This window comes from Simochromis diagramma, unplaced genomic scaffold (assembly GCF_900408965.1).
Source record: "Simochromis diagramma unplaced genomic scaffold, fSimDia1.1 OVJJ01000131.1, whole genome shotgun sequence".
Taxonomy (NCBI): Eukaryota; Metazoa; Chordata; class Actinopteri; order Cichliformes; family Cichlidae; genus Simochromis; species Simochromis diagramma.
Genome location: NW_024387200.1, coordinates 7,178,501 through 7,322,679, shown reverse-complemented (window position 1 = coordinate 7,322,679; position 144,179 = coordinate 7,178,501). Strand labels below are relative to the sequence as shown.

General features: G+C 39.3%; 4 protein-coding genes and 2 long non-coding RNA genes across 10 annotated transcripts; 1 reads left to right on the top strand and 5 right to left on the bottom strand.

The window, feature by feature from the left end:
* Positions 1 to 22,540: 22,540 nt before the first annotated feature.
* commd10 (COMM domain containing 10) lies at positions 22,541 to 87,343 on the bottom strand. The gene is made up of 7 exons (XM_040050342.1): positions 87,193 to 87,343; positions 84,377 to 84,467; positions 83,006 to 83,116; positions 82,532 to 82,687; positions 79,797 to 79,907; positions 23,329 to 23,388; positions 22,541 to 23,118 (listed from the first exon to the last, which is right to left on the bottom strand). The coding sequence occupies exons 1-7, from the start codon at positions 87,219 to 87,221 to the stop codon at positions 23,080 to 23,082; spliced, it is 597 nt and encodes a 198-aa protein (XP_039906276.1). The 5' UTR covers positions 87,222 to 87,343; the 3' UTR covers positions 22,541 to 23,079.
* Positions 87,344 to 88,357: 1,014 nt separating this feature from the next.
* ap3s1 (adaptor related protein complex 3 subunit sigma 1) lies at positions 88,358 to 99,525 on the bottom strand. Of its 2 annotated transcripts, XM_040050344.1 has the most exons (7): positions 99,210 to 99,525; positions 95,357 to 95,448; positions 94,384 to 94,495; positions 94,185 to 94,256; positions 92,916 to 93,023; positions 91,396 to 91,437; positions 89,000 to 89,112 (listed from the first exon to the last, which is right to left on the bottom strand). In XM_040050344.1, the coding sequence occupies exons 1-6, from the start codon at positions 99,276 to 99,278 to the stop codon at positions 91,402 to 91,404; spliced, it is 489 nt and encodes a 162-aa protein (XP_039906278.1). In that variant the 5' UTR covers positions 99,279 to 99,525; the 3' UTR covers positions 89,000 to 89,112; positions 91,396 to 91,401. The 2 variants fall into 2 exon arrangements, with proteins under 2 accessions (XP_039906277.1, XP_039906278.1); XM_040050343.1 differs by lacking the exon at positions 91,396 to 91,437 and having other exon boundaries at positions 88,358 to 89,112; positions 99,210 to 99,521.
* A 4,793-nt stretch (positions 99,526 to 104,318) lies between these two features.
* On the top strand, positions 104,319 to 109,484 carry cdo1 (cysteine dioxygenase, type I). The gene is made up of 5 exons (XM_040050911.1): positions 104,319 to 104,562; positions 105,848 to 105,925; positions 106,620 to 106,777; positions 107,325 to 107,494; positions 108,483 to 109,484. Exons 1-5 carry the CDS (start codon positions 104,393 to 104,395, stop codon positions 108,510 to 108,512), a joined length of 606 nt encoding a protein of 201 aa, XP_039906845.1. The 5' UTR covers positions 104,319 to 104,392; the 3' UTR covers positions 108,513 to 109,484.
* A 3,105-nt stretch (positions 109,485 to 112,589) lies between these two features.
* Positions 112,590 to 115,384, bottom strand: LOC120745940. Its single transcript, XR_005698725.1, has 3 exons — positions 115,374 to 115,384; positions 114,590 to 114,595; positions 112,590 to 112,757 (listed from the first exon to the last, which is right to left on the bottom strand). It is a non-coding gene; the product is annotated as an uncharacterized LOC120745940 (long non-coding RNA).
* Positions 115,385 to 116,514: 1,130 nt separating this feature from the next.
* Positions 116,515 to 118,124, bottom strand: LOC120745939. 3 transcript variants are annotated; one of them, XR_005698723.1, is made up of 3 exons: positions 118,079 to 118,124; positions 117,672 to 117,766; positions 116,515 to 116,750 (listed from the first exon to the last, which is right to left on the bottom strand). It is a non-coding gene; the product is annotated as an uncharacterized LOC120745939 (long non-coding RNA). The 3 variants fall into 3 exon arrangements; XR_005698724.1 differs by lacking the exon at positions 118,079 to 118,124 and adding an exon at positions 117,975 to 118,019; XR_005698722.1 differs by lacking the exon at positions 118,079 to 118,124 and having other exon boundaries at positions 117,672 to 117,824.
* An 8,553-nt stretch (positions 118,125 to 126,677) lies between these two features.
* On the bottom strand, positions 126,678 to 136,260 carry cep78 (centrosomal protein 78). Of its 2 annotated transcripts, none has more exons than XM_040051000.1 (16): positions 136,113 to 136,260; positions 134,745 to 135,013; positions 134,471 to 134,646; positions 134,246 to 134,318; positions 134,038 to 134,141; positions 133,424 to 133,598; positions 133,215 to 133,328; positions 132,840 to 132,904; positions 132,645 to 132,747; positions 131,252 to 131,366; positions 130,992 to 131,034; positions 130,768 to 130,908; positions 130,576 to 130,653; positions 129,864 to 130,045; positions 128,332 to 128,479; positions 126,678 to 127,936 (listed from the first exon to the last, which is right to left on the bottom strand). In XM_040051000.1, exons 2-16 carry the CDS (start codon positions 135,004 to 135,006, stop codon positions 127,340 to 127,342), a joined length of 2,376 nt encoding a protein of 791 aa, XP_039906934.1. In that variant the 5' UTR covers positions 135,007 to 135,013; positions 136,113 to 136,260; the 3' UTR covers positions 126,678 to 127,339. The 2 variants fall into 2 exon arrangements, with proteins under 2 accessions (XP_039906934.1, XP_039906935.1); XM_040051001.1 differs by having other exon boundaries at positions 136,130 to 136,250.
* Positions 136,261 to 144,179: the final 7,919 nt, after the last annotated feature.

Sequence of the window (144,179 nt, the reverse complement as noted above, 5' to 3'; positions counted from 1 at the left end):
ACTAAAGGGAATAGGAAACACTTGGATAACAAGCCACAGATGAAAACAATCAAAACAACAAGACACAATGGAACCTCAAGGGCACAGATACAGACAAAAAGGAGGGAGGGGGTTGTCAGGTATTTGCATGACAGATGTCAACTTCTGTGCCAACACTTGCAAAATATTCTGAGCTGTAATTAAAGTTGCATCTTTTGACTTTGAAGGCAATGGTCGCCGTTCCTGGTTTGCATTGATCTTTTATAGCTTCGCCACCTTTCTGTTTGCAGACGTTTGGTAGTTGGCATTGTCCGTGAAAATTACTGCCGACTGTGGCAACCTGCTTGAGACCAAGAAAATTGCAACTAGGTTTTCACTGCACTACCAGGAATTTCACACTAGTGACTGCCAGCAACCACTTGCCAAACACTTGCCAACCAGTTGGGGAATATAGATTTTTCCCTTGCAAAGTCCTTCTCTGAGAGGTTGAAAGAGCGGCAAAACAAAAATAAAAAATGTTTGGACTTTTCTCAGAGGAACCTAATATTTTTTTTTTTTAAACTTGCTCAGTCAATCCTATCTGAATCCATTATCACCATAGCTGTTATTGTTCCTGCTGTTTTGTTTTTCAGTGTTCCTACTCAAAAACTGTTCACACCTGATAAATGTTTAGCCAGCCTGAGGACTGCTTTGTTAGAAAACAAATAAAATAGAAAGACATGAGATTATTGACATTCTGTAAACCACTCACCAGGGCTATATTATCTGCTGACACATAGTAAAGCTAAATATCTGAAGTACTGGATTGCGGGGAGACATTTTAACTAAGAAGACATGAAAAACATGTTTAAATCATGCTGATCTGGAAACCCAGTCAGTGGAGTATTTGTTAAAGACATCCTGTTTTCCACCACAGCAGGAAGAATGTCCGGACCAATGTCTAAATCCCAATTAAACAGAAAAATAACCTAAAAACTGTGGAAGAAATGCACCACTGACACACTTTTCCTTGTCAGCTAGAAGTGCACTTAAATGCAATTAAAGAATGATCTTTTTTATGCTAACTGTGCCTTTTAAAGCAGAGACACTCAAAAAAAAAAAAGACAATTTAAATGTATTGATTATATAACTAAATACATTGTGTCATTTTTAGACTGTCATGCCTGTTGCACAAATCATCAAGAGAAAAAGCAGAAACATTTACCAAGTAAAAATGCAGGAGCTTCCTTATTTTGTCAGTGTAACAGACGCTGATAGCATTATCTGCTGTGAAGCATGTATTGTCTACAGTTTCTGTCCAGATCAGACAATAATCACCATCAGAAAACCCAAACTATGAGTCAAGGTCAGACTGAAATTTGCTGAGACTAATCAAGTGGTTGTGACATGTACCTCTTGACCTTTGCATGTTATTACATTCCTCTCTGCAATCCCATATCTTTTTCTCCACTGAAAACCAACTAATAGAAAGAACTTCAGAGGAATCATATCCTAAAATATCATCTGACTTTCTGCCTATCTTTTCATATCTCTGTTTACTATTGCTGTGCTTTGAAGCACATATATTAAAATAAGTAGATGGAAGTGATATTGCTGTATTTTCACCTCAAGATACCTGCAGATAAAGAAATACAGGCACAGGGAAAATGAATCTAGATGAATGGAAGAAATAAAAGAAAGTCAGTTTGCATTACTGTGGTCTACACAATACTAACATGGTTGTCCCTGGATCCACTCTGCCTTTGTTCTTGCCTGTGCTTCATTTAATATCACTGCTAGAAAAAAAACCCCACAATAAACACAAATGTGTCATCTCATATCTGAAATAGGTTGACTTCAATACCTGTACTTTCTGCTCTCTCAGTTAACAAGCTAAACTCTCTCTCTCAAATATTTGCATCCTATCATCAATGTAAGTGCATTTTTAAAATTGCATCTCAAAACCTCTATTTTTGTTTTTTGGGGGGCAGTACACTGCAAAAGTCTTGACCCAACCCTCAATTATATTTATTTTGTTTCCAAGGAGCCAGACCAGACTTAATTGTAATTTTTTAAAGTGGTCTTAAGCAATAGTTCTCCAAACCACTTCTTCATTCATTCATCATTCACATTCATTTTCAGTCCGGTCCTTAAAAAAATAGTAGGGGACTGGATAAGTGGAGGACAAAAGATCAACAGTATCTAAAAGTATTGTCCTTAAGAAATAGGAAAAATTCAGCAAAGACCTGACACAGGATCTGAGAGTTGCATCTGGCACTTCATTCCATGTGCTGTTCGCTAAAGCTCAATCAAAAAAGGATCAATCGTGAAGCCCGGAGAACTATCCCTGAAGACTACTTAAAGAAATATCGAGAAAGCTTGCATAAGAGGGTTCAGGTTGCGTTAAAGAACAAAGGTGGTCATGCCAAATATCGACTTTCAAGCTCATTAGAAACGTACAAACCTTGTTTTTGCCTTATATAAAATATTTCTTGTATGTTCGCACGTTTCAATAAAGTGCTGAACCTGCTTCTGATTTTTCTTGCAAAATATACAAAAATGAGGCGTGCTTGAGTTTTTTGGCACAGTATTGTGGAAAAATGAGTCCATTAGACCACCTAATTTACTGTCCAGTTGTGATTGCTTGTGATTCAGAAGTTGTCCAAATGAGAGATATTTATTAAAAATTATTTCTAGGCTTTTCTTTTTCTTTCACTAATGCCCCCATGTTGGAATCCAAAATACACCCTCATTTCTCTCAGTACAATCCCTCCAGCTCCAAACCCAAAGGTTTTCAGTTATATTCATAAACAGCAGGGGAATGTAAAATACCCGAGAGCCTTGAATCCAAACATATTTTGCTTTGTTTCCTCAATGCAGGAACCGATAATCAAAATCATTGCTATTCTGCTTCCAATCAATTAAGTGAAAAATATACCCTTCTTTTTATGTGTAGAATGTTCAATACAAGCTGTAAACAGAGCTATTTATCTTTAGTTGTTTATGTATGTTTTTATTTAGTTTGTTCCTTATCAACTCTTAGAACGGTATATCTTAGAAAAGGCATCATATGTATGTATGATTTGTACTTTTTTCCTTGTGTTGCCAGGTTTTAAAGTGTAACCACCAGATATTCTGTCTTGATTCCTTTTATTCATTGTGATTTTGTTGGTTTATTCAAGTCCTGAAATATTTCATTCCTCATAATTTATGAGTTAACAGTAAAGTAAAAGATTCATCGTGACAACATCTAATCAAACTTAGCAGGTTCTACTGGAAGAGAAGCAATCACTTGACTGAAAATTTAATTTCCTATCCATAACTTCAGGAAACTCTGTGTTGAATTGGCTGGATTGGTTTGTAACACACCATGTTCACTGAACTAGGGAGCAGAACTTCCCCATCAGGTCCAAATGCAAGACCAGCTACAGCTGCAAAATACCCAGAAGGATGTAACAGTCAGTCATCCCTCTGTCCTACTTTCCCTGTTTTCATATTCCTCCTCCTTCTCCTCCTCCTCTCACATCTTCCCACTCTCTAACTCCATCCCTCCATTTTACTCATTCAATGCAAGAAAATAGCATCACTGGTCTGATTGCTCTAAAGTGGCATCAATAAAAATAAAAACGCCACTTTGTGGATGTATCTGGGAAAATTCGCCAGAACGCTGAAGGTTGTTCTGGCTGGCTTGGATCATTGGATATTAAATTACAGATGCCCTTCATGGGAGACAATTTGGGTAGCAATTCTCTAGTTCTCACTTCATATGTGCAGTAGCTAAATATTAGAAATGAAATAAATTATAAATACGCACAAAGGGTAACTAAAGAGTAGATGCGTGAGAGTCATTCCAATATTGATAAATCTCAAAATGAACAAGCTGCAGAAACACGTACGTTTATTTCTCATTTCTTTCTTTTCTCTGTTCAAAGAAAAAGTGCCGAACAACCAAGAAAGGAAGTCAGTATAGAGGCCTGCAGTGTATTAAACTGGTAACTACACATGTAGTATTTAAAACAGCAACTTATGCAAATCATTCATACACATTTTTTTTTTTTTTTTACAAATGTTAAAGCTTTTTTTAAGATGTGCACACATCGCTGTAACTCTCTGCTCTGATGGGTTTTTTTAAAGACACATGGGCTACACAACAAAGCCTATTTCAGTCTGCAGAATAGTCAGGAAATTGTATTTATTTATTCGTGTTTTCTCAAAGAAATTGTAATACTTCCAAATCCAAAGAACAATAAAGTCTGCATATTGAGGCAAGATTTTGAGTCAGAGCCAGAAGTCATTCATTTAATAGACTTGACTTTAAATCCCAGCAGCAATCTTATAATACCAATAATAGCAAGCTTTGGCTGTCATCCTCTGTTTACCCTCTTTTTCACTTGATATTTGGTTAGGTTGATTAGCTTTTGGCACCAAGAACTAGATCATGTTCTGAGTTAAAATAAAACTTCTACCAATCACTTTGTTAGGTGCAGCTTGCTGGTATGGTTTTGGCCCCACTTTTGTCTTCAAACTGCTTCATGGCAAAGATTCAACAAGGTGTTGGAAACATTCCTCTTAGATTTTGGTCCATATTGACATGATAGCATCAAAGTAGCCGCAGATTCTAAATTGATACTGAGGGGCTCAAAGTGTGCCAAGAAAATATCCCCCACACAATTACACCACCGGCAGCCTGAACCATTAATGCAAGGCTGGATGGATCCATGCTTTCATGCTGTTTCTTGCCAAATTTTGATCATTGCAGCAGAAATCAATACTCAACAGACCAGGCAATGTTTTTTACATTTTTTGTTGCCCAATTTTGGGGAGCCAGTGAGAGCTGTGGCCCCAGTTTCCAGTTCTTAGCTGACAGGAGTGGCACCGCATGAGGTCTTCTGCTGCCTAAGCCCATCTGCTTCAAGGTTCGACATGCTGTTTGTTGTAACGAGGGTTTATTTGATACTCTTACTGTTGCTTTCCTCTCAGCTTGGAGCCTGGCCATTCTCTTCTGACCTTTGGCACCAATAAAGCGTTTTTTCCCAGTGAACTGCCCCTTAGTGGATATTTTCTCTTTTTTAAACCATTCTCTGTAGACCCCAGAGATGGTTGTGTGGGAAAAATCCCAGTAGATCAGCAGTTTCCGAAATGCTCAGACCAGCCACCCTGACACCAACAAACATATCATGTTCAAAGTCACATAAATCACCTTTCTTCCCCATTCTGATGATCGGTTTGAACTTCAGCGGGCCATCTTGTCCATATCTACATGCCTACAATGTGTGTACAACTATCTTCCCACAACTTGTATATGGAACAAAAATGTAACCCTTCCATTCCAGAAGAGCATAACCAGCAAAAATCATGTCTGGTTTATGAATGTGGGACACAGGATTCAAGATTTTAATGGTGAATAAAGTAATTATTTGCCAATTATGCTTTAACTGTGCTGGACATACGAAAACTACAGAGATGCAGACAGACAGACACAGAGAAAGACAGCGTGGCAGACCAATAGAGGCAAGGTCAGCAGGTGCAGAAGACAGGAAGAAACACAGAGAGGAAGGGACATTGACAGACATATAAGACAGAGAAAGACGAAAGGCAGGAAGAGAGGAGGATGGTGAGCTCCCCTGGCTGTGAACCTGCCATGTGTAGAGGCATGCTGCACCATCTGTGTTGAGACTGTTTACGTAACACACCGCTGCCGCAGAAACCCTGCAGATGCACACCCCGTACCACCTTGCCTAGGACATCACAGGGCAGGGCGGTGCCATGCTTCACTTCCCAGAGCAATGAAAACAACAACAAAAAACATCCACAGCAAAATCCAATGAAAACAAAAATAAAAGTCAGGATATACACTAGACTACAAACACATGAGAAAAGAGGATATAAAGTTTTACATTAAAACATATGTTTTTTTTAGATTTCAAGAAAGCACTGGCAATAAAGTCAAAGCTAACAACAGTCAAGAGGGAAAGAAATCGTGCAATAAAAATGAAAGAACTCGACAGCCTGATACTGCCAACACTCGTCACCCTGAAACAAAACATGACCCTAAACAGCAGTGACAGCCATTGACTGTTGTCTGTCATTAGACCCAGAATCACAGCTGTAAACAATGACCCAAGATACAACCACCACATTATCTGCTGAAGCTACGCACTGAGAACAAAGAGAATCAAGACAGTGAAAGAAAGAACAAGACAGAAAGAACAAACAACAGAAGTGATGTCACACATATTGACAGAGAGGGCAAGACAAGGCAAGACGTGAGTTTTGTGAGAAGGGAGCCTAACAAGTGTGAGAGGAGGCAGGGCAAGTGGGGTAAAAGTAGACCATGAAAAAATCGCCAGGGAGGCAGGGAGAGTCTAGTGCGTGTTGACAGTGCTGTAGTGTCTTGGCAGTGCCAGTTAGACTCTGGAGACGTCTTCAGCAGACATCGCCGCTTTTTGTCCAGAACCGAACCAATGTCCACAGGGAGGTGGTGGTAATTATGGTGGCCTCTTAGACTTATTTTGCCGTCAAGCAAAATATTAAAATTTTCACTTCATTTTCATTCCGTTTATTTATATAACAACAATTCAAGACAATAGTTGGCTCGAGATGTTTTATTTATTTAGTAGGCTAGAGCCCTTACTTAGTCACTTAGTACTTAGTGACAGTGGGAAGGAAAAACTCTATTTTGACAGGAAGAACCAACAAGGACAAGGGTCAAGAAGGGCCAGCCATCTGTCATGACTGGTTGGAGGTGAGGGGAAAGTGAAGAAAGTATAGGCAGACAGGGCAAAAGAGACATTATAGAGTTAAATAATTACTAATGCTGGTTTAAACCTCTAAACGCAATAGTGGTGTATAAACACATTAAGAACGAAAGGAGGTGAGTGAAGGAGAAATGCTCAGTTCAGTGGGAATGCCCCTCCCACCAGAAGCGTACCTGATCGTGAACCATCTCTTAGCTTTATCTAAAAGGAAAGTTTGAAGTCTGATCTTGTGAGTAGAGAGTGTGTGTCTTCCAAAACCAAACTAGAGGCAGGTTCCACAGCAGAGAGGCCTAATAGCTGAAGGCTCATGCTGTTCTTAGCTTTTCAGCATCACTTCGAGACAGGATGTTTCTAATTTTAGACTGCAGTAGGAGGCACAAGAAGGCAATCCTACATATTTGTTTAATGAATCCGTTGAAGGACATATCCTGGTCAGAACTGCAGATTCCTTAGCTAAGTAATGTTGTGCATTGCAGCGAGGAGTGCTCAGACCTCCGCATAGGAAAAACCAAATAGCCACCCCATAAATGCATGGCACAACATAGACGAGCCTCCTCGACAGGACAAGACTCTGCCGTACATCTGCATCTAAAGGATAAAGGTCACAGATTGTTTAAAAGAGGCACAAAAGAGGCCATGCAAATCCACTGTGGACAACCATTTTTGAACAGTGGCTGTGGTTTATGACACCAACTGTCTACCATACACAGCGCAGTTTTGAGATTAGAACTGAAGAAGCTAGCATTTGTGGTAATTGAGCATAGTGTTGGATTAGATAGGCCACCGAACTAATCCTTCAAATATGGTACATGAGCAGGGAACAGTAGGCTTTAGTTCATGCCCTTCTGTTCATTATTTTAACAAATCTAATCTGGCATCTCTTATTTAAGTTCCCTTAGCCTGACTGCAGTTGGTGCTGATTCTGCAAGCAGCTTTGCAAGCCACCTCCAATTCCAGCTTTTCCTCTTCACATTGTGTCTTATTTAATCAATGTCATGTCTGTTCTGCTGTGGTAGCTGATCTGCTCCCTTCACATACCAGTAAGGCAGGGCTGGGAGTTCCCAGAATGGAGTATTTACTAAAAAAATTACTGTAGATGAAAATAAATACCTACTTTTGACTAAAGTGGTCCAGACTGACAAAAAAAAAAAGATTTTAGCAATATCTGCATTAACACAACAATAGCTAATGGCATTATTTTGTGGAGCTTGAGGTTTTGTTAGAAGAAAAAAGGACAGAGACAAGAGTATCTAAGTCTAAGTTAGTTAATCAGTCCTGGATTCAATGTGCACCGTTTTTATTTGTGGACATAAATTAAACAGTGTTTATTGACATGAAATTAAAATGATGGGTGTTATAAGAAATTGGTCATTTTAGCCCAATTTGGTAAGTGGTTGTACATATTCTGATTCTGATTTTGATATCATAAAGACATAAAATGTGATGTAGAAAAGACTCTTCAAGGTCTACAATATACTTGTATGCCAAGTTCGGCTGCCCATTTGATGTGCAGGACTAAAGAGAAGCAACTGTGTTCTAGAGTCTGATATCTTTATCCTAAAATCCTTCCCTGATTCTGTTACATTTTTCTTACTCATTACTGTTGTTAGGGGCAAAACAGCTAAAAAACCTTGGCTTTTCTTTCATCTTCTCTACACGGATCATCACCTGTAATAGATAAAACCCTTTAGTAGGACTGAGTTTTTAATCACTCTGCGAGCACTTGCTCAGAGCAGCCTTCTGTTTCTTGTTTTGCTCTAACGCTTATTTCTGTTTTGTTTTGTCAATCAGCTCCTTTTTCTGGTCCGTGAACCTGACTTCCTGTTTTTCCCACCATTGTGATTTACATTCCCTTCCTTATTGTGTGTCTCCAGTGTTTTTCCCTTGTCGTATTTGTTTCCCTGATATTGATTCCCCACCTGTATACTAATCCCTACTTGCCCACTAAAGACTTGCCCTGCCTTGTCCTGTTTTGCAGTCGTCTGGTTGTTAGACAACTACCAGAGTTAAGTAGCTAAAATAAGCTTTCATGAGTGAAACATGAAAAGCTGCTTCTCTGCACATGTTGATAGGATACAAAAGGTTATTTGATTAAAAATCTGATTAAAAATAGTAATATCATAAGACCTAGGTAAATACAGCACCCGAGTGCATTGACAGAAGCTGAAACTGAATATGAATGTCCTATAAAGTCAAAGGGACATGCAGTATCAAGGTTTCTGTTTCACTGAGAGATGCAGAGCACCATATGTGAGACAAACCTGCTTCAATGGCATATATAATTCATCAAAACACACAGAAAACTGCATAAAAATATTCTTATGCCACAGTAGCAAACTTCTTTCATTTATGCCAGGTGAACTTTGCCTGCGCCAAGGTCGTCTCCATAATATCATATCGCAAGATCAAAACCGCAACTTGTTTATTGGAAAATCTGCCCATCTGGCTAAGCATCATGGCTGGCAGCAAGATGAAAAGATGACTCACAGAAATAATGTTGGGGAATGAGGGAAAAGCAAACGATGTGAATCATGAGTATAGCCTGGCAGCACCCGATTGGCTCTATAATGGAAACCAGACTATACTCAGCCAGACGAGGCTGGGTGCCCAGCATTGCCACCTAGGGCAGTGGACCAGCAGAGAGGCACTAGCTGAATGAACATGCCTATTCAATTTGCCAACTGTGCAGCCAGCTAGGCAGAGCATGGAGGCAGAAACAGAGAGAGACAGAGAGAGATGAGAGTTTGAGAAAGACATCATGGTCATAGCTAGAAGGGTTTGGAAGAGCAAAGACTTTGAAAAAAAGTGGGGATGGAAAGGAGGACAGGAAGTTTTGTTTTAAAAGAAATAATGATGTATCTGCTTTGAACAATGTGGACAGCACGACAGAAGCAGAGCTATGACCTTTCAATGGAGCGGCCTTTGTGGTGTTTCCTGTGCTATGCTTTTTAGTGATGAAACTTTGACAAGTTTAAGTACTATGCAGGAAGCTCAGCAGGCTTTAGTGTCGTAGCAACACTGCATATGTAAAGATTTCAGACCCTTTCTGCAAGTTTTCTGCATTTTGGTTTTACACTAATCTTACACTAATCATGGAGTGGGGGGTGGGGTATCTATGCACCGTCATTTTTTTTTTTTTTCCAAGATGCTGTATTGGGGTCAGGCTTGAATTCTGGCTGTGGCACACTTGGACATTCACTAAGTTTTCCTGAAGCCCATCCTGAGCTTTCTTGGCTGTATGTTTCTGGTTGTTCTTTAGTTGGAAAAATGAAAACCTTTTCTCTAGTTTCAGCTCCTGGACAATCTGGCTTAACATTTTTTTTCTGCATCCATCTTTCCCCTCTGTCCTAACCACTCTCCCAGTCCTTGTCACAAAACAACATCCCCAGAGCATGATGCCCCCTCCCCTGGGTTTGACTGCTGTATTGCTTCCTTTCAGATATGACAAAAGGGATGCATGTAACAATATGTTGTGCTATGAAACTCTAGTAGATAGGAGGCAAGTGGAAGCAGGGCGTACCAAAAGAAGAAAACTGCAGTTCAAAAAGAGAGTTATTCCCCATACTGTCAAAATACCTATAAGGAAAAAAAACGTTGCCAGCCTAGCACCAAAAATGGTTGATATCTAATTTTGCTCGGCTACTCTTATGGGACACAGTTTGGAATCACATTCTTGCTTCAACTGTATTTAGGTAAATAGCTGAGAGCATTTACACTTTTAACGACAGATAGGTGCCAATAGCAATCTGGGTTAGCAGAAAAAAGCCTTTTCTTTCTCTCAAAAGAACATGGTAGCATTGGTAGTATTCCAGTGTCTAATGTAAGGCCACCTATCTGAGTACTAAAGTTTCAGTTATTGCTGCGAAAGGTGGTTCTTGGAGTTACTGAATGATTAAGGTGAAGTTTTTCACAGGACTACATAGAAAGTCCTGAAAATTAGCTTTAATAGCTAGCTGTCTGCTAGATGTTCCCTTAGCTAACTCAAGTCACTGAGCTGGATTTCATGAACCAGTTGGTGACCTCATGGTATATGCACCCACTTTTTACAGACAGCTACACTGAAAACTGTGTTCATTGCGGATTTTTAAAAAAATCTGTCATATTATTATTACATGGTAATTAAAGTACCGCTGTTTAAAAAAATCCCCACTTTCTGTTAAATTCATGGAAGCTCTGAGTTTTGAGTTTGTCTCAAATCCACTTAATTTTTGATGTCCTTCCTTGCTCGTTTTAGTCTCCTGAATTCTTGAAACTTGTACTAATTAAAGCAGGACCTCCTGATTGCTGCTTCTCAAACTGTGATCTTCCTCAGAAACAATCCCATGAAACAGTTGTCAGAGAAGTCCCTGCTTACATTTGCATTACCACAAGCGTAAATGCAGCTTTGGCAAGAAAATAAAGGTGACTCATTGCCAACTGTGATAGATGTCACGCCAACTTCCAGCATCTACGAGATAGTTTTCATATTTTACTATCATGAATGAAACAAATGACTCCCTGCAAGGTAGAAAACAAATCAGTGAACTTGTGTTCGAAGATGCCTGGCAGCAACATAAAGTACATGATTTGTAGTTAATGGGCTAAAACAGACCTTTCATGCATCCCACTGTGGAAAAACAACAACACAGTTAGCATATTGAACTGTTTCAGCATGTTGCAAAGGTTAAAGGAGCATCAGTTTATTATCTTTAATTTTATTGACAGTTATTTATCATGCTTTGCCATGTCTAACTTAAAAAAAAAAAAGAAATTAAAAATTTATATATTGGAGCAGTTCAATGTCCACATTTTTGCAGACATAAGCTAAGAAAGTTGAGTTTGAAAAGGGAAAGCTGGAGAAGGAGTTTTAACATCCCCTGTCTAGAGGAGGAAGACTTGGTTCTGAAGCTAGAGAGGAGCTTATATGTGTAGAGCAGACAGAGTTTGGAAAGTCACGAGAGAATGTTGTAAAAATCAAGACGATGGGATACGAGAAGATAGAACCTGCGAGAAGCTGAGTGCCCCAGTTCATTTTTAAAAAAACGAGATGAAACTCCATTCAAGTCAGCAACTTTCATATAAACATGCAAGGAAGATACCGCTGCTATAACTTTTCCTGTCTGTGCCCCGCAGCAAGATGTTAATTCTACAAGGATAATAACAGAGTGGAAAAAAGAAGAAATACATAATACATACATAATTGGAAAGAAGAGAGTTTTAGAATAGAAGGGAAAATCATAATTTGCAAAACATTTGTTTGTGTGAGGACTGACCACAGGTGGATTATTGGGGCTTAAGGTTGAACGGCCAGTTTGGAAAGAAAACAAACGTAGAGCACCACTGAATATCTGATGTGGCGATTCTGCTCGAAACAGCCAGAGGAATGATATATGACCATTTATCACCGTGAGACCATGAGAAAAGTAGTGCATTCTCCTAAAACATTCCCAAATTCCTAAATTAAACCAGCTACAAGTCCAGAACTATAAATCATGTAACAGGACAGAACCCCTGAAGGGTCACAAAGGTAAAACATTGATACCTTAGCTTGCAAAAACGTTTGCATTTCTTACAAGAAAGCTCAGCTGTATGATACAGTAGGCTATTATGTACAGTAGATTGCCTCTTGTTGTACAGTACAGCCGGAGTAACTGCACTCTCAGCTCTAGCAGCACCGGCACAAGTTTGCACCATTGCATTTAGAAACAAAACCAAAGGAAGTCACTGACCAGCTCTCAGACTGTAGGTTAGATTATGACTGCAGCCTTGAAAAATATGGCCAGGTAGACAAAAGTACCTGCCATGATTCAGCAGTTTGTAACAGCAATAGCAAATTTACTCTCTTCTTTTTGACTTTATCTGTCTGTCACATTATTGTGGAGGAATTTTGGCTCGCTCCTCTTTATAACGTTGCTTCAGTTCATTAATGTTTGAGAACATTTTCTTATGGAGCCATTGCAACACCTTGATTCTTTTCTCTTGTTGCAGATGCATATCCCAGTTCAGCCCAAACTTTAGCTGTCAGCCTCACGTTTGACTACAGTCATGGTGCCCAGGTCCTATTGCTACAAATCATTCCTAAATCATGATCCCTCCACACTGTGTTTCATGGTGAGTATGAGCCAAACGTGTCACTGTGACCAAACATCTCCACTTTGGTCATGTTTTAAACATGCTACCTGAGCCCTGAAGAGTCTGAGATGTAGTTTTTGCAGTTTTTGTGATCAGTGCATGGGTGAATTTGCAATAGGAACTACACTCCTGGGGCACGCACACACGAAACGAATGACAGACTTGCTACTGGCCCAAACTTATGCTTTTATGCAGGTGGTCGCTCTTACTGATAATCAATCAACTTTGATTATCAGCACCTGGCTGCTACTTACAGTCTTAATTCCTATGGAAGCAGCAAAGGTACACTTTCTTTTTCACATTACTGTAGCTGTCATAGTGATCTATCGCTGGGGCTTATCACAGCAAAAGAGATAAAAAGGAAAATAAAAAGCTATTTATGCATCATTTCTAGCACTATACTCAGAGGTTAAAGTGGATTGGAACAAGGGCTGCTGTCCTTCTACAGAAGAGGAGCCGGCATAAAGAGAGTAGTAATGTTTTGTGGCAGTTTATTTCAAATGCAATTTTCTAACAGCTCAACAAATATCAGCAAACACACAAACTGTGTCTGTTCAGCGTGATACACAATGTGCCTGCTAGCTAAAGGTACGGCTGCTTTATTTCCCAGGGAGAAAAAAGAGAGTGTGATAACTTCACTCAGCGATGGAAAAAGATGTGAGAAAGAAAGATTATTAGTTTTTTAAAGGCAAGCGCTGCCCAGTGACATTTGATAAACTGGAAATTTAAAGCTTACACGTAATGTCCTCATTCATTCTATTTTTTGAAAATAAATCTGATATTGGATGTGCACATGATGGGAAAAATCCTGCAAAACAAATTGAGGTAACACAATAACTTTGGGTTATTCAAAGGTGCATAAAAATAGTTTGCAGTTTAGTGCAGGCTACAGTGTTTAGTTTGCAGTGCTGTGGGGAATTTATAATAATAGACTATGTTGGACTGGTGCAGAGAGGCTGTGGTGTTCAGCGTCAGTGTTACATCAAGCGTAGCAAACATCAGTTTGAATTTAAGCTGATGTTGGTGGTTAGATTCACTCACTTTGCACCTTTGCACTGTCTAGATGTTGGAAATCAGCCATGATAGAGCTCATGTAACCTGTAATCTGTCCATATTTTGATGAATTGAGCTGTGTAAATCCACAATGAGCAATAACCCTCAGAGCAGCAGCACCAACACATGTCAGCTGATCACAGCCTGTACACAAAGAATATCTACTTTCACTCAATAATGTGAATTAATGTGACATTTTTCTATTTTATTTGTTTCCTCCCATATTGCACTACAAGACCCATCTGCCACATTAAACCCTGACTGTATTCAGTTTTCTGTTCAGGTGTGGAGGTAAAGTGACTTTACTTTTTCACTTTTACTCCAGTAAAGAAGTTGGATCAGTACCTTAACTTTTACCTGGGCATTTTCTTTACAACACATGTATCTGTACTTCGGCTTGCCTGTATTTATGTGACACCTGCCATAAACTGTGCCAAAGGATGAGCCACAGCTTCACCATCAGATCCAAACCACTTAATAATAAATACCTTCATTTAGAAACTATATTTTGTGTTTACTTGTGTCATCTGTGTCTAATATTTAAGTGTATTTGATGATCTGAAACATTTAAGTGTGACAAACACTTAAATGGAAATCAGTTTGTCACACCTCTGAATGCAAAACATAGTTTTTTCGACCTTGTTGTAAATTTATCAGCTGTAACTGTTACTGACTCTGAAGCGGAAATCAAGCAAAACAGTGCTTGACAGCAACCTTCTAAAAAAGGTTGCATAGCTGATACAGACTGGTCCCAGTACAGCAATTTCCAAGTTAAAAGGTGGTAAAAGTTGCACAACCTAAATGTGTGAAGACACTTTTGCGCGGCGTATAACTGTATACCTTAAGCTGTGGAAGCAGTGTGTAAGATTAAAAAAAAAAGTGTGTGTGACAGGCAGTAAAGGGGAGAGGAAGTGGCATAAAAACAACTGTTAACAAGTGAAGAGTGAAAAAACAAATAAAAGCAACTGAAAGTGCAAAGTTTAAAAGGAAATAATGAGTTTAATGAAGAACTATCAGACCTGCTTTTAAAACTATTGCATGGATGTATCATTGAAGTCCAACCTCAGAGGTGAGTGTAAAGTTCAGATGTTTAACTGTTTTCATATTTGTCTCAGAGTTGAATGTGTCCACTGGTTTCCAACTCTGCTGTAGATTAAAAATAATATCTGCACTTCTTGATCCACGCAATTTGAGCTGGGATCATGATACAGCTTTTCTAATGGCTCGAGCTGACAACGTGCCCTTAAATCGCATCAACCCCAGAATGCCTCAGATATGTCACAAAAAGGCTACGGGGGCAGGGTGACATGTCTCAAGGTTGCAGATTACACGAAGAAAGTAGCCTGATCTACATTATTACTAATTTATTTCACATTAGATATCCCTCAGCCCATTTCAGAGCTTGTTGGAAGCCAAAAGGAGTTGAGCTGTGAATCTCAAAGTAACTCAAAGTTTTAATAATTCAGTTCTCACAGATTCTGTGACAGGAAAGAACCTCTTCACTCGAATGCTCGTCATCTCTTAAATAAACAAAACAGTCAAAATAAACGTACCTTATTAAAGAGCTGTCCTTATTTGATAAGCTGTTGTTTTTGCTTCATGTTCTTTACTGGCTCTGAGTTATTGTATTTGCACAGTGGTTGCAGCTTTAGACATTCATGATGTCTTAATAGGCACAAGGTGATAGATAATGTGCACTGGAAATAAGTAGCTGCAAGGGTTTTAGGAATCACTCAGACTCTAAAGATGCATCAGGAGAAATGCTGTTCCCTGTCATTCGTAGGTGGAATTGCCTATATACTACAGTTGTGTACATCGCCTGTAAATGCTCTCAGTGTGTTATAGCCTTAGGAGAAATTATATTACTTGTCAGTTTTTGCAGGTGTTTCACATTTTGCAGCATCATGCCTTAACACGCCTCAAGAAACACATCAATTCAGAAACGTGTTCGGATATTTTTGTGCCTCAGCGGTAACAAAATCACTTGCACAGTGCATCTGTTCAATAAACCTGACGGCAGCCAATCAAATTGCTTGAGAAAGACATCACTTGTTCATGGTTGGAGGAGAATAGAACTTCTTTATCTTGCGCTAATAAAACCTGAAACTTCTTTAACCCTGTCATATTACTGTTTATGACCTTTTAACTAACCAAATATGCCCCAAATAAAGAGTTTTGAGTTATATTTGTTTGTAGTGTCATGCATACAGTGCACTTCATTCTGATGTGTTCAGTATTTTACCATACATGCGGAACATCAGCTGTTAAACAGTCATAATTGTGATGATTTTGTGCTTTTGGGTGTGTGAGAATAAGTTGAGAAAATACTTTAAAACTAAAACCACAGTCTGAATATTTGCAGTAAAATGAGAACTCATTTTAAAAGGTGAATAAATACATCAATCAATCATTAATTCATCAATCTTACACTGGCTTTCCTGAGCCGGCTGAGAGATGCAGTCACGGTAAAGACAAAGTACACTCTCCCAGTACTATAATAAAAACAAATAACTAGTCTTTATCAGGTCTTAAAATACTGGCTCACACTTCTTTACGACTTTGCTTCAGTTCATTTTGGTTTGTGGGCATTTATTTAAGCACAGCTCCCACCACAGCATTTCAATCAGGCTGAGGTTTGGACTTTGACTCAAAAACTGGAATACTTTGATTCTATTGTAGATTTGCTTGTTTGCTCTCTTTTTCTCATTGCACTGTCCTGTCACGTGAACAGAGGCTTGTAGACTCCCTCTTAAGTTTTTTGCAGCTTCTCTGAGCATTTCACTGTCTGACCTTGAGGTTAATTTGCTGGGACATCCATTCCTGAGAAGGTTGGCAACTGTCTTGAACGTTTTCCACTTACGAACAATCTTTCTCGCTGTAGAATGATAGATTTCAAATTGTTTGGAAATGGACTTATAACCTTTCCCAGATTGATGGGCAGCAACAATTCCTCCTTGGCATTGTGTTAACACACACCTAAATGCTTCAGACCAGCAAACCGCCCAAATGTCTGCTTTGATAAAGGTGGCCACACTTGGTGATGATCATTTAATAATGAGCACCTGGCTGCTACTTACCCTCTTAATTCCCTTGCTTAGTTTTCCACACTCTGCTTCTGCATTTTTGGCTTAGTTTTGTTAAATAAATAATGACACTGTGTAATATGCCATGTGGTGCTGTTCATCAGAGGTTATATTTAACTAATTTTAAAACCTGGCAAGGACCAGATTATTTTTATTATGTTTTGATAAGTGGGTGTACTTTCCTTTTACCTTGAATATATAATCACTCTAGAAGTTTCTGGGCTTGCCCCGGGGCCTCCTGCCAGCTGCATATGCAGGAAACCCTTCAAGGGGAGCTGGATGCCACCTTAGCTGTCTCCTATCAGCGTGAAGGAACATTAGCTCTATTCTGACCTCTCTGCTGACGTCTGTGCTCCTCACCTTAGCTTCAAGTCTGAACCCAGCCACAATCTCACTCTCTCCTTCTTTTTTAAGCACTACTAAGTTGAGGATTGGAAGTTGGGTTGGAAATACTTCAGCGTCCCACTCAGCGGTCTCTTCACCACAACGGTCTGCTTTACACACGCTCCATCAATCCACACATCCATATCTCACACGCTACCTTCCCATTATAGAAGACGATCAGGATCTGGAGCTACTTAAACTCCTTCTCTCGAGGCAACAGCTCTTTCCAAATCAACAGGGACAAATCAGCCATTTTCATCAGAGAACTGTGGCCTCAGATTCAGAGTTACAGGCACTAATTCCAGTCACTTCATACTCAGCTGAAAAGTGCTCCAGTCCATCTTAAAGGTCACATTTTGATAAAAACCAACCAAAAAACAAGAACGTGAGTTTGCACTCTCTAAAATAAATATATATTCCTTGAGATTCTGTCTATGGTAATCACAAGAATGATGGCAGACAGGGGGCAACCCTCTCAGAGTCCAACACCCACTGAAAATATATCTGACTACCTGCCAAGGACACAGAATGGCAAAAACAGTTCTGGAAATGTGGGAGGTATAGAGGTAGGTCAAGCTGGTCCTTTTATAACTCCACTTTCTACTGGAAAGAACATTTTAAACGTTTTAACAACCAAGCACACATAAGAGACAATGACATGCAAAAACAAACTGCTCTTGACACGACACAGATTTATTATGACTACCTCTCTCCCCGCCATTGTTCACTTTCTATTAGCTGCTCATGGCGTGCGTGTCCATTGTGAAGGGTTGCTCGTCATAAAAGACTGGTGCTATCTGTGCAACTTAATACTACTGTTGTGACTCTCAGCCGTTGTTCATCTCTTACAAAAGACACTCATGATCTTGTTTCCTTTGTTGTTGGAAAGTAGCAGTTGTCAAGCAGGCCCGAGACAAGCGTAGCTGTAGAGACGGGGATTAGACATGTGAACTTACTGTACACACACACAAGCATGTAGTTCATTGTCCACTGTTTAGACATAACGCCTTTATAAAATATAATAATTATACAGACAAATGCAAACATCTATGCATCTATGCTGAACCAAAAAAGTTACATCTATTTTACTTCATGTACAAATTGAGCTGGACAACATGTTTTTGATATAATTGGACAAATAATCCATAAGAACCTTTCCTATGAATTATTTTTTTCTGTTAACTTGACTCTTGTACTTCCTCTTGGTCCTCTTTTTAGATTTTAGAAGATCTTGCCTGTGATAGAAGACTCTGACCAATCACAAGGCTAGATCAAGTGAACAGTGAAAAAGTCTGCATATGGAAAAAGATGCAGTTAAGCAAATAAATTTTATCTGGTTACTAGAGCTTCAAATACAAGGTGATTTCCTTTGAGTGCTTATAAAGTGTGTGCATATGCTAATCTGATGGGAAGGGCTACAAAAACAGAGGGGAGAGACGCATGATGACAGCCTATTCTGAATTTCTGCCTGTAGATTTCCTAGTTAAAAGTCAGTTAAAAAAGTAAAAGCTACCAAAGGTAATTGGATGAGTTATTGAATGCAGAGCACCTAATCTTGAATGCAGTGCATGTATAAGCTAGTTTCTAATGTAACAGTTATTCTGTACCTACAAGTCTTTGTTATTTCTGGCTCTGCATTTCTTTATTTCTACTTTTTGGTTTGCAAGACCTTACTCTATTTACATCTTTAGATATTAGCTTTTGGTCACAGCAGCTTTAAATCAGTACCCTTCAATGAAATTGCCTCAGTTTGCCCAGATCAAGTACATTCATGTGGCACTTTCACATTCCAATGTCAAAAGTTTCACCTTTTCACATGTAAATGTGCAGTGAGGACTGCTCGCCAACTACTGAGTCTGAAATTGAGAAAGCATCCAATTTTATACAGACGTGTTCTACTGACTAGGAAGCACCATCAGTAGAGTTTTCTCATTTGTAACAATTTGCCTCAAACTAAACTGGCGACATCCAATGACGAACCCCGCACAACCTGCAAGCCACCATTTCAATGAGCTTGGAATGAATTTCACAGGGAGATTTTTTTTTTGCAATGACCAGGCACTTTAAAGGGTAAGGGTAGGTTGTGTTACTGCTTCTTTTTGTATTTGCTCAGTCTGGGTTTTTCTTGGTGTAACAGCTTGCGTAAACATTGTTGCAACTTACTTTTAAAAAGCTTCCCTATCTGCAACACATAAACCTGTTTTTTTTCTACTTTACGTAGAAGGCATGACTGAGTAAAAACAAAGAGGAAAATTGAGTCAGTGTTGTGGGTAGTGGCGCACTACTGGGTTCAATTGTTTGTTGGCTTTTCTGTATCCTAGAAGGGAACTATCAGTGTCTGTCATCTGTGGCTCAGCGCTGTCAGCCCTACAGGACCACAGCCACATATGGAGGTAAGCCCATTTGAGACTTATTAAAGCTAGACAAGTACAGCATCCCCCGACTAGCTGCTTCGTAAAAAAAAGTGTGTTCCTCTCTGCGTGGTGTCCAGCCTGACTTAGTTTGCCTCATAACACACACCAGAGCAAGTAAACTGCTTTGACAAGTACACGCAGAGACCCAACTCACCAGACATTAATACACAGGCATAGACACATACTCCTCCTATTCCTCTCATTGGGACTGTGTGTGCTGTATCTTGCTGGATCTCAGTGTGAGTCTCAGTGTGTGAGTGTCTTTTTTCCTCATCTTTTTTTTTTTTTTTTTTCCAGGCATCCATCTCTGCATCTCGGCCTTGCCATCTGTTCTCCATGCTGTGGAACATGGCGCTCCCTCTGGCTGCAGGCGTTTTCACATGGTGGCAAAAATTGTCAATTGTGGAGTTTTTAAAAAAAAGGGAAAAAAAAGCTGAGGACAGAAATTGTTTAGGATGTGGTCTAAAATGCCGCAATTCAGACGTGTGTAAGGAGTGTGTGTAAACATGTCTAGTTTTGATCTTGTTTGAAAGGTGTGGGTTATTTATATATACGTCTTTGCATATTATTTTGGAAGAAATAGCAGTTTTATCTTTCCTTTTTTTGCACTATATTTAAATAGTTTAACAGTTGCTACACTAATTGGCAATTACTGGACCTACTGCAAGCAGGGTTCCCATAGTAAAGTTTTTCCATTTTAAAAGCTGGAAGTGGCAGTAATTTTGTTTGGTTGAGTGCGTATTTTTGTTTTCATCATCTGTCTACCTGCTGATTATCCTATTAACAGAGCTTGCCACCTGCTAAAGTTGGACATAATCAGCAGTAGAACCACATGAAAAGTTGCCTTCTGACTGAAGGAGAACTTTTTGAAATGCAAATATAGTTTGAGATTTATTTTTTTTAAACATTTCCAAAGCAAAGACAGGCATGAGAAGTTTCTCCTAACGTCATATTTACGACTTCATTTCTCCACCACTAATCTGGCTTTAGAGCAGCAGCTTGGGGTTAAGAAAAGCAGCTTTCCCCCCAACATCTTTCTGCCAGGAGGAACCAGAGGGGTTCCTCAGCCAGGTGGCATTTATTATCACTCTAGTGTGTTTTGCACACGACTCATGAGATGTCTCAAATGACATATCCAAGAAGCATCCTGATCCGAACCCCAAGCCATCTTAACTGGATCCTTTGAGCTCCTCACCCTCTGGCAAAGGAAAATTCCAGGCATCCAGCAAAGAAAGCGGATGTTTTTCATTTTTGAGTGTTTCTACTGATCTAAAGCCACAGCTTACTAACACCAACACAGCAATACACCACGAATCGCCGGCTGATGTTATCCTGACTCATTAACAAGACTTCTGATGTATTTGCAATACAACCTGCTCCAAAAACAATCCCAAATAATTTGTCTTCAGAGAGCCAAAGACAGAGAAACTAAGTCACAGATGGCTGGAAAGCAGCCTTACTAAATAAATGTTGGAGATCAATGTCTGAGGGCAACACATCAATATCACCAGCAAGAAGCATGAATGCTTTCTTGAAGTTAAAACGCCATCTCTTAGTAAACAAAAGAAGAATCATGACAAGGTACAATCTGTTTCTTGTATGCTCATAAATTGAACTTGTAATTAAGGCCTCAGTCACACAAGGCAAGGGGCTGGTTGGCCTGGCAACCTCTGGTTGCTAGGGAAAATCTATATTCCCCAATTGGTTGGTGAGTGGTCGCTGTCAGCCCCCGAATGAAATTGGTCACAAAGAGGCCACAGCACCCAAAGCTTCCTTGTCATGGCTTTGGTCGTTAACAGACTGGTGCAGCTGCCCATAGCTTGTATAGAAGATGTCACGATGTTTGCAAATACTTGCCAACTACTAGCTGGGCAGAAGGCAATGCTAAACAGTGTGTTGCAGTTTTCACAGTTTTGTGACTGCTCGGTTAGTAGTAAGTGTTTGTGGGCAAGTTGGTGCCTTCCATGGAAGTTTGGGCGACTATGGAAATCTGCTGGTGACTAAAGTTATTACAAGGAGGTCTCCTTTGCCACCAAATCCACCTTGTGACTGCCCGGAATCATTTTCCAATTATTTGAAGAATATACAGGCCACCCTCCCAGCCAGTGATTGGGGTCTCTGAATAGTCTCCAGGCCTGCATCACTGGGGCTTTTACAATCAATCTCACCCTAACTTCAGTCTCTAGCAACCACTTGCCAGTCTGTCAGGGAGTACACATTTTTCCCTACCGGTGGTTGCTAGATGTTGACCTACTGTTCCCTCTCTGGTGCCTAGCTGACTTAAAATTTCAAAAGCCATGTGACAAACACTACATAGGTAAACAAGTTTGAACATATACACAAATAGGAACTAACACAATATACACGCCACTGACTCTACACTTTACAAATGAAATTCTTCATTTTGCCAGACAAAAAAACCCCAGTCTAACAGATCAAATCACCAGAAAATGCAGAGAAGAGCTATTGGATAGATCTAATAAAGTAAACGGGTTCACTAAAGCTCCAGGGGAAAACAACACCTGGGAATTAGGGAACTTCTCAAGCTTTGGTTCAGTGTGGACGTGAGGAAATTATGCACATACACACATACACAAAAGGGCAGATGCACAAACAAGGACACAGTCATACACCCATGTTCTCACAGACACACAATTGTGCACACAGTCTCATACACACAATCACGCTGGAGGTCTGCTGTGCCTCCCAGAACTCCCATCTGTTGAACCAGCAGTCCAGGTTGGTCTTAATGAGAAATAATGAGCCTTCACTAAATAACAACAGCTTGGATGGATTTCACCTCCACTTCAGATTTTATTAGAATGGCATGGAGAGTAGTTCATTCTTCAAGCTACACAATGTATTTGTTGTAGTTCAAAAGACATTTTGACATTTAATTTCCTTTTTTTTTTTTTTTTTTTTTCTGAGAGTACAAAGGAAACTTGAAGCTAAATGTCTGTTGGCACATTTTCATCATCTACATCTTGTTATAAGGAATGTATAAGGAAAGCAAGCATTAATTTACTAGAGGGTGGAGAAAACATTATTAAACAAACTTGTTCAAGTACAACTCATACTGATGAATTTGGGGTAATTTCCCGCTATAAAATCCAGGCTCTGAGTAATGAGTGCAAAAAGGAGTTCAAAAGGGAACTCATTTCTTCAAACTTGACATATTTCTCAAATAAATCAGAGCACAAAATTTAATTGCTAGGCCTCTAACAGCTGCATGGCTGTCAGCAAAAACACCATTAACATATAGTTCGTGTGCTTGAGTGTGTCTGTGTGTGTGTGTGGCTGTACAAAGTCCAAAAGGCATCATGTCAGGGAATCCAGCTGTCCTTGGACGATTTCGAGCTGAAAGAAAGAGGGGAAATGATGAGTTTTTGGAGCGAATGTGTGCACAAAAGAATGACACAAAGAAGGAGAGGAAGTCTGAAAGAGATATTTAAAAAGATCGAAGTATGAAGGAGTGCAAAATGCAACATGGATACTTGGCACAAAAACACGAAGATGATGTGGCATGAAAGTGGCACAGACACACACACGAAACATAACGAAACAAACCTTGTTGTACAAATCAAGCAGTTGCTGGTGGTTAAACTCAACGAAGACATTTTCCTGAACCTGGAGAGACAGAGAGAGAAACGAGGTTAGAGACAAGCAGAGAGGCATGACATTTATGGGAGGAAACAATCGAAAAAGCAAGAAAAGTTCAGAAATATACAAAAGCAGCAGCGATGAGGAGAAGCAGCGGCGATGAAAGCACATAGGTAAGAGGCATGACGCAGATTTCTCGAGCTGGCTTCTTGCGCTTTCTATAAAAGCCTTCATTAATTATTACTGGTCTCTGACCAGTATGCACCATCTTTTAAGTCTTATCCATCAGTTGTTTAAAAATACACAGAAGAAAAAAAGCTGTCCACCATCTTGCACAGGGAAAACCCATCACTCTGTCTCCATTCTGTTGGCTTACTTTTAAAACTTGTAGACTTCTGTCACCGTGTCACCAACCGTAGTACAAAACTACACACGACTCAATAATACAGGACACTGCTTCTTCTACACTGTCAAGCATATAAACCATCATCCGCTTTCTATATTAGAATTAAATAAAGCAAATACTCTTTTTTCAGTTTATTCTTTAACAATGGTTTTTTTTTCCATTTCATAAAACAAAAAATATCAAGTAATATAGATGTGAAACACCATGAATGCAATCATGTGATAGTTTAATGAAATTAGTCCTGTTCAAGAAACATTTGCATATGCATGGTGTGACTTTTAGAGCTAAAAACATTTCGATTCATTTGTCTACATTTTTGCTTTTACCAGCAGACAGGTGTAGTGTAATGTCACAAACAGCGGGTCACCCAGGGGAAGCTCATACAGCACACTGACGTGAGGTTAGCACACTGCAGACATTCAAGAAAGAAATGTGTGATTTGAGTAATGGGGAGCCTGTGCCACAGTAGATCTTTATGTCTAACAATGCCTCTGGCTCCTGTTATAGACTCAGGAGTGAAGTCACGTTAATGATGGATCACGAAAGTTAGAGCAGCTTTTGTTTTTTTTATACATTAAATGATGCATTTTTCATCTGTGAAGCTGGAATATCAAACTAAGATACATGAACAGTCCAAGTTTGCCTTTAGTTTCATAAAGTTTATTACTTTCTGTGCTAATTCTTAGGTTAACACTGGAGCCTTTTTTCTCTGCAGACTCTGTAGAAAACTATACAGAACCAAGGGCAACCATCACTGAACTACCATCATCATCATCGTCATCATTATCCCATCAGAAACTCAGACTCAACGATAATCCACCTATGTGAGCGGGCGTAATGGGGAGACACTTTATCAACACCCATCACAGAGAAAATAGCTATAATGTGTGAAATGGATGGAGAGCACAGAATGAGAACAGCAGTTCTGTAGCCAACTAAAGTGCATTTATTGATGTTACCCTAAATGTACCAAACTCTGATCCAAGAAGGATAGCAGACAGGAGGGAAAAGACAGAATGAACGAGACCGACACAAAGGGAAAAAAAGGAATTAAATAAGTTCATGCTGAAAGGCAGTAAAACTAAATGTGGGTTTTCTGATTGTACACTCCCATCTAAAGCTCCACTCCCAGCAGTTCGGTGCTTGGAGACTAAACGGAGCTTGGGGGCTTGAAGCTAACTGGCTGGCTGGCTGGTTGGGTGGGTGGAGGGAGGCCATGTGTCATGGTAAATTAATGACAGAGATATTAATTAGAAGCTACATTAAAAGTCCATAAAAGAGAGAACAGAGGGCTGTTATCTCTTGTCAAAGCTCCCACTCGACAGCAGCTTCACAACACAAGGAAAATGTAGGACAGCCTTGAATTTAGCTACAGCTGAGGGAGCGCTGCAAGGACAGCCCAGCAGGTACTGAAACAACTAAATAAAGTGTTGTTACTGAGCGAGATAAAATGAAAAGAAGATGCACATCAAAGAAGATCTACGAGGTGATAAATCATTTCTCAGAGGAAAGACAGTTGCCGTTAGGAAATGATTTGATTTGAAGGAAAAAAATTGTGCATGCAGTGAAATTAGTTGAATGATGAACACGTTTTGCTTCCAGTAGCATTAATCAGCCTCAATTCACGCAACTCCCTCCCATTGATCTCCACTGTGGCAAACACTATTATAATGAGCAGACTCCTGTGCTGCATAATAACTTATCTCGGTTAACAGTCTTTAAGTGTGCTCGGGTCACGGCAGCACCAGGAGACTTGGTGGAAAAGCAGAAATAAACACTTGTCAGCTGGCTGAGCTGCCTATTGTTTTCCGACAGAGGTAAGACAAGGGACAGCCAAAATGACGGTTGTATGTGTGTGACTGTGATCAAAACGAACGTATGAGAAAAAGCGTACAACAAACCGCAGTAACGCTCGGTGTCTTCATGTGTTATGGTTTTGTGAATGTGAGACTGACACTGTGTTCTGATAAGATTTTCAAAAGACTGCTGCGTGTGTGTGTGTTTTATCTTGGAAAACGCATTCCTAAATGTGTATGTGTATGTGAGTGTGTGTTTGGCCCATCAAATTGTTCCTCAGGGTTGAGATTTTGCCAGGCAGTAACCCAACAAGGCTCTGACAGATCTGGGCTAACACTAATGGGGATAGGATGCATCATCCTTGTCATCACAGCCCTGTACAGCCCTAAAGAAGGCGCACGCACACAGATATACATAAACGTTTCATCTGTCGTAGTGCTAAAAAACAGAAAACAGGATAAACCCATTAACATAATCACAGATTCACTTGCATCTGGTGTTCCATATGCACTACATGTTAAACCGTATATAGGCTAGACACTGAGGGAAACCCAAAGCATGAGGGAGAATGAACAAGCAAAGGCGTAAATTAGCAAATAAATGACCTATAAAGTCATAAAATAAATCAACAAAACTCCTTGAAATATATCCTTGAAATGTAGGACAAACTTTTCTTCTCTCAGTGCTAAAAGCTCTCAACAATGTCACTTGTACAATTCTCAAGATGAGTCAACAAAGTCACAGAGGATAAAGACTCTTTGGGGATTACAGCATAACTCACCATGAGGACACCCTGTTAATTCTTTAGTCTCTGGACACTTAAAGCGAAATTACAACATGCACATGATTTCCACAGCTTTGGCCTTCAGTGCTATCAGTAATAACAATGTTAAGTCAGTTTCTCCAATCTGGATGTGTTGTTCGATAGCAGAGAAACAAAGACAGTGAGATTTTAAATGGATGCACATTATAGGAAATGTTATTTAGAAGGGAAAAAAAGGTACCATTAACGAGGAAACTGACTGTAATGTCAATGTAACATCATTATGTAATAAATGGTTACTGATATTCTGGCTGTGTTCACTTGAAGTTTTACTTTTAAATCGTGGTAATTGGCAGCTTTAAAAACTGGACCCCAAACATCCACCAGATTCACCAAATTTTTTATTGCACAAAAATTGGGTTAAAATTCTGTTGTGATTATTATTATTTTCGTCATTTCATTTTTTATATATGCCTTTTATCCCCAGGACTGCCTTAATTCTTACAGGTACTGGAAACATTCCTCAGAGATTTTAGTCCATATGGACATGATAGCATCACACAGTTGCTGCAGATTTGTCAGCTTCACATCTATGATGCAAATCTCTCATTCCATCACATCTCACAGGCGCTCTTCTGACATCTGATGACTATGGGGGCTATTTGAATACAGCGAACTCACTGTCATGTACATGAAACCAGTTTAAAATGATTTTGAAGCTTTGTGACATGACACGTTATCCTGCTGGCAGCAGCCATCAGAAAATGGGTACACTGTGGTCATGAAGGGACATGATCAGAAACAGCAGTCAGGTAGGCTGTGGTGTTTAAACGATGGTCGATTGGTACTAAAGGGCCCAAAGTGTGCCGAGGAAATATCCCCTACATCATTACACTAACACCTGGCCATACTGCAGGTACAGAGCAGGATGGATGCATGCTTTGGTTGTTGCTGTTTTTGGCAGATTCTGACCCTACCCCAGCAGAAATAAAGGCTGATAAGACCACACGCTGTTTTTCCAACCTTCTACTGGTCAGTTTTGGCGAGCCTAGGTGAACTGTATAACAATTTCCATTTCTTAGCTGACAACAATGGCACCCTTGAAGCAAACGATCTCTAGTTGCTGCTATAGCCCATTTGCTTCAAGGTTCAACTGTTGTATTCAGACATGCTCTTTCCCCTACTTTGTTTTGCAACAAGTGGTTATCTGAGTTATATCAGCTCGAAGAAGTATAGCCATTTTTCTCTGTTCCTCTTTAGCAATACCACCCTTTCTCTGAGAGATCTGCCACTCACTGAAAATTTTCTCTTTTACCTTTTTCCCCTTCTGATGCTGGATTAGATATAAGCTATTTGTATTAAGGATAAACTGTGGCTGTTGCTCAGGAGGCAGAGCAGGTCATCTACTAATCGGAAGGTTGGTGTTTCGTTCCCTGGCTGCTCCAGTCTGCATGCTAAATATCCTTGGGCATGATACTGTGAATGTGTGCAAATGTTAGACAGAAAGCACTTAAGCACAAAAAGGGCTTATATGAATGCATGAATGGGGTATGTTGTATAAAGAGCTTTGAGTCCTCGAGTAGAAATATATAAGAACCAGTTGCACAAGTGTACCTAATGAAGTGGCTGGTGAGTGTATATAGTTTTCAGAGATGGATTTCTATGAACTTGCCACATACATTTGTTGCACCCAGGTGAGGAAACCTAGTAGCTCCAGTCATCCCCTGACTTTGTATCCAGAGCTGCAAACACCAAATCTTTAAATCTTTCACAAATACACTGAAATATTTCAAAATTAGATGTTGGAATTCGTTTCTTTTTCCACCAGCATGACATTTGTGATTCATAGTGCAGGTCTGGATGAACCTTAGATAAACTTCTTAGGGTGACCCGACTTTACTGGTCCATTGACTTTCCATCGACTGTCACAATCAGGTCAAATAAATATCGGCATATTTGTATGACAGGTGTGTTTTCTTTATGACCTCAGAGAGTCACGAGTGTGAATGCAGACTCTGTCTTGTTCTCATACAACCTGTTTACTCTTGGCCTTCTGAGTTTTTTGGGGGGGGTTTTGGCTTGTCATATTTTATTTTACAGATCTTAGTATTTCTGATCTGAGACATTACTCCGAGGAACACAACAAAATTTGACCATGACCTAAAACCTAAACCCAAACTGAAGCATTTTAAACAAGAATTTCCCCTTTAAATAAATATGAAATGGAAAAACACTACTCCTCCTGAAGCTCAGAGAGGCAATCATCTACTGTCATCTAGACCAACAACGGGTAACTGCAGCACTGACGTTGAGAACAGAGCAATTTCGTGTTATTCAGCTTAAAGAGGTTTGTTGTATTCTTGAGTGCTCCAATCAATGTGTTCCAATTGATAAAGAAAACGACACTTTCAACAAATGGTGCTTTTATCTCATCAAGTTGTTACTGTAGCCAGTTCTAACAATTTTAAAGAGACTGTGGTGGACAACATGGAGCAGTAGCGGCTTTTAATTCACACGAGTTCATTGGAATGGGGCTAGGAGGACGCAAAAACGCACTCTTCATAAATTATTTGCTCCAGTACAATAAAGTAAAGCTTGGATTTGAAACACTTGTCAAAGGAGTGATTTTTTTCTTTCCTGGGTGCTACACAAAAACTGGATTTCTTACTTCTGACAAATATAAAACAAAGAAGGGCATGGTGGGAATAAGGAACGGGAGAGTGAGTACAACATGAAAAGAAAAATAGAATGACAAAAAAAGAGAGGATGGGAGAAATGAGCAGCATACTGAAAGAGTAGAGTCTGAAAGACAGAATAGTATCTTAAAGGGCAAAAGAATTGTGATTATCTAAGAGAAGGTTCTTTGTGACAAACAAAAAAAACCTCTTCTATGACTTAAATCCAGATTTTTGCAAACCAGATATAAAAACACAGCTGTGGATAATTTCACGGAGAGCGATAGAGACTCAAAGCGGGCACTTTGTCAGGGTGAAGCTGTCTGCTGGGTGAAGCAATCTTAAAATATGCATGGCAGGGTCGATACCAGACAGACACGATGTGAAGCAAATCAGACTCAAGTGTTGAATACAAGTGACAATCAATCTTCTGCAGAATAGTTAAATGATATGTGTGGCGGTGTGAAGGGGCATCACAGTGGTGCCGCGGTGAACACTGTCACCTCACAGCAAAACAATTTTCGTGTTTGATTGAGAGCCTTCTGTGTGGAGTCTGCGTGCCGTTCCTGTGCCCGTACAGGTTAATTGACCATAATCTCAAGTGTGAGTGAGAAGGGTTTGTACTCTCGCATTTTTGGAAGATTGTTTGCAAATTCAAAGTTAGGTTCTCAGAACAGCAGTTTTTTTGTGTTTGTGTGTCTATTTTCAAGGCACATTCTGTGAAGTTCAGGGTTGACAGCACTCACAGTCCTCTGTGCAAAAACATGCTCACTGTACAGCTTTGTTTTGCTGCTGCGCTCACGACAGTTTCAGCTGAAAATAGTTGTGAAATACGACTGCGCTCGTCTGTATCACTTCTCAAGAAGTGGCGGCATTTACAATACAAACACTGTCCTGTCACGTCTGAGGTGAAACTAATCCTAACTGTGACTAACCTAATTATTTTGATCTACTGAACAAAATACTTTTTAACCTTCTAAAAACAAGCTGTTTTCAAAAAAAGCCCCTAAACAAACAAGGTCATTAGAGATTCCAGTGCCTGTGAACACAGACCCTTAAATTTTTCTGCAAGATGAATTCACGAGTTATTTTTTTAATTCTGGTGCAGCGATCATCACGTGATTACTTTCTGTAACTTCTCAGCCTGCCTCTGTCTCTGTGTGTGTAGAACCAACCAGCTGTGCCATAGACATGACAGTTGGGAAAGAAAAAGCATTTCCCCAGATAAGCGTTTTCCCTCTGGGGCACCCAGATACCCATGTGGAAGGTTTTTAACATGAAACTTGGCATATCTTCCAGAAATGATGTCACATTCATGAGAGGTCTTAATTAGCAGAAAGAAAAAAAAACATGAAGGTTGTGAAAAATTAAAAAGAAAAGACTCATCCTCTTGGTATTTACACAAACTGTAAAGAGTATAAAATATTTTTAGGCCTTGATATGTCCCACATGTTTATGGCAACTGACATAAATGATTTAAGAAGTTTTGAAGCCACTGATTCTGACAGATTTTGAGAACATTAAAGTTGAAATATTTAGCACGAAAAAATGTTTTGCAGTTCATCTCAACCAAAACAAATGTGATGCAAAAGTTTTAATGAAAAACTTTCGAATAAAAGTGCTATTAACCTGCCTTTCTGGTTCCTTTAATACGACACAAGAAAGAAAGAGTTGCTCTCATTTCACCAGCTGAAGAGCTCTGCAGTAAGAGGATACGGTACAATCTCTATGACTTTGCTGCATTACAAGTTTTCTGTGACTATGAGCTCTTTCAAAGTTTGTTCAATCGGCAGACTCTAATGCCGTCTCTCTGTTGACTTTTCCAGACAAAGAAATCTCTACTCTGAAAGACAAATAGATAGATAGAAAGGGAGATGGAATATGCAGGAGGTTAAGCTGTTGGATTTTCCAGGCCCTATTCTCACCACACACACACTTGTAATTAGTGACCATCTTTTGATGGGAATACACCAGCTGTGACACCGGTGAGCTCTTGGACCTCAACTACTGTGGAAAATATTATATTTTAATATACATAAAATGATTTTAAAAAATTTAAAAAAACTACAGTGGCCTTGAGAGGTCAAACACATTGCAGCGTAAGAAAACACCCGCAAATAGAACAATGCTGGAAAAACCTTGCAATACACAGCGGAAATGATTAGGGAAGATAATGATGCTACAAACACTCTGTAAATGGCAGAAATTGAAATGTGTGAAAGATTATACTGAGACACACTTAAAAGGAAGTGGAGGATTCATCGGTACTGTGAGGGGGAAAATATGCACGTTAATGTGTGTTCTTATTGCTTTATTCAGATAATACTGTAGTTACAGGCAGCTGCTCCAGCTCATTGTTGGCTCCTCTATATCACTTCTTTTTTTCTGTTAATTTGCTGGTGTTTTCTTCAGTTTCAGTGCGTTTGACCCAAGGTAAGATGACCATGGGATCGTTGCCTGTCCCACAAGGCTGTGAAAAAAAATGTAGGTACTCAATAAAACGAATTGATATTAAAAATTACTATTGGATTAGGTATGCATTTGTAACAGCAACAGTCCCGTCTTCACCTCCTCCAGTTAAACGACTTATAACCAGCATGTTTGCAGACTGGCAGGCACTCGCAGTGGAAGTAGTTCATACCAAGTTAAGCCCCAGTCACCCAGGTTTAGATAGTGACCTAGTAGCAACCCGAAATCCTTGCGATGTCCGGTAATTGCTAAATGACCGAAATAAAAATTTTCATTTGCTAGCTTATTTTCCATTTGCGGTTGGTGTGTTGGAATACACATTTTTCCCTAGCGACCATTGGTTGCCAACCCGTCACTAGGCCTGAGTGCTCGGGGCTTTACTCAGTACTCATATCTCAGACCAGATCCATCTTCAGACTTTAACTTCCTTTGAAACCACAGCTGTAAAATTTGGGCTTTGCATAACTAGCGCTGTTATTGTGTTGACAAACTCTATCTGGACAGACCGACATAAAAACATCTGCCAAAGTGCTCAAAACCCTCTTTGTCCTTCTTTGCCCCTCCAGGGCCAGACTTTGTCGAGATGACACACAGACACACAAGGTGAAAACAATACAAGCTTTGCTTTGGTGGGTGGTTACAAATACACCCTTCCCTTTCCTGGTTGCTATACGGTATTTTAAAATACACATATGTTCTTTGTTTCAGCTTGGCTTCACTGAACATACAGAGCATTAACAAAAAAAAACAAAAAGGAGCAACAATGGAATGAGTGTTGGTTTATCTTATTCTTGTGGCTCCAAGTTGTCTTTATGCTTGACTGATGTCCTGTCTCTCTGTAGCCAGTTTACAGTAAGTCCTCTATACACCCCTGTTTGTCAGTTAGCCTAAAGTGCACGCATCACTGCAAACCTGTCTGCTTCTCTGTGTTCGTGCAAGCCAAATTTCACAAGCTCTACCTGGCGTCTCTGTTTCTTTCCGTCATCTTGCTGAAGGGTGATCAGCAGGAGTTACTGAAAGAGGATACGCTCGTCCTTCAGTGTGCATGCAGACAGGTGATAAAACTGTGGCATAAAGACTGAGTGGCGTTTAGGAGAAAACAGCAATTACATCAAATACGCTGGAATCTCATCATTGTTGATGTACTTAATAAAGTTGCATACTAAAACTTCCTTTAATATCCAAATTAACAAACAAAACACATCTGTTGCATCACAGCAAAGAAACAAAGTCAAAATCAAGTGTGAGCCTAGTTTATTTATATATAAGAGTGCTTTTGGTTTGTTTGGTGACGCATGTGTTTCCATGTACATGGTTGTAAGGGTGCAAAGCTGTCTGTCACTAACAACTCAAATACTGGCAGGTGTGCTGACAAAACAGTCTTTAAACCTCTCAAACATTTTTGTTGTTTGCAGCACAGCCACAGGTGTGCTACATCCTGTTTCATGCCACGAGTGCTTCTGTCAATGTGTCTATCTCATCAACACTTCTGAGATTTGCCTAGATTGCAGCCACCTGATTCACCTTGTTGGATGAAGAACTCAGGTGGGAAAATCAGAGACAGGTCAAAGTTGCAGCTGAGGAGAAAAACTAATTTGTTTAAGCATTATACTGTGCTGGGGAGCTTTAAACTCATTATGGCACACCAATCAAACAAAATGTAATGTATCATAAATCTAACATGTGCTGTAACTACATTTTCGGAACAAGCACAGGGTGCCATAATAAGACAATTACAAAATGGTGACTACTGACCCTTAAAACTTCCAAAATGTCATGATCTATTAGAGCCAGCATTTCTCAAATTAAGGCATGTTGCTGGGTATTCCCTCAGCCAGTTAGTGGACAGGCATAAATACATGGTATTAGTATTCAGAAGGTTTTTTGGGGTAAAGCATGATTTGCAAGTAAATGGTCACTACTGATTACAAGACGTAATTAATACAAAGATGTTTCTACTCAACAACTCCACCCAGTGAACTGAAAACTGCCCACAGGTTACAGATTATAGTATTATCCTATCCTAGCATCCAACATTTGCACTATTTTTGCGTTAACAAAAGTGCTACCTACATAGAACTTCAATAAAGTATGACATCCTATCTCTGCAAAACCACAAGACAATTACCTGCTTTTTTGTTTTGCTATTACTTGCAAAAAGGGCGGCAAGGTTAAAGATTGTTTCATCTCCCTGAGCCGTCAGTGTCTGACATTTTTGTCCTCACATACACCACCATTAGGCAAAGATCAGAGTAGTTCAGTGCTCTTCAGTGCTCTGATCTAACTTTCGTTTTAGATATCTGATTGCCAGAAAAGTGAGTCGAAAACACTGAAATACTGGTATTATTTTAACTTTTTATTTTATATTGTAGTAGTAAAATGCACAAATAATAATAGAACTGTGAAAAGCACATTTTCAGTAACATTAAATCTTTCTTTTAAAAACATACAGTGTAACAGTACACAATAGCTCTTATGTTCAGACATTTAAAAAAACAGAAATCACCAGCTCAATAATTAACCATGTTTAATCTTCCCATGACCCATTGAGACCATAGCCATTGAGAAAAAGCAGTCTATAGGAGCCACATATGCTCTGTGCATAAATGCTGAAAGAGGGGCAACCATTAACTGGTATCCACTCTACAACACTGCCCTGTAGCCATCACACAGTGACAGACATGGAACCTCAAAACGTCAGCCATTCACCAAAAGCCCGTTGAGTGCAACAAATAAGAGCTGTCAAAGCCAAACACTAGAAACTGTCAATCACCTCTGGTATTTATAACAGAAACGGGCACGAGCAGATATGCGCGTACACGTGCACTCCCCACACAAATACATAGAGAAGAAAAGTTATTTTCCAAAGCTCTGTCAGACTTATGACATACAATAGATGACATGATGGAAAACCCATCCTGCAAACGGTAAGTCAGGGGCCTTCTGAAAACATGTAATGGGGCCAACACGTCACTCAGACTTTCTAATTTCTTTGATTTGGAAAAAAAAAGAAGAAGAAAAAAAAAGCATCGAGCAATAAACTGGCCCACTGACTTTATCCCTCTTAATATTTTCTTCCTTTTCCAACTGTCCTTTTGATAAAACCCTCATTTTCTCTAAACTCTGAAAACCACAGGGAGTAACTAAAAGCATAGAAGAGCGGAGTGCACGTCAGGGGAGACAGTGGGAACTTTGACGACAATAAAAAGATAAATAAAGAAGGCAACACAATAAACAAACTGTAGCTCTTGTTTTGGTATGAAGACAAGAGGAAGCAGCAGGTTCTAAGCCCAGCGGGTAGGATTCCTGAAAGCACACCAGGACACACACATCTCTAACTAGCCCCCACGACAACAAACAAAACATAACACATATATTATAGGCTCGTGGGGACATATATACACAAGCATGCATGGGTACAAAAGCTCACCCACCCAATAACACAAAAAATAACCATATACATATTTAGGAGGAAGTAACATAGAAGAGTTGCTTTTATGTTAAAATGCTATAAAAAGCACCGTTTGTTTGCATGTACACTAACACATCAATTACCCTCTGGATGTTATATTAGGCCATTTATTATTTAAAAGCGGTTGCTGCAATGATACAAATAAATAATTAATATTTTCCGTGTTGGTCTGGGTGAATATGTCAGTGGCCATTAATTTCTGATGAAGGACACCTGCTAAGTGGTTCCAGTTAAGCTGTCTGTTCATTGTTCTTGATTAATGGGTAGCCTCTATCTAAAGTAGGTTAAAGTTTGCCACCGTGTTACAACAGTTAGCGAGTTAACCAGACGATACCAAATTAAATAATTCACACAAAGCACGGTCTAGAACAACGCTCACAACTGTCAGAGATCTGGTTTTTTGTTCTTATTGTAACACCAAGCATTACACTGTAGAATCCTACGTCAAGGTCTTGGAGCAGCTGCTCCCTGAATTTCCTCCTGATGAAACATCTGCTTGAAAGATTGGGAAGTCCTGTGTTCAGAAAGTCGAGCGAATTTCTGCCCACTTCCACCAGGAAATTCTTACCCAACTTCAAAACGTTGGCTCAGGTGGCACTAAAACTAATTCTAGTTTTGAGTGGGGCAGTAAAGCCTAAACTCATAGTTTAGAAATTATAAATTAAACTGGACATGAAAAGCAGTCACTCTGGGGCCAAAACTTGAAAGCAAATGACAATCACCTCTGTAGGCAACCTCTTTCAAGTAAGCATCTACTTCAAGTCTTTCTTTTTTATCAAAACTGCTTGTTTAAGCACAAAGACTGTGGTGTTTTAGTAACATGGGAAAAAAATCATCTGCTTTCATGTGATGCCTCATTTTCATCTCTTCTGTCTATCCCCTTACAAATGCACACTCTGTTCTCCATCTATCCATTTTCTTTCGCTTATCAGGGTTTCTGAGAGGCTGGACCTATCCCAGCTGTCATGGGGTGGGGTGCAGCCTGGACTGGTCACCAAAGAGACAGACAACCATTCATGCTCGCATTCACATTTACGGTCCATTTAGAATCACCAGAGATTATTAGGAGAGCATGTAAACTGCACACAGAGTTGGAGCTGGTAGATTTGAACCCAGGACCCCTCTTACTGGGCCATGACAATCCTAACCGCCACACCACTGTTCCACTAATGCGCATATCTTTATACTCTGTCTGCTATGTTGGTTATCATTGTGATTGTTTCTTTTAAACTACTTCAAGTATACAAGAATTGGGATGCAACTAATAAAACAATAAAACTGTGAAATGTGCAGTTAATACACCGAGAGTCCTTCTAGCACATAGAAATGAAGCATCTCCCCTATGAAAAACTGCACTGCCGACGCTCTGAATGTGAAACTACAGGAGTTTAAAACTGCTGTGCACTCCAACAAGTCAGATAAAAAGTACAGTGTTACCAACCTACTCTTCTAGTAACCATAGTTTAACTAGATTTAATGTCAAGACTAGAAACGAGGTGTTTAAAGCCAGACAAGTGTGTTACATTATAAGTGGTGAAGAGACCAACCTCCACCCCTCCAACCTCCCTGCATCTCTTTCTATCAGTACATCCCTCTGCCTGGTTACAAAAATGTTGTTTGACATCCAACTGTTTTTTTGGCTCTGCCTGACAGGATGGGCAAGTGAGCAAACCATCTTTCATCCTCCACAGAGATGGAGTCAGCCTGGTGCACAGTCAACAAACTAAGAATCATAAAAACTAGACTAACGCCCACAAGGAAAACCCAAGAGGCTTTTCTGTTTGAAGAGTCTAATGATCTGCTCAAATCTGATACAATCTTTAAGAAATATATTCCTAAATATGTCCATCAGGTGCCAAATGACGAGACAGTAGGTGTCTACTGCGTCACGTACACATAATGTCTCTTGATATAAAAAACATGACAGGCTTAGACTAAATATTGTCTCCTCCACCCCCAAACCTATGAAATATCCTTATTATTTAACACCTTAGGCATTTACCCAAACCCCAACATTCAAAGCAATGCTTCGGGTCAGCCCTCTGACACAGGCCCAGAGAGCTATCAGATAATGTCAAGACATTAATGTGAGGGCAGCCTGCAGGCTCACTGGCCCCCATCACTGTGGGAGAGATGAGCACAGAGTCGTGGCTTGTCATATTCCAATGTGCCAAAAAGCAGTACCCACCATGGCCAGCTGACAGCTGACTAACAACCTGCTTCATAGGTCACTCAGTTTTCTAGTTTTTAGTCTTACTCAATGCAAGATTATGTTAATTTTGTAAATTATGGTTCCTGTTATTGTCAGAAAGGAGGATGAAGCAACTTTAGGGTTGGTCGACCTGCAGATTGACAAGTTGCTACCACGCGGGCATGCAATGTCCCTCAGTTTCTTAGTCACTTCTACCACTTACTCGTCATGACTAGTTTCAAAAGCGCTCAGCTAAATGCTTTAAAAAGTTATCTGAATAACAAATGGGTGATGTCACAATTGCAAGGTTCATCTCTTGCATACAGTCTATGCTACATTTTACTAAGCATTTCAACACATTTGCATGTTCTAAATATTTACTTAATGTATTTTAACTAGGAATATATTTAATTTAACTACCTAAAATGTACTTTTAGCTGTTATTGTCAGCTAAGTAGTTCTGACGCAGGTTATTATTGTTCCAAATAACTGGCAGCCAAGTTGGTATCAGCTGAGCTTTGAACATCTCCTGTGGTAAACCCAGTTAGAAAGCGTCGCACACACAAATCACAAGTTTGCAGACTCACAGAGATACATCACTGCTAGTACGTGACCTCCTTCCTGTCACACATGCCATGTGGTTTCACAATCACTGCCCTCAGATTGCAGTAGCATGAGGTGAGGTTTTGCTCCGTCTCCTTCTTCCTGTTGAGGTAATTTCTGCCTCCCTGTCCCGCTTTCATCTTTCCCCCATCTCTCACTGGCAAGAAACACTACCCTTTCTTGATGTATGCTTTTTTCTTTATCTCTGTAACTTCGCCTCATCTCCTGTCTTGCCTTGCATTAAGTGACGTCTTGTTATAAACAGCCCATCAGTGAGCTGTCCATCCGTAACCCGCCCGTGGACTGACATTTATTAGGAGTCAGCTTTGCCTGCAGTCTCCCTGCCTCGTTCTGCATCCCCACATGAATACAGAGAACCAATTAGAGAAAGAACAGGGCATATGTAACGTCTACATGCTCAGAGAGGTTAAGCCACATACACAAACAGATATCTAAACAGAGACAGCAGACAGATGGAGGAATGGACAGAGAAGAAGAGGAGAAGGGGACAGAGAGCAGATGAAAGAAGATGGGAGTAGATGAGAAAGAAAAAGGTGCAGGGGAGGATTTGAATGGACCTCAATAAATAGAGAAATAGAAATACTACCTACGGTGCTAAATGGCTGCTGCAACAAAGGCAGAGAACGGAAACACACTAGCTAAATAAACACACAGCACCTTTATTCAAGAGATTAAAAACACTGGGAGACTGCGGACAAGTAAATTGTGCAGCAAACTCTCATTCAGCAATGATGAGTCTTGACATTTACCATGAGCAGCAGGAAGCAGCTCCTGGGGCTATACAAATAATGTCCTCAGTGGTGGACTGAATAGAACGAGGGATATTTTGCCTATTGGTTTAGTCCCACATGGATGAGGTCACCTATGTCCTGCCTGTCCAGTTTCGGTGTTTGTGCTTGTTCCTTATTTGTTTGTGTGTGTGTGTGTACAGTCCACCACATCCTGTGTTGTGGCTAGAGACAATGGGACATGACTAGGTTTCCACATCCGCCTCTTGAACCTTCGCATGCTATGCAGCAAAACACAGCGCAACACAAACACAAACACAAGTGACTTATTGATGATGAGCTCCATGTGACGGATTAATTTAGGCATGAATCACACTCGGACGAGGCAGGGAGACACAGAAAGAAATAAACTCCAGTTAGGTATGACATCTGGAACAAACATTGTTCTGTCTGCCTTAACCTTACACGAACAGGCCTTCACTTTGAAAAAGTTCCTTCTGAGCCTAAAAGATCAGAAATGCAACACAGAAAGTTTATTGCAGGCACAAGTTGAGAGACTGTTTGCATTCCTTACAGCCATCACATTATCTCCCCCTGAACAAGCAAAGACTTTTCTATTACACATACATTTTCTTCCACATGTGCAACTTTGATCACGTACCTTGCAGAAGTCTAATGCCTTCAGAGTAAATCTCCCACTTTGAAAAGGATTCTGTGATCAGCTTTTTTACCTAAATTGTGAGGTTTAAGAATGTAAAATTTTAATCTAGGTTTCCAGTGACAGCCTTTGAAAATATATGGTCATTGAACTTTAATTAAAATCCCTACATACGCCGTTTACTCGCCAGCGTTTTTCCTTAATACTCCTCTTCTCGGGACGGTATAAGCAAAAGTGCTGACTGATACGTTGTGTTTTCATCATAATCGAGCTACGAAAACACATCACAAAAGACTGCCTGAAATGCAGTGAACTGGAAAAGTTATTTTAGTTACCTGTCTCATACAGCGTGCAGGATCATTTAATTTCTTTGCGTTGGGATAGACTGTTTAATGTCTGAGGTTTCTGTAAGCACTATACCTATTAAAGCAGAGACACACACAGGAACAATATACCTAATATGGATACTTCTATTTTATTACCAACTATTATCACCACATTGAAAAATATTATCCCTAATCACAGATTTTTCTCACATCATGCAGGCTGTTATTAGTTTATGTTCACGGCATAGTACCGCACAATTTTATTCTGACTGGAGGATTAATTAGCATGATGATTGAAAACGTGGAGTGTGTGCAGGACCTTTAATCCTGCTACGAGCAATGCTTTTCACTCCGCACGTAGTAAACTTTATTAACAGGTAGAGTGGGTATAAACATGTGGAAAATAAATGGTTTATGTACTAATAAGTGCAAGCACACCGGCAAAGGTTTTATTTAGATTCTTAATAGTAAACCTAAATGTCTAAAAACTAAAGAGCGTGAATTACTGCGTACACAGTAGTAGTTATGTAGGTAAACAATAAATAAACAGTGGAAGCCACTTGATCAGCGAATTCTCTGCTAAAGGCAGTGCCAATCCTAACGCTGTATCTCAAAAGTTTAACGAAAGTGATGCCAACACACACAAAAATTGATTTAGACTTCTGTGGGAAATCTACATCTTCACTCACGTAGTAACCGGAAACTTCTTATATGCCTACACTGCAACCTTCTACACCATGCAAGTTGTAATGGTATGTGTCGACCCAATGTGTGGTTACATTTCTTGGGAGGTGCACATCAGGTTACGTAGATGGTTGTTGTGTAGGGTTAAAATGGGCTTCTGGTTATGGCGTAAGTTTTTATGACTTGTTTTGGCTCATTGCACTGACCAGAGGAAAACAGGCAGAATTTACATGGATGCTGAGATAATAGTCTAACCACACAGTCAGTGTAATGCCTGAGGAAAGAGTGTACAGAGGGACACAAAGACAAACAGAAAGAGACAGACAGGCAGCAACAGTGGAGCTGGGTCTGAGAGAGAACAGTGCAGCGCCTGCCAGAGGTCATTTGTCAGGCCATTAGGTTCACCAGTTAATGCAATAAAGGAATAATAACAAATTCCCCTGTAATGTCCAACACAGAGACTGGCTGTTAGTGTGGAGTCCTTTTTCACCCACCACTTCCCATCCTACACACATATGAATACATGTACACACACACACACGCACACACACACACACACAAGCACTGTCTTTTCTTTCTGGGTTTCTTTCTTTCTTGCACACATACACACAGAGCTGACAGTCTCTAGGTGGGCAAGGGTGGGATTTTCACACGCCTCACTCCCCAGAGCACATTCAGTACAGTACAGAGCGTGGCAGCAGGACATTCACACAAAGGCTGGGATTGTCGGCACCCCATAAGCCACTCACTGAACTAGAATGACAGAAACACACTGAAGCAAGGATGCACACACATACACAGGCTCCTTGGGGGCATGCCTGAACACACACACACACACACACACAGAATTCAGATTCACATTTTTCAGAAGTCAGCAGAGCAAAAGCTTTGCCTTTTGGGGCCCCACGACAAGAATGAAGACATCGCCATACAGATTCATTATTTCATCAAAAAAAAAAAAAAAAAAAAAAAAAAAAAAGCTAATTATGCAGCAATGCAATCACTCAACAACATTAAACTCACACACTCACTCACTCTTTGGCGAGCTTTGGACTCAGGCATGTTGTTTACAAGCTCAACAAACACAATTTCAAAGAGAACCAATACTCTATATGCAAATAATACCCTTATCAACCTGCAGTCAAGCCTTTGCTAACTTTAATGCATTTTGACAAAAGTTCAGCTGTTCCACTTTGATGGCCCTCCTGCAGAGTCATAAATTTTTTAGGCATTTTTAGCAGTTAATTCATAAATAATGACCAAGGCCACAAAGGACTCTGGAACCTAACTGAAATAAACATCCAAATCTCACTTACTGTTCGCTGAATAAAATATTCTGCTCTCCTTATTTTATCAAGCATGGCAATATGAAATGCTCCCTGTATCTCTGTCAAACATGGATGGTTTCTTTCAGGACTGGCTGTTGACATGCTGTGCTGAAAGATTCATAGAGAATGGATAAATAGTAGAGAGTGGCATATGCACTAAGAGTGCTAATTGTTAAATTTCCTTTCAAAGTGTGGTTTGTGCAGTTTGTTACAGACAACACTTCAGTTTTGTTTTTTTTTTACATTTTAAGTACATTCTTATTCTTTTCTTACTTCTTTACTTCATCCCTCAGTAGTTTAGTGTCTTTCCATTAAAGGCATTATTTAACTTTTGATGCTTTTTCTAGAAGCAAAGTGACACACTGAAAACAGCATGCCAAAATATGCTAAAAACAACAAAACTGAAATAACAAAAGTATAGATTAGCTGTCTAATAACTGACATTATCACTTCTCCAAGAAAATAAATAGAAAGATTCTTTCCGCTGCTCCCCTCCTCACAAGGCGTTCGCATACTTGATCTGGCAGATTTTATGCTGAATGCCCTTCCTGACATAACCCCCCAAAGGATTTGTGTCTCCTCCCTGTCTCGAACTGGAGACCTTCCACTTCACAGCCAAATGTGTAAACCGCTAACTATGGACTATGGGCCACTGCAAGAAGGAAAATAAGTCACCCTTGAAAGATCAAATTCAAGTGCCTACAGTAATTGATCTACTTCACATGCAATGACTCCACAGGAACACAATTAAGAGGTAATAATCAGCATCCAAGCAGATTATGAGCATCTGAACTTTTAGCCTTTGTCGACCTCAATGAATACTTAAAAAGACACTGTAATTATTAATTACTGTAATGTTAACAAGTCACTTGGGGAATCAAACCCTGGACCTTTGAATCCTCCGAGAAAATTACTCACTTGTATCTCTGGGAGATGTTATTTTTCTCACTACCTACAAGTTGAGGCAATGGTATCAGATGTCCAAAACTATTTACAGTTAAAAATGCTAACAAATGTCAAATGAGTGAAAAAAAACACATAATTCTGCTTGTTTTGAATGGACTGTCAAATACTTTGGTGAGGTTTGGTGAGGTTTGATAAAAAATAAATAAAAATGCTGTGCATACGGTACTAATTACAGTAAGGAGGGATTCTGCCAGTGTGTTACAAACCCCAAGAACCACCAGACTGACCCGTTGGCTTAAGACCCAGGAGATTTAGTACTTTAAGATCTTTACGGATATAAACTGCAACTGCTAAGTCAGCTAATGTATCTTATTAGCTAGTCTAACCTGAAAGGATTATTAAAACTATAAAGAAAAGAAAAAGCAGTTTTAAAAGGAACCAAACAGATGTTATGTCTAATAACTGTGTTGCTAAAGTGGTTCATCAATATAGGCTGCGTTACATTTATATTTATGAAGTGGGAAATGAACTCCCTATTGTATCTCTCACTCTTTGCATCAGCAGGAGTACATCAGCTGAGTCGTAAGACCTGCACCTATGCAGCTCTGCATATTTTAGAGCAGATGACCAACAGAGCAAAGATGCAGATGATCCCTGAGTTTTGTGGGCTGAGTAGAGGCTAGAACCAGGATCTGACACTGCATTTGCATCATATGTGTGCATTGGACATGTACACAAAACATGATATTAGTATGTGACTTTAAGTTAAATGAAAGGCACAGGTGACCCAAAATCAAAAATTTCAGACTTTTCCTCTGGCCTGTAGTACTAATCCTTCTACCTTATTTTATCGAGGGTTGCTTATATTTTGAAATACAGGCTGTAGCTCTACCTTCTTCACTGTAGCTAGCCCAACACTAATACTGATTTCTCTGCTCTGCACTGATGACATAACATTCACTTAATTAAAGAAGCAAAATGTCAGTTTTGGCCAGAATGTTAAGAGTTCAAATAGTTGTGTTGATAAAACTCTAACAGATAAAACGAAATTAATCATTTTAAACACCAAAGCTTCCATCTAACACTGGATCTGATGAGAAATCTTATCATGGAAGATAATCCCTATGTCTTCCAGATAACTGTGTCATGACTTCACTGGAAGGCAAAATATCCCCGAATTCACTTAACGTTTCATTAAATGAGCCAAAGCCATAGCCTGCAGGTGCAAAAATGCAATGTGGATTTTAAAGCAAGATAAATACAAGCTGACAGATACGTTTGTCTGCTTGTGATGAGACGAAGGGTTTCTAGTGACTTTCATAAATGGGTGAATGTCAAGCCATGATGTTTTGGAATAAATCTGGTTCACATCTTGCAGGGGCGTGCACTCGTGGTGCTTCAGAGGCAGCATCTGTGCTGATCAGTGGCCTCTTTGAGGCTAAATGACGATGACTGGGACTACCGCATCACTTCTACATCCTTTATGCATGTCTGTCACTGCTTAGCAGCCTCAACTTTAATCAAAAACACAAAAACATGCTCGGCCACAAAAAACTTCTGTGGGGTTAAAAGCAATGCAGTAGTTTTTGTGGTGCCAGTGACTCTTGTGAACTTCCATGACAAATGTTCCGATTTCTCTCCTCCTTCCGTGAACTCTGTTTCTCCAACTTCACTCAAGTGAGGTACAGCCAAATTATTATTCATCCACATGGGAATCTCTCTCTTCTTGCTCTAGAGAAATATGACAGTTCCTCAATCCCTCTATCCTACTCCTACTCCTCCCTCCCGACTGTGGTCACTGTTGAATAGAAACAGAGCCTGGTTCTGATCATTCTTCTAGCACGTCTGCAATGCGTCATCTGCCATATGCTGCGGTTGCTGGGTTCTCCATGGCTTCACAGGCTCTAAGCCTAAACCAATATACAAGGAATAAGTGCTTGTGTTATTGATTGGCTGCATTTTCACTGCCTAATGTTAATATGCATCCCCACTGCCTAAAGATTAAACCAGAAATCAATAATTCAAGCTTTCAGCGATGAGAGTTTTTCCTTAAAAAACACCACGATGTTATTTTAGACTGGCTGTGGTGGGTTTTTTCATTCATTTATTCATTTATTAATTTACTTTTTTTGCTTGGTCATTTTCTCTGCCTAATAACTGTCCTTATACCAAGCCTCATGTGTCAGCCAGGTTCGATTATGCTTCCAGGCAGCATCGCCCAAAGCTGAGCCAACGGCAGCAAAAAGCAAACAATACACACCATAGCATCTACAAAACAGCTTTTAAATTTTTAATAACTGAATCTGGGGCACTTTCTTCATTTTTTAGAACACACTGAAATACTTATTGAGGTTTCATATCAAAAACATCCCATCCATTTTATATATAGTACATTTATTTCTATGCTTTCTGCTGTACTGAGTACATTTTAATTCTGTGCCTGACACACTATACTTTGATATATCAGTAATTCCCCCTTTGAAGCCCAGCGTCTGATGCATGACTGATAACTGCTCACAATAAAAGAAAATACATGCAGAAGGCTTTATTAGACTCTAATTAAACCTCTCCATATGTGGTGCGGGAAGAAGCAGTGAAAGCCATTAAGTTTTTTCTACATCAAACCAGTCCCCAAACCACCTAAGCTTGACAATCTTAATGTGACAAACCAGAGCAGTTCATGACTATTTCATTGATGTATGAACTTGAAAATTTGTAACAAAAGCCTCCAGAGAGTCTTTAAATCCAAGTGCACCCTTAAAAACTCATCTGAGACAAGGCTCTGGCACCTTTTCATCATCGCAAGAGGAATCCTGAGGTTTCAACCCTGTAGTAAATTTCTGTACTGTGAGATGCACAAAGCAAGAAAAAAATACATTCAGCTCCCACCTACAAACCTCCAACTTGTATTTCACGCTCTTTAAATTCGCCCCTTGTTGTATCTTCCAAAAAACAAGCGCTGTTTAAGCTACTACCAAAGTATTTTACTCATTCACTCTGTTGTTCTGCTGTGGAGCTTATGAATATGGGATTCACAGAAAGAAAGCTGCACTTTGAGAGGAATTTGGTCAAGATGAGAAAGTCAGCTTAATGCCAGCTTAACATAAGTGGAAGCTTGTGTTTAGGCACTATGTTGTGTCTGCAAAAATCTTCTCGGTACCTGACCTCATTTTAAATATTTTCTCAACAAAGTAAATCATGAAATGACAAACTGGAGCATTAAAAGATAGAAGATACTAGGGAAAAAGAGACAAAGAGAGCATGGAAGAGGACGTGAAAATAATCCGAGAGCTGGGACAGCAAACTGATGGAAGAGGACAAAGAGAGAAGCCCAAAGATGAGCAATTTCATTTTGATTGTAAGAGAAAAAAAAGTTAATCCATTTCATAGTCACCCACCACACCACCCATCATATGTGGTCTGTGGGAGTGGCAAGGGCTGGGCTGGCCTAGATACATGCAAAATGAATAAAGCTATATTATCCTTTGATACAAGTCTTTGAAACACGTTCAGCTTCGAGCAGCATCTGTTCCCACTTTTAATCTGGTTAGGGTATTTCTCTAAATACAGCCAAGTATTATCGTCATCAGCAGGCGTTACGGATAGGGGGATGTGACATGATCAATGGAGTGCACTAATTTAGTGGAAAATAATGTCAATAATCCTTGTTAATTCAATTTCTCAGTGTACATTTTTAACTCTGTCAGCGACTGTGAGATCCGTATAGGAGCACCGGAGGAAAAACAAAACCCATATAAACACAATAATGTTGATGAATAATAAAACAGCTAATTTGGGTGTAAATCTGAGAGAAAATAGGTTTGCTATTTGGCTCATACTGTGCTCTATATCTCCAACAATCTCCCCTATGTGGCCTATTTAGCCCAACTAACATCCAGCATCTGAAAAGGACCAGACCTCAAAGTGTGTGAAGCCTCTCCCCGTGCTCGTCATTACCATGTTTGTTTATCTACTGCTCACTCCCTCAAAGGAACACCCAGCCTTGTTAAGGAGGGAGAAGAAAGCTTTAAAAGTGGAAATAAGGCATACATTTGAGTCCGATCCCAGGACGATGCGCAGCGCCGAGCTATTTCCATAATGGTAGCTTAACGGGAGCTAGCCGGCTGAGCGAGGGGCACGTCGCCCTCATTAAGGCACTCGCTCAGGAACAGATTAGCGCTTCATTAACATACAGAGAGAAGCGGGGGAAATTACCACTCTCCATTTCACAGTCTGAAAGGCAGGCAAAGACCAGTTAGAGATAAGTGGTAGGGAAAAGATGGACTCAATTTAGGGGATGATAAAAATCGGTGTACGGTATAAATTTCCTATTAAAGCATCCTGAATGTCTCTGACCATAAATGTGCATGACAGAGTTTCCTGTTTCTGTCCCCATATTTCTTTCGCTCCTTGTCAATCTCTCTTTTACGCTCTCTTTTTAACAACTTTGTCACTCTTACTGCCCCATTGCTTTTAAAAAGATACCTTCATGGCCATCATTATACATTAGTTTGAAGAGAATGCGAGTAGTTGCCCTAGGCTGTATTGCTATATCCTAATACCCTAAGTTTCTGCACATCAGATGCATCAACAAAGCCAGACTTCCCTCTTCCTAATTAGCCTGATGCTAAACGGAGGAAGACGAGGCAGGACAGTGTGTTGAATAATGAACCAGCATCTGAGAAGCCAACCTGCCGTTATAGCAAGTCACACTAAACATTATGAATCTTAAATTTTACTTGTAATGAGCTCCTTTAACTATCTCAAATCAACAATGTACATATGAAGGTCGTTTGATGTTCATTTAAGTTGGAAAAAGAATACCGTTGTATCGTGGTGGGTCCCTTCTGTCAAAAGTCGAAGCTCAGGGAGCACGTTTGGCAGAAAAAGATTAATTAGCCCTTTGTGAAGAATTTTAAAAGAAACCAGAGTGGTAAAAAAAAGCCTTTTAGAAAAAATATGATTAGGCTTTCTCCAGCCAATTCTCCAAATGCATATGGACAATGTTCACAACAATTTCCTATTAACCTGCCCTTCACCAATCACAGTCTCATGTCCGATCTTTACAATGATAAATTCCGCTAAAATGTATTTACTGGTTACATTTAATGCGCCTAATTAGTGAAACTACCTGTCAGAAGACGGCAGAAATAGAAATGACCCTTTTGTTAAAAACTAAAACTTAGCTTAAAGAAGTGTCTAATTAGGGAAGCTACCTGCAACAGGACATTTGCACAAAAAGGGAGAATGAACTTTTCTCACCTCTAACTTCATGAAGCGACTTTTACACGTTTCTGCCCTCATGTTAGTGACCCTCACAAAATTCCATATTTTAACCTTTCCAGGATGTTTAATTAGGGAGAGGTCTGTCTTGGCGCTCTGGCCAATTAACACAAGGAAGATGTGAGCATATCCTGGATCCTCTCTGTATATAGGATAAGTATACAGCTATGCTAACTGATCCAAATGCAAACTGTAACAAAAATATTTTGAGCCCTGCTTGGCTCTAATTAGCCTCTGGAATCTAACAAGACAACTTAGTGCTGAAGTTAACTTACCTATTTTATTCCTTGTCCCCCCGCTGGTATTAAATAATTTACAGTAATTTCCAACCTACTTAGAGAATTTTCCCCTTTGTCGATCCGTTTGCTATTGATACTTTTCTTTCACTTTAACTCTCAACTGGACTCTTGGAGGGAAGCTTATTATCCAAAGGTTGGCAGGGTTATTATTATCTACACAGTCTGAGCTGACTTTGGCCAGACGGACTCTGACTGAACAATGTGCTCCAAGTTAATAATCTGTGCTTCATTCTATATAGAAAAGAATATATATCAAAGCTCTGTGAACTACACCTCACTGAAGCCATATATTAAACTTGCAGGAATTGTTTTAAAATCTCTGGTGACAAAAATTCTTTTTTTTTTACTTTTTCCATACACATTTTTATTAACCTAGCCAGAAGGTGAAGCGTGAGATAAAAGCACAAAAAAAAAGTAGTCTGGTGTGACACCACACTATGCCTTAACCCATCAAATTTCAAAATAATCAACAACACAGATGATTTTTGCCTTCAGGTTTCCTTTTGTTTTTGCAGCTTATGGTGAATTAAATGACCACTAAAAAGCTAATCTACTACTACAACATCACTTTAAGTTAAAAAATAAAATGTAAGAGCTACCACTCAAATTAACCCAGCACAACATGACCATGAATCGGATAAGTGAATAAGAAAATAGGTGGGTTGGCAGTAATATGTTTTTAACAATACTGGATATCAATTTGATTTCGGCTTTAAAAGCTGTCCACAGTCTTGCAGTTTGGTACTTGAAATGATTTCTCGAACATGTAGGAATATTTGCAAAGGTTGTCTGAGTAGTAAGATTCTGTGCTGCTCGTAGCTCACATAAAAACAGAGACCTGTCGGACACCAAAACAATATAATTAACATGGAGTTAGTGGTGTAAGACACACTGGACTTTAACTACAGCCTACAGATTGTGATAACTTGCAGTGCAATAATTAAAATTCACATTTTAACCTTCTCAACTCTCACAAAATTAAATGAATTAACTTCAGCTCTCATGCAGTAGTGTTCTCCTTTCCCCGAGGAGTATGTCAGTAAGACTACAGTTGGAATTAAATGATAAATGAACCATACAGGCAGCACCACTGCTGACAGTGAGAACACTGATTTACAACATAATGAGCTCAACCTGTGCAATACGGTTCATTCAAAGTGAGTCAATTGCGTCTTGCAGTATATTTTATGTTTCTCAGAGAGCAGCCACACTAGTTTATGGTAAAAGCAAGAAATCGAGTTGACTTATAACCTTGCTGTGTAATATTAAATAAATATGGGCATTTTGGGAGGTAAGTTCTTTTCAGAAGTTTTTTTCAATACCTCTCAAAGTATAAATAGTCATAACTACTTTTCTATATGGATGCGTATCGTTTAGGTTTTATCCGATACCAGTACCAAACCGGTACTTTTGAAACGGTGCCGGTGCTTAAATGGTGCTCGAACCGGTGCTCGAACCGGTGCTTAAAGAATGAAGAACACAAACTTTGTCCAAAAACCTCTCATGTTTACCTGTTTTTTTTGTAAAAGGATAACAATGTTAGCCTTTTCTGCAGCTATAGGGATTTATGGTATCACTCTTGGCTGGAAGCAGTGCTTAAACAATGGAAAAAAACAAAAACAAAAAAAACACCAACTTTGTCCAAAAACCTCTCATGTTTAGCTGTTTTCCATCTTTTCTTGGTCATTTTAGCTTTTTTGCCAGGGTGAAGTGAGTATCTGCCATCAAACAAGAAGACAGCCGCATGTAGCTATGATGATGTTTGCTAGTTCACCTTACATGCATTAATGTCAATACGTGGTTAGCCTACTCAACGTAAATACACAGGAACAACATTAAGCTACTCACGCAGAGAAGAAACGGCTGCTGCTGCATCATCATCCATCATCATTTCTGCTACACTGGCAGGGCTAGGGGCCAGGACTCTCCTCTTCGGGTTTTTGGGGGATGTTGCTAACTCCGGGTCCAATAACAGGCACCACACCCGCAGTAGATGTGCTCGGTGTGAGGTCCTTGTAGCAAGCTATCAAATACGGAGTATTTCTCGGCTTTCAAAAAAACGCTATGCTCGGCAGGGTTCATCAGATTCCAGGAGTTACCTCCTTTGCACAGTATCAGCTTAAAGCACTGTTGCAGGCTGCTGAGTTTGCGTCTTTTGCTGAAATAAACCGAAATGCACCGAAATGTTGCGCTGCTTTTTGGTCTGGTTACTACCGTTTATGTCAGAACCATTTATGTCAGAACCGGTGCCAGATACCGGTCCCATCCATACTTTTCTATTTGTTATACAATGAGATCAAATGTAATAATTAGACAGCCTTAAAGGTGTCTGCTGGCCGTTTTTGTTTTAGTTTTTCACTGAGCCAGGATAGCTGTTTTAAACTGCTTCCTACACCAAGCTAAGCTGAGCTAAAATAAACCAAGATAAGATAAGCTGAGTGGCTTTGAGCTCTTGCTTCACATTTAACACATACAGCAAGACGCCATTTCAAAGCTTGGATTTAATCGTCAACTCAAACCAGCTTTTACTCCCATATTATCCTGATTTTATCAAAATTCTCATGAACTTGAGTAGAAATCACATTAAACATCAACTCGATAGACAAAACATTCTCAACACAGGAGCCAGTAAGATAGCAGAGGTGTCCACATTTTCAATCGTATCACATGATCTTCCTTAGCAGATGGAGGTTACGCGGTTATGATGCAAGGAAACAAGTTCAATCTCACCTCCAATCTTAAAAAAGGCATCTGCTGAGCATTTTCCAACAGTTAATGTTTCCAGTGCTGTAGGTGAACTCATTTTAACTTCAATATTTCATACTGGATGTGATATAGTGATATACGGTGGCAAAACAGTTAAATTATAATAATTAGTAATTATTCTATAAAAAAAAAACTAAAACTATTTGTATCCACTGCATCATACTGAATTTATAAGTTTGCTCACGTGCAAGAAAATAATTTTTATGATTTAATTTTAATGGAGAAAGACAGAATATCCAGCTCCTGTGGACTGGCCATGTGCCCATGTGGCACAAAGATTACAATCAACTAATGCACAAGGCTGGAATATCCATCAGCAATAAGCTTGGTGAGAAGGTGACAACGCCTGGTGCGATTATTTGGGAACTTAAATAAATATAAAATGACCGTCAGTCTCACTCGGTCTGGAGCTCTGAACAAGAACCTCCTTCTTTCACCCAGAACATAACAATGACCCAAAACATACCGCCAAGACAACAAAGGCTGAGCTAAAAGAAGAAGCTTATTGAGATCACAGAGTGGCCCAGCCAGTCTCCAGACTTGAATCCTATAGAAAATCTGTGGGGGAGCTGAAAGCAGCTGCCAAGAAATCAAAAAGATTTAGAAGTTTCAGTCAAGAGTCATGTTTTTGCTTAGAGGTCAAAGAGTTATATCATTGAATAACATGCAAATCAAGTGATAACTTGTATGTATTATTTTCTTTAATTTTTGGTTGATATTCAGTCTTTCTCCATTAAAATGAAACTACCATAAAACTTAGACACTGTTTATTTCTTTGAATGTGAGCAAACTTGCAAATTCAGCATGGAATCAAACAATTATATTCCCCCCAGTTTACCTTAATCAGTATTTTTACTAGTTATTTAATATTGTTGTGAAAAAGATCCAACCTCCTCACCTAGTCTAAATAGAAGAGTAAACATTCATTCATTATTCAGATTAACTGAATAATTTCACATGCAAGGGAACATATGTCACAATTTCAGCATGCTTAAAAATGATGCATTCCTGAAATAAAATTCAACCCCATAAAATAACATCACAGACTCAGCTCATCCCAATGCAGTAGCCTAGTTTCTGTTTCTCTCTTTCAACCATCTCACAGAGGGGGGAAAAAAGATATGAAAGCTTTGATGTACTTTATCCTTGAAGTATGAAAAAGTAAACGCAGAGAGAGCGAGACCGGGGAAAAAACAGGTGGGAAAGGAGCTTTCGGTGCATCCAGATTCCACTGCTATCTTTTAGTCTTTCATGACCAAATCAACAACATATCTAGTGTCTCGTCTTTATTGTCAATCCCTTTAATGTCTTTTCCCCTGCTTCAGCTCCTCCATCCATCCATCAACCCATGTTTTTCTAACCTTAAAGCACACAAAGGCTCATGCAAAATAAACACTAAATAGTATCCCATCCATCTCACACTAACATCCATAACCACACACTTATTACGCAGAAACAACACATGCCCGTGCGCTTACACATGCACGCCTGCATATGCCACCCATTCAGAGAGCCACACACCTCAACCACCTTTAACCATTCCTGTCTCCACACTCAAGTCGTGATGGCTGCTTCCAAGATGTGGGAGACAGTAGAAGCGTAGCCTCTGCTGAGCCTCCTGAAATGCAAGAGTTGTTTTTCAGCCAGGCTTTCACGATCTCAGGTCAAATATGCTTGCTGCTGAAGGCATTTCATCATCTTCGCAAATTTTAGAAAGGTCTATGAAAGGTTTTCCCTGTTTCGAGACCAGGTTGCGTGCTGTCTCTTTCAAAAATGGATGACTTCTGTCAACTTAAGTGCCTTGCTGGAATGCAATTCCAAGCTGAACCATTTACCTGCGTGGGTGCGTTCAGGTGCTATCCAACTTTAAAAGTCTTTGTGGTGTCAGTGTTAATAAGAAACTTATTCCATGCTGCAGGTACAAAATATGAACTCAACCCTTAGACTAATGTGACAGCCATCCAATTTGAGATAGTCCAGATAACTTTGTAGGTTTAAAAAACTGTAAAAGCAAGAGTGAAACATGCCTTCAGATAGAATTAACTAAGTATTAAACCAATGGTGACAAAGATGAAGTGTTAAAATGTGGGGTGTATGTTGGGGTAACTGTCTCCCTCTGAGGGTTTCTCCCATCTCTGCTGTGACTAAAAGGATTGCAGAGACTTTTTTTTTGACGTAATAGCAGAGAGAGGAAACCAGCCTTCTGGAAGCAACTGCCAAAATGATTTTTCCATCCTTGCCACCCCCTTTACCACCTTCTCCTTTCCTCATCTCCTTCTCCTCCCCTCCTCCTCCTCACTAACCTATCTCTTCATACTGCTCTTCACACCAATGTGTCTTTTTTAGAGCCTTCAGAGGCTGGGTGTCTTATCGAGGTTTCCCAGGTCTACGGGCAAAGCTGAGGAGAAGCTACTGTCAACTCCTCTCTCTGCTATCAGCCCCGTGGGCAGTCACAACTGACACTGACATGCATACTCAAGCAAGCACCACCCACGCAACCCCCCACGCACACAAATGCACGCACGCCACCCACACTACACAAGGGAATTATCAATCCCAAACAAAAGTCTGCTTTAGACTGGAGTCATTTTCCCAGCGGGCTGCCAGCAGAAAGGAAAAATTGTGCTTAATGGACATATTGTAAAAGTGCTTTATGAAATCTGTCAAAAGGCTACCCGACCAGTAAATAGAGCAGGGTGAAGCTTACAAGAGCGCGACACCTATTCAACTAAGCTGCTGAACACATCTAAATCCTATTCCAGTTGGTGAAAAGCAATGCATAAAAGCACATTCTTGCCAAAATGATTTCAAGAAACAAAGAACAGGACCATTTATTTTTTTTCTCCTCAGTTGCCTCAAACTGATTGTAATTGACTATGTTTCTCAGTGTTAATAAGACACAAACAAAAGCCTCTTTACCAACCTGTTTTACCTCCATATATCAGCTGTTTGTTCCTTCGTTGCTGTCATTTCACGGCTAACTGTCATGTTTGTCTCTCTTAACAACAAAGAACAGTCAATGAAGAATCTAGACTGTGTTTATTATTATAAAGTGGTAACTACAAATTTGTGATGAGTCATGTCATAGACAAAAAAGTACGCTGTGAATCTTCCTGTTCCTCAAATTTACATAAGATCTCTGTGATAACCAAAAAAAAAACGAGAATGGAGAGCCATTCCAAGAATGAGGCAACATGAAAAGACATGCAGACACTTTAGTTCTTTGTCCATTGTTCTCTCACCCTTTGCCAGCGTGTTTATCAGATGAGCAATGTGAACCACTCCCACTGGCTTAATTGGTGACCCATGTATCTCATACAGTAAACAAACACTCTGAAATAACTTATTACGCCCTGTGCCATGTTATTAATGTGTGTGTGTGTTAAAGGGAGGCTGAGTTGGAAGGAGAAAAGGTGGGTGTGCTGTAGCATGACAGAGAAAAACATTCTCACAAATTAAAATTACTACACTAAAATGGGCTTCGCTTAGCAGAAGGCAGCCAAAGAAATTAACAAGCATGTCAGAAAATTCAGCCAGGATCATCTATCTATATCATCAGAGGTTCCTAACTGAGAAAGTTTGTCATTAATATTGCTTAATATAAAGAGACTTTATATATGTATATATTTATATATAAAATGAGTAATATCATAAGAGACACCACAAGCCTCCACACTTTAAGTCTTTAAGTTAATGTTAGATATGTTACATGCTCCTTGGGGAAATTTGTCTTCTTCATTTGACCCATCCATCTAATTAGAGGCAGCAGGCACTCACAGTGCAGCACCAGTGGCCAGCTCCAGCTCCTTGGTCAAGGGCAACAGCAGGAGTATTCCCAATATCTAACACGGTGTGAGAGAAAAATGGCACACACAGTTGAAAGCGAATGCAGAGAGGACAAGTAAAGTTTTTCTTCTCTCTTCTGTTCTGTTCTTTATTTAACCTACTTCTCTATATCTAGGAGAAAATTGAAAACAATATCAACTTCATGCAAAGCGAGTTAATATTGCCTTGGAGAGTTGGGGCATGTGACATTTAGCTCTGGTAACCTTTGCCTTTCTGTGGCTTTACTCTCAAAGCTGCAGGCAAAGTTAAATCCCAGCAGTTTTGTTTACACGGCGTCCAGTTTTCCTGACATGCACAACAGGATGTGTGTGGGGGGGGAATCACTTGCAGGATGCACTTAATCAATAACAACCGCTGCAAGTTGTTTGTGTAAAAGACTGTGCAACACCAACATGTGTATGTTACATGTCCAAGAAAGGTTGCCCGTTTTGCTGTTGTACAGAAACTTAAATATATATATGAGGGGCCAAAGTCTGCTGAACGTAGAGGAAGAAGACGCCTACATAAACAAGTGGGTTCTGACACTTGTACTAGACTTAGAACAATGAGGATTACTTCTCAACACCCACCAACACTGGCATGTTCTGGCCTATCTGACAAGCTGTCATCTTCTACATTGTTCACTCTGTGCAATTGCACAGTGACAATGGTATGAACAAAACTGTGTAGGAGACTAGCACAGATTTAAGAGAAAAAATGTCAAACTAAGTACATAATCTCTGCTACTGGCAATCATTTAAACAGCTAAGCTAGAGCCATGTGCACTGAATCTACCTACACATCAAATATCGAGCTGAACGCCACATCTGCACTGTCAGATATCTTCAATGGTAATCCTTCGCCATTCATATCAACTGTACAATGCTACTGCTAATATTGAAAAACAGTTGCCAACAGCTACTGCCTTTCTTTAAACAATAAGTTGGCTGTCTTTCATGCGACAGTGTCAGTTTTATTTGGCTCTCAACAACACATTATACAAACTGAAAATTAATGCACCTTCAAGCTGTTTGAACCATCACCAAGTCACAGCTGGAGCCACTTGGAAGGCTTTTATAGTTGCTTTAAAATTGGGGATATATTCAGAGCAACTAGGGGGAATTACAGCTGAGTGTGTGTGGTGTGTGTGTGTGTGTGTGTGTGTGTGTGTGTGTGTGTGTGTGTGTGTGTGTGTGTTGCAATTACTCATTTAGTGGGGACATAAATCAGTTTATATAGTCACAGTTGAAGGGCTTTCCTTTTTCTTTTTCTTTTTTAAATAAACAAGACATATGACAATAAATTAATCTAATCAAATTTTATTTTGTCCAGTCTAATGATGGCCTCCTTCACTTTCATTGATTCATTGATATTTCTTTGGAGAATTCAGTTCAACGCTTGGATCCAACTTCAGATCTTCTATCTGCTTAACTTGTCATGAAATAATGAGGGAACATGCTTCACCTGGACCTCATGACTGCTTAATTGTCCAATTAACTTTTCAGCCCTTGTGGGACTGTGTATAAAAATCACTCATTCCTCAACAGTTAATTCAAGACTTACATTAAACCCTTCAAGTTAAATGCACTCCAATCACATCTTGATGGGCTAACGACAAAATCACCAAATATTACCAAAACGTTGTGCTGTCCAAATACTTTAGGACCTCACTGCACCTGTACCTTGTTTGTGTGATGAAAAGCATGTGTGCTTGAAATGTTACAGCTGCAATAAAGAGGTGAAACTGGAGCCTTCTGATGTGTGAGCTGTGGCTTTTTTTTGCATTCAAAATGTTGACTTGCTTTGAGCCCAAAACCTTCCATGTGTTTTCTTGGTATGGATGTGTGTGTATTTTCTTCTACGTTGCTTATCTGTACCTAAAGCATAAAGTTTAGGGTACGCATCCCGATGAATGTGTCCTCGCAAACACAAGAAACCAACAAGTGCGGAGTGTGTGCATGCACATCTGTTTGCACATAATGTTTGAACACGAGAGAGTGTGTGAGTCTATGCATATGTGTGCACCATCATTAGAGGAAGGTCAGTGTGACACCCTGTATGCTTTATAAATAATGTAAAAACAGCACAGGAATTAGACTTTGTAATTATAACTCTTCACAGCACTATGGCTGCTCTTTGCATGTATACATGTGTGCATTATGAGCATCTGTGTCTTTGTGTGTGTGTGTGTGTTTGTCTAATCTCTAATTAGCTCCAAGAGAATACACTGCCTACTAAAGTGTTGCATTACTTATTGCTGGGGATGAGGGAAGTGGTGGAGGGCTTAAAAATGCCTCGGTTCATTATCATTTGTCTCGTGTAGTTTATGTGGCTGTTTTAAGAAATTCACAAAAGGAATACGTGAGAGAAAGAAAATGGGGAGAAAAGAAAGACAACATTAGAAATATGCAAGCTCACAGGCTTATACTCTATTTGTATGAATGAGCATGAGTGAATGGCTCATGTTTATAAAGTGAGCCTGGCAGTGAGTGTATGTGAGTGTTGCACTTGTAATCATATTCTATCCCTGTCAGGTCAGCCACAGTTTACACTGCCACTTTCAATCTAGCGGCTGTGACTTCGCTTTAAACAGCACACACATGGTATTTGGCTGCTATTCTAATGACATTTAACGCTGACCGATAGGGACTGCATGTCACTCTAATTAGAAGAAGCGTTCCCCTGTATGGCTAACTGTTAGACTAACATCGACTCCTCCCTGCAAATTTGGGGATGAATTATTGAAAAGGGCAAAGCTGAGCACCTTGATGAGGATGGCACATTGGCTGGCTGAACGGTCAAACTGACACAGCTCAGAGAAAGAGAATAAAGGCATCACTATCACACTAGTTCAGAGTGCAGCTTTGTGTGGAACCTGGACCCTTATCTATAGAAACTACTGGCAATCCATCCCAAAGATGACCTAAAAGCCAGAAGTTACCAAAGTTCAAATTAACATCAAATTTTGAACAGCTGCCTTCGTGGTCGTATTTATCAGAAACCAGCATTGTGGCTCAGCCACACTAGAGTAAAAACAGGATGGCAACTCCCTCGTGATTAGGAATAACTGGTGTTTGCACCAGTAATTACAATTAATTTATGTCCACATTCAGCAACAGACTGCTGGCATTTGGGGTGAACAAGTGGTTGTCCAGAGGTTGACTCACAAGACAACTGCATGGCTCACCTGGTCGGACTAAATCTGTCTTCAAACAGTCGCAGTTTGAGAACTGACTGTAATCACCTTCAGACAGACTGACGAAGATTTGCAAATAATCACAGTCTAGTTTATAAATGCAGACACTGTGCTAAACATTCAGTCAGTGTGTGCACCACAATTCATTTATGACGCATCTCTTTTCAATAACGGACTTTGCTGAACTGGTTGTCAACTGGTTGTATGAGTTTCTGGCTGAAGTTACTGCAAAGTCCCGTTTAATGAGAATTTCTATGCATACAGATGCAATACATTTGCAATTTTCACAAAGTTAATCGCCGTATGATCAGAAACAGTTCTCATATAACTGCCAACTTGACTGGATAGCGGATATATTACTAGTCATATTATTGTTTTATCGTAGTCTTGATAATTGGTCACAGTAACTTTGGTCATGCCACAGTTTCCAACCTCTGTTTTCCCTACTGTGACTAGGGCAGAGCAATTTGGCCAAAAATATTTATCACGATATATATTTGAAAATTTGCAAATACTTCACAACTCTACAACTTTATTAGTGCAAAAAAAACCCCATGAATGTATTTTCACAAGCAGCTGTGTTTTATGTGCATTAAAGTTATATAAAAATTTAACAGTGCAAATGCAAATTCCTTGCTGACAGTTTAACCAAAAGGCATTTCCAGTGGAAACTGGCCGACATATCCTCAGCATAACCATGTATAATATCCACAAAACTTAAAAAGAGGTTATACACACACACACAATACAGTAATATTATATTGAAGAACAGTACGTATTACTAGGCGAGGCTCCTGCCTACGATAGCCATAATGCTTCGACAATCCATCAAGCGGTGCGGGTTCGTAGCTTACCAAAGTCGTACCAAAACTTTTTGACAGATTTTCAAGCGCCGTGTAGCACATAAAATCGGTTCGAGGTCAGTAAGCACAACCAGAATTCATACATAAGGCACACGGGATTATAAGATTTTTCAGAAAATCAAAGGATTGATTTTAAGTGTTCCTTATTTTCCGAGAAACATGGTAATAACGACGGCCCGCTTGCATGCTCTACCAAAAACTGTGACTGTAGCATTAGGTATTAAAACGTTTTGAATGCAAAGGGTGTAGCTTCAGTGCACCTAGCAGCAAGAGCTTAATGCCCCTCATTTACTAATATGTGTGTAGAAATCTTCTTATCCTGTGCAATAACAAGTGTGTACACAAAATTACCGCCGGATTTATGAAAGGTGCACACTTGTGTATTTGGTTCTTACCACTATTTGCACATTAATAAATCAGAACCAATAGCTTCGTGTATTTTCCATACAATCTGTGTACCATCTAGATATTGCCACGACCTAATTCCTCTAAACTTGTTTGCTTCCTGGTGAAGCAAAGGCAATGTTGTGAGACAAAAATCTACACCTCGCAGGAAAGAAAGCTTGAGTGTGTGTGAGAGAGAGAGAAAGAGTGTCGAGTGTTGCGTGTGTATGTGACTTTGTCACGAAATGTACTTAAAATTGAGGGTGGCACTCCACAAAAATGCACCCCCCCCCCCCAGGAGCCAGAGGCAGACAGAGATGGATGCAGGAGAACTGGGCCATCCACAAACCCCAAGAGTACCGAAGACCTAAGGCCACACATCTCGGTGATATCTGTGCTCCCATCCTAGTAAGAGAAGGAGCCACGGCCAAGGGGTGGAAGTCCCAGAGGACCAGAGTCGACTGGTGCGAGCAGAGATCAGGGTCCCAGGGCTCCAGGCGCCCAAGAACCGCCCAGTACCCGGTAGAGCAGTTTATTAGTCAGTGTAAATGTTTTTTTGAGGACACTGTAAAAAGAACCAATACATGTGCAAGTATTAGTCTGTTTTTATAAAACCATAATATGTAAGTGAACTGCAATAAGCGATATGGTGTGTTTTTGCTGGATGTCACTGGTTAAAAGTGACATCCAGCACTGAATTCTTAAAGGCTGCAGAAAAAAGATCAGACTACCTCAAAGTGTCCGGTGAGGTGTTGATAATCAATTGTACATTCAGACATAATCGAATAAATGTACTTCTTTGTTTTCAGTAGCAAGACGCAGGGAAACAAAACAAATTCATTGATATGCCTTCAGCTACCGTGGGGACATTTACTTAAATGACTAAACTGAGATGACTGAAGATTGAAATCTAATTTGTTGCTTTGCTACATTCCAAAAGCTTTCTTACCGATCGCTTTGATGGCTGAATCCTAATTTTGCTACAGAGCAACCCAGATAACTAAAAGATTCAGTGCAGTTGTACATCCTGAATATGTGTATAAACCTCTTTCATGTGTGAGCGTGAGAGAAATAAAGAGTGTGTTAGCCGTTCCCAAGTGATGATTGACGCCGCTGATGACAGAACGGTGGCATCGGATTCTTTTCCGTCTTGCTCCCAAGGCTCCTGACCCACCTAATTGGTTTTCATTGTTTAAAAGACCAAACCATGAAAGGCACCACTGTCAATCTGACGGCTTTCACTTTCAGATTAGGCTCTCTCTATTATTTATAACTGACAAGAAACTTTCTGATATACTCTCTCAAATATACAGACAACAATCCCAACTTGTCTACACACAGACCACACTTTGGTGATCACATATGCGCACTTATGCTTTCTCTGCGAGCGTGCGCGCACACAGAGTGTAAGTACGTTCAGAGACAGCCAGCACACCCTGACACAGCAAAGAGAATATATGACCAAGGGACTTTTTCAGTGTGTCTGTGTGTGATTGTTTGTGGATGTGGTATGTTTGAGAGAGGAAAATGAAGATGGACAGTGTGTGTTTGCATATGTATGTATTTCAGAAGGAGACAGACTGATTTTGTGAGTGTGTGTATGTGTGTCTGTGTGTGTTCAAAGCCTTCATATTTTGCCTCTGTACAGACTCTGCAGAACTGCTTGACAGTGCAGAACTACCGACACTTATACAAGTTCTGTGAGAGTTTTTGCTCCAGACAATACAGAAAAGGCTCATTCTAATGATCAAAGCACTAGAATAACCCAAGGAAATGTCACTACATAATCCTGGACATTAAAAATAACCTCATAAATTCTTGTTTAACTTTGCTGAGCACAAAAATAAACACCACGCACAATGGACTCGGAGGCTTAAATGTTAAATTCCAATCAGAGAAATATTTGACATAAAATAAATGTCTCTTCCCTCAAAATGACTTTCCCATCGCCACAAATAGGCTAAACTTCAACAACTCCTCTGACAGCTACACAAACATCCTCCCGTTCAGCCTGTTCCACATCAGCACGTTAGCTAACGGCTGAAGAAATAGTCAAAACCACTACAAACAACATTTTCCTTCCTGCTATGCATCTAATCTGCACCTATCTCCCCTATCTCCACATCAGGGATACAAATTTAGCACAGATTGAGTCGTACTTTGACAGGAGGCTAGATGCTGTAAAGCTATCTTTCTAGGTTGGTGGAACCCCAGTATGCAGTCTGATAACATCAGATACATCTCAAACCAGGAGAAGGTCCGACTCCACCTACTTCCACCTACACATGTTCAAGGTATTCACTACACAAACACATACACACACCTCTTTTATCCCAAGCTCTGTTCCCTCTTTAAGATGCCAATCAAACATTGATAAGCACTTGCTTTTAGACTTACAGTGACAGCATCCTTCTCTACCTGCCTGTCTATTTTCCTTTCTTCTTTACACAGTTCTGACAATATGAGTTTTGTCAATATTGCATAGCAGCCTCTCTTTCATTCTCCCTCTTTTTTCCTACTGTGATAGTGATCCAAGCGATAAAGCTTGCCTCTATTATTAGCAGAGTAATAGAGGGCTGTGGTTGTGAGGATCTGACAAGGAGATGATAACAGAAGTGCTTACTCCTCCGTTCTCCCCGTTCTCCTCCTATATCATTTAGAAAATAGTTGCAGTGCCGCAGCAGATCATGGCTGGCTAAATGGCCTTAGAACATAACTGCTGCCACAGTAAGACACACTTACCAATTACTCAATTTGTACAGACATTAAAAACGAACATCATTAAATGTAAGAATGTATCTGTTATTTCACTACTCAAACATGCTCCAATAAATATTTGTGACCAGGCACAAGGACCAGAAGCCAAATTAAGAGGTGTAATTAAGAAAGAGTGAGACTTGAGCTGTGCAGGCCTAGGGCTGCTTTCAGGATTGAGCTTCCTATTACGAACTCGCAGCTGCTTTGTCTGAATGTGCATACCTCCTGGTTTTGGCAGCTCTCAACCAAAACATGCATCTTTTTCTTTTGAAATTGCCAGTGGGTGCATTTCCAGACATACTTATCTTCTGTTGCAAATTATTTTCTTTGGAGAAGCTCCAGATCTGACACCTGGCGACATCAAGGAGTTAAAATTAGGTCTACAACAATAAGCTTTAGGGGAGTGTGCTCATTCAGTCCCGAAATACAGATCACATTTTGTCTGCCCAGCAATGTAACATCCATGGAATAAAGTAGAGTAAAGACCCTAGTTGAAGAAGGAAACCACTTTATTTGTAGTTGGGTCTAATTTCAATAACAATATGCAAATGTAGACAAGTAAAATACTGAAATCTGAGAAAACAAAGCCAACACCGCATCACAGTAAAAGAGGGAAGGAAACAAAAGCAGTCATTGTTAGAAGAGCAAAAGTAACCATCACCAGTCAAAGTTATGGTCACTTTTAACAAACAGACTGGGTAAAACTGTTATAAATGAGTTCATCTTAGTGTATCTGAGGGTTTCTTTACAACTTGTAACATGTCACGCCTTTTGCTGTCAAGTATTTTCAATTTTATTGCTCTTATTTTATTCACTAACCTTTAGTGTAATTAATTTGTATATTTTAATCAATTTTTTGTCTTTTTTTTATTAATTTAACAAAGGGTTTCTTTGAAGCTTTTTCTTAACTGCTCTTTTTTTTTTAACACTGTGTAATTTCCAGCTTGTTCAATCGTCTGTGAAGTACTCTGAAATACACTATCCTTCATAAAAGATCTTATACAGCACAAAGCCTGATTGATGTTCACTTAGTCCGTACAATGCTGTTGTTACCAGCATGAATTTTTTGTATGGCGTCCAACAACAACAGAAGACAACACAACATAATGTAGTAGTGTGGCAGTGAAGAAAAAGAATAAACAGACATGAATTAAGATTTCAGCAGACACGACGTAAAATGGACCACATCCCAGTTTGAAAATATGTGTGAAAAAGTCCTGTTAAGAACGTGTGTGAAGTTTCTCTGTTAAGCTCAGAAAAAGAACTATAAACCACGAGCTTATTTCCACAGGCTAATGATTATTACAGTCAAAGTATTCCTGAGCCTGTTCTGAGAGAAAGGTCAATAAGAGGTGCTTTTTGTACGAGTTTGGCTCTGACAGCATCACTGAAGACAACCAAAGCCTGCATAGATTTCTAGGGGGTATTTATTTGAGCGCTGTGGGTGACTATGGAAAGCGTTCAGAATAAAAAAGGAATAGTTCTCCAAGAGACCACCTGCTGTGTGTCTCTACACTATGAGTTTTCTGCTATGCATCTGTTACTTACATACACACAATTTAGGCTCGGTTTGAACACATTCACCTCAAATGGTGTGCTTCTCTGTGTGTTTGTGTGTCTGCATCGAGTCTAGCGCTCTCAAGTGTGTGTTCCACCAAGCCTAAGAAGGTGACATATCGGCGGAGCTTCCTGTATCTATAATTCATAGTGCAGCCTCTAAACAAAGAACTGAGTGCTCGACTCCCATCAGATATGCTACAGGGGAACTGACACGGTTGCAAAAGCTGCAAACAAAATATAGCTGGATAGCTAGGACCTGGAGCTAATAAGAGGTATTACAGACTGTGATAACAGAAAAGAGTACACAGACTGACAAGCAGGCTGACAGCCACATGTGGAATAAGGAATACTATTTTCTTTCTGTCTCTTTTTCTCGCTGCCTTGATGGATTTTTCTCTGACCCACATTATCAGGAAACAGACAGGCAGACGTGTAAACAAGTTCAAATATGACTCAGTGTGCTGTCTACACTGAAACAAAGGCTCTTTCAGCGCACTGCAATATTTCCTTTGTTGTGATAGACACCTGTAATCACCCCGTGCTCACAATGAGGACAATCATGCAATATTTAGAAACTCAAACTCCAATCATTCTCTGAGGGAAGATGCAACATTTATACCTGTTGTGTGCTGAGGTTTGTCTTCATGCTACACAGGTAGAGGTTTGTCACATTAGTCAAGCAAACCACTCATCCCTGCCGAAGGAAACATTGTGCACCTTTTTCTTTAAAACACAGGGTGGGGCGGGCACAGATCATTTCAAATAAGAGAACAGCCAGAGCGCAAATATTGAATATAGCACAAAGGTGAATAACTGTAGAGCTGAGAAGATGAAAAGCTTATTTGTGTGAGAAAAATTAATAATCTGCAATTCTTTTTAAATCAACTGAAATGTTTAAGTAATCTTTCATCTGTTTTATATAATTAGCCATTGAATACATGTGGATTTTACAGAGTTAATATAGATGTTCCCTCTGACCACACTGACAGAGGTATATGCAAACACTTCTAGTCTCAAAATGTGTTCATGGTGTTCTGCTTGTTGGTACTCGCAGTTGCGTGTAAAATGAACAGAGAGTTTAAGAATTTATCTTCTGCCTGCTGTTTGTAGCTGTGCATGTTTGTGAGTTTGGACATGTCTTCAACAAAAAACATGAACCCTTAAATTTATTATTTGCAGAAGTTCAGACAGACCGAAGTTAATCTTAAACAAAGATAATCAACAAATTAATATTCTGTGTTAAATCTATAAACCTATTTCAAGTTCCTACATTTGCCTTTCCTAGAAAACAAAATTTACTGGTGCAAATAATGAACACTCTAGTCACACACTCTCTGAACACTAAGATGCAATGATGGCAGCATATAGCACCAACCTCACATCTGTTCCTGTGAGTCTGTGTCCTCTTAATTAAATAGCTCCATATTGTTAATAGCAGGTGACAAATGTGATTCTCTCAACACAAATTGTCATGGGCTTCTGATAACAATGCGATGCTTGCTGCAATTATCGCACAGATGAAGGAGCCAGGCAGAAGGGAATATGTTCATTAAGACGGTACAAGGAAAAATAACCTGTTAGAAGAAGACAAAAAGAGGTGGAAAAAGAAGGATAAGTGATTGCAAAGTTGGTAAGTTACATTTAGATTGGTGTAGACGAGAGATCGGCAATGATGGAGTGGGAAAAAAAGTGGCTTTTTCACCACTGATGGAAGAATCATTCCTCGTCTATTCAGATGTAACTGGCTCATCCTTCAGTGCAGCCAAAAATAGCTTCCTCGCCAATTGCACATGGTACATTCCCCATCTCATTCATTCTGTTCAACACAATCAGAGGATGAAGGAAAGTAAAGGATGTTGGGATTATAATTCATATAAATATGTAGACATGTGCAACAGCATAAGACTAGTACAGGACTGTGATATGTTCACTACGGTGCAATAATGTTCCACAAGTGTAAGATTTTTTTATAAAATTTGCTGTGATTACTTCTGGTTGTAGAAAACTGTCACATTTGCATGAAATGATTCATTTATTTCTTTAAAAAAATCTGTTTTTATTAGTTAAATTATCATGATAACTGATAATGATTTATTAAAAATAAATAAAGCAAAACAAGCTTTCGAATGAAAAAAAAATGAATTATTAATAAACTCCCAGAAAGGTCTGTACATCAACACTCCCCATCCCAGCCAAGAGTCTGGCTGATTTTGCCAAGAAGAAAAGGAAAAAACCCAAAAGAAAGCTGTGCCAAGCTTGTAGCAAAATTTCCACAAAGACCTGAGTCAGTCAGTGCTGCCAAAGGCGGTACAACCAAGTACTAAGTAAAGGGTCTGAATACTTCATATTTTATATACCCAAATATACTGTTCTGTAGGTTTTACTGTGAGAAAATTAATACAATATAGAGTGGTGTGTTTAAATTAATGTGAAATATATTAAATTAATTAAGGTGCATATTAAATATTACAAAATTGAAAGGGTCTGAAAAAGAGCCAAGTATACAGGTATTCACTGAGTGAACACAAGACTTGATGTATTGTGCATTCAGAGTTACTCCTGCATACTTTGGTTGTAACAAGAGGCTATTTTGGTTACTGTTTCCTTCCCACTAGCTTGAAGAAGTCTGGACATTCTCCTCTGACCTCTGACATCAACAAGGTATTTTCGCCCATAGAACTACTATTCACTGGATATTTTCTCTGTTTCAGAAATGCGTCTGTAAACCACTGAAGTGGTTGTACGGGAAAATCTCTGTAGATCAATAGCTTTTTAAACAGTCAGACCAGTTGGTTCGCCACCAACAATGTCAAGTAATTTAAATCACCTTTCTATGTGACTGGCTGATTAGATACATCCATTAAAGACCAGTTGAACAGGTGTACCTAACACCTTCGTAGCCAGTGAGTGTATATAAAGCACAACTTTAAAGTTTTGCAAGTTTGTCAGTACTCCTAATGATGCTTGATATTGGCACCAAAACCAGGGTTTGGGGCAGTTATATAACACTCTTTTTAAAACGACTAGGCCATCAGGACTTATAAACACTGACAAAGGCCAAACTGTAAACAAAGGCAAGAGTAGTTGGAGAAATGTAACTAATGTGCAAGTGGAAACAGATTTAACAGCAAAAAAGCAACAAGTACAGTATATCCTATTATAATGGCACCTGTCTGGAAGTAGCCTGGTGCTTTCACATTGTTTGTTGACACCGCCCACGTTGCTTAGTTGGAGGGTGACACTGAAAGGACGCAAATCATATTAGGCACCTAAAAATTACTGAGTCCTGAACTGACTGGAGCTGGCAGCTTATCCGTGGGCAGAGGAAATGCTGCCTGTGTGGACCGTTTATCCAGTGCTATTCAGCATCTGATTTTCAGATCAACCCTCGCAATGCTTTCAGCTCATTTAGGCTATGCCCACACCAATGAGATACAATTAAAATGCCTTAAACAGGTGAAGAAGATTTTTTGGAATACTGCCTAAATTATTTTTTTTAAGTTGAGGGCACAAGGGTAGTCTTTTTAAGCAGCTTAATTTTTAAGCAGTAAAATCTTCCCTAATTAAAAACTAAATAAATAAATCAGACTTTTTAGAAGTTCAATTGAAATCAGTCAAAGTTTTTCCAATTTTCAACATCACACTTGTCTAAGTTACTCACTGGATTGGGTTTGAGTTAAGAAGTCACAAATCTTGCTCAGTGCTGAAGGAGCTCATCTTCAGCACAGATTTTGAGTTCAAACTCTCAGCAGAAGCATTTCAAAATAAAATTTCAAGTACTTCTAGTGAATTACTTTACCTCAAATGCATTCGACAGCTGAAACAGCAGTCGAAGAACAAGCCGTTTATTTCTCATAAACATTAGTATTGATCACATTTATGTATTTATCCAAAAATCTTCAATAAGCCAACTGTATTTATGATGTAATGTTAACTTTAAATTAATGTTTACTAATGCAATGAGTATTGGAACAAAAAATGAGTTATAAGAGGCATCTACCCTAAAATTATTTTCCACAAACTCAAGGCAACTAAATGCTGGCACTGCATTGTGCATCATGTGGAGCTGAAGCAAGTCGTGTGTAACTTGAAGCCACTTTTGAATTTCTCATGAACAATTACTGAATGACTTTATTAAACCATTTAAATGCGTCTCGCAGCACTGCAGACATAAACAATGCTCTTCTGGTGCCTTCCTGACAAAGTAGAAGCTTAATGAGTGTTTGTTCACTGAGCTGCACTCATTGAGCTTATTGTTAATACCAGTAAAACTGCCAAGGAAGACAATTTTGGGAGAATCAGGTCAGGATATTTTTCCACAGTTGTCCTTTCTAACATGCAGAGCACCTGCAGGAAACACACTAATTGCTTGTATATACTTCTCATTAACACTTTGTTAGAAGCTCACATCATCAGCTTGTATCGAACAGCTGCAGTTCCTTGCATTTTCACCCACATGCTGATCTAACACAGTCCGTTATTTCCTCAAATTCATACCGCGTTCTTTTTTTAAACCCACAACACTCATGTTTAAGAGCATCTAAATCAGGAGGCTTGACGCTGCGAGCCAGGGAAAATGGAGACACGATCAGCTCAAGCGCCAAGACAAACAAGCCAAGGAACACGAGCCGCTTGTGAGCCATAACAGGATCATTATGGTGGTGGCAGCTAGGTACCCTCGCCTGATATGCAGAAACAGGGAAGATGCCATGTCATGTACCAGTCTGTGCTGCCAAGCTCATACACTCGGTCTCCTTTCCAACAGGTCTGGGAAATAATGTTCCCACTGATGTGCAGCTACCACGGGAAAGCTGCAAAGACTATATATTGACTGCATGATGTGAACTAATTTAAGAGCTTTAAATTTTGGGCTCCTTTTGCATAAAACCCCCATGTTTGACAAGCCCCAAGTTGTACAAGCAAATTTAAAGTTTCCTCCATCAGACCCGATGCTCACCTCTGAATCTGCTTACTACAACATGATATCGAGACAGTACAGCTAAAAAAATCTGTGTCAAACCTTAATCATCTAAATGTGTGTGGGGTGAGTTGAGGAAGAAGTGCAGCTAGCCAACATCTTATAGCACGGGCCTTAACTAAGGCTTGGTGTGCCAGATTTGAGCATGAGAGGCACTCAACCCCTTCAGCCAGGGCCTCCATTTTGAAACAGTAGGCATTTTAATGTATTAAGTTGGCACAAGGTTAGAGTGGAGGTCATGGGTAAATGAGCTGGGTCCGTTAAGGAGAGAGAGAGAGGCTCGCAGAGGACGAGTAACGGCTGCTATTCACCACTGCAGGCCTGCTTCTCTCTGCTATGTGGCAGCCCTAGACGATTACCAAGGCAGCCACCCTGTGCCCCTATGGTATGTAGACACTGTCGCTCTCATACACAAGGAAAGAGAAGGGGGAGTACTGAAATGTGCGTGTGAGAGAGAGACAGAAAAAGAGATATGGGGTGGGGTGGGTTGAGGGGCAGTTTACAGTACAGCTTGCAAGAGACAATAGCCGTGATCCTTCCAATACAGCAAAACATTCCATCTCGACCGAACAACACAAAGCCAGATATAAATATGGTGTCATCAACAAATACTGTAGCTATGAGAAGAGACAATGAAGTGTTCCCACTTCTTTCCTGTTCTATAGTTAATGCCAAAATACAAAATCTATTTATTGAACACGGCTGGTTGGAAACCTAAAAATGTAAGTATCAAAAGGAAGGAGAAAAACAGGTATTCAGTGTCAGGTCAAGTGTAGTTTTCACTTAAAACCCCAATTTTGAAAACACGGAGATGTTTTGCAAAATGTAAAAAAACGAACAATAAAAAAACCCCAGAATGCAATGATTTGCAAATCTCATAAACTTTTGTCTTATTTACAATAGAACAAAACAATAACAATAATCGGTCATTTTTAAAACTGACGGTCTGTCTACAAACTGTGCAACAATTTCAGAATAAAGCCCCTAAACATAAAATTGAAAATTCTTTGAATAACTTATCGTCTACAGTATAATATCATCAAAGTATTCAGAGAATCTGGAGAAATCTCTGCGCGCAAAAGACAAAGTTAAACAAAAATAGTGGATCCCCGTCACTTCTGGCTTGCACTGTATTAAAAATCAGGCATGATGGAAAACACTGCACGGACTTGATGATTTCTTAAAATGATTCCAGAAATCACTAACTGTGTATACAGTTTGCTGTGCGATCCAAAAAATGCCGGTTAAAGTGCTATCAAGCAAAGAAGAAGTTATATAAGAACATGCTGCTGCCTTCTTTGGGCCAGAGCTCATTTTAAATGAACTGAGGAAAAGTGGAAAACTGTTCTGTGGTCAGATTAATCAAAATTTGAAATTATTTTTGGAAAACATCTCGTCCTCCGTGCTAAAAATTACAGAGAGACCATCTGGCTTGTTATCAGTGCTCAGTTCAAAAGGCTGCATCTCTGATCGTATGGGGGGGTGCATTAATGCCTATGGACCTAGCAGCTTGCACATTTGGAAAGGTGCCATCAGTGCTGAAAGGTATATACAGGTTTTAGAGCAACATATGCTCCCATCCAGACAACATCTCTTGCTTGGAAAGCCTTACATATTTCAGCAAGACAATGATAAACCAAATACTGCCGCTACTACACCACCATGGCTTTGCAGTAGAAGAGGTGGACCTGCAGTCCAGACCTGTCACCAACTAAAATTTCATGCATCATGAAATAAAAAATACAACAAAAAAGACTTGGACATCTTTCCTCTCCCAAAAGTCCAGAAACTGACTTCAGACGTTTACAGGCTGTTAAAAGAAAAGTGGAAGTGACACAATGGTAAATGTGGCCCTTTCCCAACGTTTTGAGACATGCTACTGCCGTCAAAAGTGAAATAACCTTGTTTGTTAAAATGTTCATTTCCTTAGTTTAGACATTTAATATGTTTTTTATGTTCTATTGTAAATAAAATATGAATTTATGAGGTTTGAAAATAAGCACTTTCTGTGATTATTTACCTTTTTACACAGCATTTTTTTGTTTGTTTTTTTGATTGGGGTTATATTTCTTTGTTCTTTAATCACTACACGTCCATGCTACAGTAGCGTTTGGCCTCTTGGTGCAGATGACTATGAAATGAAAATGATTCAAAGCTTTTTCGAGAGCTGTAGGTACATATAGGCACAAAAGAGGTCATTTTAGCCTATTACTAAGTGGTTGCTAGGAAACATGATGACATCATGATCTCTGATATGTACCTTCAGCCACCTAAGATGTACTTGCAACACACAGACAGAGATGTTGTGTATTACAGTACAATACTTGTGTGTATTTAAAATGGCCATTTCTTGTATGGCTTCCTGTTTTTAGACACCATTTGAGATGCTTGATTCATTTTTGTTAAATCAGAAAACAGGTTTTATAGAAAATCGTGTTTATTTGTCCATCTCACAAATGCAACGGATCGCATATGCTTCTGATCAGTCAATACAGCTGTCTGCACAGCAGGAGCAACATTTGGTGTTCCACTGGTGCTTTACAGTTGCAGTCAAGAGCCTAATTGAATCCATATACGTCTATACATGTGTACTGTGTATATATCTATACCCATGGTGCAGGTGAAGCAAATAAATTCCACTCTGAACATATAAAGTAATTTCAAAAGTACTGCTTTATCTTTCAACAGTCAAATACCAGTGTATCATCAAAGAGGGTGGGCATTCAATAAGAAACTGGTGACAATTTGTTGATATAGGCAGAGGGAGCAGTCTTTGCCCTATCATTGCAAGTCAGATGACAGCAGTGTCAGGCTGCAACCCACTCATTATAATCATTATTTCAAGGCAGGCAAAAAGCCTATAGCTCAGATCCTTTCATTGTGATTACATCTCGTCACAGTGTGATGCAAGCCGACAAAGACAGCTCGGAAAACAAAAGAACACAGCGACAAATACAATAGAAACCAGAAGAATAAACATCCAAACCTGTTCCTGATGCGACGATATGTCTACATTACTATCAATATCTGGCATTTGAATAAAGCAAAAACAGCCTTTTCATTCTGCATGCCTATCAGATAACTTTCACTGGAATGAATGGATGTGATTTGGCTCTATGCTTCTGCAATCAGTGCGTCTTGTTTAAACTCAAATAGTTCAGCCAAGTGGCAGAGCATCTTCTCAAAAATAAATGCCAAAAAAAATGAAACGACGAACAGAAAAAACACACACGCACATCTGAAAATGGCACTCTTAAGCATTTCCACCAGCTTCTACAAAATGGCCAACAGATTAACAGGGGATTAATGATTACTTCACAAACTGGGTGTAAAACAAAACAGGCTGAATAACCAAAGAGAAATAAAAGCTGATCACAGGAGTGGGAGATGTGAGAATAAAAGGGCGACGTTAAATCAATGAGATTTAAGTGGAAGTTGCAGTTGGATTTGCAGGGTTGACGGTTCGCCTATCTGGGTGTCAAGCATGTACCGTGGGTGTGCTAAACAACATCCAAACATACCCAAATCCCCCAGGCGCCTTTTAAGAGGCGAAAGAATTTGGGAAGGGGATTGGCTGAGGAAAAGAGGAGTGGAGGTTGGGGAGAGAGCGGGGTGGACAGGAGAGATATAGAGAGTGTGTAATGGGGAGATCGAATCAATGGGTACCCCCGGAGCAAATAGGAGCCATGACATCATCGTATGGCAAGCAGCAAGGAGTGGGGTGGCGAGAAGTTGGGGGGAGAAAGAGAGAGAGAGAGAGCGAGAGAGCGAAGGCAGAGACGAGAGGACCCACAGTCACCCATTCTGCATCTCGGGGCCCATCCACTAGAATGGATAAGAGCTGAACAATGCACTCTGAATGAATGGGATCCCAAATCCCAGAGGAGAAAAACAAATCACCAGTGGGAAAGTGGAAGGGCGAGGGAGAGATGGAGAACGAGACAGAGAGAGATGGAGAGAGAAAGGGAGACCCTTAAAAAGATGTGCACACAAAGCAACAAAGCATCTTGGGACATGTAGAGCAAGGCAAGTAGAGACTGAGACAAAGCTGCTTTTGTCCTTCCCGGCTGGTGGGTGGCTTGGTGTGAAGGATTTGAACGTGGTACCATTTACATCAAAGCTCTCAAATATATTGATTGGGCCATGTAATCCCTCAAATGGAAAAATGAAAAGGTTGGATCTACACCGGATGAGTTGTTTTTTGGGTCTACATGACGACAGCATGTGGGAGGCAAGAATGAGGCCTTACGTAACTTGTCAGGAGGACTTTGAATTGCGTTCAAAGTTTGCCCCGCATCTTCGTGATGCCGGTTTGACAGAGACACGTGAGGCAAGCAGGGATGTTCAGGGAGGCTCTGATCACAGCACCTCCTCGCAGAAGTCAAAAAGGGATGTTTAATTGCGTGCCTCATCACACAGTGTTAATAAATAAAGTCACAGCCTTCACCGAGAGGGCTCAAAACGTGTGCCGAGTGTGTATTGTTGTGTGCTTTCGAGCACAGAGCTTTCATTCCTCCTTCATTACAGCACCGGTGCTATAAGCCAAAACAGAGAAAATAAATTAGGATCACACAACAAAAAAAACTCTTTCATGTTGGATGCCTTGATAAGAAAAACAAGCAGGTTTCCACAAACTACATTTAGTTGTCTTATAGTTTGGAGCTAGCTAGGGACAACTTGACACACAAAAAAAATAATAATACAAATTTATGAGATTCACTCATAAAAAAAAAAATCACAAATAAAAGATAGGAGAGAAAAAAAAAGTAGGTCGTGAAATTTATTTGGGGATCGATAAAAAGGAAAAGTGCTGAAAGTGTGGACTGGAGTAAAACTATGCAAATTTGGAGGAATCAGACAGAATAAGACCCAGAAATGTGAATCAGGAATCAGAAATATGCTCTTTCTGAAAAGAAGCACTTGCCTAGGAATGAGCACAATTAACAGCAAGCTTATTTGATGCTTAGAAACACTCTGCCTACGAGAAAGAAGCCGCTCTTCCGAGTCCAAATTTTATAGAGAGCTGTTTAAACTACCACAGCATCATCCACCATCCTTCAGGAACAGTGACGCAAAACAAGCTCAATTGTTCCCTTTCCAGACGCTACAACAAATGGACTGTTGACTGTTTTACTTTGGTTACAGTTTTGTGTTATACTATAGTGATCTGTTTGTACTCTGTGACATTTAAGAAACAGGTGAGTGCAGTTAAAATGTAAGTGCAGTGAGCGCAGTTTAAATGACAGATGCATTTAAACACGATTTATATAGCAAAAAGCTGAGATTGTGAGGTCTAAAGCGAGTCCAGACACTGAAAAGAGGACCAGAGGAGACACTTGTTAATAAAAATCAAAATCTGTTAGTGGACTGAAATTACCTGGAGTGAAATACTGTATCTCTATGAGATCAGAGGTGCTGACCCTAATCTCTAACCTCTGAACTTCTTTTAATTAAGAAAGTATTTTCTCTACACTTACTCTAGCTACATTTTTCAATCAATTAATTGATTTGTCTACAAACTGTCAGAAACTGCAAAGCAAATATTTGTCATTTTCACTTTATAATTAGAAATTACAAAAACCCCCAAAACAAATTCCTATTATCTTGGGTGACAGACACTTAGAGAAGATCCTCCTCTAGTTTGAGCTTCTCCTCTTCTCTCCTTCATGTGTACATTTGCTTTCCCTCTTATTTATAATGGGGAGGACATCGCTAGGTTTGTTAAAACTGTCTGAGTTTAAAGAAACATTTTATTTTTATCGTTACAAGTTTTTTAGAGTGAGTTTTCCTTAACAGGATTGAGGCTCTAAGGCCAGCAGGGTGTTGTATCAACCAGTCACTTGAGCCCCATAGTGAAATGAAAAACAACAAGACTGAATGAAACAAGTACTTGGGCGGCGTCCAGTGGAAACTCCAGCTCTAGGGGAAAAGCTATTCCCGCTTACAAGTTTTTGATTGAATAGGCCATAGGAAGAACATAAGAAAAATCTGTTGGGAAAAGTCTGGGATTTGTCTCAAAGCTGCATTTAGTACATTTTTTCCCCTTTGAGGCTTAAAAACTCAGAAGAGCTTTGCTTTATCAATTCTCATCAAGTCTGTCTGAAGCTATCAAGCAAAGATATCCTTTGAAGTCGGAGCCAGCATGTAGAGGGTACATTAGCTCACTAGCTCTTACCCCGTGCTTTTGCAGCCTAGCATGTGCACAATAAATATTAAAATCGACAGAGTCTGCCTTGCAAGTGGATGTTCCGTATTATAATTTTCACCCTAGCCTCTGGTCAGCAGGGCAGTGGCTCATCCTAACGCCAAAAGATAGAGACAGACACCAAGAGCGGTAAAGGATTTTAATTTTAAGACATCAGAATTTCCGTTTGATGAATCTATGTTTAGAAAACAAACTTAAGCATCCAAAGGTTTTTTAAACGAATCAGTCTATCCTAAGGTGGTCGCAAGTAGCACCGCTAAAAGGGGTCAAAAGGCTGATTTGTAATATTGTTTTACAAGCTAACAAAAATTTTAAACAAATGCAGGCTGTGCCCACTTGAGTATAGCCACTTGTACTTTCCTCCATGGAATATCTGTCTTTTCATCGAATTATTTATCCGAGCGTTTCAAAACAGAAAAAGATCCAGTGTGCTCCTTTAAATGAGTGAGTGGATATTACATCCTTAGCAGTGCTTAAAGCCTCCTCAAAAAGCCTCCATCAGAAGTGGGTTTTCTCTCTGTCCTATTCCCAAAGCGTTGTGCCGCACAAATTAATAGTGCAACTGATTGACGTGTTTACACTAAGCTGCTTATTCTGTGGCCAAATATTTTGAGTATGACTAATGGCCCTGCAAATGCTTACCTTACATCATATGCTTAAAAGGATCGTTTGATACTGTGTCTTTATTTTTTTTTTTGTCTCATACATATACTTTAGAAATTATGGCTGCCAATACAAAACATGCCCAAAATTTCAAATAATGAAGTTGGAATATGTACAAATAATTCTTGTGCTCTAAAAACTCAGGCTTCACTCTGGTCTAAACACTGAGATTCAGACAATCTTTCTTCTATACGATGTCAAACACAGTTCCTAAATATGATCACAGTCATGGCACAATGAAGGTACACTATCTGTCAATTTAAATGTTTTATACAGGGCATACGTTTTAAAAAAATCTACTCGTACTGGTCTAAAAATTAATTCAGTGCCAACATATGGCACATTACATCACATAAAGCCATTATTTATTTAGTGTGATTAAACAAACCCCGAGATTAAACAAAACCAGCTTCAGCAGAAATAACCTGAATTGTTTGCTGTGTGACTTTAGTCGTTCAATCATTGTGAAGGAATTTTGGCGCGCTCTTTTTTACAGCTTCAGTTTATTGAGGTCATTTGTTTCCCCACAGCTCTCTTAAGGTCCTGGCACAGCACTTAAGTCAGGATGAGGTCTTGACTTTGACCGGACAACTGCAACACCTTGACTATTTCGTTTTTCAGCCATTCTGTTGCCGGTATGCTTGGCATGATTGTCCTGTACCAAAACAAAACATTGCCTAGCTTCAGCTGTCGGACAGATGGCCTCACATTAGACAGAGGAGTTCATGGTCGACTCAGTGACTATGAGGTTGCTGTGGCTGCAGAACAAACCAAAATCGTCACACCTCCAACACCATGCTTGACAACTACTTGATTTAATAAACAGTACATGGCTGCTACTTACCCTCATAACTCCTGTGAAAGCATTAACTTTACTTAGTTTTTCACACTGTCTGGTTTGCATTCAAATCCTTTGCTTTTGAGAGGCAGCCAGTGTTTCCGCACCTCAGAGATAAATAAGATAAATAAAGATGTGAATAATGCAGAGTTCCTGCAGTTTAGTTCAAGAATAATCCACTTTAATGTTTTACTTTCAGCGCCCTTTTTTATCTTTGCCTTTCTTTTATCTATTATTGAAATATTCTCCTCTTGCATGTTTGCTTTCTGTGAGCTGTGTCTTTTTACAAATTCAATAATCACAGAAAAATAATGATATCTTGTTAAATACTTTGTGGCCCAGTCATGGTGTGATCATGAAAACATATGGCTAAAAAAAGATCTCACTTCCTCAAGTTTTCAACACTTACGTTTTTGTCTCTGCTGCTGTACAAAATTGTGCCATCTGGTTTGTTGGCATGTTGGTTTGTTGTACTAGAGATGCAAATACATAAATTTATGAAACTAAGAATCTTGTTTTTTTTGTCAATTTCTTTCATTCATAACCTACCGGCATATTTGAAGATTTTCAAAAAGTTTTGCACCGAAGGATAAAGTCAGTAACTTGGAGAATGAAAGGGAGATGTCCATTTGGTGCTACAAACTCAAGCAGTCCAGTATGCATACAGCAGATGCTGGGTAGAAAGCCAGTATCTGTTTTACACATCATTATTTCTCTAAAGGCAAAAGTCTCACAAACAACACACCTCTGACATAAAATGGAAAAAACTATGCATTTATATCTCAAGGTCTATGCAGCTGGAAATGTTTAATCGGGTTATCTGCAGTCTAGCTAGCATGCCAACAAAAACCTTCTCGAAATACAGATAAAAGCAGACATTCCTGTTTCTCAGAAGCTCAGAAACACTTCCTGTCGTAAAGTCGCATGCCATACACACGACTATTAAGAGGACTTCACATAGCCTAATGCAAACTGCATAAAAAATTTCAGCAAATTCTCACTCTCATCTTTCAGTTGCCGTTCTCGAGTTTTCTTTGTAGTCTTTTCTCTATTGTTTGTCCTTGCTATCACCTTCTGCTGCATCCTGATCTTCTCCCTTCCATCATCTGCTCACATCAAGTTTTCCCCCAAACTTTTCTTTCCTTTTGACAGCAGATCAATCAAGTCATTTTTCTGTCTCAGCCCCCTCCCCACTGGGATAACAATGCAACAGGTCTTGCGTCATACCTTCACTGAACGAGGCCAATCTCACCGGTCCTTATGAGGGTAAACTAGAGCTCTCACTCCTGAAATATTAAGGAGTGCATGAGAAGACATTTATGCCTTGTGCCGATGTACTGCAGTGCTTCCTCGGTTTTCATATCTGAAACAGCAACTTTTCACCAAACCCGATACAAATTCAGTTATGAGGAAAATATCATCTCACATGGGTGAGGTCACACAATTATTGAAACAGAAACTATAATCCATAAATTCCGTGTTGGTCCACACACTTTAGAGACGGAGGGTGTTATGAAGATCTTCCCCTGATATTATATACTTCAATAAAACACAGAAACAAATATAAAAATCCACTCCACTCACTTTTAATTTCAAGTATGCCTTCTAACATCTTATCCACTCCACTGCAGATACACTGTACGTCACATATAGTTTGGAGAATGAGATATGAAGCCCCCTGGCAGTCCTCCTCCTCAGGAAGAGTGCTAATGAAGTAGGAGGCCAGTCGGATGAGAGAGTCTTACTCTCCACTTAGGTTCCGAGCAATCAATAAAACACAAAGTGCCACTGTTGCCATCCCCTTACACATCTTTTGCTTTCTGTTCTTGATCCCAATTTTCTTCAGTATTTCTATCCTCTTTAATTGTTTTACTTGTTTTCACTCCCTCTCTCACCTTTATATTTCAATATTTCTGTCCTTGTCACCTCTTAATTCTCTGCTTTCTTCCATTTGCTGTTTTCCCTTCCCCTCGCCATTAGACAGCCAGCAGTGACGGTGCTATAAATCTGTGCTGTAATTAGTATGACACTTGCAGCAGAATTTCATTTCTGTTCACAACTAATTTACTTCTCTGTCATTGCAGTGTTTTGACATCTCAAAAGTTTTACTGAGGGATTCTCAGAGTTTGGAAGCAAACAAACTTACTGTCAAGAAACTCTAATCAGAAAGCACCAATGGAAATTTAAAAGAAAAGTGCACGCTCAAAGTACCTTAATACAAACTTAAACGAGGAATCTTATCCATCTCAGACACTTCACTGCCCCTGAGGGCTGCTTACCAAACTGTGAGGCAACAGTGCCCCCTGTAGGTCAACGGTGAACGTGCACCTCAATGATGTTCAGTGAAGTTGATCCCTTTACACTTTTAACCAGCCTTGTTTTAGCCCCCCAGCTATCTCCTCCCACAAGGGAAATTGTGTAAGTGGATTTAAATAAATTAATACCTCTTCTGCAAAGCCTAGGGAGAACACAGAAGAAAACCACAAAAAAATAAAATAACGTACTGCTGTTGCATTCACAAAGATAAAGCAAAACACATATTTTTTTCTGGCTAACGCCTATAGGGCCGCATTTAAGATGACAGCAATTTGAATATGTCATGCCTAATTCTACGTTTAGACTGAGCCGACATTCTCTAGGGTCTGAATACAAAGCAGTGTGCGAGAAAGACACTTGACTAGTCAGCTGGAACACCACTATCCAGGCTGTGGGGATAATCAGTCTCACCATTCTGAGACAAAAACTGCTTTACAAGAAATCGTTCAAGTGCCCAAAGGCCAAAAATCAATTTTTAGTATCTGTGCCAACAAACAAAAGTCATGTGCAACACTCATAGTCGGCAGAATACATTTCAAGTATTTCTCAAAAAAAATAAAATAAAATAAAATAAAATCAACAACATTTCACTAAGTATGTGTTCATGTTTGAGGCTGAGCTTGTTAGGAGAATTAAATCATTAAGACTCAAGAAAATGTTTCAATTAAATCTCAAACTTCAAAGGTTGAAAATCATTTAATGTTAAAAAGACACTGTCTTTTGAGTTCTGATTGCTTCCACTGCAGCTACAGAGCTCTACCTCTCCCAGTGGAAAAAGAATAAATGAGTGAGGGAGGCTCATGAGGTCTCAGTTATCAGAGTAAGTACATGGTTTTAGCTAATTGGGATCCAAACAAACTCTGAATAAAAATAAATAGAAACAGGAAAATGCTTTGATAGAAAACAAAAAGTCAAAACAATATGTAGCTCATGCTTCTTGGCGTTTTCCTTTAGAAGAACAAATATTTAAGGTTAATTAGATTGCTGCTTAATTATTTGTCCTACTATTTGTGGGTAAAATTTGCCTATTAAGAATCTTAATGAAGAAACTCACTAGTGACCTCAATAAGGCAGGCGCCGAGACTAAATCATATTCCAACAGAGCTTAGATGCTGGGCATTCAAACAATTCAGTGCTGGTAACAAAACAATGCCCCAACACACTGACCAATTTCAACCACACAATAAGTCTCTCAAGAGAACAAAAGGACCCACGAGGTTTCTGATAACAAGCTCCCTGATCTCTGATCCATACACTACAGTTACCCTGGAGCTAGATGCAAGTCTACCTCTGGGTCAAGACAGAGACCAGAGGGATTAGCAAAAGAACAGAGAAAGACTGATGGTGCCTCTTAATTGACATTTACAAAGAACAGCTCTGTGATCAAAGTGCACAATAAGACTTGGAGCAAATAGGATGTTTACAATAGATAAGTAAAGCTATAAGAAAAGCAGACTGTCTGTATGTGTCCATACCTCAGAGTCTTCACCCTGAAGCCCCAGCTGGAGGACGGCACTGGGAGACTTCAGTCTGGCATGGCTGGACTGAGCCATCTGCAGGTTCAACTGCCAGCCAACATACTCCAGCTGAAACACACAAACAGAGTTTTAGAATTAACATAACCGTAAAAATAAAGCCTCACACTTCAGTTTAATAACTGCCTCAGGCAGCTTTTCAAAGACTTAAAAAAGTGTTTTTCCCCATAAAATAATTGCTATTTTATTATTACTTCTGCCTCATCCTCATTATCTTGGTACTTTTGACCTGATTTTTTATTATCCTTCATTTCCTTCTCATTGTTTTTCCCTCTTTTTTTTTTTTTTTACTGTTTTATGTTTCCAAAGCACTTGTTAGTCAAATTAATCAGCATTGCACTTTTTTTTTTCCAAAGTAGTTATTACTAATTTAGACTTTTCAATATTTCATCTGTTCGTGTTAACATTTTGCCATATTGCTTTGTTACAAGGACAAAGGAAAACTGAAAACTGTTTTATTTGCTGCATGGCCACATTTGTGTAGACTTTTACTTTATCCCTTCATCCAAACTTTTCTCCAACAAAAGTGAAAAAAAGACGGTCTGCGTGATGTGATGTGAACTTGTAAAACTTGCAGTGTCTCCTTATACCAACCTCACCAATTCCCCCACCTGCTTGGCTGATTTAATGACAGACACTTCACCAGTCAGCTGAAGCAGTGTGATAGATTAGCAGCGGTGAGTCAAGGTGGGGCAGTTAAGTGTTTTATGATGCAGGGAGAGGCCATAATAATAAACCATGTGTGACTTATTGGTTGTGGATGCATCACAGCACAGGTGTGAGGTGGGGAAGGACTGAAATACGTTTATTTATACTGCAGAAACATTCAAATTAGCAGGAATAAACATTACAACTCTGCGGTCGTTGGTCTTTAAGTTTCTTTACATGTAAAGGAATAAATCTGAATACATTTAATAAACACCTGCATATTTTATTATCTTGCATAAGATAGGTCAAAATAAATGAGCATTCTAATAGTACAGTACATAGGCATTGCTTTCTAACACATTTCTGCTTTTTCTGCTTGATCGTCGGTCAGTTTGCTCATTTTTAGATAAAAAAAAACAGGGAATGAAAGGAACTGTCCCGACAACCTCACGTGAAGGAAAAATTCTTAATTCTTAATTAAAACAGCAAATAGCCCATTCAATCACACAACAGCCAGTAGCAAGCATAGAGATTAACTTGAGGTCCTGTTCCCACATGTGTGATATTTATATTATTTTGGTATTTAGTTCTCACAACTATTTAGATCGCTGGGGTGATGCGGTCTGTGATTATTTGTAAGACCGTTGCTCGTTTTTGCTGTGCATTCAAAAAACTATTTACTTAATTTGTCAATCATGACACACACACGTATATTTGACACGAGCACTGAGCTTACAGCTACATCTCGCAGTTATTTTCCTTATTGATTCATCTGCTGATTGTTTTGTCATTTGCTCTGTAAAATGCCAGAACACAGGGGAAAATGTCATTTATAATTGCCCAAGGTGGGATCTTCAAATGTCAGCTTTTTGTCCAACCAACCAAAGATATTGCATTTACAATTGTGATATTATCAGTGAAGAAAAAAAAAGAACCAAGTCCTGATATTCCAGAGGCTGAACTCTACAAATTCTTTGATACGCGCAATTAATTGCTTAATCAAAAGCGATGCCAGTTAACGTTCAGTTGGTTGACTAATACTTGTAGCTTTATTTTTCACACCCAGTTTTGATATTGAGCAAGAAATAAGAAATTTATGGCTTTATGTTCAATGAGCATGTGGCAGAAATGACAAGATGCCTGCTGAATAGAAATGGTGTGTATGAATATGAGACTCAATTTAATCTCAAATGTGCATGTGAGACAAAACATATTAATTTAATTATTACAGTATTAGTATAATTATGACTCTATTCTCAAGGATCAATAGCTGTCACATCCTTCCATGTATAAATTCATTAGGGAGCGAGGGGAAGATTTGCCAGACACGAGCAGGTGAGACATATAAATGTCTGACAACAGCATAATGTGACTGATGTGTACATGCTGAGTATTTATTCCGCGTTTGATCTTAATTCCCTCGTCTCTGAAAGGAATGCTGTTTGAAGTGTCGCTCTTTAATCAAGTTATAGAGCGAAACAAGTTTAGAAATTAATGAAACAACTTGTGTGAGCTTTGAAAGAAGTCTTTGTAATCCATATGGCTGGAAAGAATTCACATAAAAGCAGGTCAGTCTTAATGTGGACAGTCTGATGCTTATTTTCAATTCAGTATCACATTATGAATTCAATAGAACTCGGCTCGCGAAAAAATAAAATAGAACGGGCGGCTTTGGGTTTCAAAGACATTATAGCAGGTGTAGTCAAAGTTCAGGTATATCAACACTAATAATGTTCCCAAAAAAATATTACACTGTGTACTGTGTTGCTTGCTTTTACTGTTCCTCCACAGACTTACTGCAACTGAAATTTCTCATTTACACCAGCACAGGCACAACTGGTGCATGAATGACAAGAATAACTGGTTTACAAGCAATGTAGTTTCTGCATCAGTGGTAAAACTCCTGTTTGGATATATTGTTTGTAAAACATAAATAACAAACTGTAAAGGGTTTGCTGTGTATATTCTGCTAAATAAAAATAAGCAGTCTGATGCTAACGAGGACAAAAAAAACCCTTAGACTGTACCTTCTTCGGGGCAAACAAATTACATTTCAGTTTCTCCACCAGTTCGGGTCCAGTAGTTGCCCAGGTCTGAGAGAACACCTCAGCCTTCTCTGGGGTTAGATGGACCATCTCCAGCTGTTGTTGCAAAGAGGCTGGCTTTACATTATGATACACTGCCTAGTAAAAGTGATGAGAGAAGAGGACAGGATGTGTTAATCAGCATCAAATGTATTCATTTATATCGGGTTATTGTGCAGTTACAGTTATAAAAGAACAATCCATTCAATCTAATACCAAACACAACATTGGAAATACAACTACTCGCAACACAACAGTGACCCCAGGTGGAGAAATAGGCTCACTGTGTGATTCAAAAGCTACAGTACACACTCCATGCCAATCTCCTCATATTAAGATATTTAGAAAATATGCAAAATGTGCATCATTTGAGTCACTTTTTATGTGCACTGCAGGAAAAACAATGTGACCACTCACTTGCTCTAATATAAAAGCAGAAGTTTCCAAGACTAGGTTGAGAGCATTTTTATCCAATGAGAGAGCAGCCTGGAGTTTTTCCTCCTCTTCCTCACTGAACGTCCGCTCTCCCTGTGTAGAAAAAAATCCAATGTAATGTAAAAGCATCCTGAAATAATAACTAAATATATGAATGAAAAGCCACTGTCTGTTTGACAATCAAAACATTTTCAGAATAAGCTTTAAAACACAGTATGTGGGTGTCAGTGTTAATCTGACAAGTCTGACAACAACAAAGGTTTTCCTTGAAAGGAGCTTATATTCATAAGCAACATACAGTATTAATCTCATGTTACTCACACTAATGTTTTGCTGCGCGCAGCTCCTCTGCTGCCACTCGTGAGTGACAGTCAGCTCAGTCAACAAACAGATTTTTATTATAGTTTTATTTTTATTTTGGATATTTTTAAAGCAAAATGTGGAACATTGCAGTATCACAATTACCAAAGTTTAGTCCTTGTCACTCTGCTTTCTTCAACTTATCCAATTCAGGGTCATATAGCAGCTAAAGCCAATGTCCTATCTCAGTAGTCATAGGGTAAGAAAGGAGGTACATCCTGGATAGGTTGCCAGTTTATCAGGGCTAACATTGAGAGACAGAGAGAAAACCATTCACACCAATGGCCAATTTAGAATTGCCAGCTAACCTAACATGAACATGGCTTTGGAGGAATCCAGAGTACCTGGACATAACCCACAAAGCAAGAACGTCACAGGTTTGAATGCTTCTGAGTTTGCAAGTTCTCTCTGGGCCTGTGAGCCAATGGTGCTAACTACTGTACCACTGTGCCACCAGTTAAGTAAATAAAGCCCCTAATCTTTATTTAATGTGGATGCTAGGTCATGGATAGACTGAGGCTTGTAGCAATTGACATCAGACATGCAAAAGGTTGAAAAACTGCTACTGTATGAATAAAAAACAAAGCATAAACTAACAAGGAGTTAAAATATTCATTCTAATTTCATAAATATCAACAAAACAATTCATCCGCTAGGCTGAATTGCAGCATAAGAACATTAAATAATATGATCGCCTGTTGATACATGTCAAAATGTCTATTTCATTAAATATTATTATTTTAAAAAGTTGCACTGCCTCCCATTAGCACTTCAAAAAAAATAAAGAAACCACGCAAAGAGTCCCTTGAATAAAACATTTAGTTTGACGAGTCAATCTTGTGACAAACCAGAAAGATTAGCAGATCCAGGTCTGCATGTGCATTAATTAGAGTCAAGTGTGAGCGATGCTCCAGTAAGTCTTTATGCATGCACGACAGCTTTGCTGCGAAGCCTCTCATCTTTGGCACAGATAACATTGTGCAGTCTCCATACCTTCAGATGAAGCTTCTGTATGATGCGGGAGATCAGTCTGGAGAACTTGTTCACATCAATTGCATTGATGAAAGTCACTGCTTCTTTTATGCTGTTTAAGAAAAAAATAAGAGTCACACGTGTTAATGACAATGATGTAGGACATTCTCAGATCTCTTAGTTAAGTATCTGAGTTCAGGGCTCAGCATGAAAGATGGTTCTCTCAGACTGTCATTGAATTTCAAAGGTGCTTCTAACTAAAAACATAAAGTCCTGATGGTTTTGTACCAAAGTAGCAGATCTCACAAGGTAAAAAAGAACATCAGCTGTAGTGTGAAGAGTGCATAGCAGCGTAAAATGAGGCTATGTACTACAGAGTGAATGTAAAATTCTGGGACAATACTAATAATAATGTGTTTTGATTTTATTGTAATTTATTTCATGTTTTAAGCCAGACAGATGCATGAATGATTCTTGTAAAAAAATAACTGAAATTTAAAGGTCTTTCATTTCTTCATCACTATATTTGAGCATCTAGCTCAAAATTAAAATTACGCACCTACTTCGGTTTACTAGCAACATATCAGTAAAATCACTGGGTACAAAAACAGCATCTTAGAGAGACAGAGACTATCAGAGGTAAAGATTGGCAGAAGTTCACCAATCTCCACAAAGAGAATCTGGAGAAATCTCTGCGCACGAGGGACAATTAAAAACAGGCGTGATTCTGTCATAGAAATCACTGCATGGGCTCAAGAATACGTCTGTGAATGCAGTTCCCATGCCATCCACAAATGCAGATTAAAGCTCTAGCATATAAGAATTCACATGTGAAGATGATCCCGAAATGCTGCTATCTTCTCTGCGCCAAAGCTTAATTCAAATCGACTGAGACAAAATGGAAAACTGCTCTGATGAATCCAGGTTTGAAATTCTTTTTGGAAAAACATGGACGCCACATCATCTGGGCTAAGAAGAAAAGGATCAATGAGCTTGTTATCAGCACTAAGGTCAAACGCCTGCTTCTCTGATGGTGGTATGTGTGTGCATATGTGCACCGGCAACTTGCACATCTGGAATGTCTAAACCCATATGTACCTTTTCAGTGCTGAAGGGTATATGCTTCCATCCAGATGATGACTTTTTCAAGGAAGGCCTTCACATATTTCAACATGACAATGGAAAACTGAATACTGCACTTAATACAACAGCACGGCTTTGTAGTAAAAGAGAACTTTCACCAACTGAAAACATCTGGAGCATCATGATTTAGAAAATACGGCAAAGAAGTCTCAGGACTGTTGAGCAGCTAAAATCCCAAAGGTCAAACAACTTGTCTCCTCAGTTGCCAGATGTTTATGTACTGTTGTTATAAGAGAGAATACCATGAAATTAACTTTCATGAAATAATGAAAAGTCTTAGTTTACAAATTTGATTTTTTTTTCTGTTATATTATTCCCAGATCATTTCCCATTGTTTTATTTAATACTGCACAATATCCCAGATAGACAGACATCTGTGCATCTATCTATGGTTGAGTGCACTGCCTCCTGGAAGAGATCCATCCTCTTGGGCTACATGGGCTAAAGGTTATCACAGAGTAAAGCCTGATGGAAACGGGAATATTAAGACTGTTACAAATACAGATAATCAATTATTTAAAAATCCAACATGCTGAAATACTGGCTGATATTTTTTTTTCTTTCAGACCCACTAAACATAAACATATTTCCCTAATTTTTATAATATGTAGTTATTTATGTACTCGTTTACACTCAGTTTGGCTCATTTATAGTATTTGTATTTCTTTCCAAAAGGGAAGTTGCAGAGTGCCCTCGGGTGGACCAGTTATGCAACATCAACACTCATAATATGGTTGAAGGGTGTTTCAGCAGTCTCTTCTTTACTCTTTCAATGTTAATTTATTAGTCGTTATAAACTGCGATACTAATAGACAGACTGCAGATAAATCAGCCAGGCTATGTCCGTTAGAACCATTTTCTCAGCGATCCTGCTTCACAACCAGATTCAAAACCTGCAAGAAAAATACCCCAAACAGCATAGTAGTGACACCACATCCCCTTATTGCAGGATTCAGGGGTTCAGGCCTTTTTGTTTTGTTTTTGTTTAGAGTTTGTTTTGTTTGTTTGTTTTTAAATCTATCTTGATCGTAAACTGGCCTTTTCTTTTCTTTCATCAAAAAGTTTAAAAAAATATTTAAATCTCTTGCAGCTATACTACATATAGTAACAGAAAGTCTAAATGGGTAAAAGTTTTTTTATTCAAATCGATTACATGATATGATTTCAACTGTCTTATTAAGTGGTTTAAAGGCGGCCAATACTTCTGCCCAGTTTCAATTTGTAGTAGTTTTGTTTTTTAAGCATAAGTAGTAACTTGTACAGACTTAACTCTAAATATATCCTTGTGGGATTTTACTTAACCCGGCAGCCTCAGTAGTATTTTTATTCTACAAAGACACTGCTTAAGTGTCATTAAGTCATTGTGCGCATAAGTTCGACCACTGTACCAAAGTATGACTCGTTTACTCCAGCCCACCAACATACTTGCTAATGTTACCATACCAGACTGAGCAAACGCGTAAGGCTAAAATGGAAGAAGGCGCATTTGTGCAATTCAATCTCACCAAAATGTAAAAAAAGATAAATATAGATACCCTTTGCTAACATGTATTAATGCAACAAATTATTAGTCGATATTAAATTACAATATCGACTTTCGGCATGCCTTCGTATGCTACAGGTAGCTCAGGCTTTGCTACAAGATAAAATGTCGTTACATGTAATTTCTTTTCGGGGGGGGGGGGGGGTCCCACCTTTGTGTTTCTTTTATAATGGAAGTCATTGTAGTCTGCGTCCTTAAAAATAGTGATTGAAGAATTGAAAAGCGTCAAAGCCACAGCAGCATCCTCACACTGTTGACATTCCGGCTTCCTGTTGTCACAAGACAAGTCATGTGACCGTCAAAGCTGCGCGGAGATGCGCAGTCACGGCAGAGAGTGGATCCGCGCTGGCTGCTGTTAGCCTGCTGGATGGAGGGAAATCATTTACTTGCATTAAAAAAAAACGAAAACTTACTGCTGACATTTGTCATCATGTCACTTTCTGCAAAATAAAGTTTCTGTGAGATTTGTTTTGCGTAAAAACTGCGCACAGTGAATCTCTGAAAATGCAACAGTCACTACGGAATCAGCGTTGGACAAATCAGTGCCTGTCCTGCAAGAAAAGCGCTAAGAAAAAAAAAAACAAAACAAAAGAAAAAACACCGGCAAAAGCACATAAAATGTATTTTATGCTTTATCTGACATTTACCAGAACAAATTTGGGGCTCTGCTGTTTTGGGTTTTTTTTGTTTTGTTTTTTTCCCCCAAACCTCCCCCTTGCAAATGGACTGTTGTTCTGATAAAAGCCCAAATGCAATCATGATAATACGTCATTTTAGTTTACTGGTTTTTGTTTTCTGTTTAACTTGTTTTTAGGCAATAAAGGCGCGACATACTGGATAAGAAGGTTTTTGGGTGAGTTTTGTATGTTTTTGTCCCAAATTTATTTTAAATTGTCCATTGCACTGTTCTTTTTCTCCACCTCCGTGGTTTAAAGTTAAGATTTGATAACCCAAAAATGTTTTATGAGTTGACTTGACAAAAGTAAAGTACAGTGGATCTGAGAATTTTGTAATAAATGTTAGGTAGCATATTTATTTTAAACATTTAGTTAAATGTAATGTACCACATACATATTTAGCCAAGTATCAGGGGTGATTTGTAGCAGGAGGAACAAGTGTGAAAGGGAAGGTCTACAAGATGATAGTGAGACTTCTTGTGATAGATGGTTTGGAGACAGTGGCACTGGCAAAAAGACACGAGGCCGAGCCAGGAGAAACTGGGATAGGGTGAGATGGAGGCAGATAATCCACCATGGTGACTCCCAACAGGAGCAGCTGACATAAGATCTTTATAAAAATGAAGTAAGCCAAGCACACAGGTTTCATTTTGACGTTTATTATGTTGAAAAAAGAAGAGAAAATAAGTCATATACACACAAAAATTAAGAGCATCATTTGGTAAGACATGGTGAATCTTTGAAAAATACTTTGCATACAAATAAAAGAAAAATCATTTCATATATATTTTTCTGTCACACAGCATATCTTCAACATAATAATCTTCTGTACCCTAAATCTCTCAATACTGTACTAAACTGGTTCCAATTTTGGATTCGAAATATTTTTGCTTTCACTTCTACTTGACTGATTCTCTTAGTCTGGAAAAAAAACAAACTCGTAAGACTGCCCCAAAAGGTCACTTCCTGCCACGCAATTCTCTTTCAAGCAAACACTTTAGCAGATTCCAGTGAGCTGAAAGTCATGAGCCAACCTTCAGTGAGGCGTAAGGAATGTACCATTCATAAATAAATACTTACTTTTACTTCAAACTGAGAAAAATAACACAAGAAGAAAGAGAAAGCACACGTACAAGGAGTGTCAGATCACACAGTACCTTGAAGATTTATAGTTTTGATAAAAGTTGGTGAATTGAGGTTGTGGTAAACAGATTGCATCACTGTAAACATTGGCTGACATCTGCAGGTTCGGGATCTCGCTGCCACTATTTGAAGGAGGGTAAATTTGGCACTTTTATGCTGATGTCACCAATGTTGATGTTTCTGGGCATTTCCGGGAGGTTCATGTTCTTTACAGCTGATACGGCACGAGCGGGCGCTCCTGCAATACCGGCCTATACACACACACACGCACAAAAAACACACACAAGGAGGGTTGATAAGACACAAACCAGTGAAGCAGAAAACATGCCGTTACAGGACGAGACACTGAAAAGTGAACACTCGACACACACAGTGCTAAACAAAGTACTAGACAATCAACTGCTGACAAAATGCAAAAGCACTGACAGCTACTGAGACAGACAACATGTGCAAATGTACATTCAGATGCCTTCATAGCTTCATACGCACATGCATTATTTTTCTTATTTTCTCGAGAATGATTGGATCACAACCAGAGCCAATTATGCGTCAACGGTGAGGACATACTGTACTACACCATTCACTGATTTTGAGCACTACTTCACATTCATCAAATGGACAAAAGGCAGCATTGCTTGGAAAGTGAACCCACCGGACTCTTGAGGACCGATAAGGTTAAAATGGAAGGAGAGAATTGGGTAAAGCAGAAGAATGGATTTTGATATGAAGACGGTAATGATGTTCGGATAGATAGGTGGGTAGATTTCAGAAAACGTACAATGTTTGCTTTAAGAGTAATAGTACAGGTGATACTATACCTCTAGTGAGTTGAATTACCTCTGGGAGCCTACACATGACAGTAGCTAACATTTTTCTGTCTAAATACATATGAACAAAAAAAAAAAAAAAAACAAAAAAAAAAAAAAAAAAAAAAAATAGTGTGTCATTTGCATGTGTGTTGTGTTAACTACTGATGATAGGAAAAGGCTGTAAGCCTACTAGCACTAAACTACAATGGGAGATCTGTTTTCAGTTACAGAGGAGGCACTTCACTCTAACACAATGAATCTCAATGTGAAATTATATAAGAGAAATTGAGCGTTTTTAAGGGAAGAATCCAGCCAAGTATAGTTTTTATGATCAATAACACAGATCTGAATACTGAATGATTTGATGTTTTTGTCTCGAGTACGAGCAGACATTTGAGAATCAGTGCGGTTAGAGAACCCCCAGCTGAATCTTTGGAAGACAGACCCAAAAATGACCAAAAGGATAGAAAACTGCATGATCGCTGCCTCGCTAGAAATGAACACCCTTGTAAATAATTTCAGAGCCTGACACGCAAGGTACGCTTGGAATGGAGATTAATCCACTTCATGTTTCATAAGGTTATTTCAATAGGCTGTTTGTCTTAGGGGGTGTCCCTCCCTCTGCCAGGAGTCAAGGAGACTTGTGTTAGATGGAAAGATGACCGTGTCGTTAATCGAAAGGAATGCTGAGCCAGCAAATTGGCTCGGCATTAACAGTGAAGGATACTTTGTTGCTTTGCAGCAGGTCGCCTGGAGGCCTGCTGTGCAAATCCATTATAGTGGGTTTTTAATAAAGTACTGCGTGACGAACACACACAGAAATAGCAACGCCAGCTTCGTGTCACATAACTGCAGTTTGATTCTGTGCTTCATGCAAATAAAAGAGCCTTTTGAAAAACTCACCCTGGGCTCAGTCTCGTTTATAAATGATATCAGTGTTAGCCTTAGCCTGTAATTTAGCATGTAGATTGAAAACCCCGGGAAACAAATGAGTTACTTTTGTCTTCTGGCTCTGGTAAAACATATGAAAAATCACCTTCCAGCTCCTCCAAAGCTCGCTGTGAATGTGTAAAAGCAATATTTCACTGTTTAAAAAGGGACATTTTTGCTAGAAATGTTCTTGGCTTGGACTTCTATTATTATATTGTTTCTGCTGCGCAACACACAATCCTACAGTAAAGTCTCGAGCCACCCCTCATTTCTTTATATTTTGCTTCCAAGCAAAAATTGGTGTTTAACAATAGTTCTCCGTGCTGCACCTAGATCCCATTTTCCAAATAAAAATAGAACTCAAGACTTTTTCATAGTAGCGAATAGCCCAGTATACAATCCCAGACAAACTGCACTTTGGTGACCTTTAGAGATGCTAGTTGGTTTTACATAGACAAGGTAAAACATTTCTTTATTTCTATCTATGCAAAGCTAAGTTATCAACCTGCTACATACAAACCACTCACACATAAAACTTGTATCTTTTTATTTTGTTTTTTTATTAGAAAGACAGCATGCTACTACATCTCTAGACTGCAATTTCAACGACCGCGACCGTTTTTGTTCCTGATTAAGGAGGGAAACATTTTTGGGTCTGCCACGAAAGATTCCTACTGTATGTTAGTGACGTCACTTTACTTCAACATGGAGGGCCATATGAAGAGACTCAAGAGGGGGGGGGGGGGGGTAAACTGCAGTTAAGGTTACAGTACTTGGTTGTAAATTTAGCAGTACCTGTGTCTACCTGTCCTGCCTGGTAGACTGAAAGATAAACGTCTGTAAAGAGAGAGAGAGAAAGAGAAGAATGGAAAGAACTGGACAGGGTCAGGAAAAAGAGGAATGAGGAATGTTAAAGCAGATTAAAGTAATTACAGTTTATCTCCACAGAAAAAAAGTGATAGGACCTATCATACACCACAACTGTAAACTGTATACTACAATTATGTATAGCTGCGAAATATAGAGATATTACGTGACAAGAACGTGCGTTTTGAAATGCGATTAATATCATAATCGTTCCTTGCCAGTCGTGGAGAAGAACGGCTCGTTCCTCGGTCTCCAGAGGCTGACCTATAATAGAACGGTGCCACTTTCAATTAGCATCAGTGTGATAAACGAACTCTGTGGTCTACGATAGGTCCAAGAGGGAAGAGACAGAGCAGCTCAGATGATCGTAGAACAGTAAAAGATCTGCTTACAGAAGGTCAATCGAAAAGGAAGAGTCTTGTCTGGTTAAAAGCACACAATGCAGCTCAGATTATTAAAAAAATATATACACTTTTAAAAAAAGAAAAGAAAAAAAGGAAATCTACTGTTAGAGCACACAATTAATCAGCCAGTTAAAAACCTGAACATGAAACCCTTCAGTTTATCAAGGAAGCAAACAAAGTAGAAACAAATTTGTATGACTTTGTGACTTTCGCTGTAAGAGTAAAACAGGATTTCACCAAAACTCTGACTCAATGCTTATACATTACTGCAGCGTGCTGCAAGTACTTTGGAAACAAAGGGCCAAATCATTAGTGCAGTTCGATTTTAGGACTATCAGATGCTACAATCCACATTATTTTGCAAATAAGTGATTTCATAAAATTGTCTCTGGCTGTCTGTCAAATTAAAATCAAATTAAACTTTTCAATTCGTAAAATGAATGTTTCTCTGCTAGCAAAAGCTGTGTGCAAAGCAAAGCAATGTCCTTGCATAGAGCAGTTATCTAAGCAAGGACACTGGCTTGTAGATGCAAGAAAACAAGTTTGAAAAGCATTTACTACAACACGGATAGCGCAGAAACTTCACATTCTCTTCTAAAATAAAGAGCATATAAAGACACAGCCTGGAACCAGCATATTTTCACTACTGTATTTCAAATATAGATGATATGGCTGATTTTATGGTCACTGAATCTGGAGGTGCTTTGGAAAATGGTACAGTTAAGTCTTTGTAGAAATGGTAGAAGTGATGACTATGGCTGTATAGTATACTGAGAGATACAGGAGAGAATATGTTGAGTCTTGATCTGAGTTGAGAGCAGTGCAGCAGCAGGAAAAGAGACCAAAAAAAAAAAAAAAAAAAAAAAAAAAAAAAAAAAAAAGAGCACAAACACTCAAGAGTGGGTAGGGAGCATCCACAAGGTCACTGGAGAATAGCATGCAGGGTGCAGCATACACACATGCCTGCATACTGTATACACCACCTCAGAGTTTGGCGGTAGCATCAAGTCATACATACAGTTGAACTGTCAGGGTCACGCTTACCTCAGACTTCTCCATCTTGTTCTGGGCATCCACCTGCGTGATGATTTCATTCATGTTGGTCTCCAGGACCATCCCACCCATTACCATCTCGGCCAGAATGTTGTGGACCTGAGAGGAATTAGACGTGAATCTAATCGTCACGCAAAGCTTTTTCCTCATACTGCAGCATTACAGTGCTGTGAGAAAGTCTTGAGACACCCCTTATTCTGTGTATTGTTCTGTATCAACATGACATGTCTCGGCATGGTGTGTGGGCCTGGATAAAGAAATGGGAAAAATCCAACAAAGACCTGACTGATACATCTGGCCCTTCGCCTGATCCATCTACTGTTTGCCAAAGCCTCATCGGAAACAGTCTGAATGCAAGGGTGGCTGCCATGAAGCCATTCATAAGGAAGGAAAATGTGGAGAAAAGACTGACGTATGCCAAACTGCACAAGAACTGGACTAAAAATCAGTGGCAACAGGTCTGATGGAGTGATAAATCCAAATGTGACATTTCTGATTCAATTCTCATCAATATGCACAGAGGAGGTGCAACAGTGAGTGTCAAAAGCCATCTTTAAAACACAGAGGAGGCTCTGTGACGGCTTTGGATCTTGACAAAATTGATGGAATTTTGGACGTAAAAAATCACCATCAAATTTCGAACCACCATGCAAAATCATCTGGAAAGCATTCAAATAAAAGCTTTGGTTGTCCTCCAAGAAGCCTGGAGAATTATTGCTGAAGATTCCTTAAAGAAATTCAAAGAAAGCTTGTCTAAGAGAGTTCAGGTTGTACCAAATATCAATTTTCAAAGCTGTTATTGCCTCACATACTTCATTTCCAAGTTTGCACCCATTTCCCATTTTCTTTGCTAAATATAAAAGTAAAGTATGTGACCTTTCTAAGTGTTTTATTCTTAAAATAACAATGCAGGGATTCTTCTGGTTTTTTTGGCTCCCCCTTAACCAAGTTTAACCAGAACCAAAGCAGTATTGCCTGAATTATCAAACAAAACAATGAGGGCGAATAGACAACATTTGTAGCCAAACTACAGTTCAATCTCAATCGGTCCCCTAAACACTGAATTAACTAGATAAGAACAAAAATGCCGCTATACAACATGTTATGGAACAAGGCAGGTTATCAAATTTTGTACCATAACATGAGTCACTAATGGCTACAACTGATTTCTGATTTCATAGGAGGTCGAGGTCGTTCCAAGGCTCAAACAAATGGTATTATAAACATGTTACATCACAAAGAGACAAATGAATTTATTACCTTGTCGACATGGAAAATTAAGTCAAGCTCACAGACGTTCTCAAAGCACTTGTCCAGCGTTTCCACAAATACCTGCAAACAAAATAGAAGAAAGGGCTTGTAGACCTAAAGGAACACAGTCTGCAAGAAAGATCCTGAAAGCACACCGACAACTATGGTGAAAGAGACGGTGGCATTATTGTTTTTCCCAGGCTTTTACCTGGATTAAGTCTAAAATTCCTAGTTCGCTCTCTGAGGAGTCGACACAAAAGACAAAGTACAATGTGGCGTAGTGTCTGTAGATCAGCTTGTAGTCGGATCCTCCAATCAACCTGAAAAACAAGAGGCAAGAAAACATTAGAGAAATTGCTCCTCATCAAATATATAATGAGGCCTGTCAGGCATGCCATAGAAACTACGCTCTACTATACACTTAGATAAGGGAATCTTAATGTATGCTAATCTTTTGAACGTACGCACAAGGTTCACAGGGAGTTTAACACTCAGAGAGAACTCTGAACCCTGAGAATGACCTGATTTAACTAGTATGAAGTAAACACAGATAAAGACGTGAAGAAAAATAACAAGATCTTTTCAGTTATTATGAGTCAGTGTAAAGGTAGTACACAACATATACTAGCGTGAAAAGATAGAAACTGGTAGTGGTTATTCAGCCTCTTGCTGGGTTTGATAAGAAATCACAGTTTCTGTTAACAACAGGAAATGTAGGAACTCTCCCTCGGTATTATGCAATTATTAAATAAAATTAGTAAATGAAATTAGTTTTGGGTTGTGGGCTTTTTTATGCGTTTGTTGTGCTCTCCATTCAGTGACTTGATTCTTATTAGGTTTTTTTGCTACGTATATTTTTTCATTACCCTTCAATTTTGCAAAGTGTAATGAGACAAAAAAAAAATATGCAAGAGCAACTGCGAGCAGTGGTGTTTCACAGCTCCACGCCTAGTTCCTCATTCGTGAATGTTAAATGAAGATCAAACGAACACCGTTGCTATTGATTGCCATTCATACAGCCCTCCGAGCTTTCCTTTGGAGAGTGAAATTAAGTCCTGTAATGTTGCGTCAAAGTCAATTATCTTCTGGAGTAGATTACTTCCACTAAAGCCTGCTTCTTTAGCATTTAGACACAGTCGCGTATGCACAAACAGGCTCAACCGAGCAACCTCATAACTTACATTCCTCCTTCGAGGAAATTGCAGACATTCTCATCTCTTTTTGAGACCAAGTGGAAGGTTTCCCTGATGATCTGTTGCTCTGTGTCTTCATTCTGGAGGACGAATTAGGAAACAAGAGGCTGTTAAACACAGCGACAGTAAACAACGTGATGTTTGCCCACTTAATTGCTTCCAGTGAGCCAGTTCATTACTATTAGCCAGAAGACTGGTCTGACAGGATATTAATGGTTCCTCTCACCTCTCCCTTTTTCTTTTTTTATTAAATACGTGTATTCCTAAGTAGCTAAAAATAAAAGATTTCTATAACAAACATATTTTTCAAAATCAAATATACACAATACCCAGAGGTCACAGAGGCTCTTACTAAACCATGTCAGGGAGGCTTATCTCTGCAAAGAGATGAGATTATGTTCAAAGCATTCAATATCCTTAGGCATGTTTGAATGAATAAGGGAACAAAAATCTTCTTCATCAGATTGTTCTGTCTTTTAAAACATATTGAGGGCCCACAGAAAGGATCTAAAAAGACAGTCTCTGCGCTGTCAATACAAGCTCAACAACCTTGCTAAAAATCTGCTTTACTGCAACTCTAACAATGACACAGTCTCACCAAAGGGTGCTAACGTCCTCTCTGGATCTATAACAGTTCAGTGAGTAAAGGGAGAGCGGAGGGTAACCAGTATGCAGCTGGCTAAAAATCAGTCATGTGACGTGCAACATGGGACTTAATGATACAGTCACAAAGCAGAGCAGAGCAGTGAGCCTATTGCAGAAACAGCAGCAGCTTTTAAACATGTCAGAGTTTGAGAGTTTCCCCATCTGGTTACATGAACCTGCAAATCTATTTGAAATTCTGGAGGTTCACAAGCAGCAACACAGTATAAGTTACATTTAAGGACCAACAGGAGGCTAAATGAATAACATATTTCATGTGGTAGCCAAACATACCAGAAACCCTAAGATTATAGAAGGAGATTTTTAATTACTAGTATTCAAATTTTAAACCGTTAAAAATATTACCAGGTGAAGCGATTTTCTCGTTACGATACCGAAAAAAATCGTTATCAATAACGGTCACCAGAAAATATCTGAGCCCTACTCACCTTTTTCAATCCCCCTCCACCTGAGGACTAACCAGTTATGGTGAAACCACACCCACTGTAACAATTGTTGGAAATTGATATCACCGTGGTGACAAATGCGAGTCAAAACAATGACCAAAACTACATATGATGGTCCCTATACAGCATTTTCCATTATGCAGTAGTTAGTATGCCAACGGGGGGCCAAAGAAGGTCAGCCAATGAGCCTGTGACACAGGACATGGCTGCCTAAGGCTCACTGATGTACAAAGAGTGCAAAAAAGATCTACTACAGCACAAGATGCTGACAACCCTAATGCTGCCTGTCATAGAAAGTTGAACCTTTATTTGTATGGGGCCTGTGTAGCCACAGACCACCACAGAAACCACCAGCAATGTGATCAGGACAGAACAGTGTAAAAAGGAGAACTGGTCTGAACATTTACACCACATGTGCCATCAGGTCTGTGTTGCATTATTTACCTGTGGAAAGAAGGCAGCCAGTTGCACTATAGGAACTGGCTTGCCAGCATAGGCATTGTGTTATACTCTGTGCAACATCCAACTGGGAAACGGTGGCTGGCAGTTATGTTTATGCTACATTAACAGATAGCGTATATCCTTTCACTGCAACAGTTTTCACTGATGCAGATGTGTTATTCAGCAGAATAATGTGCTCAGCAACACTGCAAAAAATAACTCTGGAATGGGAATATGACAGAGGTCAGCGTCACTGTGCTTGATAGCACAGGACACCTTCAGAGCTGTTTTGGAGGTCAGAGCTGTTTTGACAGCCTGGACGAAGGGGAGCTACAAAATATTAGGCAGGTGGTTTTAATGGTGCAGCTTTCACAGTGCATGTTCATCCACCAGCCTCCACTCATGGGTCTGCACATCTCTCCTAAAGCATGTTTTAGCACATTGTTACTTTAACACGAGAACCACGACGTCCTCATCAAAAAAAAAAAAAAAATCATAAAATAAGCAAAGCAACTTTTTTGTAAAAGCAGTAGCACAAAAAAAAAAAAAAGTCTATACTGCTACGTAAAAGTTATGGCTTACATTACTTACTGATGATGAATGAATTATATAGGGAGAATTTTTATGTGCACATATTTCTCCCTCCTCTCAGACTGGACAGATGCTTTGGGTTTATGTCTGAGCCAGCAGGCTGGCTTTAACAACCAGAACAACGCCTCTTCAGCTCTGCCACTCAACGCAGACGCACACAAACACGCAGATATAAGGCACAGCCACACTAAGACAAACAACATACCGAGGCCGAGGCTTAACAATAAACTCTTATCAATAAACTGAGTCCTAAAGATAGTTTTCACAGTCAGTCGGATGTGTGAAATTGTATATGCAGCCAGCCTGTAAGCCGACACCTCAACTGGTAACATAACAGATGGCATCGACATGGACTACTTCTAATCCAATCAATTTGTGTTTACCCTCCTGAAATACACAGGCATTAATGTCCATCTCAATAAATAATTATGCAACATGGAAAATGAATCTGAACAAATATTTATATGGTTAAATTCATTTGCTGCTTTCTATTTTGAAACCCCTTTTAGAGATTCTGCTTTCTAAAAATGATGCATACATAATGATGAATACATAAAACAAAGAAAAGCGCCAAATCAGCAGACTGGAGGATCTGTAATGAGGATGCCAGACTGACTAATCAATCAAATTACCACTTGGTATATACTTATGTTTTTAAATACAGACTGCTGGGTGATGCCCATCATGTGTTTTCTTAAATCTAATCTTTTCGGGATGTTGTTCTACCCTAACAACATTCAGTTATCTAGACTGAGATCAAATCGGAAATCTGCATTTATGAGTTCCAGCTGAATCAAACTCCAGTGCTTCTAAATCCACTATTGAACAGCGCAACGAAACTCACATGTGAAAAGCAGGTGCTTGGAAAGTGTGCAGAATTTTTAAGCAGGCTCAACTTTTTTTCTGGCAATTCATCTGTTAATCAACTTGTGTTTGTTTGTGTGTGTCCCCAAATTGTCCCCAAGAGTTCATTCAGGGAGCTGGACCAACGCATGTGCAACCTTGTTATTGTGATACCTACATAAAAAGAAGGCGGCCGTCTTGAGGTATAAATCCAATTATAAGACCAAGCCTGCACAGCTCACACAGCAAATGACATTACATAACCTGGCATTTGTTCCCTGTAGCTTTTTAAACAGAGCAGGTAGCCTGCTTTAGTGATGCCAACTTACAGGCAATAATCTCATGGCATCAGTGATGGTGATGGGATGGACTGAGCACGAGTCACTCACAAGGGCCACAGCTATTACAGTCATGTGACACAAACAGTAAACCTGCTTCGGGCTGTGCATCACACAGACTGTATATAGGCTGCATGAGATTAGATTTAATAAGCTAAGTGAATAAAACGGAGCTCACTCCTGTTCACGCAGCCTCAGCGGGAATGTGATAGCCTCGCTTCGGCTTGCACACGTTTAATTATTCATATGTTTAAAGGCCAGCGTGGATCAGAGTGGCATCTTATAGCCTACATCAGTTTGAAACAACTGCACATTATTGAAGTACCCACAGCTTCCCATTCAAACAGTGTGCAGCACAGTATCATTAATGCTGACAGTGATTGAATTTTTTTAAAAGTGTCCTCAGCACAGCTGTACAGCTTGTGATTTTTTTTAAATTAACCGTTTCCACGTTGACCCGTGAATCACACATATGTGCAGCAAATAAATGAAAAATATTAAGAAGAAATTTTCACTCACATAATGTTCGTAGAATTTAGAAAGCCTTGGTTTGCCGTGGTTGTTGAATATTAAAATGGCTTTTATCATGATTGTAGCGGATCAGAATGAGGCGGGGAAGAGAAAGGGATCAGTCTGCGAAAGACTGGTGTCCGTCAGCTCCGGTGAACCCAGAACTGAGCGGGATTCACGGCTAAAGCCCGTCTCGATTTAAGGTTAGTAAACGGGATAGCTTCGAGCTACACTCTGCTACTCCTTCATCGTCTCTTTACGGAAATATTCCACGTCAAGGACCAGTCATGCTCTCCTCCTCCTGCTACAGCAGCCGAGATGGCTCAAACTTTGCTGTGGGTAAATGCAAATCACGGGGTTAAAAAAAGAAGAAGAAGAAAGAGCGTTTATTGATTTGTTCCTCATTCTAAGAGTGATTCTCTGCACATTCACCCACTGGGGTCAGCCCAAGCATTTTCTTAATCACTGAACTTATTTTACTGTGATCACCATTTTTAATATTAAGTTGATGCTTCTTCATCTTAGTGGAACTTAGATTACCCCTAAAAAGTCCTGAAAACTTATTAGAGTAACTTTAAAGGTAGGATAATATTCATGACAGTCACATCTTTGGCCAGTTAACCTAAAGCACATATCTCTGGACAATGAGATGCAGGTGGTCAACGGCGTCACCAAGGGGGGCGTGGCCACTGGCCAGCCACCTAGATTATCCTATGTTGCTAATAATGTTAATAAACGTGATTACAAGAGAGCAGAAGGCACCCAACAATCAATCGATCACTTAAAAAAGATTATTATGGATTTCAAATCTTATATCTTATTTTCATCTTATTTGGTTAAATGTTGGTCACTATTTTCAGTGATATCAGCTTTAATAGCAGGAAATTAAGTAGGTATATAATAAGCTATATTTGACAACAGCATAATAAAACTAGAAATTCTGTTTTTAGTGTGCCACCCCAATATTTTTAGTGTCCCCCAACTATCCACCCCAATGAAAAAATTCTGGAGGTGCACCTGGGTGAAGTAACTAGAGGAAATCCACCCAAGCACACGGGAGAGCATATAAACTCTACACAGTTTCAAACTAACCGTCTTGCCATGAAAACACAGGACTAACCCTGAAGCACTGAATGCCAAATGAAAATTTTATCCAAAGTTCACAAGGTTGATTATCTGGGAATATTTTATATATTGTTAGTGCATTCTCCAAAAAATTGCATTTGGGTCTGGTGACATTAGAGGAAACGTGATGAGGTCACAAACACTGACCAGGTTAACAAAGGACAAAGAATTCAATCATCAAATTTCATGACGATATAAAAATGTGAGATATAGCCATGCTCAAGAAGAATATTTTCTGCTCTGTTAACTCTGTAACATCCCCAATACATGTTGACAACAGTAAAATGTGCTGTAGTCTTGTTTATGTTCTTAGTTAAACTTTTAACTTTGAAGGAACATTATTTGAAATTATAAACATAAGAATTTTTAACATTTGTCAGTGTTTGGAAATGTTGCCTCACAACTTGGCACACATTTAGCCTTTGTGTCTTTATACAAGCTTTTAATGTTTCATTTAATTTAAACATGTTTTTAATCGGTTTTTGGTCCATCCATCCATTCTCTTCCATTTATCCACATTAGGGTTGCAAAGGGGGCTGGAGCTTATCTCATCTGTCATAGGGCAAGAGAGGCCAGGTAGACCCTGTAAAGATCACCAGTCTATTGCATGGTCAACACATTTGTGCTTAATTTTATGACACAAACCTTTTTGATTTTGTGTTAGAAAAAACTGGTTTAAAAGTAACTTAACTCTAAGGCAACTTGTTTTTTAAGTTAGAAATTCCACATTTTTCACATCATCATTGATCCTGGCCGATTTCAGTAATATTTATTATAGTAAACGTTAGAAATCTGGTCCTCTAATGGTTTTTATATGGTTTAATGTAAACATCTGCATGAAAAATGCTATGCAGTCTAAAGTCCTCCTTCACTAAAAACACAAACTTGAACGATGATTTAGGCAACCAGCAACTGTTTTTTGTTGTCACCATACAGCATACAAAAAGAAGGCTGTCTTTTAAAAAGATGAATTTACAAAGAAGACTCAGCATTGTAAAAAAAGACAAACTAATGCAGTCATGTGAAAAGTTTACACCAGTCCCATGAAAAACTGCGTTCACCCTTATATTATAAAAGAGTAAATAGCAGCCAGGTGCTGCTAATCAAATGCAATAAGATAAGATAAGATAAGATAAGATAACCTTTATTAGTCCCACACGTGGGAAATTTGTTTTGTCACAGCAGGAAGTGGACAGTGCAAAAGTTATGAAGCAAAAATTAGAATACAATAAGAATAAATACAGTACACAACTGTACAGAATAGAATAAAATAAAATAAAATAAAATATACCAGTCAATATACCAGTCAATATACCAGTTATCAGTCAATTCACTGACTGATAACCAATAAGTGTGACAACCTCTATAAAACCAGAAGTTCTGGCACTTTGCTCCTCTGGAACATACAGGTTTGTGTGAACACTGAATGTTAAAGTTCATAGTAGAAGAATTAATAAGAGACTGAATAGAAACCTGATTGAAAGAGGTCAACACCAGAAAGCTTCTTCTTTCTATAAAAAACATGGCAGCACAGCTTATGTTTGCAAAGCTGTCTCTGAACTTCTGAAGGACGTGACCGAAGTGCTGATGTCTGTCATATTTCACAGGACCACATTTGGCAAAAAACAAGCACAGCTTATCAATGCAAACACTTCATACCACGTCAAGTACAGTGGTGGAGGGGTGATGATTGGGTATGTTTTGCAGTCGCAGGACCTGGGAACCTTGGTCATTGATTTGACCATGAACTCCTCTTTATAAATATCTCTATAAATATACATATGTACATATGAGGCCATCTGTCCAAAAGTTAAGGCATGGATGAAACTGGGTCGTGCTACAGGACAATAATAGCAGCAGCAAATCTAAACCAGAATGACTGAAAAAGAAAAATCAAGGTGTTGCAACAGACCACTGAAGGTACAGACCTCAACTTGACTGAAATGCTGTGACAGGAGAGCTGTGCATAAGCAAGTGTCCGCAAACCTCAATGAACTGAAGCAACATTGTAAAGAAGATTGGCCAAAATTCCTCTACAACAATGTGGGAGACTGACAGTCATACAGAAAACAATTCCTTCAAGTTATTGCTGCCAAAGGAGCTTCTCGAAGCTACTGAATTTTGGAGTCTTTTCGGGTTTTTTTGCAGGGTTTTGGGGGGGCTTTTTCCTCAATGTGGGCAGCTCCACCTGGGTAATCAAGAGTCAAAGTTTCAGCCACAAGGTGGAGCAAAACTTCATTTTACAATGCTGATGTGGCAGCTCAGAGGAAAACTTGGCACATTGTGATGCAAAGAAAGTTCTCCACTCTTGGTTCTAGTAAACACGAACCTGATGCTTCCTCAGACAGGTTGGATTTTCCTCTAAAGTACAGATATGTGTTGAATGACAGAAAACAAATGCAGAGTATTCCTGCTGGAAAAACCTGAGCTCAGCCATGGATTTAGACTCTAATCTGAAGTCAAAGTAAATAAATAAAACAAATGATAACAATTAAGTTTTGTGATAAAATTTTCAAAAAAACAACAATTACATAGATTTATGTAAGTTATGTATGAAAAATGTAAAAACTGTCTTTTTCATCTCCATTTGAGCATGACATGGTGACCAAACTTAGCTCTCTAGTATCTTTTTATCTTTTATATTTGAATCAGTCACTGCACTGTACAAACTATTTATTCATTTATTTATTTCCCGTATTGACACACACTTTTGTCACACTTTATTTTTGAGACAAGCATGTGGAGGACTGGAAAAGAATCACCTGTGTGGAATGTGTTGCGTGTCTTAAGAAAAATGTGCATTAAGGTGGGACTCACTGATAAACAGCTGCTAGAACACAGTGTGAAGATTTTGGCAATCTCATCCAAAATATTTCTCTGACTGGTTCTCTTTGTCTCTATTTGAAAGGAAAAATTTCACAGACAAGAAAATGAAAGCATTTAATCTTTTTGATCCCCAGATTATGTCACATTTTATGATCACAAAGGTGCATAGATTTGAATCAACCTTTATTTCCACTTATGCTGACAATCAGCTGGTTATGTTTGTTTATGAGTCTCCCATCATAACATATCCTGCTCTGGTACTTTTCCACCAGTGATAACCTACACCCAGGAAAGAAAAAAAAAAAAAAACCAGCCCGTGCTCATTGCACAATCTGTAATTAAGTATTCACCCATTTTTTTTTCAAATAGATAACAGCTACTTAAGTTGCCTTCTTGAATTAATTATTTTATTTTATTTTTATTTTTATTACTGGATTGCATTTATTAAAGGATTTTCTTTTACTTCTTCTCTTTGCATAGTTTATAATTTACATATATAAAAACTTGTTGTAGCTTTTTTTTATTTTAAAAAAAGCATTTTTTCAGTACACCTCTACAGTATTAATCTAATGACTTCGTGCAACTAAATCACTTCATGCAACTAATTCAAAGCTAAGCTAAAGACAAACACTATTAAAATATACAGTAATATATGCAGACACACATTTTATGTCTCCCATAACATGACTGCTGCCAATCAAACGTTTTTCCCACGTTTTCTCCTCCATCCTGATTCAGTTCTGCAACAAACACCTTGGATCAATTCAGAGGAGAGCGCCCACAAAAAGAGGGGAGCAAGGCCATTACTAGAGGAATGTCTCGGTGGGAGAAGAAAAGGAGACAGAAAGACACAAGAGGTGTCTGTGTTTTGACAACGTGGTGGAGCCGGTCTCAGAGAGGATTAGTCCAAGTTGTTAAAGTGTGAGATTAACGGATATCTTAGTCAGAACATACAAAAACATAAAATTCACCTCTATAAAGTAAGTGTGGTGAAAATACAACCCCGTGTTTCTGTAACTTTCCAGCGAGAGAATATTCAAAATTTCAATTGGACTGTTAGATGTGGGCGTTCACCATTTTCCGTAATGGTACAGTCCGTCTCCAGCTCCCCCCCCAAAATTTGCGGCGCCGGCCTATAAAAACTAAAGGACTGTGCAAAGTAGAAAGTCTTCACCACCTGAAGTTTTAACTGAAGCGAAATACCTGAGAGAGAAAAAAAACCTCTCCTCTTCAGCACAGCGATGGAGCAAACCGAGGTGGTCAAACCAGAAACCCTGGACGACTTGATAAAAATCCTGCACAGCATTTTCGAGAGTGACTGCATCAATGTTGAGGAGGTTCAGAATATAATGGAGTCATATGAGAGCAATCCTCAGGAGTGGATGAAGTATGCAAAATTTGACCAATACAGGTAAAATATTCGTGTTTCTGTTTGTTTTGGGGGTTTTCAACACCTACCCACCCAGATATTCCTCATCTATGCTGTTGTCCTTTGGACTTTTGCACCTTGACCTAGTGTCGTGTTGCTTTATCGATATTCAAAATTATATTTACTCTATCATGCTTTTGTTTACCCTAAACATGTGTCATGAGTCCCTTTTCTTTCCTTTTTTAAATTGAAAAGGTACTCTTGAAAAAAATGCTGTGGCAAACTTCTGCATGCATTTGCTCAGTAGCTAAAAGCATTATTTTTTTGAATGAAAGCGGCTGATTTATTTATTTATTTATTTATTTTCATTTAGGTGACAAAACTGCTGCTCTAAGGTTTTACTTTGAAAAGAAAATTGCTTGGCCTATATTAGTGTGCTTTATTTTGAAAGGTCGTGTTACAATGAGGAGATATGCAAACCAGTTCATTCCTCAGTTCTCTGTTCTATTCAAAACTTTAAAGAGCCCCCCCGTCCCAGTGTTTTGATTAGTGAGGGTTCAATGGAAGGCGGGTGTGTGCCATCCAATCAACACCGAGAACTGATACACACCCGCTGATTTTTGGCAAATGGGACAAGTTTGGTCTTTGCCGGGCAGACTTTCTTTTTCCAAGCCTGGTTAAAATTGAGCAATGAATTTCAAACAAAAAGTATAATATTTCATTAAATCTAGTTCAGGAAACAAATTAGTTTTATTGCCTGAACCCTAACCAAAGTGTGACTGAAAATTTTGAATAGTCATTAAAAGAGCGTTTTTGTTTTTTTGTTAGAAAGTCCTGAAAGCCATTACCTCTCACTAGTTTCCCCATCTCACAACTGCATCTGCTTGCTAATGTTTGCACACGTTGCAATTGCACAGTCCAGAAAATACAGGCCTAGTAAGAACACAGACACAAAAGTGGAGGGTATGAGGTTTTCTGTATGAGGACTATTGGACAATGATTAAAACTCTTCTGTTTTTTTTGTGGGTTCCAGCTGGATGACGTGAAAGCTTCTTGGATTTCCAAAATAAAATTGATTTGTATTAATGTAATGTACAGCTTATTGTGAAAACGTTATTTCAAGTCCATCATCAGTTTTCTGCATTTAAGAAAAAAAAAAGGAATTTAATCACTTGAAAATCAAATATTATATTTTGACAAGACATTTAAATCAAAAAAGCTCCAAACTGCTTGTAAATTCAGCCCTTCACTCCTCTGTAACTGTATAGTTGTGACATAATGCATCATATTTTTCCATGTACATTTGACATATTTCTCATTCCTGCAGATACACAAGGAACTTGGTTGATAAGGGTAATGGGAAGTTCAATCTCATGGTTCTCTGCTGGGGTGAAGGCCACGGCAGGTAAGATATTTGTATCTTTAAAAATAAATAACATCATTATAATTCATATAAAATTATTCATATAAAATAATCTGATCAGAAAACTGAATTTGTTTAAACCTTTAATAATAAGATTTCTGTTTCGGGGTTTCAGTCATGTTACAAAGCCTATACTCTTAGATGCTGTAGGCCACATGGCCATGTTTCTCACTGGCAATTATTGCATTAGTTAATAAAGATAACAAAGTCCAATGTTCTACACACTGACAGATTATGTAAATAGACATTGTTTGATATCTTATGTCCCACTTTGTCAGCAAATGTCACCTGATAATTCCTGGATGTGTTGCAAATCTTTTTATATGATTACGTATTAAAAGATGCAGATCAGCAGCTGTCTTTTTTTCACACAAGAAAAGCCTGTTTTATCACATGGCTATACCAGTACTAGTGTTTAAAAGAGGGACTTGTTAAGTAAGACTGTTCTGGGAATTTCTTGTTTTTTTTCTCTTGAACATACAGTATTGGTGATATGATATGGGGTATGACTTCTAAACATAGCTGTTCAAAGTATGTTTAGCTCTTGCCGTGAAAACTTAAGATTTGCCTTGTCTTCCCAATTTTTATTTTTACTTTTTAACATCCTCATCTTGTCTAATTTTTATGAAGAGAGCAGTGTTGTCATATTCTGACAGTGTTCTTTAACGCTTTGCAGTAGTATCCATGACCACACAGAGTCCCACTGCTTCATGAAGCTCCTGCAGGGTCAGCTGAAGGAGACTCTGTTCGAGTGGCCAGAGAGCAAATCACACGGCGATATGGTCCAAAAGTCACAAAGAATTCTTCAGGAAAACAAGGTTGCTTACATAAATGGTGAGACACCAAACTGTCTGACTATCTTTTTTTTTTTTTTTTTTTTTTTTTTTTTAAACCAGAGCTTGTTCTCCAACAGAATTTAGATCGATGCTGATATCTTGATATCTGTCTATGGAGTCATTTTAACTGGTTCTTCAGTTTATTCACGTCTTTATTATGCCTATGCAGTGTTCAATACAATAGACCAAACGAATGTATGTGATCATTTGAGATATGCTAATGTGAAATTTCCTTGAAACTTAGGCAAGGCTGTTAAATGTGTGGCTTCTCTGTCAGCGTGCAGTAAAACCCAAGTTTCCAACCTCTGCAGTTACATAATGTCTAATTGGTCTCACAGGCAGCTGTAAATTTACAATAAACTTTTTTTTTTTCTTTTTTTTTTTTTCCTTCAAATCCCTGCCTGGCGTGTATGTCCCTGAGGCAAACAGAGCTCTAGTGTCATGTTTCTGCCTTTAACTGTTGTTGAGCCCTGTTTTACAGCATTCCAATGTTACATGTATGCTGTTTGTTCATACGTGTGTGTGTGTGTGTGTGTGTGTCTTAGACTCCATTGGTCTGCATCGTGTGGAAAATGTCAGCCACACTGAGTGTGCAGTAAGTTTGCACTTGTACAGTCCCCCTTTCGAGACCTGCCAGACATTTGACCAGCGGACAGGACACAAGAACTCTGTCAAGATGACCTTCTGGAGCAAATATGGAGAAAGGACTCCATTTGTAAGCAGTTTTTTTTTTTTTTTTTTTTTTTTTTTTTTTTTTTTTTCCAAATTACTTTAATACACATATATTGAGTGAAACCTTCTGATTCATGCTTTGACCCCCCCCCCCCCCCCCCCAGAAAGGCTTGAGTACTGAAACTTAAAACTCACAAAGATGCATTTGTCAGATGCATAAAATCAAATCTAGTCAGTGTGCATTACAAATTACAATGCAGCTCTGTTACTGTACAGTGGGCACACTGCTTACTCCATTCCCCGCTTCCCCATGTCTCACCCAACAAAAATACCTTCTAAGCAGGAAATGGAAAGAGCTAATACTTTCTTGCTTTTTTTCATTAAGCAGAGCCTATAAAGAATGAAGGCAGCACTCCTTTAAGATTCAAGAATTAGTAGAAAGTTTCCATTTCCTTCCTTTACTTTATTGTGCTTCCAAATGCTTCAGCTTTAACAAAAAGTTGCTTGAGTGAACAGAAGAGTTAGGTATTGAACATATAAGAGTGTTAAAGTTCAGACAGACAGAGGAAGAGAATAATCAATAAAGGTCAATTTATTATAAACTAGAATCAGTTCGTCAAGGTCTTCAATAAATTAGTTATTAATAATTACACAAAGGGGAAAAACAAGACCAATTACACTGTCGGACCTCTGCCTGTTTTGGCCGCCCTGCCAAAGAGCATCAGCCTTATCTTAAATCTACAAGTTGTATAAGCATACCTTGGTCATAACACTGTTAATTAAGTTCATTTGATTGCAACACCAAACATGCGAGATAAGATAAGTATATCGGTGTGAGCACACAGTGAACCTAGCGCGGCATACGTCCATAGTTCTCAACAACTGTTCGAGGCTATTTTACAGACATTACATGTCTCCGTTTAGAACATGACTGTAAACGTTCCTGCTTTAGCTTTGCTCAGGACTTGACATAAAGGAAAATGTGACCTTATCTTAGTCTAAAATTGTCTTTCTTCCCAACCCTTTCTTAGGAAACCACAGTTTCGCAAGAGAACAACTAAAAGGCACCAAAAGAGACTCCAGATGATGAAGACATTTGAAGTGACAATGTTATGATATTGAGTCAACGGGAAACTGCTGGTGAAGCGAAAATGTGGACCTATGACTAAGCAACCTATTTAAAAATCAGGAGTTGGCTAGTTCAAAAGGACAACCCAATAATTAGAATGGCTTTATCACTGCCCAGTGTGAGCTTGGCAAATACTGATGAGCACAGGACGAATGCATGAATAGGCTTGGACATGGATTGAATCTGCCTTTTGTTTGCTGGGCCTGAGGAGACCCTTTTCCAATAACAACATTCCTGTCTATCCATGACCTGTGTAACCACACTGTTGTGACGTTATGGCCAATAGTCAAAGACTAGACCTTTAGATTTTCCTAAATTTTATGTATTTCCAGATTTTATTTTATTTTTTGGGGGGGTGGAGAAGGGAGGAGGATCTTAAATCTGGTTTGATCTCAATGATGTACTTTTATAGTTGTATTTACTGTTGATTTACGCCACTGACAATTGTCTTAACACCTGTTGAAAATTGTAATGAAATGTAACATTGTTTGTACAGTCTAACAAGTTTGGGTTTTTTTTGGTTTTTTTTTTTTTTTTTTTTTTTTTTTTGCATTTGGAAAATTAGTTGTAAAGCTTTAGAGCGGCGTTGTTTTTAAAGTGTCACGCTTGTAATTTATTTGCAGGATCTTACGTACACTGAAAGAGTGTTTAAATGTGTTCATATTAAAGGTTTGACCAGGGGAAGTGAAGCGACTACTTTTATTGGCAGAAAATATATTTAGGTTACTTTCTCTCAGGATTTTAGCGTATTGTGATTGTAACTGTATTTGTTTAGTGTTTAGCTTCACAGCAAACCACTTCTTATAGTGCTGTCAACATGCTAAAGTTTTCTGATGCAGTAATTGATACATCTGGCCATAACTGAAGTCCATTAAACACCATTATTGTTTGCAGAAAGTTTCAATCTGTTTTGTCTTTATTTTTCATGTTCTGAATTTTTCTTCAATGCTTATTGTTATTCATAGAATTTTTTTTAAGCTTAAATTTCTTTGGATAAATCACTTAAATCGCATCTTTCTAACCAGGTACAGTATTAGTAATGAAAACTGTGGGTCAATAACATTTGGAGCATTGGCTGGTAATTATAAGCTGCCTGTATGGAAATCTACATTTGGCCAAAGTATATTTGCGGTATTTGTTGCCTTACAAAATTAAAGGTGGGTCTAACTGGGATCTTTTAAAAATCAAACAGAAACCATTTTTAAATATTAACCAATCATGTAACCATGAATAACTTGCTGTCTTGTTAGGGTATTTCAGTCTTCTGTTTTAAAGATCCGTTTGGGGACGGGCATTGCAGACTAGATTAGGCAATAAATGCTGTGGTGTGTTCCCTGATTCATGTTACATACTTGTCCTTATGTAAAAATGAACAAAACTAAGACAAACTCAGTCACTATACTCACAATTTCTGCCTAGAATTCCACATAGTGTATTTGAGGGACATTATCAAAAGTTCCAGCGTTACAACACCAAAGCAACACAGTGAATAGTTTGAATTTCTAACCTTTAATATCTCCTGCTGATGTATTATACACTCACAGGCACTTTATTTGACACATTTTGTCAATACCATGTCGGAGTCCCTATTCTTCATGGTATTAAGGTGAAAAGGTTCCTTGGAGATTGTATTTCATATTCAAACGATCGCATCACACAATTTCTGCAAAATAATCAGCTGCACATAGCAAACCTCCCATTCCACTACATCCTAAAGGTGCACTGTTGGATTAATATTGGTTGTATATGGAGGTCATTTGAGTACAATGAACTCACTGTCATGTTCAAGACACGTGAGATAATCTGACTTTGTGACATATCCTACTGGAAGCAGGCATCGTACAATGGGTGGTCATGAAGTGATGGCCGTAGTCAGCAACAATACTTTGATTAAACATTAAACCCTCACCACAGGCAACGTGGTGGCATGGTGGTTAGCAGTGTTATCTCACAGCAAGAAGGTCCTGAGTTCAATAATACCATCAGGCTGGGATCTTTCTGTGTGGAGTTTGGATGTGCTCCCTGTGTTTTTGTGTGGGCTCTATCCAGGTACTCCGGCTTCCTCCCACATTCCAAAGACATGCAGTTAGTGGGGTTAGGTTAATTGGAAACTCTTAATTGCCCATGAGTGTGAATGCTTGTCTGTCTCTATGTGTTAGCCGTGCGACAGACTGGCGACCTGTCCAGAGTGTACCCTACCTCTTGCCCTAAGACAGCTGGGATAGGCTCCAGCAGCTGCAGCTCACAGAATATTTTCTTTTTTCCCGACCATTCTCTCTAAATCCTTGAGATGGTTGTGCAGGAACAGAGTAGAACTTAGCAGACCGGCAGATTCTGAAATAAAGTTCAAAGTAACTTAAACCACCTTTTCCCCCATGTCTACATGACTTGAGTTGTTGGCATGCCATTGGCTGAGTAGACATGTGAAACAAGCAGTTGGATGGATATAGATAATTTGGTGGCTCTATATACAGAGCGATGCAACACCCGTGTTAACTCACTGATTATATCTTCATAGTCACATAAAAGTACTCCAGCATTATATTTGCAGGTGACAATAGCATGGTACCAGCATGCAAAGAAAGCAAACAGCTGCATTGATGTACACGTTTCTATGTGTACTTTGGTTAGAGGGAAATATTGATTGGCCATTAACTTGACTAGCAAAAACATTTTGGTAAAAGTGCGCTGATAACAATATTAAGGAAACCAGAGATCAAGGTCTGCCGCATTTTACTGGTAAGCCAACAAGTGTATTAAGTGTACCACTTGTGAATCAGAAAGATAACATGCTACTGAAAAGTAAAGCGTACGTGCACAGAAACAGCAGGCTTCATCATGTTCCCTGTGTCAGTTTCACATGCCCAGTTAGACTACTGCAGACTATTGCAGTCAATGACCAGATAACACAGTAGGTAATAGTGCACGAGGTAAGTGCACTTTAATCTGTTCCTCTATGTTGCATTTTGGGTGTTCTTTGCACAAACACTTAGTCTCTGTCCTTTTATTCATTTTTGTACATTGTATAATGTTATTTGTATATAAAAAGATGACAATGAACAGTGTCGTTTCCAAAAGATAGGAAAATGAGTCAGTTTACGCAAACAGGAACAAATGAAATGTTTTCATACTCATATAAAAGTGACAATTTTGGCCAGAAGGTTACATATCCTCATCATGTGCATGAATATCATGGTCATTTTGGGCTTTTAATTATTTCATTGAGCTGTTCTTTTTCCAGGGTACAGCACACATCTTTAACCCTCTGGGGTCCAGGGTATAATTGGCCGTTTTTGACTACTTTTGATTTTACGTCTATATTTCACCTTTAAAATGTGTTTTTCTTGCCTTGTTTGGTATCATTATTTTCGGCACAACCTCAAATATCTGAAATTTGAGTTGTTTTTTTCATTTTGGTATACTATATTAGCACAGTTGATCTAAATTCAGACAAAAAATTCAAAATCCGAGTAGAAAAAAGTTCTATTTTTTACTGTAAAACCCACAAACATGTTTAACGAATCATTTTCATAACTTGAAATGCAAATAGAAATTGTACAACCAAAAATTATGCACAAGTTTTGCAAACAACAAAGTTATACGGCACTATTTACCTAAAAATGCAGCCAAGGCCTCAGGCGTTTTTTATATAACCATTTAAATCTATTTACAGAACAATCAGGTGTGCTGCATCAAAGAAGAAGGCACACAAATTATTTGTGCCAGTCCAAAAAATGTAGTTTGTGTTCAGTATAAGACAGAGGAGAACACCAAAGGCCTAAACCCTGCAGGTCTGACAGCAGTTGCATGAGTCCAGTTTTCCATGTGGGAACAGCGTTTACACTGGAATCTGCCTTTGACGGCTTTTTTTAGAGCAAATATGAAATTCAGCAGTATAACTGACACACAATACAAGACAATAACTACACAACAAACTAACTACAGCCTCCAAACACGCTAAACGTCACTAATGTCTCACATATGAAAACTCTCTCTCTCTCTCTCTGTCTTTTGCTCGCCCGCTTTCCGTCGCGGGTGTCACTCCTAAAAACTTCCCCTTCTCCCTAAACAACAAAATGTCACATGTTGCCTTATCCTTTTTTTCGTTTGGCTGACATGGTAAACTCTAACACCAATAGGGAAGGGGTGTTTTTTCTTTTTTCACTCGTAAGCCTGTCTGTCTGTAGAAAACGCCGTTTTTACCGTCCTTCCCGCTGTAAACACCACTGTTTTGTTCAGAAAAAAACATCGGGTGTATTTTTTTTATCATAACTCTGGTTTTACGTGGCCCATCGACACAATTCAAAAACTGGTATATATTTTGAAGTCCGCACTTTCGACCCAAGTTGAAATGGAGACTGTCGTGCTGCACCTTGTAGCTGTGTTGTCTTAAATTGGTCATGTGATGTTGACGCGCCGGCGTGTCCGGCGACCCCAGAGGGTTAATGACTTAAAAAAAAAAAAAAAAAGGAACTATGTTCAAAAGTTTGAACTCACAACCCACAAGAGTCTAAAGTATACATATGCAGACATGCACTTACTTAAATCCTTTAATAACTGGTGCTAAAAGTTGTACAACACATATTAACTCCACTTTGAATTGACCTCTCATTAATGATCATGACTGGCTACAACTGGTAGTTTCTCTCTTTTCACATAAAAGCCTTCAAGCTCCACTGAAATTTGCAGCTGACCACATGGACAAGCTAAATATCTTCTGGAGAAAAGTGTAATTGACAAATGAGAGAGATTGGGCTATTTGGTCACAGTGACAAGAGGTTTGGATGAGTAAAGTTGAGGTTTTCAAGCCAAATAAGTCTCCGGGCCAGTCTTGGTAGCCGGGGATCAGTCCACCAGGGCATCCGCTCCTGGCTGCCGCCCGGCTCACAATGCACCCAACCCCTACGGTGCCTCCTGCTGGTGGTGGGCCTGCAGGAAGATGGGCCCATGTCCCTTTTTCGGGCTGGGCCCAGTTGGGCCCTATGAACTAAGGCCTGGCCACCATATGCTCGCCCTCGGGCACCCTCCCTGGGCCTGGCTCCAGGGCTGGGCCCCGGTAAACCTATCCCGGGCAGGGTAAACTGTTCCTCCAGTGATATTCTCACAAGGGTCTTCTGAATCGCTCTTTGTCTGGTCCCTCACCCAGGACCAATTTGGCATGGGAGACCCTACAAGGGGGCAAAAGCCCCCAGACAACATGGCTCCTGAGATCCCTGAGACACACAAACCTCTCCACCACGATGTGGTAGCGATTTGCAGAGGGGACAGTGACCAGAGGTGGTGTATGTTTACCAACTGTCAAGCATGGTGGTGGTAGCATAATGCTCTGGTGTTGTTTGGCTGTCAGTGGTACTGATTAATTGCTGAAGGTGGATGGAACAACGAGGAAGGATGTCTACCTCCAGATTCTTAATCTCAAACCAACAGCTAGACAGTTGAAACATGGAGGCAACTGGGTGTCCCAACAGGACCCAAACAGACATAAAAACTGGCTAACATTAAAATTCTGGTATAGCCTTCCCAAAGCCCAGACTTCAATGCCATTGAAAATGTGTGGTCTATACTTAAAAACTGGGTCTGTGCCAGGAAACCAACCAATTCAGAATTCTAATAACTGTGCCAAGAAGTGTGGTCAAATATGAAACTAGAATCATGCCAGAAGCTTGCTGATGGCTGTCAAAAGCATGTGGTTGAGGTGAAACTTTCTAAGGGACATTTAACCAAATGCACATGGGGGTTTATCTGTATATTTGAGCCTGTATGGATACTTTTGATCGTGTGTAGAGCAGAGAAAATCCAAGATAAATTCAAAGTTGTGCATCCAATTCTTCTGTTTTTAAGTCATTAAGGATGTATGCTGTACAATCATTCCACACTGGAAAAAGAACAGACTTTTGACCATTGCTGTATACGCTTTTGAAACGTATTTCGTTGACTTTGCTCTCCTCTCTCCAAACAAACGTCATTAGTTGCATTTCTTCACTATTTACCTTTGGAGAGGTAAATCACAGTGTTCTTACAGGAATGTGAGTTTGTTCCAAATAAATGTTCCCAGATTTTCCTATAACAAGTCAACAATGGCCTACAGCCAGTGTTGCATAACAATGAAGCAATCGCTTTGATTATCCCGGCAAGACTCCAGTTTTATATGAGGGCACGATTAGCATGAGTCAGAGTAAAGAAATTGCTCCTATCAAACAAGAACATTGTGAACACAACTTATCTGTTAATATTAGACTATGACACAAATGCTTCATGGACTTAAAAAAAATCTTTATCATTCACATGTTCATGAGAAGACTTGATGTGTCAGCAATTAAGACAACTGGTGCATTTGATACTCGCCCCCACAGCATTTATTTATATTCATTTATTTATTTAGATATATTGTTCTACATATTTGTTATGTACCATATTTCAACTGATGATGTGGTGAGTCCCTTTCCTTTCCATTTTGTGGATTTAAACATTTCTGGAAAAAGTGCTGAAAGATAATATCATGTAATTTCCTCAGTGTACATGTTGATCTTGGATGATATTTTTGGCCCAGACAGAAGACAGTTTGGCACCTTGTAGTAAAAATGTTCTGCAGAAATATTTGGAAGTGTGTCAGTTCTTGTTGTGGTGTTTTTTTTGTTAGGTAAGTTTTGATACACAGTCTCCACCTTGGATTGTTCTCTGTGTTCCCTCATTCTCACCACTTAAATATTGCAGTGTTGGAGCAGCTGTAGTTGTGGGGAAGCCATAAACCTTAAAGACAGGTTTCACATTGTTTTTGTTTTTTTTAACCAACTACTAGCGCTGAGATTGAAAATGCAGAGAATAGGAGTGTGTCCTATGATAATAACAGCGATAACAATAAGCCAGGCTTCTAAAACTTTCTAGCACACCAGAAGAAACTGAAAAGCTAATTTACTTATCAAAGCGGCCTCTGTACATTGATAGCGAAACACTCATTCACAAATATGTTGCACTGTACACATGGCAGCCCAGTTTTTATTACAGAGTCATAAAATATGTTTTCTCTGCATTGTCAGGCCTTTTAGGTCATCACTTTATGTAAATATTAAAGTCCACATTTGGTCGTTTATATTTTTCTTTCATGTTCTAGGCTTTACTGTATAAAGTCATGTATCTTGATGCCAGAAAGATGTTTCATATTTATTTGGTGAAAGTGAAATTTCTTGCTAAAAACTGATTGCTCAATATTTTGTGTGCCTATGTGTAAACATGTTGCCTGCATTGTAATTAAACCAAGACTGGCCTTCAATTGAAGAAACTTGTATCTTGTATCCACTAGCTACTTTATCTGCCTATACACAGTACTGTGTCTTGACTCACTCCTTATTTCTTTGTATTTTTGTAGGAAAATGGGAAAAAAGGTGCAGCAATTATTTTTAAACATATGCAAATATAGAATAAAGCACATAAGGCAAAAACAGTTAACAATACTAATAAACTTGAAAGTCCACCTTTCTTCAGCAACACAGCCTGAGCTCTCTTAGGCCATCTTTCTTGTCATTTCTTTAAGTAGTCTTCCGGAAAAGTTCTCCAGACTTCTTGAAGGACATTCAAAGTTCTTCTTTGGATGTTGGCTGCTTTTTGTTCCATTGTCCATCAACATGGTTCCACACTGCTTCATTGATGTTGAGGTCCGGCCTCTGGCACCGGACCGTTCTCACTCCCGAGGCGTAACATCCCGACGTTTTGTCACGTCCCGCGGCATTCCTGAAGAACACGAAAGGTGACCTTCCTCGTTCTAATGGTATGCGCCGGGTTATGGATGAAATCCAGTGGAATAACGCTCCTGCAGTAGTAGACATTGCAGCCACGTATTCCAGCCCTAAACCTAACCTTCTCCCTAACCCTAACCTTATTCCTAACCTTAACCAGCAGTTTAATGATGTGAAATAGTGTTTTCGGAAGAGTTTTTAAAAAAAAAATGAACGAGCATGTGTAGATTGAGTCCAAAGGGTTGTCATATTTCCTAATTTTTCCGATGTCGTCATTTAGTAATGTGTTGAGTGGCCGAAAATGTAATATGTTGACAATTTGTCACCTAGCATAGAATGTTAGGCTTTGGGATGAGAATGTGTTGGCACGGCCAATCCATGTGTTTTTCTAGGTATGGTTTGACTGCATTGAGAGTATGTTGTGGACCACTGCCATACTGAAAAGAAAAACAAAACAAAACAAAGTCATTCGGATGCTTTTCAGATTGCATGGTGGAACAAAATCTAACCATACTTTTCTGAGTTAACGATTCCACAAAGTTTGACAAGATCCCTAACATCACTGGCTGAAATATAGCCTCAAACTATGACAAACCCACCACCATATTTTACACATGGCTGTAGTCGCTGAATCTGATAGCATTGTGTTGGTGTTGCTCCTGGAGCAAAAAAACTAATGTTGGTTCATGTTTTACACTGAATTGACCAATCACATTGTAGTGTTGTCATAGTTTTGCAATATTTGAGTCACACCATACACCAAACCCTAACCACAATCACATCTTAATCCCCAACCTAGCACTTTTTTCCCGGACTCGACATTAGCAAGTTTTTTTTCTTTCTTTCCGGAAAGTATGACATAACAGTGTGATTGGTCAGTTGTAATGTTGGCCTTGGACAAACATTGGCTGTATCCCAATTCAGGGTCTGCAGCCTTAAAGGCTGCATTTTTTACATCACAGCGACCCGACGAAGGCTGTCCCAATTCAAAGGCTGCTCGAAATGCAGCCCTCAAATGTGTCCTTCATTTCCCTGAATTTTAAGGCTGTGGCGGTGAACGAATCGTTCAATACTCGAGAATCTCTTTACTGACTCGTGAATCATGATTCACAAGCGCAACTGACTCACTGACTCACCCCTGTTGCTGTTAGCAAACTAATTCCATTAGTAGAAATATATGTAGCTTATAATTAAAATTGTAGGGGGAAAAAAAACAACAGCCAGTTTATTACCAAAACCATTCCTGCTCTGAACTGGAAGAAAAAACCCTGAGTAGAAGCTCACATCAAGACAATAGCTCCTCGGTTCACAGTAGCATCGCTCTGCTAACACGCTAACAGCACATTTGAGGTACTCACCCCCTCCCTCCTGTGCTGAATCATAGCATAAGCCAGGGCTCGGCAACCTGCGTCTCCGGAGCCGCATGCGGCTCTTTAGTCCTTATAGTGCGGCTCTGCGTGGTTTGGGAAAATAAATTAGAAGTATTTAGCTGAATTGTATTTTATTTATGTTAGTTCTTTTTTAACTCGTAGTTCTAAATTGGAAGATTATTGTGATATTGAAATACAAAACTACAATTATATTCTATTATTTCTTCATCACTCAAAATAAGCGTCACACTCGCGGAAGCCGGTATACCCGCCGAAACACAGTGCATTTACCGAGACTTTCAACCCCAGGTAGGTCAATTATGGATCTTCGGATCCACATTATGTCAGCAGCTATTCTCCACCATGAACTACGTTAAAACAAACACCGCTCACACCTCACAGATGACAGCTTACAGTCCTGCATAAAGATGAAAGTGACTTCGTACAGCCCCGATTTGCAGACGCTGTGCGCAGAGGTTCAGGAGCAGAAGTCCCATTGTAAACATACGGATGATCTGATATCCTCGTGTTGGTGTTGTTCCCAGACCATCATGAAAATGTTGTTCCAGGTTCAACATTGCAGGTGACCAATCACATTGTTGTGACGTTATTCTTTTGCGTGCCAAGCCATTCGTGCATTTATGAAATTCCAATGTTGCAAGGACAATATCAGTTCTGCTTACTGTTTATTAAAGGGTTACGGTTAGGGTTAGGGTCAGGGTCAGTTGATCGGCGGATCGGCTTTAGTACAGTTTTTTGTTTTACGCCGGTTTTTCCCGAAGTCGCAAAAGTATGACGTCACAACATTCTGATTGGTCACTTGCAATGTTGATCCTGGAACAACATTTAGTATGATGATCCTGGAACAACATTTAGTATGATGATCTGGGAACAACACCAACACGAGGATATCAGATCAACCGTAAACATACCACGGCCGACCCCACGATGTTTCCATGAACACGCTGTACAGCTTCTCTTTATTGACCACTTTTCACACATGGTTGCTGTACGCATACAGCCGGCAGTAGCTTTTCAGCTCACAGCCCGACACACACCAACACAACATAGATAGCACAGACGTTAAATCGGCAAGGTGTGATTGCTGGTGCCGCTCAGGTGCGTCTGCCTCCCCTGCAGTGGCGCAGCAGACCACGCCTTGCCACACACATTAACCAGGTGAAATACATATTTAGGCAGAATTTTGTAAATATTTATTTTTCTTTTTTTTGTTTTTTTTTTTTAGCAGCATAGTGCTTTTTTCCCAATTATTTTTTTAAAAGTCAGGTCAAGGCTCAAAAAGCCCAAAGGAGATATAAGGGTGGCGGCTCAAAACAGTTTTTGTTTGCTACATGGATCATTTTAGTTCAGCTGGGTGTCTTTCCTTTTGTTATATTTCTTTAAGAGTTCAAAATGTGTTAATTACATAAATAAAATGTAATTTTCTTTGTAGCACTTCATGGATTTCATAAGCAACACACCTTAGTTGTTCACACAAAGCATAAAGTTAAAAAACAATATATACAGTGTTATCTTCATTTTAGATGTCAAAAGGTATTTGCGGCACCCAGTGTTTTCTTTTGCGTGGAAACTGGGTCCAAATGGCTCTTTTGGTGTTAAAGGTTGCTGACCCCTGGCATAAGCGAATAACTCAGGACTCACTAACCCCCTTCCTCCTGGCTCATAGCTCAAACGAGTTGAACGAATCACTGACTCACTCACACACACCCTTCCTTCCTGTTGCAAATTACTCACTCACTCACCCCCTCCCTCCTGGCTCACTGCTGCTTCTTCTTCTTCTTGGTTGGCAACCAATGTTAAGGCACTTTACCGCCCCCTGGCTCACAGCTCAGTGGACATTTAGATGAGAAAATATATATTTGACACTTTTAAGGAAAATACCAATAAACTAAAATAAAAATAAATAAATATTCCCTTTAGAATTTTTTTGCTCTTTTTTGCTCTAAAGAAAATAGTTGTTTTCGTTTACGATCATTCATCTTAGCAGTAGGATTTACATTAAAAAAGAAACAAATTAAGTTTGAGTGAAAATATACAGTTTTGCCCTCTCTGGTCAATTGACTCAGTGACTCAAATGACTCAAGAAACCCAATTCACTTTGGTGAGTGACTCATTAAAACTCAATTCAGTAAAAAGAATCGAATTTACCATCACTAGTGTAGACTTCGTGGCCCAACATATCCCACAATTCATAGCGCTGCAGTCGGTGTGGATAATTTTGCCGCAGACGGCAGAAGCAGAGAGGCCGAAGAGTAAACTGTTAAAAGTAAGTACTGAATATTATGTCACTCATTTATGTGAAAATGTTTAATAATGAGGAACATGAAAACATTACTGTTGGTCACATGTCGGCAAAGTCGCCATTAGCGATGTTTGTACTTTCAGCGTTTACTTGGTTTTAAAGCCTTTAAAATATAATAATACAATAGCTGACCTTAATCTTGCAGAGAATCTGATGATTTTATGGATAATTAAAGTCAGTCATATATCCACAAACACAACAGGCTGAAAGTCAGTGATGCTGCTCGGTTTGCAGTCCTGAATATCACGGCACAAGCAGGATTCACTGCACTGTTAATGCTAGCTATGCTATATTGCTGCCTCTGTTCGGTGGTGTCGAGCCAAACGGACTTTAACGTGTGTTTGAACTCGTTAAGCTGAAAGAAAGATGCTTTAATCACAGGAGTCACACATGTGTCCACTGTACCATCTGGGAACTTTTCTTGTTTAGCACAAACACTAAATCCTCCTTCTCTTGTGCTGTTTTGTAGCAGTGTATACACCTGAGACTGTCACCTGTCTGTCTGTCCTGCACTCTCTCTCTGTTTCTTTCTCTCCGATTGTGTAATAAAAGTATGAACATGTGTTTATAAGTTACACTTGTGTTTGAATCCTGCAGCTTATCACACATTTGATTTCCATGTGTGACAACTGCAAGTGTCCAGAGTGAGGACAGACTGAGGGACACACTGCTGCACATCATCTGTGAGGCTTTGCACCCCTGATGATCCACCAGGACAAACTCAGCAGTGTGTGAGGAAGAGGAGGAGGAAGAGCGAGCAGCAGCTGACAGATGGAGAGAATAGACAGACTGTTCCCTGTTTGTGAAGGACTGCTAGAAAAGTTTAAAATAACTAATTGTCTGTCCTGAATCAGTCTTATTAGGTAATGTTCGAATAATTTTATCATTCCAGTGTTTTCAGTGTGGGAGAAAGTACTCAGGGCCTTCAAGTTACACACTATGAAAGGCAGCAACAAGTTTAATATTCAGAAACCTAAAGTATGTATCAGCAGCAGAATGGACCTAAAAATAAATGTTTGTTTCAGTTCTATGAAGCTTTGAGTATTTCGGATTAGTAGCACTGCTGTGTTTGTTGCATCATATTGCTGTAATTGTTTATATGCTTTATATATTCTGAGGTAAGTTGATCTATAGTGTTACATCATATTCTATAAGTATGTTATGTGTTTGTATACTTTCTGCCCAGTTTGACCCATTTAGCAGAAGTCAGCCTGTTTAAGGCTCTGATATCTATTCTGTATGACTTAAAGCAGTTATGACATGGTCTGATTTTCTCACCCAATAAAGGAATATTTAATATATCAGTCTACTCTTCATTCTATCAGAAACAGTTATCACAGCTCGTACATTTGCTTTTTACACATATATGTAAGCATTGAGCCAAATGTAGTAATGCTAACATACTGAAGGAACAACATTTGTCTCTTATATATAATACATCTATATATACACTGTCAAAGATACTCGTCTTTGAGTGAAGATTTAAGGTGATAGGAACGATAAATAAATGCAACTTGAATCTTTACTGAAGCTCAGTATTTGACACGGAGTTCAAACTCACTGCTGTAATGACTAATAATGATTAATATAATAACTATAATATTGCCCATATTATATTTACATTACCAAAGTGAGATGACTTTAATCTCATGAACAACATTAGCTAATTGTTATTTACTAGCTAATCTTAAAATGACTGTTCAGTACAGAAATGAAGCCCAACAATCATGTTTTTACAGTCCCGTGGTCTCAGCCTCAGATACTTATCAAATCACACAGAGCTCATGTAGAAACAATTGAACTAAATGTGTTCTCCTTCATTTCTGTCAAACAAAGCCGTATGACACGTTTCCAGCTGTTAGTATCATAATAATAATAATAATAATGGATTGGATTTATATAGTGCTTTTCAAGGCACCCAAAGCGCTTTACAATGCCACTATTGCTAACGTCCAAAGAACTATTTTGAAGAACCCCAGAAAGCCCGAAGAATTAGACATGAGTCGTGCCGCACAAGTTTAGATAAAATAAAGACCTTAATTCACTGAAATCTCAGCCAAAATAAGAGATACCACAACCAAAATTTACCATAGAAAATAGTTTGCTCCAGTTTCTCCACTTCCAGAAATTCTGCTGGACCCTGCAGTGGACTTGAACAATGCAATGCTCATCAGGATACAGCTCTGACTGTAACTAGAGATCCACATTAGAGAAAAGACAATGGAAACAAACATTAAACTTTAGAAGCACAAGAGCATCCCCAAATGAGCTTGCATTGGTTGTAGGTAACATGATAGGACATAGTGGCAGGAGATTCATATCTGACATATTGTAAAGTCTAGCTCCTTGAACACTAAATATCAAGAAATGAAGAATGGGTCACAATTTTGCACAGTACTGTAAATAAACAAAAAGATGAGTTAACAATACTTGTTATAAAGTGATATCTAAAATATTGGAAATCTAGTAACCACCATAGCCGAAGCAGCAAATCTCTTTAGTGTTTGTAGATAAATTCAACTTTTAAACTAAAATTTACTCATCTCACTGAGTCAAACTCATTCTCACAAAGAAGAGGTGGATAGACTGACAATTCTGCTGAAATGAGCAGAAGCTGCAGGGAATTGTGCTGATAAGAGGTCAACAGGCTGAAAACAGCAGAAAAAACAAAAAATTTTGCTGAAAAGGGGTGAAAAAGTTGAAATCTGTGTTGAAAAGTTTAACTGTTAATTAGGGGTGCAACGATACACAAAATTCACGGTTCGGTTCGGTTCGATACTTTGGTGTCACGGTTCGATATTTTTTCGATACAAAAAAAATGTTCATGCCTTTTTAATTTGTCATTTATTAAAATTATAAATATATATTTTAACTCAAAAGTACAGTTTTTAAATTTAATGTTGCTGAAACAAAAGTAATTAAAAAAAATAAATCTGATTGAGGAATCACTCATCTTTGGAAAAGAGAGTTTATTACAGAGAAATGTCTCTTTCCAAAATAAAAGCTATACTATACGCTTCTTCTGGGCTATATTCTTAGCAGCATATTGTAGCGGGTCAGGGCTGTTCGGGGTTCTGTTTGTAGTTATGTTTTGTGTATGTTGCCATGGTGACGGGTGACGCCCTCTCGCTGCGACAGTGTGTCCTTCCGGGGTCAGAGGGCGCTCTGTGTGTTGTTGTTGCTGCGCTGTTGCCGCGCTGAGCAGTTAGCTAGCGGCAGTGTTCTTCTGCAGATGTCAATAAACGGCTGTGCTCCCTGGCTAGCTCACGGGAAGCAAGACCAAACGATACCTCCGTCTCCTCCTTGTCTGAGCTCGCCACAATATATTTTTCCTTCCTACAATAGCCCGACGGGCAGGGCAGAGATAGATTTTGGTAGTCCGACTGGAAAAATCGCTAGCCCCGGGACGTCGGGCTAGTGATTTTGCAAGCCCTGTATCTGATTGAGGAATCACTCATCTTTGGAAAAGAGAGTTTATTACAGAGAAATGGCTCTTTCCAAAATAAAAGCTATACTATACGCTTCTTCTGGGCTATATTCTCAGCAGCATATTGTAGCGGGTCAGGGCTGTTCGGGGTTCTGTTTGTACAGTTATGTTTTGTTTATGTTGCCATAGTGACGGGTGACGCCCTCTCGCTGCAACGGTGTGTCCTTCCGGGGTCAGAGGGCGCCCTGTGTGTTGTTGTTGCTGTGCGGTTGCCGCGCTGAGCAGTTAGCTAGCGGCAGTGTTCTTCTGCAGATGTCAATAAACGGCTGTGCTCCCTGGCTAGCTCACGGGAAGCAAGACCAAACGATACCTCCGTCTCCTCCTTGTCTGAGCTCGCCACATTGGTGTCAGAAGTGGGATAGCTCACCCTCGCCGTAATGGAGAGAGACATTCAGAGGCTGGAGCAAGCTGTCGAGGAGAACATTCCCCGCTTGGGAAACTGGCGATTGAAGAGAGAGGATGTGAGTGGCCATGTAAGTCCCCCGACGGGTCCCGATGGCGCGAGCGCACCGCGGCGGCGGCCCGTCGCGACAGATGCTAGGGCAATGCTTCATGGGCTACCTCTGTCAACCCACACGCCGAGCCCCCAACCGTAGCAGTCATGCCTACCACGCCAGTTAAGGCACCTGGACATTTGCAGGACTTTGTGTGGGGTAATGGGGTCGTCGGGGACGACTGACCCCTTAGGTGGGGGCTATGTAGCGGGTCAGGACTGTTCGGGGTTCTGTTTGTAGTTATGTTTTGTGTATGTTGCCATGGTGACGGGTGACGCCCTCTCGCTGCGACAGTGTGTCCTTCCGGGGTCAGAGGGCGCCCTGTGTGTGTTGTTGTGGTTGCCGCGCTGAGCAGTTAGCTAGCGGCAGTGTTCTTCTGCAGATGTCAATAAACGGCTGTGCTCCCTGGCTAGCTCACGGGAAGCAAGACCAAACGACACCTCCGTCTCCACCTTGTCTGATTAAACATATCAGGTCCCCATAAGGAGAGTCATGTGCTAACGGCTGTCTAAATGACTCGGGTAAAGTTTGTAGCATGCATGCTTGTTGTTTTTGTCTGCTTCCACTTGTCTTTGCACTAGGATGATGTCGGCGTAAATGTGCAGTCATATTCGTTGTGTTCCCACTAGTGCTGTCAGCGTTAATCTCGTTGAAATGACGTTAACGTTAACCCCTGATCGCCCCGTGAGTGGGGCTAGACGGCCAACACGTTAACGAGCTAACTGCGCTAACACACTAGTTCCCACCCATGTAATTGAGCATTGCGTGGCACATCCAACATACTGTTTTACTTTAGTCCATGACGCGCTTACCTTCAGGGTCATACGTCACATGAAAACCAAAATAATTCCAAACGCCAGATCTGAATGAGGGTGGGGGAGGTTCAGTTTGCCATGTTGCAAGGAGAGCTTAACTTCTGTCTTGCTAGCTTGCCCTGCGCTCTTCCTTCTGACGATGCTGTCTGTGTTGAGCGCTCAGTGGATCTGCGCTCAACAGTGCAGCCTAGGCGGAGTAGTCGAACGCAGATTCACTGAGCGCTCAACACAGACAGCATCGTCAGAAGGAAAGTTGATAAAATAAATTACAAATTTTGTATTGTTTATACATATGCGTACCGAACCGAAAGCACTGTATCGAACGGTTCAATATCTATACGAGTATCGTTGCACCCCTACTGTTAACTGAAAGAAATGTTGCCATAAGCGGGATTTGAACCCAGGCCTCCCAGTCTGAGAATGGCTGCTCATCTCACTGAGCTAAAACACAGCTCAGCCCGGCAAGGAAAATCAGTGACCACACTGATAATGTGGAAGAAATGGGCAAAAAATATTGCATAAAAAATTCAATATCTCAAAAAGTATAGAAGATACACAAGATATCCGTGTATCTTCTTCAAGATATTTATTAGATATTTATAAAGAGATCCGAGGAGCTGCAGTGTTTTGCAGAAATGGCGCATCCCCGTGAGCAGTTATACTAGCAGCATGATACAAGGTAGGCTGAATTTGTAGCCAATCAGCCGAAACATACAGTCACAGAAAGATATCTGGAGCAACAAGAATAACAGGGATTTCAGAAATATGAGCAAGGTCTGGGATTTGCTGGAAAGTTGCAAAAAGAGAGATATCACTCAATTTCATGTCTCAGACGTCATAAACAGAAAAACAAAGTCAACATGTACACTTACTGATCACAACTACTAGCAGATATAGCTACCCCCCCCCCAAAAAAAAACCCATAAAAAGTTACAAAATTAATGTAATTAATCAACCTATTTTACATATATTTCTGTATTCCAATTAATTCTGTGTCAAAATATCTGGAAACATATAAAAATTGAAACTGAAATTGGAAGCTTTACGCACAATCTGTCACCTCTCCAGAGATCCGTTCTGTTTTCGGTTGACATTTGGTGCTTACGTGTTAGGATAATGTGTTAGAACTCTGTGTGCGGGCGTGCGGAGGTGAGGATCCAAATGCAGGACTCGAGAAGACTGAATTGCAACTGAACTACAGCTTTATTGCTGGCGATGAACAAAACATGAACTGAACAATGAACGCTGAGAACGGAAACACACAGGCACAATCTGAGAGTACGACGGGACGCTGAACACTGCAGGACAAGTACACAGGCAGGAACACGAGGGAGCGAGGAACAGGTGGGAACATCCCGGAGAAATTAGACTTAACGAGACAGAGGATGCGAAACTAGAAACACTGATATAAGATCTGAACCTTCAAAATAAAACAGGAAATCCACAGACAGAATACAGATAACTCTGACAGGGAACAGAAGGAACACAGTACAGAGGCCAGGGTGACATCAGGGGCAAGCGAATACACAAGCTAAGAAATACAGACCCACAAAAGTCGCGCTTTGCTCACAGTGAGTCAGGACTCCAAAAAAAACAAAAACAAAAACTGGAGTTTAAATATTCACACAAAAAATATTTCAAAAGTACTTTAGTTGTTTTCCCAGCAGGGATTTGTTTAATTTTCTTACCCTTGTGATACTTTAAGTTGGATTTTGAAAAATAACCTATCAAAAAGATGGTTTCTGACAATGAGAATAAAAGTTATGTTAAGGTTGCATTACTCAGTAGGCAGCTGTTCTTGTGGTTCATGATGAACAAACAGTTTATGTATGAGCACATGTTGAAAATGTTAAATGTCAAGTTTAGAATAAAGATAAGAACACTTTATTAGGTGTAAAATTGCAAAATAGTTTATTATAAACTAAATTTAAAGCAGAATAACAGGAACATTAAATTGTGCCATTATATATCATAAAGCCTTAAAAAAAACCCTCTAAATATAAAAAATCTGTCATTAAAAAAAATAACTTTAAAAATAACTTTAATGTCCAAAGCTTGTTTCACAAGTAAGAGCACATGTGAAACAAGGAATGACACTTTGCTTTAAGCTCCCATGCAATGTCTTGAAATTGTAAACTTTCTAGTATTTGATTGATTGCTACAAGAATCAGGATTATACTCGAAGAAACAGAGCTACAGATTTGAGAATGTCGCACTGAATTAAACTGTTCTACTGCAGATTCCCTGCACTTTATGAAAAACTTCAATAAGACTGTAAATGTAAATCTAAAATGTAAAAACAATAATATAAGGCCAATTTTTTCAATCACTTATTTATTTTGGTTTAAATGCAAAAAACATTTTGTTTCCCTAAACTGAAATGATTTGGACTGAAAATGCAAAAAAAAAAGAAAAGAAAAAAAAGAACAAAACATTTATAAAGGTGACAAAAAAAAATCTACAATTTAAACTCAGCGAATATCTAAACATAGAAGAAAAGGCACTGACACACAGGGAGAAAGTTTATGGTCGCCTAGTTACGATTCATTATCTGACTGAACCCCCAGACTCTCCAGAGATCTGACCTGCTCTAGAGCGCCTCTCCTAGAAGGGGCTTTCCTCTCTGACCCTTCTGATCCTGACTGACCTACTGTCACCAGCCTTCCATTTCCCCTGTTCCTTGACCCTACTGATCCTACAGACTCTTTGTCACTTAAAATGTCACTAACACTTGCAGACGAACCACCTCGAGATCTATTGCTATGAGAAGCACGGTTGTAAGTGTAGCTGTTGCTGAAGCTGTATCCATGGGAACTGTTGTTTCTGTGAGAGTTGCTGTTGCTCGTGGGGTGGCTTGGCCGAGTCTGGGAAGTTTTACCAAAGGAAATATTATCAAAGGACTTTTGGCTATAAAAACTGTGTTCAGAGCCTGAGTCGTGCTGGGTGTCAGGCTTTGAAAAATGATTTGCTTCCTCTTCTACATCCACTACACCACTTGCTGCTGGTGCAGAAGCCTGAGTGAAAGTTACATCAAGTGACCTTTCTTTATGAAGGGCTGCTCTAGTAGGGGATGGAGACTTGTGCAATCTGGTGTCAGACAATCCAACGGGGTAGGCAGACGGGGCACCTCCTACCTAAAAACCAGAAATTACATTTGATGAGACAATGTGAAAAACGATTCTATTCTAACTATTCTAATCAAAACTAAAACTGAAGTAACATTAATAATGTCTCATTAACAGATACTCCTCTCATCCTGAGCTGCAAAAGAGAATGTGAATGCATTAAACTATAATTCTTGAACCCAACAATCTGTAGTCAAAGTTAATCTACATTTCTGCTTGATGTGCTTACAAATCTAATGTCCACCATTACCACAGAGGGCAAGTCTACAGTGCTGTGAAGCAATGATTTATTTATCCACAATTTGCGTACAGATTTGTGCGCAAATTGGCTTATACAAACTTTAAAATATTCACCCCACCTGCCAACAGAACATGCTTCCAAAGTTTGCTTTGCATATTCTTACCAAAGACAGAGCATCGATCCTGTAACGCCCTCCAGGCGGTGATGCCGCACCATGCAAAAGTGGTTCTATTGTGGAGGAAAGCTGAGGTCTTCCCAGAGGGTGGAAATCTGACTTGTCAATTCCAGCCATTGAAGCTAGCTGACCTAAGCTACAAGAAATTTAAAAAAAGACACGCAATCAATTAAAAATGAACTTCCAGAGTCGATAACCAGCTAATACCAGCCTACCTTTTTCCTACAACAAATGCAAATAAAAAAATGATTATGGTAAGATGTGACTAAGATAATAAGATATTGGGTACACTGGTGGTGTAACAGTGTGAGGGGATATTTCCTTTGAAGCCCTTTATAACTGCACCACAGCTAATCTGACTATTCTCACTGATCCCTTTATGATCCCAGTGTACTCACCTTCTGATGGCTGCTTTCAGCATGATAACGTCATATTAGTCTTTGAACATGACGATGACAATGAGTTCACTGTACTCAAAGAGCCTCCACAGTCACCAGATCTTAATCCAGCAGAGCATATGTTTGCTTAATCTATTCTATTAATAATTAAGGTAGTTCTGAAAGCAAAAATGGGTTCAACCTTGTGCAAGAAGATGCACCTAACTAAGTGGCTAGTGGGCGCATTTTAGATTTAAAAAGATTCCAGAATGATACCCTGACTGAGTGAGTGACTGACTCAAAGATGTCTGCGAAATTAAACCTAACCCATGGGCTTTGGTTTCCACATATTAATCCAAGAAATGACAATGACAAACCTAGAGTTTCATTTTGAATGAAACCCATCCTGTCAGAATTAAACTGCAGAATCAATATCAAATTGGCCAATATTAAAATTAACTTCAGATATTTCCGAAAGAAACTGAAATCTAAGATGCACACCTTTTTTAAATATCACTAGTCTAATATTTTAGAAAATACACCTGTTTGACATCTTATCCCAAGTCAAATACGAGCCATTAACTACACAACCTGTGGTTTTTCCAAACATAACAATTTAATGATACATCACTAAGAGAAGTGTGTAATCTGAGTATATGCTCTTTCTATACCACTTGAGTGAACTTACTCTTGCAGACCACATTGTTACACTATAAATGATAAGAGCTACAATAATAAGCTGCTTCATCGTGCAGCTGAAATATTAAAGCTACACAAAAGTTTACTCACAGGGTGCCAGACTGTAATACTCTACAAAAATCAAGCAAACACTTTTCTGCAATGTTTTGTACGATGCACAAAGATCACTTTATAAAAAATAAAATATAATAAATAACTGTAGGTATCGTCCTAAAACACACATTAAATGTAACAAGGGGAAGAAAGACAGTTAAATATAAGCCACTTAAAATGGGGATTGAGGTCAAAACAAAACTAAAGGCCAACTTCTGGCTCAAGAAGTGGAAAAAAGCACACCCACACATAATGAAACTGAAAACTTTTTAAAGAACGGATTTTCAGTAAACCACGTAGGTCCTGTGACAACAGTGGCATTTTGTAATTGCTGCCATTAAAAATACCCACCCAGCATCTTTGAGCAAATCCAGGAAAGCGTGAAACTTAGTGAATGATGTCTCAATGCTCTCCAGAATTGCCTCATCTTCAAGAGCACTGGAAGCCGGTGGTGCTAATGCAGAGCCACTGGCAGCAAGTGCCTCTGACAGGGAGTGATTGGCATCTCGAAGGCGAGCATTCTCCAGCTCATACTGAACAGAAATTACATAAAGAATAAAGGCACAGTCTTATTTATTCATTAAAAAAAACCCCAAAAAACACGACTGTTCAATAAAACTGACTCTTCAATAAAGGACGAGCTGTTGCATCACTTCATGAAAAATCAATAAGTACCTCCCACCTGACTCACAAAGAATCACACTATTTTCTATAAACAACTTTGAGAATCAAATAACATGGGAAATAACACAGTTTCGATAGCAAAAGTACACCAATTAAACCAACATGCTGTTCTCTGTTAATTCCCTGGAGTAAATAACAACTTTAGATTTGCAGCCACTAGAATGCATGTAAAAATGTTGACCCATTTTTGTGTATTTCAAGGGTCTGTGATTTGGAACACGTTGGTCAAATTAATTTTCAAAGATTTTAAAAAATCAGCTGATTGTGAGAGGGTTGAGTTTCTATGGATTTTTATATGATTAAAACTTGCAATAAAGGAAAACATTAAAAATAAATAACAGGCATAAATTTATCTGTATGTATTACAGATTTTATTTACCTCGGTGAGCCTGGACTCAGCCTTCAGTCTGGCCCTCCGCTCTTCTCCGAGCCTCATACGGCACTCTTTTAGCTCCATCTACGGGGCATGGATCAGAAGAGCAGTGTGTGAGGTGGTTTTGTTTAATGAACTCTTCACATACCACATCTTTGACTTTAGAAGCAGCAAAAACACATTACAAAAATGACTAACCTGTATTTGTTCAAACCTCCGTGAAATGAATCTGTCCTGACGATTAAGAGATGGTCTCGGTTCCACTTCCACCACTTCCTCTTCATCATCCTCCTCTGCCTCTGAATCCGACTCCATGGTAACTTTCACTGTGGCTGCACCCTAATAAGATATTAACATTAATGCTGCTGTTTAGGGCTCTTTATTCATTACGCTGCATTAAACACAGACACAAGACAGCTTACCTGAAAGCTATGGTCTGTTACAGTAATTCCAGGAGGCAAACCTCTGCAGAAGCAAAAACATAGTATTAGTCTCTACATGACTATAATAAACAGTGAATGCTTTTTAAACATATAATTACATTCCCTACAGGTTTCCATATGCAGAAAAAATAAATTTCCAGACCCCAAAAACACACACACAATCCAAACTATCTTCCAAACTTATTAATGGAACATAGTTTTTGTTGTTTGCTTGTTGTTTCTTCTGAACATATCTTCACCTTTGGCGTCCAGCTCGTGCAGCAGCACGCCAAGGCACATGGGGGGTGCGTGATGGCTTAGGTTTCAGAGCAGCAGCTGAACTCCGTCCACCAGGAGATGGTCCTTTATGAGTGGCTGCAAAGAGAAGACATGTCCATGAATTCTGAGAAATCTTCACCTCTAAGAAGGGCGCAGCGTTGATGATGCAAAGTCCTCATAGTATTATGAACTGTACTTTATCGCCATTTATTAAAAGTGCCTTGAGGTGTCTGTTGTGATTCGGCACTGTATAAATGAATAATAATCAATCCATCCATCGTCTTTTGCCATCCAATTCAGGGACGTGGGGGGTCTGGAGTCTATCCTAGGAGTCTCAGGGCGAGAGGCAAGGTACACCCTGGACAGGCCGCCAGTCTGCCACAGGGCTAACACACAGAGACAGACAACCATTCACACTCGCATCCACACATATGGGCAATTAACCATCATCAATTAACCTAACCTCACTAACTGCATGTCTTTGGACTGCAGGAGGAAGCCGTAGGAACCCACACAAACATGGGGAGAACATGCAAACACCACACAGAAAGACCCTGGCCTGATAGAGGACTTGAACTCAGGGCCTTGCTGTGAGGCAACAGTGCTAATCACTGCATCACTAGGCATTAATGTGCATTAATAATATTTAATTAAACTGAACAGTGATAAATGATAAACTGATAAATCTTTGCTTACAGAAAATTGTTAGGTCCCTCCCAATAATAACACAAGATATGCGCAAAATAGTGGAAGTGATTATAATGGCCAGCAGAACATGTGTGTGGGCTTTCCATGAATTAATCAATGCAAAAATGATAAGAACTACATGCTTTGTGAAACTAGCAGATATTACTTGCTTCTAACAAGCAGGGTATAAACGTCACAAGCAAATAGATGAAAGACTAATTAATCTAGGTGAGTATCTACTGAAATCATCCTATAAATAAGGGCAAAGTCAACTAAACCATAATCAAACACATCACAAATTCAAGATTATTTTTGCACCTATCAGCAGGAGAAACAAAATAAAATCACAATGAATTCAGTTCTTACCATGTCTCCAGATGACTTAAAAATTTAATTTGAGAAGTTGAAAAGACACCGAGAATAAGCAATACTATACTACTTACTATACTTTACACTGCACACACACATGCACAAAAAACCCCAACATAAAACAGAGAAATGTGCCTATGCTCATAAAAATAAATGAATAAATATCTGTTTTGAATAGGCTGATTTTAGGTGTACAACCAGAAATACTGAAATTACTGTGTTTTGTCTGACTAGGGAGACAATAACATGGAGTTACATGCAGTCTGTCTGTGTTTATCTGGAACATGGAACAAGAAAAATGTATGTATACATAAATACCTATTCTAAATGCAGCTTTCCCTCTGACTGTACTGGGTAATGCTCTCCTCCTTGGACCAGAAGCTCTCTGTGGTTCTGACGCTGCAGGCTTGATCCAGCAATACTGCAGGACAACATAAGGAAGACACATGCATACAAATACACCACCTAGAGCAATGGTTCCACCCCCCCGGAATATTTCTCCCAAAAACTTACCTCTGGTGACTGTCCATGACCATTCATTAGTACTTTCTCTATTATAGTTTTAATTAGGAGTTTATCTGAAAGGAAAACTCAAAATCAGTGAAGATTCAGTACCAGAAACATTTCTAGAAATTTATGTTTCGTTGGTTTAGAGATGAACTACTACATGACTGATGTAATTACAGTATTACTCAAATGATTTTTCTACAATTGGAAAGTGCCACGCACACACAGAATTTGGTTTGCATTAATATGTCAAATGGAAACGTAAAAACAAACCAGCTCAAGCAGTGGAATGAACAATATTTGATCAGTTTGGGAAAAGTGCTATTAAGTCTGGAAAAAAAACAAGAAAATGCTATTGCCTTGACTTAGGTAGCAACTTACCAACTAACGGGTTACCACGGATATCCAGCACACACAAAGAAGAATTCGTTTTCAAGGCTTCTAGCAAACGACGAGCGCCTTCGTTGGAAAGACCACATCTTTGCAGGTCCACAGCTGTTTTACAAGCCAAAAATCAGAAACAGAAATCCTATCAAAAATTTGTACAATAAGGAAAACAACAAACACCACAAACTCACAAATCTACTAACCTTTAACCCAGAGGTCTTCAGCAAGTTCACTCGCAAGAGCCGCAGCACCCCGGTCCCCAATTAAAGTGTTACAGTTAAGTGTGACACGGCGAAGACCTCCCATACCCTCAAACTGCGGCTGTCGATACCTCAGAGACTCCGCCCACGCCGTACCATGTCTTTGCATACCCTGATGCTTTAAGATAAATAAAAGGATTCTTACAAAAGTTGTGATGAAAAATTTTAAGACTCTTCCACTTCTATTGCTGAACGAAAAGGCCCACATCGTCTTATTCTGTCTTTTATCTTTTATTACATAATGTTCTGACTGACTGATAACTTCTCTCTCTAAATCTTCTAGGCTTAAGCTGCATATACACTGGAAGCGATTCAAGGCCACGTTTTGACTAGAGACCATAGAAAGTGAACAAGTAAAATCGCTTCCAGTGTGTATACAGCTTTACAATCCCTCTGTCAAAAAACATGCTGCTGTAATCTGCACTGTGCACCTCAATTTTTTCCCTAACAAACTTTTTTAACAATTATTATCTGGATAGTTTACAATTATTAAATAATCATCTCTCAATAAAAAATAAAATAGACTGCCAGATGACACTGAAAATCAAATACTATACCTTGATAATATTGGCCATGTGCTCTGCCCCCCTCCAGGTAAGACTGCATCCACTAAAATCCACTGCCCTGATGTTAGCAGAATACTTAACGCTTTGGCAAATGACTAAAACATATAGAAACATAGAGAACACACAGTTACACAGGTAACATACAATACAAACTCCTTTCCTGAACAAAATTAGGAGACAGTAATATAATTGCACATACCCTCTAAGCCCTCATCACTGATTGGACAGTTAACCAGAGATAAGTTTTCCAAGGAAGTGCTTTTTGCAAAACCCTAGATTAGGATCATTTCAACAAAGAACTTGTTTTAATAAATGTCCATTCTAAGAGTGAACAAAAAAGCAAAAAACACAGAAAAAGTTCTGAATAACATTTTTAAAAATTAAACAGTTACAATGCTTTGCTTTTAAAATGCTCTGCTTTCACCTTTGTCAGGGTGATGAGGTCCCTTTCTCTCAGTGGAAGTCCATTGAGCTGCAGCGTCTTGAGGTTGGGAGAGACGGTGAGGCACTCTCTGAGGGCCTTGCACAGCTTTAATGTCATATCCTTGGAGCGAATAGCTGGAATCTTCCTCCTGAAGCTAGACTTAAGATATCTTCTATCTGAAACCAACAGTGACATTGTTGTTTTAAGTAAAATCTGAAAATCAACAAGTTTCTAACAGACAATTAAAATCGTATAAACTGTTTCAATAACGTACCTGCCTCTCCAGAAGCCAAACTAGCTTGGTATGTGCTACTTATTGCTATGTGGTGCAGGTGTTTGTTAATGGATATAGAGCTGAGAACAGGTGGCCAGTCTGTTAGCTTCAGCTTGTCTCCATTAAAGTCCAGCATCCCTTTGTTGAGGTTCATTTTAACTGCAGGAAGGGGGACAGATTCCTGCCTGGCACAGGCAAACTCATAGTAAGCCATAAAGTCCTGAGCACCCTGCCGCCGAATCTGAGCGCTGTCCGGGGCCATCTTTGATCTAGGAATAAAAATATTCAAAATAAGACAAAGAGAACTATTTAAATTGGTAGGAATACTTCAAGATCACAGTAATGGAAAAACAGCACACATCACGGCAACTTTACTTTTACACCATATCGTATTTTTCATACAATTGCTTCAATTTAAGTAGAAAATTCTCCTATTTCTGTGTATATGATTACATCTTTGTCTTCTTCCTGAAGCTGGTCCTTTCAAGGGTCGACACAGAGGATCACGTGCCTCCATCTCACCCCATCTCTAGCATCCCGTTCTGTCACACCAACCCTCTGCATGTCCTCCTTTACTACACCAAGAACCTCCTCTGAAGTCTTCCTCTTTCCCTCCTGCCTGGCAGCTTCATATTCAACATATTTTATCCAATATTGTCCAAACTGCTCTTTAATTTCACCTCCAAAACACTTAACCTGAGCCGTCTTTCTGATATACTTTTCTGATCTTGTCTATCCTGGCCACCACCTTAGAAACCTTTGCTTTCACTGGTGTTATCCTTCTGTCACAAATCGACACCTGACACTCGTCTCCAACCACTCCACCCTACCTGCACTCGCTTCTTCACCTCTCTCGTGCACCGTCCTTTGCCCTCGATTGTTGACTGCAGGTATTTAAATATATATATAATTAGACATCTGCTGAAAAAGTTCTAATTCTTAAACAAGTGCTTGTTCAAAGGGGTTCTCTGATTCTTTCATTTTTCTTTATATTATTGCAGCGCCTCTACCTTACAACATAAAGCACCTTGAGGCGACTGTTGCTGTGATTTACAATCCCTCTGACACAGATCACAAGTTTTGTTAACATTTCAATGTCAACCTTACAATAAAGCTAATCGTTGACTTTCACTGATTTTGAATCTTCACCAGTTATCTATGCACAGTGTAACCGCTTTCTCTCATTAAGTGCAGAGCGCTAAGGTTAAACCAGTGGCGTTAGCTCAGCTCGGCTCCTAGCAACCAAAGACTGTCTATGCTAGCAGTCAATGTCAGCATCAGGGTCTAGAGCTGCTGTTTTTAATTGTGCCTTCATGCATTACACAGCTGGATTTAATCAAAATAAAATAATATAATGTACTTTCATACCCAACTAAAGACTATACCGTCGCGGGACTGATGTATGACTTTTCCTCGACGTTGCTTGACAACTTCAGCGGTCTGTTATTGTTGACAACATAAACGACCGCTCAAAAGTGGCGCTGTAGTGCCAGCAAACCCACGCCCACTTCTTCCTCAGTGTACCATTTGCAGCTCTAGCCAGAGATCTGCTGCCATCTATCAAAGCGGAGCGGTAAAACATATCACAGGGAGTCACAGCCAATGACTGTACGGTCATAACCTATTTAGAGAAGCTTGAGTACATAATAAACTATCCAGTTGTAAAACAGATGACAAACCAAAGAACAAAGAAATCAAAGAAGTTAATCTGCATTCCCCACTGGGCCTAAATTTTAGGAAATAAATGTGTATAATAACCGTTTTGGCTAAGCAAATTTGTGCAAAAATGGATTTGGATTTAAATGCACTGATAAAGATATCCCTATTCTGGTGAATCAACCACTCCTAGTTGAATGAATGTGATGTTAAAAGTTTCTTTCTGCCATTTAGAAATCAGAAATCAGAAAGGGTTTTATTGCCAAATGTTGAGCAGGTTTAAAACATTAGGAAATTGCTGCGGTACTTAGTGCGTTATAGTTAAACTGTGGATGCTCCAATTCTACTTAAAGGAACACACAGCCACTCTCCATATCCTGTTTGGGAGGAACAGCCACAACCTTCAATTACGTCATTCTAAGAAGTGAATTCAGTGAAACAGTCTTCTATGTAATCATTTCCTTTTTGGTCATTTTGTTGACTGCTTTAGCACTACCTTTATGAGATTTTGAAGCAGATACAATATTCACATCATTTATGACTTGAAAAAGATAATAATACTAGAAATTAATGTTGTATTTTTACGTTTTGTATAATGTATTTAAACAATTCCAATACAGTAAAAATTAGGGCATTTGACAGCTCTAAAATGCACTAAACTATTTTTTAAAGACTCTCTCATATTCACATTACGCAGTCAACTTTCTTGAAAGTTGTCCAGGATGAGACAATGAACTTTCTTTCTTGGGGCCATCAGTCAGGTGGCACGTCTCACATGTAAGAAAGCATTGTCTTTGTTCGGCAGACTGCAGGGAAAGGCTGCATTGAGCAGTTGTGTTTGTTGAATGTAAGATAAACAGATTTGTGAAATATTTTCATATCTAATCTTGATTAATGGGTTGGCATGGCAGAGTTTCTTTACTCAGGAGGATTTGTGAAGTAGCTGGTCTGTTGGTGGTAATCAAATATTGTGGGGTGTGCCGAGTTCCTGTTGATGCTCACTCTAGATTATTTCAGAGCTTTTTCTTTCAAATATTTCAATTAATAATATCTTTTAATATTTAGGCTACTTATGTCTTGAATATGATTAAGATTTTACTGGTCCTCATCCCCAGATCAAACCCCTACCCACTTATTTTAAGTGTGATCCTCATGACTTTACCTCAGCTGAGTGCCAGTGGACTGACACTCACTTGTATGGTATGACATGAGGAACTCACAACTATGTGAACAAGAGTTACAAACTCTCACTCACAAACATCACCGACTGCATAACCAGTGGGCCGTAGAACTCATTCACAAAACAATGCTACCCTTACTAAAAAAAACACAGAATAGGACATGCATATCTGCATTTTTCACACGGTACCACTGATTCTGTTTTCTTTCTGCTTTGAGTGTGAGGGTGTTAAAGGTTTCCAGCACTATCTTTCCATCTTCCTTTTTCATCCCACATTCACCATATATATATATACATACACACACATATATACATACATACATACATACATGAATTCCCTTCTCGGCCCTGCGGGCAGTCTTTTATTCAAGCCAGGGTCCCGACATCTTTGTCCAGATGTTGTTCCTGGAATATGTTGGAGCCAATCCCCTAGCTTGGGAATCACCACACCTAGTGCTCCGATTACCGTTGGGACCACTGTTACCTTCACCCTCCACATCTTCTCCAGCTCTTCTCTGAGCCCTTGGTACTTCTCGAGTTTCTAGTGTTCCTTCTTTCTGATGTTGCTGTCATTTAGAACCGCTACATCTATCACTACGGCTCTCTTCTTCCACTTGTCTACCACCAGTATATCTGGTTGCTTAGCCATCACCATTTTGCCGGCCACTTAGTTATGCCGTTCCATGTATGCCCTGCCTGCTAGCATCTTGCGCCCTGCTGTTATGTGCTGAATTGTCTCAGGGGCATTTTTACACAGCCTTCATATGGGGTCTTGCCTGGTGTGATGTCCTTTATTCCAGCTTCGTCCAGCCATTGGCAGGATTTCTGGATGTCAGCCACCTCCTCTATCTGCCGGTGGTACATACCGTGCAGGGGGTTGTCCTTCCATGATGGTTTCTCCTCTTCCTCCTCTTTCTTGGGTTTCTGCTGCCTGAGGTATTCACTGAGCACGCGGTTAGTTGGGGTCATCTTCCTGATGTATTCGTGGATGTTCGCTGCATCATCATGGACTGTGGTGCTGATACTCACTTGTCCCCAGCCTCCTTCTTTCCACTTAGCATGTAGGGGTGGCTGTAGCTCAGGTGGTAGAGCAGCTCAGCCATTAACCAGAAGGTCGGTGGTTTGATCCCAGTTTGCTCCAGTCTGCATGCCAAATATCCTTGGGCAAGATACTAACCCCATGTTGCTCTGCAATGCATCCATCAGAGTGTGAATGTGTATGATTGTTAGATAGAGCACTTAAGAGTTTAGAAGAAGTGCTTGTGTGAATGTGTGTGATGGGTGAATGAATTAGTTGTATAAAGCGCTTTGAGTGCTCAGACAGAGTAGAAAAGCGCTATATAAGAACCAGTCCGTATACCATGTACGTACGACTACACGCCTCTGGAGAGGGCGTTGCAAGTTCGATTCCCATCTGGGGGTGTCTGTATCCAGTAAGGGTCCTAGACTAGACCCGCCCATGCTAACCAAGCCTACCTACCTACCGCAGACATGAGCGAGAGACAGAAATATGAAGTCATATCAGCTCGGATGTTGCCCGGATCAACAAGGTCTGTGTCAGGTGTTGAGGAACCGGGGCACCCGGGGCACCCTCAAGAATTGGGCTACTGGGGGCATTGGTGGGCAAGAGATGAAATATATATAATCGCCATAGCATAATGTACATTATTTATGAATAAAATGACATGAAACATGAGACTTAAGTTTGGCTGCTTTGACAGTTACAGTCTGCACTTTGAGTTGTTGTTTTTTGTGTTTTTTGTTTTGTTTGTAGAAACTGTTCTGTGGTCAACCCACAGAAGGGACACAAAGAGGCAACCTGTATTTTAGACCAGTGTACACCGGTAGCTGTGAATCCTCTTGGTCTTGGCAGTGATTCTGCTGAATTCAGTCACAAACGTCTCACCAACACTGCACATGTAGTGATGGTAAAAAATAAATATAAAACTTAAATATATATATATATATATATATAAAAACTTTTGTTTTATGATGTTGTCAAAACACCCTTTCCCCTTAGCGTGTCCAGTGGTGCCAGTTAAGTTGAACACTGTTGCTAATGCCTGGAATGCCACTGTGGTATCACAGAGTGAGTAGGAGAGCTATTCCTTCTTGGCACTTGCTTCCCAAGTAGACCTTACCAACCGTTAAAAAAAAAAAAAAAATCAGTAATTTCGGCACATTTAACTTAACGCAACATAAATGTATTTATAAATAACACTGAAAAACTACTCACATTGACAAAAGAAGGTTGATTTAAAATGTATTTAGTGAAAGTAATGATTTTATCTTTCTAAACTTTAGGTTGAATGCTTGCAACTGAGTTAAGTGTATTGTCTGGAAGTCTATAGGCAACCTTCTGTAAGCATGAAAGGTCCTCTAATGATGAAAGAGACTTGTTGAAATATAGTTTCCCATATATATTCTGTTTTAAAAATAGATGCAATTTTGTATACTTGTTACTTATAGTTTAAACAATTTTAGCAAACACACCCACACAGGGAATTTTTAAGCATAAGAGGAAGCTAAATGTGGACACACAACAGAGAAAAATAGCTGTGTGCCTTGGTATTACCAGGTTGAACCATCAGGGGAAGTAAGGAGTGAAAGGCAAGAAAGGCAGAGCCACAGTGGCTCAAAGTGGCCTCCAGAAAATGCAGTCACCAAGAGGTGGAGTGGCTCAGAGGCAGAGGTCAGCCAGGTCAAAAAATTTAACAGGACGGTCAGATGAACTAGTCTTATTGATTAACGTAGTAGATCCTTTAATCTGCTGTCATGGTGGCATTGAAAACAAGTATATGAACTTGCAGCAATGGAAGGCAATACCATGGCAACCCACTGACACACCTGAAACTACCACTGAAATCAGACAAAGGGAAAGAGCGAGTGAGGGACGGAAAGAACGCCTACTTAGAGGGGAGAGGCTGGATACTTAAGCATTTAAAATGGTGTGGCATTTTTCCAAAAAACATCCATTTGTGGTTTCCTAACTGGTGAAAGCAGATAAAGCTAAGTTGTAAATGAATTAGAAGTGCCAGTGATTCATCATCCACAGAAGCTGGAGAAACAGGAGATGGGGAAGAACTTACAGTAAACACTCTATATTCACATTAAAAGCAGTAAACAGAATAAACACTTGCTAAATGTATTTTTTTCTACAAACTCCAGACTTGGAATTTCGAGAACCACACCCAAGGTTGCCAAACCAATAACCAGGAGATAAACATTTTCCTGCTGTTTCCATAAACCAGCCTGTTCTGTTTAGACACTTTTGGCAAATTTAACTCCCTTATACAGTAATGTACACATATCAACATCATTAAACATCTGGTAGTCATACTGACTTTGGCAGCAGAGGTTTCCCTGAACTTCATCGATTGTGAGAAGACTGCAAAAGAAAAACCAAGACTGCAAAAGAAAACCCCCCAGAAGTGGTGTGCTACCCACAGCGCCAAGATCTTGACATTATTTTCCAGGTTTTTGTAGAGAACAGACTGAAGAGATTGTTTTTCTACATTCTTAATAATCCCTAATAATTCTATACCACTGCCTTAAAATACACATTTATTATTACACTTTGCGTGATGATAAATGGATAAAATCAGCATTTCTGTCCATCAGTCTGCACAGAACAATATATTTTCTTTTTTCCTTTTTTGTGTTGAAAATTAAAACTACTTTACAATAGTCTTCAGTCTCTCACTTTAGAACTTTCTAGAATACAGTTTTGCTTCTGCTTTTGAATCGTTTGAATGGGATTTATGATTTTCTTTTTTCGGTGGGTCACGCAGGGCGAATCTGAGACTTTTGCCAGCACTAATTCCATGTTGTGTTGGTTGTATGCTTTCGGGTTACCTTTGTCAAGTTTAACAATCACAAAAATCAAAGGTCATTTGTTTTCTGGCGGAAAGACTTTCTTTAAGGATTGCGTCTGGCTTCCTCATTTTTAACCAGTCTCTGGTGCTGAGAAGCATGCCCATGCCATGATACTACCATCACTATCCCTGAAAGGATTCTCATTCTTTATCCATCCCTTATGCTTCTGAGAGCTCTGTCACAGTTTTCTACAGAGAGCTCCTGGGCTTCATACCTTGTCCTGACATCCAGTGTGAATTGTTTGACCTCGCAGGTCTAAAGGTCTCCTTTTTCTAAACTATGTTCAATCAGTCTATTTGGACTAAGCTCTGGTCCAATCTAACAGATAACTAAAGCAAAGAGAATGAAACAATAAGTGGAAGAATTTTGTTTTAGTACAACATTTAGCCTATTATTTCAAATGACTGAAATTTGTGGAAAAATAAAAGAAATGCTTAAAAAATGTACACTTTAAAAAGAAAAACTCAGTTTTTTGGGGGGTTATATTTCTTGTGTTTAATCTGGTTTTATATGCTTTTTCTCTCTATTCTTCATTTTTTTACTTAAAAAACATAAAACGCCCAAAAGGGTTGGGCTTTTGATTTTGTATTAAAAAAACAACAACAAAAACATTTTCATCAGTTTAAACAAAATGTTTAAAAAGTGTTATATGGATGTCTTTGGAACCACATGACACACACACAAAGTGAAAATAAATAAACAATAAATCAATTCAATTTGCTGTAAGATGAAAAAACAGGGATTTCACATAACATCACATCTAAAAATCGAAGCTGATTTTTTTATTTTTTTTTTAATTATTTTTGGTGTTTTTTGTACTATCATAGAGTAGTTGTTTTCTCGGGTTTGTCCTGCGTGTCCTGAACGCGGCACGACAACGCCCTCTCCCTGTGTGAACTGCAGGTTACAAGAATCCTATTGGCTAGTCCAGACGTCTACTCGCGGTTCGCTGTATTCCAGTAATCCCAACCCACTCGGGAGTCATTGGGCACGGTCCAACAGCACGGCAGGGACAGGGGCTGGATCGAGAAGATATCGTGGCTCTTTAATTATTTATCACGTCATTAAGGAGCAGGATTAATTGAATATATATCCGAAACATCAACGAAAACCAGTTCTCGTCACATCAGAGGTAATTTCGCTGTTATTTGTGTTCGGACGTCCTGCTAGCGATAGTTCGTTTAGGGCAGCTACTCCAGCTAACAGTGTTTTCCAAATATCGGTGGCCTGTCTGCGTGTGTGTGGTGGGTGGCTTCTAAGTGACTTTACAATGACTGTCGGCTGACTTTATCCCCTGTTATTATCATTAAAACTATTGTTAAGAAGTCAAGGGAAAATGAAACGGTTCATATTTAGTTACCGTGTAGTTTAATATAATTACAGTGTGTGCGCGTTTTTAAAGATGCGTTTGCTGTTGCGGTATTCCCCATGCTTCTCACTTGCTAATGCTAATGATGCAAACTGTCCGTCCTGTGATGGTGCAGTTGGGCTGGTCTGTTAAACTGAATCAGCCACAAATTCACATAATAGTTTAAAAACGAATAAATGGATGACGGTTACAGCTTTTGATTGTTTTGCTGTGTATTTGGGACCCACAAATTTGAACTGTGTATGGTGATAATGTATATTTTGTAATTATGGGATTATGGTTTACAGATTGAGAGGTCAGTTTCTTAATCAGGTAGTCAGTGTGTTGCAGTATGGATTGGGCATTTGCCGCCTCTATCTTGTGTCTCTTGGTATAAAACAGGTCCATGTTCATTTTGAAACGAAACTGTGAACAGATAAAAAAATATGCACAGACAGGTAAAGAGATCCCCTATCTGGGAACATGCAGCATGTTCTTACAAAACCCTGGGTGTGTATTTTATCATACTCTATCATACCCTACCCAGTAGCTGCTTAATATTACAGGCAACAGTTCATACCATTTGTGACACCTAAAATCAGGGATACAGGCAGCGCACAGTTAAGGTGCCAGTGAATCAGCAGGCGATCCTTCATAAGTGTTAAAGTATCTGCACATGACAAGTGAGGCAAATGATCCCTTGTTGCATTTTATTTATTTATATCTATTTGTTCAAACCTAACAGAAAGCTGTCACCCTGTTATTTTTAACTTCTTCATCTTTTCAGTAGTAGTAATAAGAGTTATCTTCTGTATCCTCTTCGTACGTTACTTTTATTAAATTCTGATGGATTTAATAAAAATAGATACATTATTGCATCATGTAGTCTAGTAGTTTTATGACTCAACATGGGACATACAAGCAGCAGACATAACAATCTGGAAAAATATGTTTCACCTACCCCTAACTGGGAGGACAATAGGTCCCCTGTTGGTATGTTTGCTTTGCAAATGGTCACTTGGTTGTTTCCGCTAGAAGCTAACCTACTGCTAGTTTGCATAGTTCTCTTTTTGGCTTGCTTGATTTAAACTGTAGTCAGTGTGTGTTTATTTGGCTTAAGTCAGAAGCTAGGAAGCAAAAACGTAAAAACTGTGAGCTGTACTCACTTCCAGTTGTTTTTTTTTAGATTAGCATTTTCATCCATAAAGAACTACAGGGAATAGGGAAGGAAGGAAATGCCTTGTGGTTGACATCCAAAAGCTACACACACACATACATACACACACACAGAGGACTCAATGTCTTCTTTCCACTGAGGTCAGAGCACCGACATTTCACACGGACATTCATTTGGTAACTTTCCCTGTTTTCACTT

Coding starts and splice junctions, on each gene's coding strand:
- cdo1 (XM_040050911.1), top strand. CDS start 104,393: ATGGAGCAAACCGAGGTGGTCAAACCAGAAACCCTGGACGACTTGATA. Junction 105,926..106,619: donor TGGGGTGAAGGCCACGGCAG/GTAAGATATTTG, acceptor AACGCTTTGCAG/TAGTATCCATGACCACACAG. Junction 107,495..108,482: donor ATGGAGAAAGGACTCCATTT/GTAAGCAGTTTT, acceptor ACCCTTTCTTAG/GAAACCACAGTTTCGCAAGA.
- ap3s1 (XM_040050343.1), bottom strand. CDS start 99,278: ATGATAAAAGCCATTTTAATATTCAACAACCACGGCAAACCAAGGCTT. Junction 94,257..94,383: donor GAATTTTAGACTTAATCCAG/GTAAAAGCCTGG, acceptor TTTTGTTTGCAG/GTATTTGTGGAAACGCTGGA. Junction 89,113..92,915: donor ACAAGATGGAGAAGTCTGAG/GTAAGCGTGACC, acceptor GTGTGTGTATAG/GCCGGTATTGCAGGAGCGCC.
- cep78 (XM_040051000.1), bottom strand. CDS start 135,006: ATGGCCCCGGACAGCGCTCAGATTCGGCGGCAGGGTGCTCAGGACTTT. Junction 132,748..132,839: donor GTCATGGACAGTCACCAGAG/GTAAGTTTTTGG, acceptor GTTGTCCTGCAG/TATTGCTGGATCAAGCCTGC. Junction 130,046..130,575: donor CTGAGTCCAGGCTCACCGAG/GTAAATAAAATC, acceptor ATTTCTGTTCAG/TATGAGCTGGAGAATGCTCG.
- commd10 (XM_040050342.1), bottom strand. CDS start 87,221: ATGACTTCCATTATAAAAGAAACACAAAG. Junction 84,468..87,192: donor ATTATAAAAGAAACACAAAG/GTGGGACCCCCC, acceptor TTTCTTAAACAG/CATAAAAGAAGCAGTGACTT. Junction 23,119..23,328: donor TGCTTGATTTGTACAACAAG/GTTTGTTTCGTT, acceptor TCTTTCTTTCAG/CTCGAAATCGTCCAAGGACA.